The sequence below is a fragment of the Sus scrofa genome, chromosome X (genome assembly GCF_054392235.1).
Source record: "Sus scrofa isolate SSC_HxYL_T2T_F1_AM1 chromosome X, Sscrofa_HxYL_maternal_Yorkshire_Landrace_v2.0, whole genome shotgun sequence".
In the NCBI taxonomy this organism is placed as follows: Eukaryota; Metazoa; Chordata; class Mammalia; order Artiodactyla; family Suidae; genus Sus; species Sus scrofa.
In genome coordinates this window covers 18,344,656-18,461,858 of record NC_139401.1, presented here as the reverse complement: position 1 = coordinate 18,461,858, position 117,203 = coordinate 18,344,656, and the positions used below count along the sequence as shown (strand labels likewise).

General features: G+C 39.7%; 1 protein-coding gene across 11 annotated transcripts; it reads left to right on the top strand.

The window, feature by feature from the left end:
- Nucleotides 1-606: 606 nt before the first annotated feature.
- Nucleotides 607-106,416, top strand: SCML2 (Scm polycomb group protein like 2). Of its 11 annotated transcripts, none has more exons than XM_085008653.1 (15): nt 607-836; nt 22,607-22,654; nt 25,810-25,878; nt 32,483-32,553; nt 33,921-34,155; nt 43,227-43,315; nt 55,953-56,196; nt 87,847-88,061; nt 89,825-89,951; nt 92,268-92,471; nt 94,056-94,238; nt 98,012-98,125; nt 98,812-99,066; nt 103,444-103,595; nt 104,665-106,416. In XM_085008653.1, exons 2-15 carry the CDS (start codon nt 22,633-22,635, stop codon nt 104,791-104,793), a joined length of 2,109 nt encoding a protein of 702 aa, XP_084864779.1. In that variant the 5' UTR covers nt 607-836; nt 22,607-22,632; the 3' UTR covers nt 104,794-106,416. The 11 variants fall into 11 exon arrangements, 9 of the variants coding, with proteins under 9 accessions (XP_084864779.1, XP_084864782.1, XP_013841407.1 ...); XM_013985953.3 differs by lacking the exon at nt 607-836 and adding an exon at nt 991-1,218; XM_003134958.6 differs by lacking the exon at nt 607-836 and adding an exon at nt 1,493-1,587.
- The last annotated feature ends 10,787 nt before the right edge of the window (nt 106,417-117,203 follow it).

Genomic DNA, 117,203 nt, shown 5'->3' with positions numbered 1-117,203 from the left:
TCACCTCCCAGTCCTGCCATATCCCATACTAAGGGTTTGCTAATATTAAACCTGTTTCTTTTTGTTAAAGATAACTTTCTGGCTTTTAAAGACATTTTTGAAACGTCATCTTAGACCATTTCAATATTCCCTATGTGATATATATTACACAACTGATCCAAATCTCGCTTTAATATTTGCATATCAATGGCCTAGTTTTTCTATTTTTGCCTTCAAGTTTTCTTGAATTGTCAGTTAACAGTTATTTATTCATTTTTAAATGATGCAAGAACAATCAGAGCAATCTGATCTTGTGTGATTCACTAGTGCTTAAACAGAATAAAAAATACTTTAATTCGGCCCTTGTTTAACATTGCTAAAGTTGTGTTGTATGAAAACAATTTCATTTTGCTTTGCGGAAAATGGATATATTCCGCCGGTGCTTTTTCTTTTAAATTTTAGGCTCCAATTTCCGAATTATGGTTAAAAAAAATACTCATGCCCTATATACTAAGTTAAGCAGATCACGGGTGCAAAACCTCCATCCAACTTTTGAAAAGAGCTGTAGAGAGAGAAGGCCTGTCATTGGTTTACTTTTGGCTAACACAGCACATCGTATTATTTTTCAAACAAAAGCTTCATATCTGCCTATACCCAATCTGACAACAAGGAATGGGATGCTTTTCTCTAGTTTTCTGTTTGCTATGTTGTGCGGAGAGATTCATTTTGGAGCTATTTTTGCACCCGCCTCTTCCCCCTGGAGTGACCTCCACCTGCGCAACCTCTTCGTCCGGAGCGGGGGTGGGAGGAGACCCCAAAACGCAGTCTCGAAGACGACCGCGAGCACCCTCAAGCTTGTGAGCAAATTATTTTACTCTCCAGGTTTAGGCTAGTTCCCGTTAGCTCAAGCCTGGGTTTAGAGGAAGTACTAAATCCAGAATGTGGAGCTGTAGGAGAATGCGTGGCAAAACTCATGGGGAAAAAAAAAAGAAAAGAAAAAAAAGCTGTTTCAAGAACTGTGCTGCAACCCGCGAAGGAGTGGCTTTGCTCAAGCTGCTCTAACGAGCTGCTCTTTCCTTGCTCATCGAACTTGAGTTCCTAGGGAAGCGCCTGCCTTTTCGGTGCGCCAGGATGGGCGGTGGTCTAGAATCGAAGGCGATGGCCAAGGGAAGCGAGCTCCCCTCGGATGAAACTTGAAGCGGACCCTGGGGTTCCAGTTAAGGCCCACCAAGGTCTTAGGTGCATGGGCTGCGACTGGTTTTTTTTTTTTCTTTTTTGGCGGGAGGGCAGATGGGGCGGGGGGAGGATGAGGGAAAACTCCCTAGGGTTTTCCCGGGCTCGCGGAGTCTCATCGCCCACCACAGCTCGCGCGGGCTTCCGGCTGGGCTGCGGGCTCGGGCCCCGCACGCGGCTGCGGTCAAAGGGCGCGCTGGCTGCAACCGCAGGGCACGCGGGCAGCGGGGCGGGGGCGGGGCGGCGGTGGCGGTTGCGGGGCATGCGCGGCTCCGCGCGCGGCTTCTCAAACATGGCGGCGGCGGTGTGAAGATCGGTACCGGCTCGCGGGACCAGTGTAACAGAATTTCGCTCTTTTCGCTGAAGAGACTCGAGGTGCGTGGCGACTCCGGGCCCCGTGAAGACCAGAGCGGCGGGGCTGTGGCGTCCCGGCTCTGGCCGTTGTCCGCGGGCGGGCGGGAGTCCTCGGTGGCCAGTCCCGCGCGAGGAACGCCCCCTCACCGTCCCGCGGGGTCCGGCCCCAGCTCGGCCGCGCACTCTGGTCACCCACTCCCGGCGGCCTCACCCCCGAGGCCAGGGCTCCCTTGCCCCTCGGCGGCCTCACCCCCGAGGCCGGGGTTCCCCTGCCCCACGTAGTGCTCTTCGCGACGCCCCTCAGCCGCTCTCGCGACGCCCCTCACACTCGCCCCAGGCCCGGTCGCTGGGCACCGGCCCATCCCGCCGGCGACGTTCGGGCGCCGAGCCACTCTCCTCTAACCATCCCCTGGCGTGAAGCGCAGACAGTACCCTCCGGAGCATCCTCCGGCCGTGGGGACAGCGCGGGTGGGCGGCGGGGCTGAGTAGGGATGACTTTGCCTGGTTTGGGCTGAAATTCGCCCGGCAGCCTTCCGGGGACTTGTGAGGTAACTTTTGGAGTTTGGGAGGGAAACGTCAGTCTAGAAGGATGCGCTTCTGGCTGAGCTCGAGCTCGGCTCCGGGTGCCAGGTGTTTGTCGGACTCGCGCCCCGGGGCTCTAGGCGGTTGGGCAGGGGGCAGCGCCGGTGGCTCGCCCTCGGGGGGTGAAGCGGCGCGCGGGGGCGGGGGGCGGCGGCAGGTCCTGGGGATTGGGGCCGGCGAGCGGGGCTCCAGCTCTCCCCGGGAGCGGCGAGGCGGCCGGGGTGCTCTCCGGGCGGGACTGGGTCCCAAGACCTCTCCTCCCTTTATTTCGAGATAGCGTTCTCGCTTTTTCTACCTGGATAGTGGTTGTGCTACATCCTAGTGTGAATCGCCAGGGGGAGAACGAGTAAGCGAATTGAATAGATTTTGCGCGTTGAGATGATACGTAGCTTTGAGGGCTGAGCTGAAATTCGCGCCGCCCCACCCCCGCCCCCAGTGTTGGGGCAGCACAGGTAATTAGTTACAAGTTCCCGTTTAAGATTGTTGGTTTTTTTTTTTTTTAAAGGTTGTAATGCACATGTCATTGATTATAAAGTGTGATTACAGTTTGGAACTGGCTTCTACTTTGAAGAATTAGAAGATTAGCATTTATGACTTACCTGTAAGGGTGACTTTAGGACAGACTTCTCTAAAAGTGTTTGGATTTGTTAGTAGGGGGAAACTGAGGCAGCGAAAGTGAGTATTTACTTATGATCATATGATTTACGAAATTATTGGATATGGTTATCTTTCTGAAAATAACTGCAGATGCTGCTGCATTTTTAGTGCTCACAGAGCTATTCATATTTCTGTTTGGGGGTAAGAGTGTTATAAGATGTATTATATTTATGGAGTACAACTTCCTGTGACAAGCAGTTTAATTATAACAATAGTTCATAGACTGATACTTAGTTTTTTTTTTTCAATAATGGTACTTGAGAATGTTCTTCAATAATGACAGTTTTGCTGCTCTTGACATTCGTTTTTCTAATTATTCATTAAATAATGTATTTCCAGGGATGAATGTTCTTTCACCATGTTTGTGGGTTTGTATATTTAATATGAGCAATGTGAAAACAGCTTTTGGAAATGAGTGCAATGGGGATTTTGAAAAAGGAGATGAGCCCTCGATGCCTTGTGTTTGGCTCTTTCTTTATCCATATTCTTCAAAAGAGTCGGAAAGAATTTTTTCAAGAAATTAGTGAAACACCACTTAAAATGGCTTTGACATATCTGAGTAAACTTCATATATATGTTATGTAACCTTATAAGCTTCTAAGGGTGTATACCTGTTTCCCCGAGATAACCTGATTTCTTTTGAAATTGATAGTTTGGGGGGAAAAAGATTAATATAACTGAACTACATTATTTATGTGTGAGGATGCTTTAAAGTTAATGATGTCCTGTGTACAAAAAACCTTGGAGTCATTCTTAAAGAGGTGGTTTTTCTTCTGAGGCACTTGGTCGGTCCTTTGGATTTATGCTTCAGTCAACACATTTTTATTCAGTACCTGTGCTCATGGAAGTTCAGTTGAACCTACTGCTATCTGTGCTGGTTTCTGGGACTTTAAGACTTCCCATCAGTGGTTTATTCCTGAAAATTTCAAGGTTATAGCTAAGAAAATTTATATGAATGTAGAACAGGTAGTCCTTTTATTTCAGTGACAAATTCAGGGAGTCAATTTTGGTCATAATTCTCTAAACAAAGCTTGGATGTAACTGTGAATTACTTGTGACTTGTGTGATATTAACTTTGTGTGTTTTTTGTTATGATTATATAAAGCTATATGTTTTTATGAGAGATTATTTTTGGCTCAGATAACATGCTGGTTAGGCTTGAGGGGAAAAGGATAATTACTGGTATAAATTGAAATCAGTCTGTGCTCTGGAGAGTGGATGTTTTTTAATGCTAAGTAACTTCTGTGACTGAGTAGTTCATGTTATAACTAGCTATTAATTGATCATTTCAAGTGCTTTCTTTTTAAAAAATGTTTCAGAAATCTCTCTGAACTTAAAAATAACAAATAAGGCTTATAATGGTCAGCTATAAGCCAGATGTAACTCTCATTTTCTTGTGGGTTTGTTCCTTTTTAGCTGCTTGCCTGTTCCTCCCAGATGCTTCCTATCACCCCTCTTCCTGCCCCTGTTCCTTTTGCTGTTGGTGTCTGTTTCCGCATCAGTGAAATAGTCAGGGTAATCCTGCACTGCCTCACTGAGAAATAATTGATGATAGTAAAGTGTCTTGAAAAGGCTGAGTAATTGCCAGATTTTTTTGAATGAAAATGATGTAGTCCTTTGTTCCATTTAAGGAAGATCTTAATCTCAATTTTAGCTTAAGCTCTTGCAGGTTGGAAAGAGGAATGGAGGAGGATAACTTCACTTGAGTATTTGTTTGGGCTAATAGAAATGAGTGTTGGAATTTTAGTAACTGGATCACTGGAGGACGCAAAGGATCCTCTGCTATGGGAGTTATTAGTCACCTCTAGCTCTTTTTTGCCAGGTTAGTCTGCTGCTTTTTTTCCACCTTTATGCCCGCTCTACTCTCATTCCAATTGTGAATGGAAATCTGAGGTCATTTTCTTTATTAGCTTACCTCCCTGAGAGTCTCATTGTCTCCTCATAGTAATATTCCTGGTTTTTTAGAATATATGACATGAACAAAGCCAGCTCTGCCAGCCATCAGCATTAGAGCTGTGAGGCTATGGTATGAATATTGGTCTGGCATTGCTCAGGTGTTTTGTAGTTTGGAGTGAGCAAGTATCTTTAAGAATTTAAGGAATATTGTTAATTTGAAGTGATTTTGTTGATTTCAGGAACCAAAAGCATGGCAATTTTGAAAATGGCAAATGTTGGTCATTTTGAAAGAAAACCTCTTCCTTGATTTGGGATCTTAATCGTTATGATCTTTCTGTCTTGGGGAAATAAATGAGAGAAACCATTGCTGTTTATCTCAGCTTGAAATAGGTTGGTATAATTTAGTGGTGAGTTTTCCAGGCTCTAACTAGTTTGGGCTTTGGTTACTCTAAGCATAGAAATGCCTTTACTGTAGTGATACCATCTTATTTTTTAAGAGATAGCAGAGGTGGCCATTCTAAAAGTAGGATAATTTCAGAAAACTTCAGAAACAAACCATAAAAGATTTGAAATACGCATATGTTGTTTGGTGTTAATGAGTAAGGCATTTTTTGCATATTTTGTCTTTATATTGTCTAATGTAAGTAAACTGTGGCCACCTTAGAGATAATAATACTAGTGATTTTTATGCTGAGTGATTTCTACTAAGCGTATATCCCTAAACCTTTCTCTTACTATCACATTTGCGTCATGTGATGGAAAGGTTTTAACGTAAGAAATGAGAATATCTTATTGTGTGAACAGTGAAGGATTTGAGGCTCCTATAAGAGTTTATATGATGGTGCTTTTCAACTTAATTTCGTATTCATCTCACCTAGACTAGATGAATTCCATGTTTAACCTAAAAGTTAAAAAGAAAAAAAAAGAAGAATAAGCATTGTTTGAGTAAAGAGCTGGGAAACATTGGAAGGTACAGAGAGCATTTGACTACTTACTACTTGTGACCTGTGTTTATGGCTGTGGCTCTGCCCCTTCCTACGTTTATAGGAGCAAATTGTTGTAAGAGCGGAAAGAGTGCCCACCTTTTGTGGTTACATTGTAAACTTCAGAAGGGACAGATACATTGCAATTCTGGGGCATATCTTGAGGATGCTTTCTGTTCTCAGGGAAAAGTTGGTGGGACCCTTCTGTTTGCTTCTTGTCTTTAGAATACATATTTGATTTTTTCTTGGCTTCTGTTTCTCATAAGGATTAACTGGTGCTGAATTCCAGACAAACAGCTCTGTACCTGTAGCACAAATTTCTTTTAGTTTTAAATTAAGCAGTGAGTGAATCACATGTGTTTCTTCAGTTCTCTTGTCCTTGCCCCTCTGAATACAGTTGTAAACTTGTGCCCTTAGCTGTGAAACTGCCTTTTTTTTTTCTTTTAGAAGATTTTCAGTATTATTTGGAGTATTAATTTAGTAGAGTTTGATAACTCTGTTATTAAAAGAATTTAAGTTAGAACTCAGTAGTGCTGAATACATTTACATATTGCTTGGTTTTAGATTAGGAAGTCTGATTTGAGATTTTTTTTGTGTCGAGATTTTTGAGAGGTTATAGAAATGTTTAAATGGGTCATTTACTGACACCTGCCTCATGTTTGAAGTATTGTCAGGGATGTTTAGTTTTCTGGTCACTTCAGATTGTAGTTTATTGCATGCTTTTCTGTAATCTGTTGTCTAGCAGGGATTGTTGTTGTCATCATTTCCATTATTTCTTGTAGGGCCAGTGTTAGAAACCATAAATCTAGACTGCTGTGATAATAGGAACAGGCTGTAACCTGACCCAGTTCTTTTGTCAAAATGTCGCACTGAGAGCTGCCTGTAGTAAATTGACATGCCCTGCTATTAACTTCAGTCCTCTGCAAATGTCAGTGGGCAGCAGGTCTTTGGGCAATTAGCCTGTGGCTGTGCTTTAAAAACCTTAGGAATTTACAACTATAAACTGAGATTTTGGTAACCCTTGACTTGTCTTTCATTTATCTGTTTTCTGATATGATGTACTTCTTAACCAAATGCATAGCATTCATATAAATTGTTTTAAGATTGTAAGAGATTAATTATTTTACCGTGAGATTATAATTTTTTTCCCCATCTTTTTAGAGCTACGCCTGCAGCATATGGAGGTTCCAGGCTAGGGGTCCAATTGGAGCTGTAGCTGCCGGCCTACACCACAGCCACAGCAACGCCAGATCTGAGCAGAGTCTGTGACCCACACCACAGCTCGTGGCAGTGCTGGATCCTTAACCTTCTGAGCAAGGCCAGGGATCGAACCTGCGTCCTCATGGATGCTAGTCAGGTTCATTTCCGCTGAGCCATGACAGGAACTCCAGTGACTATAATTTTTTATTTTTTTTATTTTATTTTTTTTGTCTTTTTGCTATTTCTTTGGGCCGCTCCCACGGCATATGGAGGTTCCCAGGCTAGGGGTTGAATCGGAGCCGTAGCCACTGGCCTACACCAGAGCCATAGCAACACGGGATCCGAGCCGCGTCTGCAACCTACACCACAGCTCACGGCACCGCCGGATCGTTAACCCACGGAGCAAGGGCAGGGACCGAACCTGCAACCTCATGGTTCCTAGTCGGATTCGTTAACCACTGCGCCACGACGGGAACTCCTAATTTTTTAGATAAATTAAAAATTTTTGAAAATCATTGTTTCCTTTTTTGGGTTTGCTCTGATGCAAAAAAAAATTTAACTTCTAATTTGTTGGAGATAGAGACTTTACTAAAGCATAATTAAAATTACCCCTCCAGAAGGCTTGATTTGATAAATCCTCACTACTAAAAAGTGTTCATTCTGGAGTTTCTGCTGTGGCACAGCAGAAGTGAATCCAACTAGTACCCATGAGGATGTGGGTTCAATCCCTGACCTCACTCAGTGGGTTAAGGATCCAGCATTGCTGCGAGCTGTGCTGTAGGTTGCAGACGAGGCCAGGATCCCACCTTGCTGTGGCTGTGGCATAGGCTGGGAGCTGTAGCTCCAATTTGACCCCTAGCCTGATAACTTCCATATGCTGCGGGACGCCCTAAAAGAGCAAAACAAAAAAAGTTCTTTTTTTTTTTTTTTTTTTTTTTTTTTTTGGCTTCCCGACGCATGGGAGGTTCTGTGGCCAGGAATCAAACCCACGCCACAGCAGTGACACCACTGGATCCCTAACCCACTGAGTCACCAGGGAACTCTAAAATGTTCATTCTTTTTTTTTTTTTAAATTAGAGTATAGTTGATTTACAATGTTGTGCCAATTTCTGCTCTACAGCACAGTGACTGAGTCATACATATATATAACATCTTTTTTATGTAATTAAATTTAATTAATTAGTTTATTCCTGGAGCTCCTGGGCAAGGGATCAGACCTGAACAGCGGTTGTGACTTAGGCTGCCAGATCCTAATGCACTGTGTTGGGCCAGTTCCACTTGTGTTCCAGTACTCCAGAGCATTGATCCCGTTTGCCACATCGGGAATTCCTGCATTTTTAAAAAATATTATTTTCCATCATGGTCTATCCCAGGAGATTGGTTATAGTAATACAACCTTGTTGTTTACAAAATGTTTGTTCATTCTTAATATTGATTATTCACAATTCAACAATGAGTATTTATGCTGTGAGCCACATGGGAAATCCTATTATTTACAACTCAGATTTAATTTAATTTTTTTTTTTTTTTTGTCTTTTGAGGGCTGCACTCGAGGCATATGGAAGTTCCCAGGCTAGGGATCTAGTCGGAGCTGTAGCAGCTGGCCTATACCACAGCTCACAGCAGTGCCGGGTCCTTAATCCACTGGATGAGGCCAGGGATTGAACCTGCCTCCTCATGGATGCTAGTTGGGTTCGTTAACCGCTGAGCCATGACAGGAACTCCCCAAGATTTTATTTTATTTATATTATTTTTGTCTTTTTGTCTTTTTTTTTTAGGGCCTCATCTGCAGCATATGGAGGTTCCCAGGCTAGGGGTCTAATCAGAGCTGTAGCCACCGGCCTACGCCAGAGCCACAGTAACACGGGATCCAAGCCGCATCTGTGACCTACACCACAGCTCACATCAATGCCAGATCCTGAACCCACTGAGCGAGGCCAGGGATTGAACCCACAACCTCATGGTTCCTAGTCGGATTCGTTTCCGCTGTGCCACGACAGGAGCTCCCCGAGATTTTATTTTTAAGTGTAATTACAGCATTACAATTTAGGTTTTTTTCTGATTACTTTTACAAGTATGTCAGAAAATGGGAAATTTGTTACTGAATAAATTGATTAGGTGCTTGTGAAGTCTTAAAGTGATGAATCATGTCCAGTTCAACAGGTTACGTATAGCTATGCAGTGTGTATATAACAGTTGTTCCCATCCATGTTCCAGGACCCCCTTGGGTACCAAGCCTCAAGTCCTTTATATAAATGGCTCAGTACAGTAGCCCTTTGTATCCATGGCTTCCACATCCAACTGTATACACTTTTTAAAAACTGTATTAAGATAATCACCTTACCAGGAGCAAATTTTTAGTTAAAAGAGCCAGATTCTCTTTGTCAAAGGAAAACGTATAGCTATAATGTATTTCAATTAAGTCAATAAGTGTTTTTGCATTTAGGTATAAATGTGAAATACTTCTTCTTCTTTTTTTTTTTTTTTTTTTTTTGCCATTTCTTGGGCCGCTCCTGCAGCATATGGAGGTTCCCAGGCTAGGGGTTGAATTGGAGCTATAGCCACCGGCCTACGCCAGAGCAACAGCAATGTGAGATCCAAGCCACGTCTGCAACCTACACCACAACTCAAGGCAACGCCGGATCCCTAACCCACGGAGCAAGGCCAGGGGTCAAACCCGCAACCTCATGGTTCCTAGTCGGATTCGTTAACCACTGCGCCACGACGGGAACTCCCAATGTGAAATACTTCTTGAAATCAAAGTAATAAACTATCTTCAAGTCAAAATGAGAAACTTAAAGGTGTTGTTTCATCACCTTTATTAGTCAGTTAACTCAGACTTCACCATCATCCTATTGACTGGGCCATAAAGAAGAACCTTTTTTTTTTTTTGGCTACACCTGTGGCATATAGAAGTTCCTGGCCAGGGCATGAATCCCAACTGTCAGCTTTGATCTATGCTGCAATTGCAGTAACACCAGATCCCTAACCCATTGCGCCACAGTGGGAACCCCAAGAAGAACTATTTTGTTTGTTTTTCAAGTTTGAAAACAATGTCTTTATATGAGATAGACTGAAAAAGAAAAAAATTCTACTTGTGCTATTTCATTAATAGTCTCTGGTGAATTATATGTATGTGTATAACTTCTGTTACTAATTTCAATCTTTTCTTTAAAACTACCAGCAAAAATATTTGTAAACCGCTTTTAGCCTTGTAACTTCTTATACTGTTGCTTCTGCTTAAGGGGATATAATGAAATATTTTTGCTATTCGATTATTTTCTGTGTAGGGACTGTCTCCCCCCCCCTTTTTTTGAATATTGGTTTTAACACGTGTTTTGGTTCCAACTGTTAAGTAATTGCAGTTTATTTATTTATTTATTTATTTCTATTTTTTTATTTTTTTTTTTTTTTTGGTCTTTTTGCTGTTTCTTGGGCCGCTCCCGTGGCATATGGAGGTTCCCAGGCTAGGGGTCAAATCGGAGGTGTAGCCGCCAGCCTACGCCAGAGCCATGGCAACGCAGGATCCGAGCTGTGTCTGCAACCTACACCACAGCTCACGGCAACGCCGGATCATTAACCCACTGAGCAAGGGCAGGGATCGTAGCCGCCACCTCATGGTTCCTAGTCGGATTCGTTAATCACTGCGCCACGACGGAAACTCCGGTAATTGCAGTTTATAAACTGAATTCTGGTACAGCATAGTATACCATCTCCCTGGAAAAATACCTTTAACAATAACAGCACATTTGTACTGGGACCTGTCTTTTTGAGACTTCAAACATCCTGGAAATCAAATTCAGAGTGAAAAAAAAAAAGGTCTATCAGCTGTTGGGAAAGTGAGAGACTATCTCAGATTGCATAGAATTTCCTCCTTGGCCCATTGATCTAGACTTATGTGTAAACTAAGCAGATTAGACATTGCAGAAAGGAATGGAGAATAACTGTGACAGCCAAAAGAAAATCTCACCAGACTTTTTTTTTTTTTTTTTAAACCACAATATTCTGTGACTGTATGGTTTAGGTATAAGTACACTGTGGCACAACAGAGTTATTCATTTAGCAAATGTTTTGGGGGGCCCTACTCTGTGATAGACATGGTAGAGAGACACTGCAGAATACAAAGATGAACCAGATGTGTTAGTGCCCTCCACAGCTTTCTGGGAGGGACATGTAAAGCATGTACATAAACAGTACAGAAGCAATTTTAGCATGATGGTTTAGCATTCATGAACCAAGGTTTAAGTCTAGCTGAGTGATATTTTGCAGGTCTTTGAGCTTTAATATCTTTAACTCTCAAATGGACGTTTAGGTGTTCCCATCATGGCTCAGCAGTTAACGAACCCAACTAGTATCCATGAGGATGCGGGTTTGACCCCTGTCCTCGCTCAGTGGGTTAAGGATCCGGCGTTGCTGTGAGCTGTGGTGTAGGTTGCAGACGTGGCTCAGATGTGGCGTTGCTGTGGCTCTGGCATAGGCCGTGGCTACAACTCCGATTAGATCCCTAGCCTGGGAATCTCCATATGCCATGGGAGTGACCCTAGAAAAGGCAAAAAAAAAAAGAAAAAAAAATGAATATAAAGGCCTTGGTAGGGTGCCAGACATTTTTGCGAGAGCCAATTAGTGACAACTCTTACTCTTTTTTTTTTTTTTTTTTTCTTTTTAAGGCTGCGCTTGCAGCATATGGAAGTTCCTGGGCTAGGGGTCTAATCAGAGCTGCAGCTGCCAGCCTATACCACAGCTATAGCCACACCAAATCCAAGCTTCCCCAATGCTGGATCCTTAACCCACTGAGCAAGGCCAGGGATTGAACCCACATCCTCATGGATACAAGTTAGGTTCATTTCCGATGAGCCACAATGGGAATCCCTGATTTTTTTTTTTTTTTTTTTTTTTATCTTTTTGCCATTTCTAGGGCTGCTTCCGCGGCATATGGAGTTTCCCAGGCTAGGGGTCGAATCGGAGCTGTAGCCTCCGGCCTACGCCAGAGCCACAGCAACGCGGGATCTGAGCCGCGTCTGCAACCTACACCGCAGCTCATGGCAACGCCGGATCGTTACCCCACTGAGCAAGGGCAGGGACCGAACCTGCAACCTCATGGTTCCTAGTCGGATTCGTTAACCACTGCGCCACGACGGGAACTCCGAATCCCTGATTTTTAAAAACAGGTATTGTTTGAGATGGTTGTGAGGTATTCAGACTGATGTTCAATTGGCTAGACTAAATTTTTGGAGAGAGATTGGGACTAGAGATGCTGAATGAGTCATCCATATAGGGATGTTGCGTGAGCTCTGGAATAGAATGAGCTTCTAGACTGTAAAATTTGTAGAATCTAGAGGAAGAGACTGAGTGACTAGAGAAGATCAATGGCTAGGCAAGAGGGAGGAAGTAGACACAGAGGGTTAAAAGAGGTAGATTTATCTCTATCTTTTTATCCATTATCCTCATGTGTTATAACCAGGGAATAACACATGAGGCTCAGACTGGAGAGGTGTCTGGGATGAGGGTTGACTGATCTATCACAGAGGGTTCTTAAAGTATGAAGGAGAAGTAGGACTAAAACACTGAAATAGGGGGTTTGATGTCTAGGAGGTAATTGGGGCCTTGGAAAACAGTTACAGGAGAAGAGGGAAGATATAGGCTGGATTGCAGAAAGTGGGGTAGCTCAGCAACTCTTTGTATTATGAGTATTATCATTATATTTATTATCAAAATCCTGCTCTTCAGGAAAAGGTTAGTCTGGTAAATATATAGTATAGTTGAAGATTTTTCTACACTGATAAAAATTTGATGTCTCAATTTAAGGTCACTTTTTCAATAAATGGATTTAGTATCTGTAAATGGGAGGTTAAGTGAACAAGTGTAATAATGAATGCCTAAGTTTGGACGTTATTCCCACCTATGGGACTTCCGTCAGCCTTGCTGTTGATGAGGGAACAGATTTATTTTTTCAGCTTAGCATCTGTATTTTGTTTATTTTTATACTCTGGTTGAGATTCTGTAATTCTATCCATTTTATAACATCTGCCTATAATGGCCTAAAGTTGAAAAGGGCCCTGGGAAATTTCTTGCTAGTCAGACTCGTTTAGTTCCTGTCCTTGTCAAAATATTACCCCTTATTAACTCTTCAGGTAGTAGTAGTCTCTAATTAGAGACTCAAGATATATTACCTCATCTTCAAAACAAAGCACAATGGAAAGGCAAAAAGAAAAAAAAAAACAAATAATGAAAGAGCCCTGTAATCTTAGAATTATAGATGCATTAACTTGCTAAACAGTCCTTTAAAACTGTCTTTTTCAAAAAACTTGTAAAATTTTCTCCAGAATCAGATAAGAGCAATAGGAGTTTTATGTTTAATAATTTTACTATTAATCACTGTTTTACATTGTTTAATTGTATTGAGGAAAATGGTTTAAAACAATGCAAGACTTTCAAAGCATTTGTTGATCTCTTATCAGCTCTTAATTCTATCATAAGATACAATCTGCAAAACAAATGGTTTTGTAGAAGATCCCAGGCTATCTATCTGTGCAAAGCCTGCTGGATACAACTGCTAGATTTAGTGTGTAACTGCTCTTTTGGTAAGGGAAATGTCAGAGACCATAACCTAGTACTTTTTGGGGAGGGGGCTTATATTTGAATTTTTGATATTTTTATGCAGCTGAATTGCTCCTTACATGCATTTAATGAAACAACTTCTCTTAGTGCTGGCAAAAATAAAACAAAGGGAGTTCCTGTTGTAGCGCAGTGGAAATGAATCCGACTAGGAACCATGAGGTTGCAGGTTCAATCCCTGGCCTCGCTCAGTGGGTTCAGGATCTGGTGTTGCCGTGAGCTGTGGTGTAGGTCGAAGACGTGGCTCAGATCTGGCGTTGCTGTGGCTCTGGCTTAGGCCGGTGGCAACAGCTCCGATTAGACCTCTGGCCTGGGAACCTCAATAGGCTGTGGGTGCGGCCCTAAAAAGACAAAAAAATAAAAATCAAAATCAAAACAAAGCTTTTAGTTTTTCTTTCCTCATGAAAATTTTCTGTCCCATGTAACGTGGAGAACTACTTTGGGGGTCTTATTTGAGTTTTTCTTAAAAGTGCTGAGTCAGTTCAAAGTATATTGAGAGCAAAGTTAAGCTTTTCTGCAGTTTGCTCTGCAGACAACCTCTGTGGAGGTTTATTTCTAAAAGAAAGTCAGGCTTCTAATACATTCCAGAAAGATAACAGCTGTGCTGTGTGCATATCTGCTGTGTAAGTCATATAGTTAGTTATGTTCTTAACTCTGCAGTATATCTTTATCTGAGGCATTCTGAAGATTTAACTATGAATTGATACTATCCAGCATTTATCAACAGATCATGGTGTAGTCCTTTAACTTGTATAATCTATTTCCTTCTATGGTGACTGAAAGACATAGGTGAATTACAGTATAATGCTGGGGCATTTTAAGAGGGACAATAGAACTTTTATGTTTTCTCAAATTATAGTCAAAGATGCTTCCTGTCTAAATTAGCCAGTATTCCTTTACATCTGAATCTGTACACATTTCTCCTAGTATTCAGTCCTAAGAAGGTGTCTATCTTTCCTGTTCAATTTGTATATACTTTTATATTGAAATGAGACTTATGTAGACCAGAAAGAAATTAATCATTCCAGTTGAATACTGAATTTTTTCCAATTAGTACTTTTTTTGGCTACCCCACAGTATGTGGAGTTCCAAGGCCAGGGATCAGATCTGAGTTGCAGCTCAGGATCCTTTAACCCACTGTGCTGGGCGGGGGATGGAACCTGCGCCCCAGTGTTCCAGAGACGTTGTTGGTCTTGCTGTGCCACAGCAGGAACTCCCAAGTAGTACATTTTTATTCGTTCTTTTTAATTAAAAAAACCCTCTCACCCTATTATAAGTGTATTTTTGTAGGAACTGCTAATTCTTTTAAGAAATGGTATGGTATATAACAAGTATAAAGAAAATGGTGGAAAGTATTGATGAGATCAAATATTATAAAAAATAATGATAAATACAGTGATAAACTCTACAATTACCCCAAATCCTAGGAAATGAGTTTTCATCTATTTTTGATTTATTAATTATTATTATTATTATTTGGCTGTGCCAACAGCATGTAGAAATTCCAGGGTCAGGGATCAAACCCACATCACAGCAGCGACCTGAGCTGCTTCAGGGACAACATCAGATCCTTAACCCACTGTGCCGCAAGGGAACTCCTCATCCACATCTTAGATTGCAAAATAAGCAATAACTTTTGTTTTGTTTTGCTAATCTTGAGCTAGTGGAGTTTTTCCTTAAGTCATGAACTGTTAAAAGGCATTTATTATTGTCCAGTTTTCATTTTAGCTAAAAATATTGGCTTTGTGAATTTATAATGGCAGAATTTCATTTGAAGATTATTGATGTATGGAATTGGTAAAATGTACATTTAAAAGTGGTTCAAATGTGTATTGTATATGGATTTACATATGTGATTTTTAAAAATTGAAAGGATATACACCAGATGGTTAAGAGTAGGTATTGTTTGATGATGGAATTGTAGATGTTCCCCCCCCTTTTACTTACCTGTGCTCTAGTTTGTTTTTAATGGCCACACCCATGGCATATGGAAGTTCCCAGGCTAGGGGTCTAATTGGAGCTATAGCTGCCTGCCACAGCCACAGCCACAGCAATACCACAGCAGCACCACATCCGAGCCATGTCTGTGACCTACACCACAGCTCATGGCAATGCCGGATCCTTAACCCACTGACTGAGGCCAGGGATCAAACCTGCATCCTCAGGATACTAGTCAGGTTCGTAACCCGCTGTGTGACAATAGGAACTTCCTGTACTCTAATTTTTTGAGGAGGGGTGATGAATGTGTAAAAAAGAAGGAAAAAACCACTACAGTTTCTAGGAGTCCACAAAGGTCACTTTGGTTCACAAAGGACTAAAAGCTCTTTTCAGTACTTACCAACCCTAAAGAAAATAATGTATTCATGAATAAATACCTGAAAGTCATCCATTTTGGGTGACATCAAGTTTCTTTTGGCTTTAGCTAGAATGTATAGGTTTTCTGATAATATGAGTTGTTAGATGATGGCTGGTTTGTTTAGTAATTATATGTCTGGGTATTACTAATATATATAGCTGCTTAATTTAAGAGTGCCTTAAACTTAGCATTTCTTTCTTTAAACAGCACCTTCTTTTTTTTTTTAAGGCCACATTTGCAGCATATAGAAGTTCCCAGGCTAGGGGCTGAATCAGAGCTACAGCTGCTGGCCTATACCACAGCCATAGCAACTCAGGATCTGAGCCGCATCTGCGACCTACACCACAGCTTATGGCAACCCCTGATCCTTAACCCACTGAGTGAGGCCAGGGATTGAACCTGCATCCTCATAGATACCAGTCAGGCCCGTTACTGCTGAGCCACAAAGGGAACTCCCAAACAGCACCCTTTTATCTATACTTTGGAAGAGAATAAATAGTAATGCTTAGGGATCAAAGTAGGAATATCGTTGCATTTTATAACATAATTAATGTGTTAATGGTAAAACTCACTTATATTGGGGAGTTTCAGTGAGGACAGATGGGGTGGTATAGAAAACAGTCTTTGAGCTTCCAGTTGTTCAGGATACTCTCTGCTAAGTGCTCTGCCTACACTGTCTCATTAATTTCATGACAACACTGCAAAACAAAGCATAGATGCTATTAGTCTTAAATTACACATGAGAAAACCAAGACTCCGGGAGATGAAATAATTTATAGTGACTTGAAACACTAGAAAATAACATTTCTATGTAATTGTTATGGCTACCAGTAACCATCATGGTATCCATATTATTTGTTAAAACTTAGGTGATAGGCCAGTGTTGCGTATAGAGAGCTTCATAGTAATGTAACAACTCCAGGCCAGTGTTGCATATAGAGAGCTTCATAGTAATGTAACAACTCTTAGAGATTGTTTTAAAAAACTATCAGAGTATACCCCCCATGAAAATAACTTTCTCTGATTATTTAATACATATCACTGTGAAGAATTCAAATCATACATAAAAATATAAGGAAGAAAATAAAGGTACCTAAAATCTCTCCACCCTGTGATGCAAAAAAGGAGGATCACCAAAATATTTTCGCATTACTTTATGCAAGGTTATGCAAAATTTTATACAAATAGAATTATATCAAGTAAAATGTATTTATAACTAGCCCCCCCATCATCTTTACCCTCCCAGGTGAGCCTTATTAACAGTCTAGTATAGGAGTTCATTGTGGCTCAGTGGATTATGAGCTCTACTAGTATCCATGAGGATGCGGGTTCAACCCCTGGCCTTGCTCAGTGGGTTAAGGATCCAGCATTGCTGTGAGCTGTGGAGTAGGTAGATTGCACACACAGCTCCAATTAGGGATCTGGCGTTGCTGTAGGTTGGCAGCTGCAGCTCCCATTCGACCCGTAGCCTGAGAACTTCCATATGCCGCAGGTACAGCCCTAAAAAGCAAGGAAAAAACCCCCAGCCTAGTATATGTCCTATGTTTCTCTCCGTGTTAATAATCTTTTACTCAAATAATCCTATAGAGACTTATGTATACACTTACAGTGGAATTTTGGTTTTCATTTTTATGTATGATTTGAATTCTTCACAGTGGTATGTTTCCTTTTCAATTATCATAGTCATTCAGCCCCACTGAGCAGACATATCCTCTTGGGAAGTCCATAGTCGTCAAATAAAGACTTCAACATATAAAAAGAACCCAAACTCTTTAGGAAATGAGTCAGTGATTCAATAAGCCTTCCCTTTCAGTCTTTATGGTGTTCAAGTTCAGTGAGTTGTTAGAAGACTTCATCAAAATTTAGATGGTGTCCACCGTGGTAATTTAAAAATCATTTGCGTTAATCATTCTTCTTCACTGTTAACCTGGGAACTTCCATATGTCTCAGGTGCCTCTGTTAAAAAAAAAAAATTAAGTTCTCAGTGTTCTTTGTATATACTGGATACAGATCTTTTATCAGATACGTGTTCTGCAAATATTTTCTCCCATTCTGTAGTTTATTTTCTTAACAGTGTCATTTGAAGAGCAGTTGTTAGTTTTGATGAAGTGCAGTTTATCAGTTTTTTCTTTTATGCATTATGCTTTTTTGTGTCATATCTAAGAAATCATCCCCTAACTCAAAGTCACAAGAGCTCTGTGTTCTCCTCTAGAAATTTTATAGTTTTGGGCTTTACATTTAGGTTTATGATCTGTCTCAAGGTAATTTTTGTCTATTGTAAGTGTTGTTTTTCTTTTTTTATGTAGATCCGTTCCACTACCATTTGTTGAAAAAATAAGCAGAAAACCAAAATTATCCTTTTTCCACTGAATTACCTTGACACTTTGTTGAAAAATCTATTAACCCACTGTTATATGGACCTTTCAGGGCTCTGTGTTCTCTTCCACTGATACATATGGCTGCCCTTATGCCAGTACTACTCCATCTTGTTTAAATAGTGCCTTTGGATAAACAGAAAATTTAATCATGATTAAATCCAGTTTGTTAATATTTTCTTTTATTGTCAGTGCATTTTTATGCTTATTTAAGATATTATCAAACTTGTGAACATGGATTTATTTATTTAGGTCTTCAAAAATTTGGTTTTAATTATTTCTATACATGTGTTTTTACCTTCTACTTTTTTTTCTGTCTTTTTAGGGCCACACCTGTGGCATATGGAGATTCCCAGGCTAGGGATTGAATTGACCTATACCACAGGCACAGCAACTCGGGATCTGAGTCACATTCATAACTTGTGCCACAACTTGTGGCAAAGCCGGATACTTTAACCCACTGAGTGAGGCCAGGGATTGAACCTTCATCCTCTTGGATATTAGTGTGTTCTTAATGACTAATATCAGGTGACTATGGCATTAGACCAGGCAGGAGCTGTTGAGGTTGTAAGCCAGTTAATGGCAGGGGAAAGGAAAATGAGAGAGCAAATATCTGCCACTGATTGAATGTGTGAGTGAAATAAGAGAACCTTACACAATCAATCATACCAAGTACCTGGAAAAGTAGTGGTGTTAGTAAGAGAAACAAAAATGTTAGAAGGAGCAGATTTTGGGGAGGTGATAATTGAGTGTAAGTCTATTGAGTCAGAGGTGCAGAAAATATTCTGGGTGGTTTAAAGAATGTATTCTGCAGAGGCTTCCTTTAAATAACAGATTACCCTCTCTTACATACACTTTCATGTTCTGAGTACAGGCACATAGAGCAGTGAGAGGTGGATATCCTTTTGCCATATTCAGTATTTCCGTGTACATATCTTTTTTTTCTCCCCTTTTTCTTTTTAGAGTTGCACCTGTGGCATATGGCAAGTTCCCAGGCTAGGGGTCCAATTGGAGCTGTAGCTGCCGGCCTATACCACAGGCACAGCAATGCTGATCTGAACCACATCTTCAACCTACACTGCAGCTTGCAGCAACACTGGATTCTTAACCTACTGAGTGAGGTCAGGGATCAAACCTCATCCTCATGGATACTAGTCAGATTCTTAACCCTCTGAGCCGCAATGGGAACTCAATACATGCACATACCTTTTTTATAGCACTCATTGTATTTTGTTCATGTGCCTATTTCTGACTAGGTGGAGCTGTTAGAGATCAAGGTCAGTGTATTTTTTATCTTTGTTGTAGAGTGCCTGGCATATTAAGACATGCGGAAAAAGTTTGAATTAATGAATCATTTAGTAGCTCAAAATATACAGGCTTTCTAACAATAATCTTATTAGAAAACTTGACTCTTAGTTCTCACAAGTTTTATCAACTTAGTCATTGTTCTTCCACCTCTTGGTAACATGGGCTTAAGTGGGCTTTTGGGATAGGCTTTAGTTTGAATCTCAGCTCTACCAACTTACTGTCTGCTCTTTTTTAAATTCATTTAACCATAAAGTTCACCCTTTTAAAATATACAGTTCATTGGTTTATAGTGTATTCATAGAGGTCTGCAACTATCACCACCGTCTTAATTCTAGAACATTTCATGACCTTAAAAAAGAACTCCCTTACTCATACCCATATCCATTCACTAGCAGTCATGCTCCAGTCCCTCTTCTCCCAGCCCCTGGCAACTGCTAATTTGTTCAACTTATTTTTATTCAAGGGGAAGAGATTTAAATGATCTAACTCTATAGCTGATTTTTTTTTTTTTTTGGTCTTTTTTTTGCTATTTCTTGGGCCGCTCCCGCGGCATATGGAGATTCCCAGGCTAGGGGTCCAATTGGAGCTGTAGCCGCCGGCCTACACCAGAGCCACAGCAACGCGGGATCCGAGCCGCGTCTGCAACCTACACCGCAGCTCATGGCAACGCCGGATCGTTACCCCACTGAGCAAGGGCAGGGACCGAACCTGCAACCTCATGGTTCCTAGTCGGATTCGTTAACCACTGCGCCACAACGGGAACTCCTATAGCTGATTTTTTAACCTTTGTTTTTTTCTTCTAATTTTACTGAGATATAATTGGCATATAGCACTGTAGAAGTTCAAGGCATACACCATAATGATTTTTTTTTTTTTTTTTTTTTGGCTGCACCTGTGGAATTCGGAAGTTCCTAGGCCAGGGTTTGGACCTGAGCCACAGCAGTGACAATGCCGGATCTTTAATGCCTAGGCCACCAGGAAACTCCCAGCATAGTAATTTGATGTACATACATCAAGAAATGATTATGACAGTAAGTTTAGTGAACATCCATCATCTCATATAGGTACAAAATAAAAAAAATGGAAAAAATTTTTTTCTTGTGATGAGAACTCTGGAATTTACTTTCTTAACAACTTGGCTATAGAACATAGGCAGTGTCGATTATATTTATTATGCGGTACATTACATCCCTAGCATTTACTTATTTTATTTGTACCTTTTGACCGTCTTCAGCCAGTCCCCCCCTCCCCACCACCCCTAGTAACCACAAGTCTGATCCATCTCTCTTTCTCTCTCTTTTTTTCTTTTTTGGCCACCCCAGAGCACATGGAGTTCCTGGGTCAGGGATCACATCCAGGTCACCGCAGCTGTGGCAACGCTGGATCCTCTCACTGTGATGGGCTAGGATCAGACCTGTGTCTTAGTGCTTCAGAGATGCTGCTGATCCTCTTGTGCCACAGCAGGAGCTCTCTGGTCTCTTTTTCTATGAGTTTGTTTGTTTCTTTCTTTCTTTCTGTCTGTCTTTTTTTTCTGTCTTTCTGTCTGTCTTTCTGTCTGTCTGTCTTTCTGTCTTTCTTTCTGTCTTTCTGTCTGTCTGTCTTTCTGTCTTTCTGTCTGTCTGTCTCTCTGTCTGTCTTTTTGACATTTCTAGGGCCGGGAGGTTCCCAGGCTATGGGTCTAATCGGAGCTGTAGCCGCCGGCCTACACCACAGCCACAGCAACGCGAGATCTAAGCTGCGTCTGCAACCTACACCACAGCTCACGGCAACTCAGGGTCCTTAACTCAACTGAACAAGGCCAGGGATTGAACCCAAAACCTCATGGTTCCTAGTTGTATTCGTTAACCACTGAGACACGACAGGAACTCCTGTTTCTTTATTTTTAATGTCTAATTGATCTACAACACTCTGTTAGTTCCTGTTACATAACATAGTAATTCATTATTTCTGCGGCTTTCAAAATGATCACCATAAGTGTAGTTATGATCTCTTACCATACAAAGATATTACATAATTGCTGACTATATTCCCCACACTGTACATTTCATACCTCTTACTCATTTATTTTGCAGTTAGAGGTTTGTACCTTTTAATCTCCTTCACCTATTTCTCTCTTCCTCCCATAGCATTCCCCTCTGGCAGTCACCTGTTTGTTCTCTGTATCTGTGACTGTTTTTGTTTTGTTATGATTGTTCATTTGTTTTGTTTTTTAGATTCCACATATAGGTGAAATTTATCTTTCTCTGTATGATTTACCTAGCATAATATCCTCTAGGTCCACCCATATTGTTGCAGATGGTAAGATTTCATTCTTTTTTTATGGCTAAGTAATATGCTGCTGTGTATATATACCACATCTTCTTTATCCATGCATTCGTTGATGGGCACTTAGGTTCCTTCCATATGCTGACTATTATAAATAATGCTACAGTGAACATAGGGGTGTGTGTATTTTTTGAATTAGTGTTTTTGTGTTCTTTAGATAAATACCCAGGAGTGGAATTGATGGATCATGTAGTAGTTCTATTTTTAATTTTTTTGAGGAATCTCTATACAGTTTTCCATAGCGGCTGCACCAATTTACATTCCCGCCAACGGTGCACTATGGTTCCTTTGTCTCCACATCCTCCCCAACACTTGCCATGTGGTGTCTTTTTGGTAATAGCCATTCTGACAGGTGTGAGATGAAACCTCACTGAAGTTTTGATTTTGCATTTCCCTGGTGGTGAGTGATATTGAACATCTTTTCATGTGCCTGTTAGCCATTTGTATATCTTCTTTGGAAAAATGTCTATGCAGATCCTCTGCCCTTTTTTAAATTGGGTTATTTGTTTTTTGATTGTGAGTTGTATGAGTTCTTTGTATATTTTGAGTACTAACCCCTCATTGGATGTATCGTTTGCAGAAACTTTCACCATTCAGTAGGTGGCCTCTCCATTTTGTTAATAGTTTCCTTTACTGTGCAAACGCTTTTTAGTTTGATGTAATCCCGTTATAGCTGATTTCTAATAATACTACCTTTTAGAAATGTGTTAAAAGGAGGCAGTAATTGATTTTTCTCCTTGTAGGAAAAAAAACACCAGAGAGGGATACCATGGGGCAAACAGTGAATGAAGGTAAGATTTACTTGTCTAAAGATGATTAACAGTTTTAGTTATTAGTTTGGAATGAGTATCTTCTGATAGATGGAATGTTTTCTAAAAAAGCCTTTTAAAAATAAATTTAGAAGATATTAGGTACTTAGAATTGGAATTTTGGCGCTGAATAGCTATTGAAGGTAATTTTGTCTTCCCTTCTTAGTTTTATAAATGAGAAAGGTGACACTAAGGGAGGTTAACTGAACAGGTCATTTAACAATCTCTGATGGCTACGATCAGAGTCCAGATGGGTGATTAAAAAACATTTCATTCAGGAGTTCCCATTGTGGTGCCATGACTAGTATACATGATGATTTGGGTTCGATCTCTGGCCTTGCTCAGTGGGTTGGGGATCTGGCGTTGCTGTGAGCTCTGGTGCAGGTTGCAGCCCTGTGGTTGTGGCTATGGCTGTGGCGTAGGCCAGTGGCTACAGCTCCGATTTAGCCCCTAGCCTGGGAACTTCCATATGCCAAGGGTATGGCTCTAAAAAAAAACCAGTTTCATTCTGTCGTCCTCTAGTGAGAAGTCTTCTCACTGTCCCATGAATATGCCACACTCATTTGCACTCTGTTTTAAGTTGTATTTTCTTTTCCATAATATATTTTTCTATCTTTGCCATCCTAAGTTCTCTTTTTCCTTCAAAACCCAGTTCAAGTCCTCTCTCATGACTTTTACTCTGGCTGCATGCTGAATGTTGTCCTATGCTCTTCCCATTTTTGTCAGGTGTATTAGTTTAGTATAGTCTCTGTAACTAGATTCTTAGCTTCTCTAGAGCAGGTACCAGGCAATTATAATTTCACTTTTTTTCCTATTAGAAAATATTATTGCAGAACTATTTAGTAAATATGTATTTTCTTTGTACTAGTCAAATTATTTAAATAAAGAGCAGCCAACATATACCTCTGGAGTGTTCACACATACTGAAGATGCATTCAGTCATAACCAGAAAGTAGATCTGTTACCTTAAATGGTACACCTGGCATCATTCATAGATTCTTTTAAGAAGCTTGTCACTTGGCAGTTCAAGCATCAGTAAGGGTAAAACAACAATAGATGGAAATACATCAAGTGTGGTTAGGTCTATGAATTCATAATGGTACTAAAAGCAAAACAAAACTTATTGGTCATCTGTGGAGAATGCTAGGGATATAATTCATTATTTTGAAAACTAGAAAATAAAGGAAAAGAATAAAGCATCGAGTGTGACTTCCTAATCTGTACTTCAGGGTAATTGAATGGTTAAAGAGCAGAGGTTTGTTTCTCTCTGTAGTAGTTTTCTGACTAAAGACAAAGATAAAATTAGAATACCTCCATTTTGCAGTGGATCTAGACAATAGTCATCTGTGGCTGCTCATATTACAAAAAGAGAACTAGATATATTAGAAACCTCCTGTGAGAGGTACATAACACTACCATGAAGTCATCTTTTCTTCTCTTCCTAAAAAAGCCAAACCTTTATGTGATTAAGCTCTTCTGGGTTGAAATAGCAATACCAATTTAGAGAAAATATAAGAACCAGAAGAACCCAGTGCCATGAGAAGGTAGCAAAATCCAGACTGGAAAACTCTGAACTGGTATCACCAGCAGAAAAAAATTGCTAGGGAAAGCGGGAAAAAAAAAGAGGAGGCAGGAGCTCTTGCTGTGGCACAACGGGGATCTGCAGTCTTAGAGCCCTGGGACTCCAGTTTGATCCCCAACCTGGCACAGTGGGTTAAAGATCCAGTGTTGCCACAGCTGCGGCTTACATTGCAACTGTGGCTCGGATCTGATCCCAGGCCGGGGAGCTCCATATGCTATGGGCAGCCAAAATATGGGGGCGGGAGGAGGAGGTGGAGGAGCCTATAGATCAAAAGAGATTTAAGAAATATATTCAACATTGTTCCGTATGGACTTTATTTGGGTCATTTAAAACAATGGTGAAAATGAGAACACTGACTACTAAGCAATTATGGTTAATTTTTTCAGCATATTATTATTATTATTATTATTATTATTTTCTTATTACAGCCACACTTGCAGTATGTGGAAGTTCCTAGGCTAGGGGTGGAATCAGAGCTGCAACTGAGGCCTACGCCACAGCCACAGCAACACTGGATCCTAGCTGCAATGGCGACCTATGCTGCAGCTGCAGCAATGCTGGGTCCTTAACCCACTGAGCAAGGCCAGGGATCGAACCTGCATTCTTATGGAGACTACATCAGGTCCTTAACCAGTGGGCAACAATGGGAACTCCTATGATTTTTTTTTTTTTTTTTGTCTTTTGTCTTTTGTCTTTTTTTTTTGTTGTTGTTGTTGTTGCTATTTCTTGGGCCGCTCCCGCGGCATATGGAGGTTCCCAGGCCAGGGGTTGAATTGGAGCTGTAGCCACCGGCCTACGCCAGAGCCACAGCAACGCGGGATCCGAGCCGCGTCTGCAACCTACACCACAGCTCACGGCAACGCCGGATCCTTAACCCACTGAGCAAGGGCAGGGACCGAACCCGCAACCTCATGGTTCCTAGTCGGATTCGTTAACCACTGCGCCACGATGGGAACTCCTATGATTATTTTTTTAATGAGTCCTTTAAGAGATGTATACTGTAATAAATATGTAATAAATGATGTCTTAGATTTGGTGAAGTCCTGTGGTACAGTGCTATTTGAGCTCCTTAGCCTGGACCAGAGAAAACCTCTGCCTAGTCCATTGAATCGCGTTGTATTCTAGCTTGCTTGTTTTAAATTTTCAAAAGCACATACTTTATTTCTGGGGCACATTAATTTGAACATTGTAAGGTCAGCTGAACTCATTTTGGTTTGTTCATTTATTCATTTAACAAATGCTCAAGGGTGTTCTACATGCCAGGATTGTTCCAGGTACTGAGGATACAGCAGTGAACAAAAGAGATAAAAATAAAATAAATAAATCCCTGCCCTTTTGGAGCTTACATTTGAGTGAAGTGAGGCATACAATAAACAAATAAGCAAATTATAAGGTACATAGTATCTTAGAAAGTGAAGTCCTATGAGTATATTAATTTTAAAATTAAAACTAACTCCTATTAGAGAATAGTTTTAGTTTATAATTTTTCTAAGTGCTCTTTCAGACTGTTGCTGTGGTCTTTGGTCTTGCTCACTAATTTCTCTTTCTTTTTAAGAGTCAATGGATGTAAAGAAGGAGAATCAAGAGAAAGCTCCTCAATCAGGCACATCTTCTATGCAGAGTGGTAGGTTTTAAATTACTTCAGAACAACATATTTTTCTTCCTCACTCAATCTTAATATGAACTCTTTTCTTACTGCTTTTGGTATAGTGTATTTAGTAAACTACTATAAATAAAAAAAATCTAAGCAATAGAAAATATCAAAAAGATAGTATTTCATTTTCAAAATTTTACGTAGAGGTAAATTGTTATGGGATTAAATAAAAAGATGTTTCATTGCAAATTTTGCCACATCAAAGATATCTGATTATTAATTACCATGTATTGCCATGTGTGACCAATGTATTACCAATTTAATTTGATTATTAATAAAACCCTTTTGACATTAGCGTCAATGTGAAAGTCTTTTTTTTTTTTTGTCTTTTTGCCATTTTCTTGTGCCGCTCTCATGGCATATGGAAGTTCTCAGGCTAGGGGTCTAATTGGAGCTGTAGCCGCTGGCCTACGCCAGAGCCACAGCAACACAGGATCCGAGTCTCGTCTGCAATCTACACCACAGCTCACGGCAACGCCGGATCATTAACCCACTGAGCAAGGGCAGGAATCGAACCCGCAACCTCATGGTTCCTAGTCGGATTCGTTAACCACTGAACCACGACGGGAACTCCGAAATACTCTTTTTGAGTAAAGAAAATATTTACTATAGCCAATATATCATTCATTAAATGCCAGCTAGCTATAAAAATATCATTTCTTACATATAATGTCATATATTATGTCATATATATTTAACTCCGTGAAAGTCCTTTTTTGATGATCAGAAGATGGTTCAGTGTATTAAAGCTTAGGCATTGAGGTGGTCTGACAGACCTGTTCTAAAATCTTGGCCTTATTCTTTACCAGGCTTGTGACCTTGGGCAGATTATTCAACGTTCTTAATCTTTTTTTTCTCTTGTTTTTATCTCCTAGCACAAGGATAATACTATTTACCTCGTAGAACTATTAGAATTAAAGAAAATGAATATAAAGCATCTAATATATTGCCTAGGCCCATAGTTAATGTTTAGTAAATGTTAACTTTGTTTATTAAGTCTGAGTTAATGATTTCATGTTTTAAGTTTCTTATTGTGAATCATAGCATGTGTATAGTACTGCATCAGAGGTTCAAGAGATAGAATCTGACCCATTGCATCTGTTCTTTAGGAAAATGAAAAAATAAGTCATATGCACACAAAGGACTGAATTAAAAAAACACTATAGCAAGCTTACTGTGTTTACCAGAGATTTCTAGGCAATCCTCTTGCCCTTTGTCTTTGTGTTGTACTTGCCCTGCCAGTCCTACTCTTGGAATAAGTTCGCCCATGATTTTCTGTTCCTACAGGAAGATTGCCTATAGAAGTAATCTCCATGGAATTATTCTTTCTCACTGTAGTGGAGTCCTCAGTGCTTCCTTAGCTTTCTTTCTCACTGGCCTCGTTTGTTCTTTGGCGCTTTCCTCCATCCCCTAAAACCCTCCAAGGAAATGGAGGCCATTAGGTTAGAATGTTCTTCCTCATCCATACAAATTCCTTTGATCCTTAACCTGCTATGCTGCAAGGGAAATTCCCATTTTTTTTCTTTTTTTCAGTATAACAGCTTTATTGAGATATAATTCATGTAGCATACAATCTACCCACATAAAGTATACAGTTCAGTGGTTCTCAGTAACATGTTCCCAAAGTTGTGTAACCATCACCATAGTCAATTTTAGAACACCTTCATCACCCTAAAAAAAAAAAAAAATCTTGTACCCAGCTAGTTGTCACTCCACATTTCTCCCGGTACCTCTTCCCTCCCCCAGCCCTAGGCAACCACTTGTTGATTTTTTGTCTCCCTAGATTTGCCTATTCTGGAAATTTCATATAAATAAACTTAAAAATATATATTCTTTTTTTTTAAATTTTTTTTTTATTTTCCCATTGTACAGCACGGGGGTCAGGTTATCCTTACATGTATACATTACAATTACATTTTTCCCCCAGCAAAATATATATTCTTAAAGGTTGAAACTAGTAGCTTTTCAAATTCTCAAACTTTTCTGTTTGAGAAATTCTGGTTAAAAATGAGATTACTGGAGTTCTCTGGCACAGTGGGTTAAGGATCCAGCATTGTTACTGTAGCGGCTTGGGTTGCTGCTGTGGCACAGGTTTGATCCCTGGTCTGGAACTTCCACATGCGGCAGGTGGGGCCAAAAAAAAAAAGTGAGATTACTTAATCAAATTGACAGACATCTGCAGATATTTCTCTGGGCCCCTACCCTAGCATCTCATTTTAGAAAACAGTGAGTGATTGCTAGACAGTAAGCTCCAAGAGAGCCAGGATTTTTGTCTGTTTATTAACTGCTGCATTGTAGTGCCTAGGACAGTGTCTAGCACATCCTGGTAACTTTCTATGGGAATCCAGTAATGAATAAGACAAACATGATTCCTGACCTCTTTGAGCTTAGTGCACAAGATAGACGTAAAGAAAAAAAAAAATATGCCCAAGTACAGTCATTATAAATGCTATGAGGTAGTGGGTGCTGATCATTCAGCTGAGAAGCTTCAAGCTCTAGATATTTTGCTCATTTTCTTTACATAGCATGTTAACTCAAGCCTGGCACTAGTAGAAGATGTGATTCTGATTTACTCTGGAAAAGATTGGAGGGGCCTCATATAGATATGTTCAATTTTTTGTTTTTGTTTTTGTTTTTTTGTCTTTTCTAGGGCTGTACTGGTGTCATATGGAGGTTCCCAGGCTAATTGGAGCTGTAGCCGACGGCTTATGCCAGAGCCACAGCAACGCCAGATCTGAGCCGTGGCTGCGACCTACACCACAGCTTACGGCAACACTGGATCCTTAACCCGCCGAGCAAGGCCAGGGATCGAACCCACAGCCTCATGGTTCCTAGTCGGATCCGTTAACCATGGAGCCACGACGGGAACTCTGATATGTTCAATTTTCTAAAAGGTATTTGGGCTAAGGTAAGGATTAGAAAAGAGTACAAGTCAAACAGGAAGGACCATGGACATGTGCAGGTAACAATCACATCACAAGATATGTATGTACACCTCGCTCATGAACAAGCCTATCAATTTGCAGTTCTTTTCTGAGAGAGAGAATAAATCCCCCACTCCCACCCCAATCTGTCAGTGAAGATAAGATGCAGAGCCAGACAGGGACTTCAAGCTTGCCTGAGACTTTCTATTTTGGCTCCTGGTCAGTAATTCCAGCTGTGATATTGTTGTAGATGTGTCAAATCTAAATTAATAAAGCCGGTTGCTATGTGTGTTTTCCCTATGTTGTTGGGAGGGGCTCATCATATGAGCAGCCAAGCTGAAAAGTTTAGTGGACTAGAAATTTTGTCTTATGAATAAAGAAAAAAATTAAGGTTCTGATGGTTAAATGCTACAAAAATATGGTTTTTGACTAGCAGTGTGATAGAAAAATAATCTTCTTTCAGAGCACTGGTATAAAGGATTTGCTAGCTCACATTATAGCCTATTAAGACACAAATGGTAATAGGATATTTTAAAAATTGTGTTAGAAAAATGGATTAAGTATTTTATAATGTTACTGAAAAATTTACAAATATAACTAGTTTGTGGAAGAGTCTTGTAAGTTCTTCAAGATATAATTGTGAAATGGTTTTGATTTCTCAGTTATTTTCAGCTTACACTCCTTTCTTCCTGGTATGCTGGCTTCTTAATGACATCCTAGTCAGATATTTTCCCCCCATTCAGGTTTTGTTTTTTTGTTGTTATTCTTTTTTTTTTTTTTTTTTTTTTTTTAACTTTTTCCAAGATCTTACGCTGATAGAGCTTCAGTTAGAACCTTGGGTCTCTTGACTATCAGGTTAGTGTTTAGGAGGTCACCGAAATAACCTGGTTAGTTGAATTTTGGAGCCATGGATCTCAGTTTTCATTTCATTTTATTTATTTTTTTGGCTGTGCCCACAGTGATGTCTGTGGGCATAGCAGTGATCCGAGCCATTGCAGTGACAGTGCTGGATCCTCAACCTTCTAAGCTACCAGGAACTCTTCACTTTTAACTTTTATTGGCTGCCCTGTGACATACGGAGTTCCTTGGCCAGGGATCGGATATGAGCCACCTTTGTGACCTACGCTGCAGCTGTGGCAATACTGGATCCTTTAACTTACTGTGCTGGGCTGGGGATTGAACCTGCATCCTGGCACTGCAGAGAAGCTACTGATCCTATTGCCCCCCAGCAGGAACTCCAGTTTTCACTTTTAATAAAGTTCTCCAGCATTCATAAGTTTAGGCACAACTATGACACTTAGTTTTGGAATAATAACAAACCATTTATTGAACCATTCTACTTCACTTAGTTCTCAAAATACGTTATAGCATGTATATTCCTTTCATCATTTTATAAATGAAGGAATTGAAGCTCAGAAAGTGAACTAGCTTGCTCAGGGTTATATAACTAGTGAGAGGTAGAATCAGATTGAAAGTCAGCAAGTTCAACTCCAGAGCCCATATTCTTGATATTCTGCTGCACGCCTTTCAGCACTCTGGTAGTGTTTGCTTTACATTATCTGGAAGCAGAATTAAACCCTGTATTTTCTTTTTAGTGTGAAAAGGGTGTACAGTGTTATATATGATATGCTTAATACCATATGTAATATACGTACATACACATATAAGTGCATACGTACATGTAACAGTGATATTCTGAAGCTGACTTAAACCAGCTTTGGAGGACCAGCTGTACACATTTCTTTTCAACTTCGTGGTTGGTGACTTAACCTTGGCACCTTGCAGTCAGCCATGGTGGTAGTATTTATACCACAGAAATCTGCAGACACTACCATTTAGCCTTTTTGTTTATTTGTATTTTCTGGAAAGCTGGTTGTTAAACATTTATCAGCACTGAGTGTGTCTGTTTGTGTATGCATGTAAGTAGAAATGTTATATCCTTTGAAGGATACGTAAGAGGCTGGTAACACAGATTCCCCTAGGGAGGGAACTGTCAAACCCAATATAAATATATGTGTGTGTGTGTGTGTGTATATATATATGTTTTTTTTTTTCTTTTCTTTTTATGGCTGCACTTGTGGTATATAGAAGTTTCCTAGGCTAGGGGTTGAATTGGAGCTGCAGCTGCAGGCCTATGCCACAGCCATGGCAACACTGGATCCAAGCCACATCTGTGACCTATGCTGCAGCTTGTGGCAATGCCAATCCTTAACTCACTGAGCAAGGCCAGAGATTGGGCCCACATCCTCATAGGGACTACGTTGGGTCCTTAACCTGCTGAGCCACAATGGGAATTCCTGAAGTTTTATTTATTTGGTCCTTTTTTTTTTTTTTTTCTTTTCTTCTTAGGCCACCCCAAGGCATATGGAGTTTCTCTGTCAGAGCCAGAGATCAGACTGAGCCACATTTGTGACCTATGCCGCAGCTGTGGCAATGCTAGATCCTTTAACCCACTATGCTGGGCCGGGGATTGAACCTGCATCCTGCATTGTGGAGATGACACCAATCAAGTTGTGCTACAGTGGGAACTCCTCCAGTATTTTTATAGTGAGGAAGTTAAACGCGTATAGAACAGAATTTTATGGTTAATGATAATTAAACTTGGTGTGAATTAATAGTACCATTAATACTGCTGTGAAGTCTTCCTCTCAGTGTCTTGGCAGTGTGACTGGCACAGTGAATTGAAATGTTCAAGCCAGGCGCACTGCTTTCTGTGCTTCTCTTCTAGTATTGTAATATATCATAAAGACTGAATGAGAGAAAGGACAGCAAGAGTTTGTAGAAATTACAAATCATTAAAACACATCAATCATTGCACTGATGGCTGGTTTACTGCTTTGTTCTGCCACTATATTCTTGACACCCTAGATGGAGATGTAATAATCAGTTGAGAAACAACGCTGGTTCACAGAATTTTTCTTTCTATAAAGCATGGCTTTATTTCTGCTAGACTACATATCTAAGTACCTTTCAGATCTCTGTGAAAAATGACGCACCTTCATATTAATGGGGTGAAATGGTAAAAAAACATCTTAAGTAAATTTACATTACAGACATATGAGTAGAATTTGTTGTTACTCTATATTATAAAATCTTTTAGTTGGTCCCAGAGTTCACATTTTTAGAATCTCTGTGCTGCAGTCTTCATTATATCAAGGAGATCTGGATTGTAATTTATATCAGAGCCATTATTATCAGGAAGTTTGCTTTCTTTCTTTCTTTTTTTTGCTCTTTTGTCTTTTTAGGGCTGTACCAGCGACATATGGAGGTTCCCAGGCTAGGGATCGAATAGAAGTTGTAGCTGTCGGCCTCTGCCACAGCCACAGCAACGCCAGATCCAAGCTGCGTCTGTGACCTACACCACAGCTCATGGCAATGCTGGATTCTTAACCTTCTGAGTGAGGCCAGGGATTGAACCTGCAACCTCATGGTTCCTAGTCAGATTCATTTCTGCTGCGCCATGATGGGAACTCCCGGAAGTTTTATTTCTGTGCTGATAGTCAAATGTAGATCAGGAAGTTTGAATCTGTTCTTTAGGAAGTTTTTTTTTTTTTTTTAAGAGATAGGGAACTAAAACCCTTTTTACTCCTGAATGTTAGTGTACATGTTATATGTATTAAGAAAACAATTTTGTGCATTTTTTTTTCCAGATGATTTTCACTGGGAGAATTACTTGAAAGAGACTGGATCTTTAAGTGCTCCTTCAGAGTGTTTCAGACAGGTATGCTAAAATTCTGTAGATGTTGTATTGTATGTATTGTTGTAAACTATTAACTTGAAGGGTGTCAGTGTGATTGTTAGGTTCTGGTAGCCTGAGGAGATAGTGGGATTGTGGTAGTGCCACTTAAGAATCAGATGCTGTCTTTGCATTCACTCATTAAGAATTTACTTTATGTCAGGTATACTAAGCCCTTATGACTATCCATCTGGAGGAAAAGACAGACATGGAAATAATTAATTATGGAAGTATGATAGCGATATAGGGAGGGCTTACAGAAGAGGTGCTATATGAGATGGTTGGAATGAGGGAAAGGATATTCCAGGCAGAATATCCAAAACAGAGGCATATAGTGTGAAAGACCCTGAGTGTTCAGGAATGGCATGGGGTGGTTGGAGCACAGATTAGGTAGAGGTGACACTAGTGTGGAAATGAGGTTAGGATGCCTGGCTTTTAAACTATACTGAGGATTTGGACTTTACGTTAGGCAGTGGTAAACTACTGTTAGGCTTATTTTAAGGGAATGGCCTAATCAAATTCTTATTTTAGAAAGCCACTCAGGGAGTTCTCTTCATGGTTCAGCAGAAACGAATCTGACTAGAATCCACGAGGATGTGAGTTTGATCCCTGGCCTCACTCAGTGGGTTGGGAATCCAGCATTGCCGTGAGCTGTGGTGTAGGTCACAGACGGGCTCGGATCCCGCCATTGCTGTGGGGTAGGCTGGCAGCTATAGGTCCAATTCGACCCCTCACCTGGTAACTTCCATATACTGCAGGTGCGGCCCTAAAAAGCAAAAAAAAAAAAAAAAAAAAAAACCAGTCAGTGCATTTTAGAGGCTGTATTTGGGTTGTCTGGAAGTGGGTAGATGAGTAAGACTGATGAGCAGCAGCAGGCAGCCAAGTCAAGCTGCATGTCAGGCCAAGGAGAAGGTTTGGAGATCTTTTTTTTTTTTTTTTTTTTTTTTGGTCTTTTTTGCTATTTCTTGGGCCGCTTCCGTGGCATATGGAGGTTCCCAGGCTAGGGGTCCAATCCGAGCTGTAGCCACCAGCCTACGCCAGAGCCACAGCAACGCGGGATCCGAGCCGCGTCTGTGACCTACACCACAGCTCACGGCAACGCCAGATCCTTAACCCACTGAGCAAGGGCAGGGACCGAACCCGCAACCTCATGGTTCCTAGTCGAAGTTCTGCGCCATGACGGGAACTCCTGGAGATCTTTTTAACTCTTACTGCTCTTACTTTGTTCACCATCTGCGGTGACTGTTGCTTAAAACATTCCTCAGGTACTTTAATAACATAACTGACTGTTTGATTTTCTTATAGTTGATGCATTCTAACAAAATTTTATTTATATGTGTATATGTATGTAGTCCAAGATTCCACCAGCTAATGACTTCAAAGTTGGCATGAAATTGGAAGCCCATGACCCTCGCAATGTTACTTCAATATGTATAGCGACAGTTGTTGGAATTACTGGTGCCAGGCTACGTTTACGACTGGATGGTAGTGATAACCGGAATGACTTTTGGCGACTTGTCGATTCTCCAGACATACAGCCTGTTGGGACATGTGAAAAGGAAGGGGACTTACTTCAGCCTCCACTGGGTAAGGATAAACAGTTTTTAAAATAAATAACATATTCTTGGTAATGTAATTTCAGTAGAAATAATTTTAATTGATGTTTTAAAAATCTTTTCAGGCATTCTTGCAAATAGATGGTCAGGTGGTTTCTGTGGAGAATGTATGAGAAAGGAACTCAGTACCCTATGTTACAGAGTTTCACTTAAGTACACATTTGTCTTATGTGTGCTAAAGGTTCCCCACTCCAGAGCAAGACTCATGCTGTCTTCAAGCTTGAAATGTCAGAAGCAGCTCTACTAGATTTTGTGTGCAGATTCAGAAACTGTTCTAGGGGAAAAGTTTGTAGCATTTGATATGAGTCACTTCCTCCCTCAATATTGTCTAGTGAGCCATTCAGCATTTTTGGCATGAGGGGAACACAGCAGAAGGGTATGATTTCACATCAAGACTTCAGTTTCAGACTTGGGAATTTCATTACACCTATTGTGGGAAGAAGTCATAGCGAGAGGGGTAGAAATCATTACCTTTTTAGGTCTTTGAAAAGGAGGAGATGGATGGAACTCTTCAGCAAAAGTTTTTAAATACAAAGCTCTCAATTTTCCCTTTCCCTTCCCTTCCCTTCCCTTCAGCCAAGCCTGTGGTATATGGAAATTCTGACCCTAGGATTGAACTCAAGGATTGAGCCACAGCGGTGACAATGCTGAATCCTCAACTGCTGGACCACCAGGGAACTCCTTTTTTTAGAACAAAAAAACAAAGCTCTTAATTTTGACCGCATTTTTAAAAGATAAAGTGTGACCCAGGGGGTTCCCATTGTGGCGCAGTGCAAATGAATCTGACTAGTAACCATGAGGTTGCGGGTTTGATCCCTGGCCTTGCTCAGTGGGTTAAGGTTCCGGTGTTGGTGTGAGCTGTGGCTCAGATCCTGCATTGCTGTGGCTGTGATGTAGGCTGGCAGCTGTAGTAGCTCTGATTCAGTGCCTAGCCTGAGAACTTCCATATGCCATGGGTGCAGCCCTGAAAAGCAAAAACAAACAAACAAAAAAAGTGTGACCCAAATTTTATGCAAAAATTTTCTCTTTGAGTGCTTAGAACAAAAGTGATTTAGTTCATTACTTCTACATTCTGAGTGAATGGTGGATATTGGTTTTTATTTGTTTCTTCTTTTACAGTGCTTAAAATGAAAGTTCTCTATTATAAAGCACAATGAGAGAATGGATTTTTTTTTTTTTTTAATCTCCTACTAGTGAAAAATTCTCTGGAAACCAAAAACTTAAGATAATAATAACTACTCTTTTAGTAGTATCTTTTTTTTGTTTGTTTTAATTTGTTTTTTATTGAAGTATGGTTGATTTACAGTGTTGTGTTTCAGGTGTACAGAAAGTGATTTAGTTATATATGTATGTTCTTTCTCAGATTCTTTCCCTTAAAGGTTATTAGAAAATATCGCATATAGTTCCCTGTGCTATTCAGATCCTTGTTGGTTATTTACTTCATATATTGTAGTGTGTATGTCTTAATCTCAGACTCCTAATTTTTCCCTCCCTCATTTCCACTTGAATAACCATAAGATTGTTGTCTATGTCTGTGAGTCTGTTTCTGTTTTATAAGTTCATTTGTATCTTTTTTTTTTGATTTCACATGTAAGTGATATCACATATTTTTCTTTATCTGGTTTACTTCACTTAGTATTATAATCCCTAGGTCCATCCATGTTGGTACAAATGGCATTCTTTCATTTTTTTTATAGCTGAGTAATACTCCATTGTATATATACACCACATCTTCTTTATTCATCTGTCAGTGGACATTTAGGTTGCCTCCATGACTTGGCTATTGTAAATAGTGCTGCAGTGTATTCTTTCTAATTATGGTTTTCTCTGGGTATGTGCCCAGGATTGGGATTGCAGAATCATATGGTAGTTCTATTTTTCATTTTCATTTTTTTATTTTTTAATTTTTTTTGTCTTTTTGCCATTTCTTGGGCCGCTCCCGCAGCATATGGAGGTTCCCAGGCTAGGGGTGTAATTGGAGCTGTAGCCACTGGCCTATGCCAGAGCCACAGCAACGCGTGATCCGAGTCTCGTCTGCAACCCACACCACAGCTCACGGCACTGCCAGATCCTTAACCCACTGAGCAAGGGCAGGGATCGAACCCACCACCTCATGGTTCCTAGTTGGATTTGTCAACCACTGCGCCACGACGGGAACTCAGTATTTTTCATTTTTAAAGGAACATCCATACTGTTTTCCATAGTGGCTATGCCAATTTACATTCCCACCAACAGTGTAGGAGGGTTCCCCTTTTCTCTACACCCCCTCCAGCATTTATTTGTAGACTTGTTAATGATGGCCATTCTGACTGGTGTGAAGTGTTACCTCATTTTAGTTTTGTTTTGCATTTCTCTAATAATTAGTGATGTTGAGCATCTTTTCATGTGCCTTTTGGCCATCTTTATGTCTTTTTTGGAGAAATATCTGTTCAGATCCTCTGTCCATTTTTTGATTGGGGTGTTCTTTTGATAATGAGTTGTATGAGCTGTTTGTATATTTTGGAGATTAATCACTTGTCTGTAGCATTGTTTGCAGCTATTTTCTCTCATTCTGTAGGTTGTATTTTTGTTTTGTTTATGGGTTCATTTGCTCTGCAAAAGCTTTTAAGTTTAATTAGGTCCCATTTGTTTATTTTTGTTTTTATTTCCACTTAACTCTAGGAGACGAATCCAAAAAGATACAGTTGTAATTTATATCAAAGAGTGTTCTGCCTATGTTTTCCTCTAGTAGCTGGTCCTACATTTAGGTCTTTTATCCATTTTGAGATTATTTTTGTGTATGGTGTTAGATAATTTCTAATTTCATTTTTTTTACATCTAGCTCTTCTGTTCTCTCAGCACCACTTATTGAAGAGACTGTCTTTTCTTCATTGTATATTCTTGCCTCCTTTAGCAATCTTTTTTTTTTTTTTTTTTTTGGTGGGAGGCCATGACTGTGGCATGTGGAAGTTACCAGGCCAGGGATCAAACCTGGGCCACTGCAATGACAATGGCAAATCCTTAACCTGCTAAGCAACAAGGGAACTCCTAGGATGTGTTTACCTTTTCCCTTCTTTTCTTTCTTCATATCATTTACATTTTTTAAGATTTTTATTTTTTATTATAGTTGATTTACAGTGTTCTGTCAATTTCTGCTGTACAGCAAAGTGACCCACTTTTCTTTTTTTCACATTATCCTTCATCATGTTCATCACGAGTGACTAGATATAGTTCCCTGTGCCATACAGCAGGATCTCATTGCTTATCCATGCCAAATGCAGTAGGTTGCATCTACTAATCCCAAATTCCTAGGCCATCCCACTCCCTCCCCCTCCCCCTTGGCAACCACAAGTCTGTTCTCCATGTCCATGAATTTGTTTCTTTTCTGTAGATAGGTTCATTTGTGACATATTTTAATTCCACGTATAAGTGATAATCATATGGTATTTGTCTTTCTCTTTCTGACTTACTTCACTTAGTATGAGAGTCTGTAGTTTCATTGATGTTGCTGCAAATGGCATTATTTTGTTTTTTTTTATGGCTGAGTAGTATTCTGTTGTGTATATATACCACATCTTCTTAATCCAGTCATCTATCAATGAACATTTAGGTTGTTCTCATGTCTTGGCTGTTGCGAATGGTGCTGAAGTGAACATAGGGGTGCATATATCTTTTTCAGTGAAAGTTTTGTCCAGATATATGCCCAGGAGTGGGATTGCTGGATCAAATGATAATTCTGTATTTAGTTTTCTGAAGTACCTCCATACTGTTTTCCATAGTGGTTGTACCAATTTACATTCCTACCAGCAGTGAAGGAGGGTACCCTTTTCTCCATATCCTCTCCAGCATTTGTTATTTGTTGACTTTAATTGTGGCCATTCTCATGGGTGTGAGGTGGTACCTCATTGTAGTTTTGATTTGCATTTCTCTAATGATTACTGATGTTGAGCATCTTTTCATGTGCCTGTTGGCCATCTGTATATCTTCTTTGGAAAAATGTCTATTCAGGTTTTCTGCCCATTTTTCAATTGGGTTGTTGGTTTTTTGCTGTTGAGTTGTGTAAGTTGTTGGCATATTTTAGAGATTAAGCCCTTGTTAGTTGTGTCGTTTGAAACTATTTTCTCCCATTCTATAGGATGTCTTCTTGGTTTTTTTTTAATGGTTTCCTTTGCTGTGCAAAAACTTGTCAGTTTGGTTAGGTCTTATTGGTTTATTTTTGCTTTTATTTCTGTTGCCTTGGGAAACTGACCAAAGAAAACATTTGTATGGTTGACATCAGAGAATGTTTTGCCTGTGTTCTCTTCTAGGAGTTTTATGGTGTTTTGTCTTACATTTAAGTCTTTAAGCCATTTTGAGTTTATTTTGGTGCATGGTGTGAGGGTGTATTCTAGTTTCATTGATTTACATGCAGCAGTCCATTTTTCCTTGCACCTCTTGCTGGAGAGACTTGGTGGGGAAAACCATTTTATATTCTTGCATCCTTTTTTGAAGATTAATTGACCATAGGTGTCTGGGTTTATTTCTGGGTTCTTTATTCTGTTCCATTGGTCTTTATGTCTGTTTGTGTATCAGTACCACACTGTCTTGATTACTGTAGCTTTGTAATATTGGCTGAAGTCTGGGAGAGTTTTGCCTCCTGCTTGGTTTTTTTCCTCATGATAGCTTTGGCAATTCTGGGTCTTTTGTGGTTCCATATACATTTTTGGATTGTTTGTTGTAGTTCTGTGAAAAATGTCATGGGTAATTTTATAGGGATTGCATTGAATCTGTAGATTGCTTTGGGTAGTATGGCCACTTTAACAGTATTCTTCCAACCCAGGAGCATGGAATATCTTTCTATTTCTTTGAATCCTCTTTAATTTTCTTGAATAATGTTTTATGGTTCACAGCATGTAAGCCTTTCACCTCCATAGTCAGGTTTATTCCTAGGTATTTAATTTTTGGGAGTGTGATTTTAAAAGGTGTATTTTTATATTCCTTTTCTAATATTTCATTGTCACTATACAGAAATGCAACTGATTTCTTAATGTTAATCTTGTATCCTGTTACGTTGCTGAATTCATTGATCAATTCAAGTAGTTTTTGGGTTGATTCCTTAGGGTTTTCTATATATAGTATCATGTCATCTGCATACAGTGACAATTTCACCTCTTCTTTTCCAGCTTGGATACCTTTTATTTCTTTTGTTTGTCTGATTGCTATTGCTAGGACTTCCAGTACTATGTTGAATGAAAGTGGTGAGAGTGGGCATTCTTGTCTTGTTCCAGATTTTAGCGGGAAGGCTTTCAGTTTTTCTCCATTGACTGTTATATTGGCTGTGGATTTGTCATAGATGGCTTAGATTATGTTGAGCTATGTTCCCTCTATACTCACTTTGGTAAGAGTTTTACCACTAATGGGTGTTGGATTTTGTCAAATGCTTTTTCTGCATCTGTTGAGATGATCATGTGGTTTTTTGACTTTTCTTTTGTTAACATGGTGTATGACGATTGATTTGCGTATGTTGAAGCATCCATGTGAACTTGGGATGAAGTCCACTTGGTTGTGGTGTATGATCTTTTTTATATGTTGTTCGATGCGGTTGGCTCAGTTTTTTTTTTTTTTTTTTTTTTTTTTATGGCCACACCCAAGGCATATGGAAGTTCCTGGGCCAGGGTTTGAATATGAGCCACATCTGTGGTCTACCCTACAGCTGCAGCAATGCCAGATCCTTCACTCCACTATGCTGGGCCAGAGACTGACTTCTGCAGTGACCTGGGCTGCTGCTGTCAGATCCTTAATTCATTGCACCACAGCAGGAACTCTACCCATTCACATTTTTTGTTGTTTATTTTTATAATATTTCTTAAATCTTAGAGAATTCTGTAAGAGCTACAAGTGTATATCTGAGGCTTGGTGCTTCCCTGTTTGGATTTTATTTCTTTCTGTACAGTATGATCATAGATATTTGTATTTTGTTTAAAGGAAATGCAGCTATTGTGATTGTCAGCATTTCAAACAAATAACCAGACTTATAATCATTCTTTTTTCAAGTTACTTGTAAAGCTTATTAATTAAAAATATGAAATAGATAGCAATATGTGCTGATTGGTATATATTTTGACAGCACATATTTTAAAAAATACAGTTTTTGCCAGTTTGCTCATCAGGCATTTTCTAATAGTTTAGTTTCCATTTTTAATGTAACACAACTCAATTTTCATTTTTCAAAGGTTTATTTATTTAAACCTTAAAGGTTATTATTTATTTATTTTTTATTTATTTTTTTTTTCATCTTTTGTCTTTTGTCTCTTCTTGTTGTTGTTATGGTTGTTGTTGCTATTTCTTGGGCCGCTCCCGCGGCATACGGAGGTTCCCAGGCTAGGGGTTGAATCGGAGCTGTAGCCACCGGTCTACGCCAGAGCCACAGCAACGGGGGATCCGAGCCGCGTCTGCAACCTACACCACAGCTCACGGCAACGCCGGATCGTTAACCCACTGAGCGAGGCCAGGGACCGAACCCGCAACCTCATGGTTCCTAGTCGGATTCGTTAACCACTGCGCCACGACGGGAATTCCAAAGGTTATTATTTAAAAGGTTTTTTTAGGGAGTTCCCATCGTGGCTCAGCAGTAACGATCCTGACTAGTATCCATGAGGACATGAATTCGATCCCTGGCCTTGTTTGGTGGGTTAAGGATCTGGCATTGCTGTGAGCTGTGGTGTAGGTCGCAGACGCGGCCTCCGATCCCTCATTCCTGTGGTTGTGGCTGTGACCGGCAGCTGTAGTTCCAGTTTGACCCCTACCCTGGGAACTTCCATATGCTGTGGGGCCCTGGGTGCGGCCCTAAAAAGACAAAAAAGAATATATTTTTTTTGAAGTTTTAATGTACATGGAGAAAAGTGTGCCTATCATAAATATATAGCTTATAAATGAACACACTGTATAACCGACAGCAAAATCAAGAAGTAGAACTTTATCAGCACTCTGGAAGCCCATTTCTGCTTATCCCCAGTCATATTCTCCTCCTTCCCAAAGATAACTACTATTCAGACTTATATCATAGATTAGTTTTGTCTATGTTTGATGAAATTTTTTATATGCACTTTCATTTGTTTTTGACCTTTTAATCTTTGTTTGACTTTAGGCCATTAGAGAATTAAGAAAAATGCTAAATTAGGAGTTTCCGTTGTGGCTCAGTGGGTTAAGACCTGACATAGTGTCTGTGATGATGGAGGTTCAATCCCTGGCCTTGCTCAGTAGGTTAAGGATCTGGCCTTGCCTCAAGCTGTGGTATAGGTCATAAATGTGGCTCGGATCAGGTTCTGCTGTGGCTATGGTATAGGCCAGCAGCTGCAGCTCTGATTCAACCCCTAGCCTGGAAACTTCCATATGCTGCAAGTGCGCCCTAAAAAAAAAAAAAAAAAAAAAAGAGAGAGAGAAAAAAGAAAAATGCTAAATTTAAAAAATGATTGTACATCATGTAATAGGATAAAATGGAAGTTAAGAGAAAGAGATAAGGACCAGAGAATGATTCTTATGTACTCTTCTAACCAAAGATAGAGAATCCATGCTGTGGGGAACTTATTAGATATCACTAATAATATTAATTTATTATAAGCGGCCCCGCCCCCCCTTTTTTCCCTAGCAACAATTATTTTCCTAGTCAGATAAAGGGTGTTTTAGTACATGATTCTTAGAGGATGACTTTCTGTCTCAACTTCTTTGCATATTTTATCCTATTCATGGACCCACTGCTGGTGTGATTCATGTGCCTCCCTATCTTAATGCTTGTATCCATCACAGATGCATGCCAAGTTCTCACCAATTTTGGCATCAACTCAGGCAAGTGTTGCATTTAACAGATTTCCCCCAGAAGAGAGGTAAAACTAGCATATCCCTGCTCCCTGCTACATGTGCCAGATGCTATAATGGTCATCATTAATTGATGAGATAGCTAGAAAATACCCTGTTGAATCTATTTTGATAGCATCTCATACAAATTCTGAGATCATTTAGTATGTGTAAAGGTTGCTAAAGTAAGAATTGTCTTTTTTATGAACATGATGTATGAAAAATTTCAAATGTACAGAAAAGGTACATTAATTAGGAATTAATTTTTTTTTGTTAGTCTTTTTGCTATTTCTTGGGCCGCTCCCGCGGCACATGGAGATTCCCAGGCTAGGGGTCTAATTGGAGCTGTAGCCACCACCCTACGCCAGAGCCACAGCAATGCGGGATCCGAGCCGCGTCTGCAACCCACAGCACAGCTCATGGCAACGCCGGATTGTTAACCCACTGAGCAAGGCCAGGGATCGAACCCGCAACCTCATGGTTCCTAGTTGGATTCATTAACCACTGCGCCACGGACGGGAACTCCAAGGTGAATTAATTTTATACTGGCCACCCACATATTCACTGCCTAGTTTCTACCCCTTATTATTTTACTATACTTACTTTTCCACTTGTCTATCCAGCCATCCTTCTTTCCTTTCATCAGTCCATCAGATTTTTAAACACATTTTTGGAAAAGTTATTGACATCAGTGCATTTCCCCTGGATACTTTAGTATGCATATCATTACCTAGAGTTCAGTTTTTTTCTTTCGAGGTGAAATGTACATACAATGAATAAACCATTTTAAGTGTACATTTGCTGAATTTGCCAGAAAACTTTTTCTGGAAGGAAATAAGGCAGGGGTTCTGAGGAAAAAGAGGAGCTGGAAGTGTTTTTCAGCCTTTTTATCCTGCTTATGTGGCTGTTGGTGGGGAATGGAAACTCCTGGGTTCTAGCTTGAACCTCCCCTAGTGTTGTGGCCCATTCCCAACATATATGTGTATGTTGGTGAACCCTGGCTAGTGGCTTCTTTAAAATGAGAATTTCTACCCGTAGCATTCCTCTCAAATAGTACAGTAGATTTAGTAGCACAGATTGGAGAGTGCATTTGCTCCTCCTGCCTATTTTCTGAATTTATGTGGAAGTCATCCTTTGGAGAAGAATGGTAAGCAAAACATTTTTTATACTAACTTGCCGTATATCACAGGGTGGCTTTCTTCATGATATCTGCTTTATTTTCTAAAACAGGGTACCAGATGAATGCATCATCTTGGCCAATGTTCCTCTTGCGAACACTGAGTGGATCTGAAATGGCACCTGCAACATTCTTTAAGGAGGTAAGAAAGATATAAAAACCTTCCATCAGTTGGAATGTGGTTTTATTGTTTTAATGGAAGTACTTAAATGCTTTGTCTTCTCTGATGTGGAAAAGCAAAATTACTCTTGATTGATTGCGGTGTGCAGTGGCTTGATGTGGTATCTCAGTTCTCAGAGCAAGAGTTGAACCCAGGCTGTAGCATAGAAAGCACCAAGTCTTAACCACTAGACCACTAGGGAACTCCCAGAAATGCTTTTAAAGTTACTTGATTGGCAAGTATATTAGTTTCCTAGGGCTGCCTGGGTGGCTTAAACAACTGAAATTTATTTTTTCACACATTTGGAGGCTAGAAGTCCAAGATCAAAGTGTCATCAGTGGTGAGGCCTCTCTCCTCAGCTTGCAGTGTGTTCTCACATGGCCTCATATCTGCATGTGCGGAATGAGAGGGATCTCTGGTTTCCCTTCCTCTTCTTGTAAAGACACTAGTCCTATGGGCTTACAGCCCCATCCCTATGACTTCGCTTACTTTTATTACCCCCCTTAAAGGCCCTGTCTCTAAATATAGTCACCTTGGTGGTTAGGGCTTCACTTTATGAATTTTGGAGAGAAGTAATTCAGTCCATAACAGTGGCTTAAACAGAAATTAATTTTCTCATAGCTCTGGAGGATAGAAGTTGAGATCAAGGTGTCAGTAGGCTTGGTTTCTTTTGAGGACCCTCTCCTTGGTTTATAGATGGCTATCTTCTCCTCTTTGTGTCTTCACATGGGCTATGTGTCTGTGTCCTAATTTCCTCCCCTTATGAGGACACCAGTCATACTGGATTAGCGCCCATTGTAATGACCTCATTTTAACTTAATTATCTCTTTAAAGACTCTGTTTCCCAATACAGTCTGAGGTACTGGGGGTTAGGACTAAAATATCTGAATTTTAGTAGTGGGAGATTGTGAGACACAAATTAGCCCATGCTAGCAAGTCATAAAAAAAGGTCTCAATTTTAATATCCCAGTAGTCAAAATGAATTAGTACATTCTTTCCTGAACTTAGGTGTGAAAGGGATGCTCTACTGGAAGCAAATGTGTGTTACGGTTTTTTATTTACCTTCAGAAATGAAGCTTCCCTTTTTTTTTTTTTTTTTTTTTTTTTGTCTTTTTGCTATTTCTTTGGCCGCTCCCGCGGCATATGGAGGTTCCCAGGCTAGGGGTCTAATCGGAGCTGTGGCCACCAGCCTACGCCAGAGCCACAGCAACGCAGGATCCGAGTCTCGTCTGCAATCTACACCACAGCTCACGGCAACGCCGGATCGTTAACCCACTGAGCAAGGCCAGGGATCGAACCCGCAACCTCATGGTTCCTAGTCGGATTCGTTAACCACTGCGCCATGACGGGAACTCCCCCTTTATTTTATTTTAATTTTTAAAAAATTTTTTGATTTTTTAGTTTTTGGGGTGCTGCACCTGGAGCATATGGAAGTTCCCAAGCTAGGGGTCGGATTGGAGCTGCAGCTGCTGACCTACACCACAGCAATGCCAGATGTGAGGTGCATCTGCAGCCTACACCATAGTTAGTGGCAACGCCAGACGCTTAACCCGCTGAGTGAGGCCAGGGATTGAACCCGCATCGTCATAGATACTGGTTGGGTTTGTTTCTGCCGAGCCACAATGGGAATTTGGCTTCCCTTTAGTGTGCTGTTAGTGATCTTTTTGATATTGGAGAAAATGATGGGACAGAAAAAAAAAAAAAAACACTTGAAAGCTACTTGGAGAGATTTGGTTGCAAAAGTAAAAGAATGTTGGAGTTCCCATTGTGGTGCAGCAGAGGTGAGTCCGACTAGTATCCATGAGGATGTGGGTTCAATCCCTGGCCTTGCTCAGTGGGTCCAGGATCCAGTGTTGCCGTGATTGGTGTTGTAGGTCATAGACATGGCTCAGATCTGGCATTGCTGTGGCTCTGGCACTGGCTGTCATCTGCAGCTGCAGTTCAACTCCTAGCCTGGGAACTTGGATATGCTATGGATGCAGCCCAACAAAGAAAAAAGAAAAAAAAAAAAGGAAAAAAATGGTAAAAACAGTCATCAGAAAGAATTTGTTATAAGGAAAATACTTGTTATATAACAGAGGGAAAATTCCAAAAATAGTTTATACTCTTGAGAAAATGTTGGAGTACACTATGTTAAGAAACAATGAATAAAAGCCAAGTTTTAGTTAATTGTGGGTCAAAATATTTCATTCTCACTGTCTTCATTGTTTTCTCAGTCACTTAAATTTTATTACAGCTGTCCATATCAGGAATGGTAAACATTGATTGTAGTTTTAAAGAGATTAAAGATGTAAAGATGTGAAATGTCCCTTGATACGATTCTTACATTGCAAAAGAAAGCTTCTTTGAGTGCAACATGAATGCTGAAGTGGGCTTGTCCTACCAGCAAGGGGCACAGGTGAATGCAGTCCCTTTGGGCAATGTGTAAAGCATATGTGAGGATAGCTAATAACAAGAGATGTTTAGCAGTAGTCTTTTTTTAGGCAAGAAATAGATTAAGATACAAGACTTGTGAGATATGCAAGCAAGCAGGCAAAGAAGCACACAGCAATCTTTTTTTTTTTCTTTTGGCTGCGCCAGTCGCATGTAGAAGTTCCTGGGTCAGGGATAGAACCCAAGCTTCAGCAGTTATCAGAGCCACAGCAGTGACAATGCTGTGTCCTTAACCTGCTGAGCCATCAGGGAACTCCTAGAATTGGTCTTTATTAAATACCTATTAGCTTAGGCTACAGCTTTACAGAAGCCTTTGGAGGAGTTCCCGTCGTGGTGCAGTGGAAGCAAATCTGACTAGGTACCATGAGATTGTGGGTTCGATCCCTGGCCTCGCTTAGTGGGTTAAGGATCTGGCGTTGCCGTGAGCTATGGTGTAGGTAGAAGATGCAGCTCGGATCTGGCGTTGCTGTGGCTCTGGTGCAGGCTGGCAGCTGTAGCTCCGATTAGATCCCTAGCCTGGGGAACCTCCGTATGCCTTGGTTGCAGCCCTAAAAGGACAAAAGACAATTAAAAAAAAAAAAAAGAAAGAAAAGCCATTGGATCTATTTTGCTTAAGTTGCTTCATCAGCTAGTCACATGCCATGTGTCACATACATTGTTTTTTTTATATGAATTAATTTTTTTATTTTTAATTTTTTATTGTAATTGATTTACAATGTTGTGTCAGCTTCTGCTGTATAGCAAAGTGACCCAGTTATACATACATACATTCTTTTTCTCACATCACCCTCCATCATGTTCCTTCACAAGTGATTGGATATAATGTTCACTGTGCTGTACAGCAGGTGTTTTTCACTTTTAAAATGATAGAAATGATTCATCTTTGTGTAGATGAAAAAAATCAAACTGTATACTTAACTAAAGTGAAAAGTGAGTGTCCATTTATCCTTTTCCATTCCTCCATTCTGCTCTTCTCTCCAAAATGTTCTTCTTGACCTTTATCTATGCATTCACAAACATATAGAGGCTTTTATTTCTTAAACATAAATTGGAATATATTCTGTTATTTAGTTTTTCCCCTAAAATATATATGCCTTTTCGTTTCATATATACTTTAGGTTGTATTGTGCTATTCTGTGATACGAATTACCATAACTAATTTAATCTGTCTCTAAGGATTAATGTTTAGGTTGTCTCCATAGTCTTGTTTAAATCATCGACAGTGAACATTCTTGTATACGTATTTTTGTATAAGTGTGAATAGCTACATTCTTAGAAGTAGAATTCTTGGTTCACAGGGAATGTGTGCTTTAAGTGTTCAAGTATACTGTTAAATTGCACCTCAAAAGGGTGTTCCAAACTATGCTCCAGTATTAGTGTATAGACATATTTGCATTCCCACACCTTCACTAACATTGCATATTATTAGTCGTAAAATTTTGTGAATCTTTTTTTGAAAATGGGGATGGTAGTGGTATCCCATTGTTGTAATTTGCATTGAAGTGAGTACTGGTGAAACTGAGCTTTTAAAGCATGTTTAATGGGAAGTTCCTGTTGTGACTCAGCAGTAATGAGCCCAACTATTATCCATGAGGATGCAGGTTTGATCCCTGGCCTCGCTCAGTGGGTTAAGGATCTGGTGTTGCCATGAACTGTGGTGTAGGTCGCAGATGTGGCTTGGATCCTGTGTTGCTATGTCTGTGGTATAGGCTGGCAGCTACAGCTCCGATTTGACTCCTAGCCAGGGAACTTCCATATGCCGCAGGTGTGGCCCTAAAAAGCAAAAAAAAAAAAAAAAAAAAAAAAAACCCAAACAAACCTGTATTTAATGGCCTTTTATTTTTCTTTGAATTGCCTAATTATAGCCTTTGCTTTTTTTTCTATTGGATTTCTTTTTTTAATTCGTACTGATTGGTGGGTGCCCTTTTCAGCCAAGCCTGAAACTTGGCTAGGAGCCATCTTAAATTCTTACTCTTCTTTGACCCTGCCCTCTGGATAACCAATTAATTAGGAAGGCCCACCTACTTAGCTTGCTAATTATTTCTTTGTTGTGCCTCTTCTTTCTCGCTTTACCACCACTGTCTCTCATGCAGACTTTCCTCTTGCCTGGACTGTTCAGCTAGCCTTATAACTCCCTCTAATCTTCACCCTTATAACTGCTGGAAATATTTGATACAGAAGCCTTACCACATCATTCCCTACTTGAGCCTCTTTTGAAGTCCCCGTTTGCACTCAGGATGAAGTATAAGTTTGTTAATATGGCCTTTAAGGTGTTCTGTGATCTGGTTTACAGCTGCCGCTCCTTGCTTTGGATTTTATGTTCTGAATTGCTTTTTATAGCCTATCAATATCATGTTCCTTTTTTAAGGCTGGTATTCTCTGGTTTACTTCTATTTTCCTTTTTTTTTTTTTTCTTTCTTTTTTCTTTTTTGGCTGCTCCTGGCCATATGGAAGTTCCTTGGCTAGTGATCAAACCTGTGCCCAAGCTGTTGCAGTGACAATGCTGGATCCTTAACTTGCTGCACCACAAGAGAACTCCCTGTTTTTAAGATTCATTTCAGGGCATATAACCAGACAAAACTTACATCAAAAAAGATATATGCACCCCTATGTTGATTACAGCACTATTCACAATAGCCAAGACATGGAAACAAAGTGAATGCTCATCCACAGATGAATGGATCGGGAAGATGTAGTACATACATACAATGGAATACTACTCAGCCATAAAAATGATAAAATAATGCTATTTGCAGCAACATGGATGGAACTAGAGACTCTCATTGTGAATGGAGTATGTCAGAAAAAGAAATAGCGGCACCATATGTTATCACTTATATATGGAGTCAAAAATATGGCACGTATGATCTCTCTACAAAACAGAATAGATCATGGACATGTAGGACAGCCTCTTGTTTTCTGGGGGGAGGGGGAGGGAGTGGGATGGACTGGGAGAGAGAGTCTGTGGTTAGTGGATGAAAACTCTTCTATTTGGAGTGGATGGGCAATGAGATCTGCTGTATAGCACAGGGGACTTTATATCTAATCACTTGTGTTGGAACATGATGGAGGATTATCTGAGAAAAAGAATGTTCATATATGTATTACTGGGTCACTTTGCTGTACAGCAGAAATTGCCAGAATATTGTAAATCAATCATAATAACAATTAAAAATTAATTAATAAAAAAGATTTATTTCAGGCATTAAATCCTTCTAGATACCTTCCCTAATTTCCCCTTTCCATTCTTATACTTTCGTAATGCCTTGTACATTTGTAGGTATTGGATTATATTATTATTTTCACTATTTCTTCCTTCCTGCGTTGAGTTCCATTTGAGAAGTTAAAATATCTATGTATTCTCAGTGCCTGTCATAGGTCCTGTCACATTCTTGTTTGTTTAATGAATGAAGAAAGGATGAGGGGGAGTTCCCGTCATGGCACAGAGGAAACGAATCTGACTAGGAACCATGAGGTTTCGGGTTCGATCCTTGGCCTTGCTCAGTGGGTTAAGGATCTGGCATTACTGAGAGCTGTGGTATAGGTCGCAAACATGGCTCGGATCTGGTGTAACTGTGGCTGTGGTGTAGGCTGGCGGCGGTAGCTCCAATTTGACCCCTAGCCTGGGAACCTCCATATGCTGTGGGTGCAGCCCTAAAAAAAAAAAGACAAAAAACAAAAAAAAAATTAAATTAAATTTAAAAAAAGAAAGGATGATGAAATATATATATATATAGAGAGAGAGAGAGAGAGAGAGGGAGGGAAGATGGGTTTAGTTTTGGACATGTTGAGGTGCCTCTGAAAAGTTTGAGTAGAACCCCACCAGATGTAGGGCATAAAGTATTTAGAACTTAGAAATAAGATTTGGCATGTGTATGCAAATTTGGGAGCTTTTAGCATAAATGGTAGTGATGGAAGCCTTGAACATGAATGAGATAATCCAAAGAGTGCATATAGAAGGAGGAGTGTCAAGTTTAGAACCTTGAAAAAAACCTACTTACCTTTATGATGTATAAGTACCCATATCAGGTAACTCAGTAGAGATCAGTTAAAAGGAAAGCTGGTTTTTGACTATTTGGTAGATAGGAAGTTCATCAGATATATTAGCAAGAACTGAAGACCAGATGAAAAGTGTCCTCATAGTTAAATTTGTAATTGTGGGGGGCAGAATATTGATGGAGTTCGTTCCAGATAGCCTCAATTTACTCTGAAATAGGACTCTAACAAAAGCTGGAGGGTAGGATTCATACATAGATTGAAAGGCTACTATATACCAACACCAAGGCAGAGAGCTTGCTCTGTGGTTGGGGAGAAAGTTAGTTAACAAAATAAACGTATAATGAGGAAATAGTATTTAGTCTTCTTTTTTTTTTTTGCCATTTCTTGGACCGCTCCCGCGGCATATGGAAGTTCCCAGGCTAGGGGTCTTATCGGAGCTGTAGCCACCAGCCTACGCCAGAGCCACAGCAACGCAGGATCTGAGCCGCGTCTGCAACCTACACCACAGCTCATGGCAATGCAGGATCCTTAACCCATTGAGCAAGGCCAGGGACCAAACCCACAACCTCATGGTTCCTAGTCGGATTCGTTAACCACTGCGCCACGACGGGAACTCCAATAGTATTTAGTCATTAAGGCAAATGATAAAGGTTTGGAATAGCTGCTGTATGGGATGGGGTAGGGAACCACCTAGAGACATATGACAGTCGTTTGGAGGGTTCCCCTGAGGATGAAGACTGAATATGTAGCAGTACATGTAATAAGCATGTGGGACTTTTTTTTTCCACTAGTGCCATCAACTGAGCATAAATATGTAAAGTCGGTGGTGCTACTGAGCTAAGGTTTGGAGACAACAGAACCAAGAATAAGGGGATAAGTTAGTTTGGGGTTCTGAATGGTGACGTGATGCTCTGTAACCTGGACATAAAAGGGTATAAAACAATGTTAGTCTTTGGTCCTCTTCTTTATACAGTGGTTCTCAGAGGACGTTTTTGGTTGTCACAACTGTGTGTTGGGGTACTAATTATATCAAGTGAGTGGAGACTGGGGATGCTACTAAACATCCTACAGTGCAGAGAACAGCCCTCATAACAGGACGTTCTGGTCTCAAATGATGATAGTGCCAAAGTTGAGAAACTCTGATCTGTCTTAATTCCTTGGTGATCTCATCTAATTCCTGCCTTTAAATACAGATTATATGCAGAGTGACATTCAGATTTGTACTTCTAATCCAGACCTTTGCTCCCAACTCAGACTGGTATATGCAGCCTACCTACTCAGTATCCCTACTTGGATGTTTAGTAGACATATCAAACTGCTTCACCTGCAGCCTTTCTCATATCAGGGAGTGGCAACTATCCTTCCAGTTGCCTGGGCCAGAAATCTTCGTGATTATTTCTTTTGCATACTACATCTGGTCTATAAGGAAACTTTATTTGCTCTTCCTTCAGGATATATTTGTTTTTTTTTTAATTAAAGATTTTTTTTTCTTTTATGACTGCACCTGTAGCATATGGAAGTTACTGGGGTAGAGGTCAAATCAGAGCTGTAGCTGAGGCCTATGCCACAGCCACAGCAACACCAGATCTGAGCCATAGCTTGTGGCAACACTGGATCCTTAACCCACTGAGCAAGGCCAGAGATCAAACCCGCATCCTCACAGAGACAATGTCATGTCCTTAACCTGCTGGGCCACAATGGGAGCTCCCAAGAGATATTTGAACTCCAACCCCTTCTTGCCATCTCACTTGCTGTTGGACTGGTATAAACTGCCTTTATCACTTGTTTGGACTACTCCAGTAACCTCCTCATTGATCTGTTTATGTATAACCTTATAGTCTGTAGTCAACATAGCAGCCAGAGTATTCCTTTTAAAACAGTGAGATTACATCACTCATCTGATCAAAACCATCCAGGAGCTCCCTGTTTTAATATTAGTAAAAGCCAGAGTCCTTACCATGGCCTCCACAACTTTATTTTACATGACCCCTCATTATCTCTGACCTTGTTTCCCACTGCCCTCCCACTGGTATACTAGGTTTAAGCCACATTCAGCTTCCTTGTTTCCCACTGCCCTCCCACTGGTATACTAGGTTTAAGCCACATTCAGCTTCCTTGTTCTTCGAACATTTCAGATACATCTCCTGCTTTAGGGCCTTGGCTCTGGCTATTGTTATTGCCTAGAACACTCTTCGTCTCCATAACTGCATAGTTAATAATCACCTCTTCAGGCTTCGGCTCACATGTCACCTTCTCTATGAAGCTTGTCCTGATTACCCTATTTACAATTGCACAACCCCTCCCCTACATTGCTCTCTAGATTGCCCTTTCTCTCTCTCTCTTTGCATAATGTTTATCATTTATAACATAGAATATATTTTACTTATTATGGTCCTTATTTTTCTCTTTTACTAGAGTGTGAACACTGTAAGGGTGGAATTTTGGTCTCTTTTGCTACCTTCAGTAGTGTCCGGATATAGTAGGTGCTCAGTAAATATTTGCCAGTGAATAAATGAAGATTAAAGGACTAGAATTTTTGATGCGGTTAAAGAAGTAGTTGATTAAAAGTAAGGAAGAGAAATTAAGGATAGGAGTTTGTGATCAGAGGTAGACTGTAGGAATATAGCTGTAAACAAAGCAGTTTAAAAACCCCAGCCTTATGAGTTCCCACTGTGGCACAACTGGATTGGAGGTGTCTCTACAATGCTGGGACAGAGGTACAATTCACAGCCCAGCACAGTGAGTTAGGTATCCAGTGCAACTGTGGCTCAGATCTGATCCCTGGTCCAAGAGCTCCATATGCCATAGGGTGGCCAAAAAAGAAAAATAAAAAAACAAACTCCTGCCTTGAAGTTCCCTTGTGGCACAGTGAATTCAGGATCCAGCGTTGTCACTACAGCAACCTGGGTCGCTGCTGTGGTGCGAGTTTGATCCCTGACCCAAGAACTTCCACAAACCACAGTTGTGGCCAAAGAAAGGAAGAAAGAAAAACTCCTGCCTTTATGAAGCTTACCTTCTAGTTAAGGAAATGTATAATAAACCATACTAAATAGATATATACTATGTTTGATAGTTCTCCCTGCTAAGAAGAAGGGACGGTGACATTTTAGATAGGTTGGTCAAGAAGATCTTGCTGAGAAGGTGCCATGTGAGGTAAGAAGAAAGGGGGAGAATGAACCTTGAGACTACAAGGGTAAGAATATTCCATGCAGAAGGGTAATGTAGATAATGCTGACTGGCGTCAGCCAGTGGAGTGTGAGGAGAAATAGCCTGTAAGGAGAACCATATTGTAGGTAAGCAAGGAGGGAGGTTAAAAGGCCATTCTTGGCAAGCCACCTTGTAGGACAGAATCATTTTTTTCTTGTTTTCTTCTTAGTAATTTTTTTGGCCATACACACGGCCTGTGGACAAAGATTGAACCTGTGCCACAGCTGCGACCTGAGTCACAGTAGTGACAATGCCACATCCTTAACCCACTGCCACACCAAGGGAACTCCAGAATCATTTTTTTTTTTTGTCTTTTTAGGGTTGCACCCACAGCATATAGAGGTTCCCAGGCTAGGGGTCTAATCGGAGCTGTAGCTGCCAGCCTATGCCAGAGCCACAGCAACACTGGATCCAAGCCGCGTCTGCGACCTACACCACAGCTCATGGCAACGCCAGATCCTTAACCCACTGAGCGAGGCCAGGGATTGACCCACAACCTCATGGTTCCTAGTCGGATTAGTTAACCACTGAGCCACGACAGGAACTCCGAACTCCCCTGGAATTATTTTTTTTCTTAAAAGAAAAAAGTATGATCCTTTGTTTATTTTAGCTGTTGCTTTTGCATATTTTATCTTTGTGTTTAGGAAGCCATTCAATAACTGATGATGACAAATTACATTCTTTTATAATGTAATGTAAAACAAATTTGTGGTTGCCAAGGGGGAGGGGTGGGGGGAGGGAGTGGGATGAACTGGGAATCTGGGGTTGATAGATGTAAAGTATTGCATTTGGAATGGATGAGCAATGAGATCCTGCTGTATAGCACTGGAAACTATATCTAGTCACTTGTGATGGAGCATGATGGAGGATAATGTGAGAAAAAGAATATATATGTATGTGTGACTGGGTCACTTTGCTATACAGTAGAAAACTGACAGAACACTATAAACCAACTATAGTGGGAAAAAATAGAAATCATTTTAAAAAACATTTTAAAGCAGTTTGGTATCATTACCTTTTGTGGACAGCAGAGGGAACCATTTTGCCAGTTACCTAAATCTAGAAGGAGATTGTTTTGAGAAAAAACCCTTTCATTCACTGTTATGAAAAAAGACTGGTTCCTTGGATTTTTTTTTTTTTAATAGAAACTTGTTTTCTTCTAGAGCTCTCTTAATATTTATTTTTATGGCTATACTGATGAAAGAAAATTTGATTCGGTATTCACGAAATTAAGAAGAATTAGTAAACAGTATGAAAATCATTAGAGAATATATTGAATTTTGTCTGTAATGTTATTCTGGTTTTTGTTACTTGCCAGCCAATAGCAGGGTTGATAACATACTGTCATATTGGGATTTCTTTTTAGGTTATACATTTGAATCTTAAAATTAGTTCTGTCTCTCAGATCATGTCTGTCTTAATTCTGTTTTGTAGCAGAAAATGTATGTTGCCATTTGAACTTACTTTGCTCCAGAAAGTCTTCCTCTGTTAAAAGACAGTGTAAGGTCCTAGGATCCTTATGTGTGCCTTGAATGTTTTCTGCATTCTGTGCATGTCCAGCACAAATTTATCACTTGTCATGGTTATCCTTTGTAAAATCTGCCACTCTTTTATTTCCCTATATGTAATAACTGACAGTTGACATTTAGCCCCTTCTTGAAGTGGCAGTATGTAACTCTGCTTCCTTCTTACCAGCTCTTTATCAAATATGTTGACCAAGCTAACTTGCCCCGCTGACTTTCAGGGTGGTTCTTATTTATTTATTATTATTATTATTTTGCTTTTTATGGCCACACTCGTGGCATATGGCGGTTCCCAGGCTAGGTAGGGGTCTAGACAGCTGTAGTTAGGAATTTCCATATGCTGTGGGCGTGACCCTTAAAAAAGGGGGGAGGGGGAATAATAATTGCACTGACCTCATAGGGTTGTTGTGAGAATTAAATGAATATATGGAATATATTTAAACTGTACCTGGCATTTACTAAATAACTGGAGGGTTTACTTTTAATGTTACTATTCTAAAGGTCTAGGTGGTAAAATTGGTAGGTTGTGGTCTTTGGTTTAATGTGAGTCTTAAGGAGAAAGGATGTGATTAGGATAGTGGTTCTCAGCCTTGGATGCACATTAAGAATCACCTGGGCAATTAAAACGTGTTGATGCTTGGGCTCCACTGCAGACCAGTATGGCCCCAGGCGTTTCTAATGTTCAATCCCACTGAGAATCACTGGTCTAGGACCATTTCCAGATTTCTGGCTTGGTTGACTGGGCTGCTGATGGTGCCATTTACTAAGATAAAAAGCAAATTGAAAAAAAAGATGTTGCTTTTAACAACATAGCACTTGAACTTTCTAAGAATCCTGTTAGCATTTGCATGCTTTAACTTATTTGAACTAAGGAATACTTCTTAAGTATTTGTTTCTGGATTGGTTATCATAAATGACCCCAGACTATAAGAGTTTGATGTTCTTATGTCTGCATTTTATACTTTGAGTTTCTTTTAAAATATTATCTTCTGCTTTTCCTTCTCTTGGACTTATAACCTTTCAAATCACCCTATAATTTACATATTTTTAGGTTTGATTCCCTCTTTTAAAATTTCTTGTTATTGTTTCCTCCCTTCCATCCTATCTGGCCCCCTAGCCACTGCTGCCACCACTGCTAAAATATAAGTTCCACCAGAACAGGGGTCTTGATATTCTTATTCACCAATAAATGCTGAATTTCTGGTACATAGTATATTACTTATACATATTTCTTGAATGAAAGGCTGGTTATGTTTTCATTTAGGTTCTTGGCTCTTTTCCAGAGTAAGCAAGCTATTGTAGAGCAGGATTTTGGAGGGATATGTGAGAACTGTTTTTTCCTGTATTTAATTGATAAATATGAAACTTAATTTCTGTTTGTTAAACATTGTACAGTTGAGCCAAATGCTTCTTAATACATCTTAACGATGAGAACTTTTTTTTTAATGTTTTGGTAGGAGCCACCAAAGCCACCCCTAAATAATTTTAAAGTGGGAATGAAACTTGAGGCTATAGACAGAAAGAACCCTTATCTGATCTGCCCTGCAACTATTGGAGGTGTTAAAGGAGATGAAGTTTATATCACATTCGATGGCTGGAGTGGAGCTTTTGATTATTGGTGCAAGTATGATTGTCGAGATATTTTCCCAGTTGGATGGTGTCACCTGACAGGAGATGTATTACAACCACCAGGAACACATGGTAAGATATTATCTAACTAGTATATGTTCTTCTATTTTATTGAAGTTAAATCTAACCGCTGTTGGCATTGAGGTTAGGACTTCATGCCCAGTTAAGGGGCAGCAGACAGAACACTGAGGGCACAGTCCAGGCTAGAGAGCTGGAGGTAAAAGAAGACTGTAATTAGATTTTTGAGGGGCAGCCTAGCATCATAGCCTGAATTAACAGTCCACATTGGAGAATGTGGGTAAAGCTTCAGGTCACACTTAGACCATTGATGCCTTGCTGCTGTAAGCATTTTAGAGTGCTTAGTACCTTTATAGTTGATATTCTGTTTAAAATTATACATGATATTCCATTGTTTATATCAATAGTTTTTTAAAGGTTGGGCATTCCAACTGTTATGTAGATGTTTTACATTATTTTGGTGGTTTTTTTCAAGTTAAATCAATAGTTTGATAGTGTTAAGTAAAATCTGCTTGTTGGAGTTCCCGTCGTGGCTCAGTCGTTAATGAATCCAGCTAGGAACCATGAGGTTGCGGGTTCGGTCCCTGGCCTCGCTCAGTGGGTTAAGGATCCGGCGTGGCTGTGGCTGTGGCGTAGGCCAGCGGCAACAGCTCCGATTAGACACCTAGCCTGAGAACTTCCATATGCCACAGGAGTGGCCCTAGAAAAGGCAAAAAGACAAAAAAAAAAAAAAAAACAAAACAAAAAACTGCTTGTCAGTGAAAATTTTTGATGTGGAAGCCATTATAGATTAGTATGTTATTTTAGTCGTATGTTTGTCACTTGTAGCTATGCTTCCTAAGTTGAATACTGTATCATCTAGTCTAGATATTTCCTTTCAGAGAAAATTCATCAAAATATTGAAGCTTCTTGGTTGACTCTTCCAAGGACATAGACATGCCTAAGCGGATCTTCTGTGCTGGAATAACTGCTCAAATTTAAGTGGAGTCTAAACCCAGAATCCAATCATTGGCCAAGTTAAATAAATGTAAACTTACTAGTGGAATCAAATGTAAACATGCTTAAAATTTATCCCACTAATTTTATTTATTTATATCAGAAAAAAAGAATGATGCATGTAGAAAAATAAGTAGGTAATATGTGAGGAGGGCAGGCTAGGTATGAGCATATAGCCTGCTGTTAGAATTTTCTGTAATTTAGAACTTTAACACATCCCATTATACTATAATATCACATACCATGATGTTCTTTTTATTAAGTACCTCTTTTACCAGTTCCCTGCTACTATAATTTTAGGAAACATTACTGGTTGACTTCTGTAAAATTTAGTATGATACAGATTTATGTGCATATGATACTAAGATAGTCTCTGCCCTCAGAAAGTTTACCTTCTAGTGGCAGAAGGATGAGTTAGGGGATAGACTTTGTAAAAAAAAAAATGATATGGGGTTAGCAGTGTAAAAATAGAGATGTATGCTAGATGTGAAGGTGGCTCAAAGACATCCAGTCTGTTTAGGCTGGAAGTAAAGGTGGCTGGGTAAAGGAAAGCTTCACAAAAAGACACATGATATGAGTATTAAAAGAGGAGTTTGCCAGGAAGAATTTTACCCAAAGAGTAAAATTGCACAATATAATCTGAAAATTGATGAGTTCAGTTTGGGACATGGTGACTTTGGAATGAGTGGCCAAGAATGCTGTTGTCCTCTAATATCTGGTTTCTCTCTTTTTAAAAAATTATTCTTTAAAACTTATTTATTATTTTTATTTTTTACTACTGCACCTGCAGCATATGGAAGTTCCCAGGTTAGGGGTTGAATCAGAGCTTCAGCTGCTGGCCTACGCCACAGCCATAGCAACGTGGGATTTGAGCTACATCTGTGACCTACACCACAGCCCACGGCAGTGCCATATCCTTAATCCACTGACCCACTGAGCAAGGCCACAGATCAAACCCGCATCCTCATGGATACTAGTTGGGTCCGTTGCCACTGGGCCACAATGGGAACTCTATAATCTCTCTCTCTCTCTTTTTTTTCTTATAGCACAGTTTGCCTGCCTAACATAAACACTAAATTTCCACCCTTTCTAGCAGTTAGATATAGCCATGAGAGTTAATGGAATAAGAATACAGGTAGTGTGTTCTGTTTCCAGAAAGTGTATTACGGAGAGGTGAGTGTACCCTTCTCTCTTTGTGCTTCTGTCCTGATGCCAGGAATGTGTTTGTTTTGGGTGGAGCTCCATCTTGAACTAAAAAATTGAAACCACTTTCTAGGTATTGTGGAGTAGAAAGCAGAAAGGAGTCAGAGTCCCTGAGAACTTTGCAGAGCAGAATTTTTGTACTAGCCTATTCCAGATTGTTATTTGAGAGAAATAAAGGGTTTCTTTTCTTTTTGTCTTTTTCCAGGGCTGCACGGCATGGAGGTTCCCAGGCTAGGGGTCGGATTGGAGCTGTAGCCGCTGGCCTTCACCGCAGCCACAGCAACACCAGATCTGAGCCGTGTCTGTGACCTACACCACAGCTCACGGCAACGCCGGATCCTTAACCCACTGAGCAAGGCCAGGGATCGAACCTGCAACTTCATGGTTCCTAGTCGGATTTGTTAACCACTGAGCCACGATGTGAACGCCAAGAAATAAACTTTTATGTTACATAAGACACTATTTTAGGCTTTTCTATTAGCTGAATTTAATCCTAACTGATTCAGAGTAATTTAGAACATCCAGGTGCACAGTCTGTTTGATTGAGACACACGCAAGTATGAAGCCTAAAAAAGTTAAGTCTTGGTTGATAAAGCAGATTTGAGAATCATCATGTTCATTCAAGTAAGTAGTTAAGTATTATTGGTGCTGGCAGGGAGAGGGGTGGGCAGCTTACAAATCTTGTTGATACCAGTAAGTGATGGAGATTTTGGTCATGGTCTTAATTGTGCTTGTATAACAGGCAGGCGTAGAAGAGGACCAACAACAGAACCTTTGTAGGTCAGCATTTAAAACAATAATTTTAACACTTGAATCATCTGGGAGAGCTTATTAAAAGGCTGATGCTAGAGTTCCTGTTGTGGCTCAGAAGGTTAAAAATTGACATTGTGTCCATGAGGATGCGGGTTTGATCCTTGGCCTTGTTCAGTGGAATAAGGACCCGGTGTTGTTGCAAGTTGCAGCGTAGGTCACAGTTGTAGCTTGGAACCAGTGTTTGCCGTAGCTATGGCGTAGGCCTCAGCCGTAGCTCCGAGTTCCCTATGGGAAGTTCCTTAGTCCAGGAACTTCCATATGCCACAGGTGCAGTGGTAAAAAGAAGGAAAAAAAAAAGCTGATGCCCTGATACTCATATTTAGGGGTTCTAAATCAGTAGGTCCAGAGTGGGGCTCCAGTGTTTCTGTTGTACATGGTTTGAGGCACAAACTTTGAGGAACACAGAATAAGAGATGGGTAGATGATAAATTCAATTTATGACACTGAGAAAAAAGTATGTATAAATGTAGGAGAGTCACTAGGTTGAGTCTCTCAACAACAGGAGAGGAAAGATTTTAAGCAGTAAGTATTCAGCACAATCAAATGCAGCATAAAAGTTAAGAGGAAGAGCTCATTAATGGTCTTTTAAGTAAAAGCATGGTTGCTGGACTTTGAAAAAGCAGATTTAGAGAGTTGAGTAAATAGGAGATGAAAAGTGTATTTTAAAAATAATGCTTCGCCAATGTGTTCTGACATCTGCCTTTTCTGTCCTTTAACATTGGGCAGTTCACACCAGTTAAAGTGAGGTTTACAACCTTTACCTCGATTTATGTCCCTTTACCTGCCACCATTTATAATATAATTGTCTTAAAGATTTTTGTCTACATTCATTGAGAGTGACATTAGACAGTGTGATAATTTTTATTTTTTTATTTTTTTGTCTTTTTGATTTTTTCTAGGGCTGCACCCATGGCATATGGAGGTTCCCAGGCTAGGGGTCTAATTGCAATTGCAGCTGCCTGCCTGCAGTAATGCTGGATCCTAGCTGCATCTGTGACCCGCGCCACAGCTTATGGCAACGCTGGATCCTTAACCCACTGAGCGAGGCCAGGGATCGAACCCACAATCATTTATTCCCTTCATGGTTCCTAGTTGGATTCGTTTCGGCTGCGCCAGGACGGGGAACTCCGACAGTGTGATAATTTTTGCTTCAACCATAAAATGTAATTTAGAAAGCTCAAGAAGAGAAGGAAAGTCTGTTGTATTTACCCACAGTTTTTTGTCCTTTCAGTTGTTCTTTATTCTTTCCTGATTTTCAAATGCTCCTCCTTTTTTTCATGTTTTTTCTGTTTAGAGAATCCTTTTAGTCATTCTTTGAGGGTACGTCGGCTGGCAACAAATTTCGTTTTCCTTCATTCAAAAATGTCTTTGTTTTCCCTTCATTCTTGAAGGGTGATTGCTGGATATAGAATTCCAGGTTGGCATTCGTTTTCATTCAGCACTTAGAAAATGTTGTGCAACTTCCTTCTGGCTTCCATGGTTTCTGACTAGAAATTTGTTTTTCCCCTGTGGGTTCCATTATGATTATGGCTCTGTTTTTCCTTGTAGTTCTTCCAGTGTTTACTTTATGAGATAATCTGTTTTGTGGCTACATTATTAGGTGTGTACAAATTTTGAACTCTTGTAACTAACTTCCCAGTCAATTGACTCTTCTGTAGTAATGCTCTTTATGGTTTTTTTTTTTTTTTTTAACCTTAAAGTCTTCTTTATTTTGTATTAATGTAGTTATAACAGCTTTTGTTGGGTTGGTGTTCTTGTTCTCTCTCTCTCCTCCCCATCCCTCTTTCTAATGTTCAACCTTTATCTATCCTGATCTAAAAAGAGACATTTCTTGCAAATAGTTGAATTTGATTTTTTGGCCAGTTGGCCAGTCTTTCTTTTAACTTCAGCTTTTAATCCATTTATTGTAATCCCTCTTCTTGTTTGGAAGTTTTGCACTATATATTCTGTACTTTGTTATTTTAAAAGATTTTTTTGGCCACTTTTATGTGTGTGGAAGTTCCTAGGCCAAGGAGTTGCTGTGACAGCTGCTGTGACAACATCAGATCCTTAACCGCTAGGCCACTGGGGAACTCTGTTTTTTTAATAACCTAGGAATTTTAAAATGCTTTCTTAAAGGAAGTCTGAAATTAATCAATATCTTTATTCTGCACTAAAACAATAAAGGAACTTAGAATACTCATTTATTCTCTTCAAATTCATGTTATTACTATTATATATTGCAACTTTATATTTTTGTAATCCTATAAAATATTATTAAGTAGTCAATATTTGTTGGGATTCACTAACATATTCAACATGTTCTTTGCTCTTTATTACTTCTTAGTATCTCAAGGTATAATCTGAGATTAATTTCATCTGGGATTAATTTTCTTCTACCTGAGGTAGATCCTTCAGAAGTTCTGTTAGTGAGGATCTCAGTAGCATGTTTTCTCAGTTTATGCTTATCTTAATATGTCATTATTTTAACTCCTTCCTTGAAAGACATTCTCTGGGTGTAGAATTCTAGGTTGACAGCTATTTTCTTTCAGCACATTGAAGATACCATTCTTTTGCCTTTTTGATTTTCATTGCTATTGGGAATTTAGCCATCACACTATTTTTTTCTCTGATTGTAACTTGTCATTTTTTTTCTCTAGCTACTTTAATATTTTCATATCAACTTTGCTGTTTTGCATTTTCATTCTGGTACTTCTAGGTGTGGGTGTCGAATATTGGCAAAACCACATATATGCAAATGATGGGTTGTTTACTTTCATTGTGAAAATTTTTTAAATATTTGATATAATTTAACGGTTGTATCATTATTCAGGATTTCAAATGGCGCAAATAATTTGATGTTGTAAAGCATTTTTTAACGACTACTTTTTTTTTAGGGCTGCACCTGTGGCATATGGAAGTTCCCAGGCGAGGGACTGAATCAGAGCTCCAGCTGCTGGCCTACATCACAGCCACAGCAACGGCAGATCTGAGCCATATCTGTAACCTATGTTGCAGCTCATGGCAATGCCAGATCCTTTGATATTTTATCGAACCTACATCCTCATGGACACTTCGTAGGATTCTTAACCTGCTGAGTCGTAAGGGAACTCCCAACTGTATTTCAATTTTTAAAAAGTACAAAACCAAAATTTAAAAAAGTAGTCGTAAAGAGTTCCTGTTGTGGCTCAGTGGGATTAAAACTTGCCTAGTATCCATGAGGATGTAGGTTTGATCCTTGGCCTTGCTTAGTGGGTTAAGAATTGGGGGTTGCCACAAGCTGCAGCGTAGGCTAGCAGCTTCAGCTCCAATTTGACCCATAGCCTGGGAACCTCCATATGCAGATGAGCCCTAAAAAGAAAATTTTTAAGTATAGTTGATTTACAATATTGTGTTTGTTTCAGGTGTACAGCAAAGTGATTCAGCATATATATATATAATATATATACATGTATATTATATATATATAATATATATACATGTATATTATATATATATAATATATATACATATATATTATACACACATATATATGTATATACAATATATTATATAATATATATGTATATATGATATATAATATATTGTATATACACATATATTTTATATATATGTATTTCCCTTTATAGGTTACTACAAGATACTGAATATAGTTCCCTGTGCTATACAGTAAATCCTTCTTTCTTAGCTGTTTCATGTATAGAGTAGTTTATATCTGTTAATCCCATACTCCCAATGTATCTCTCCCCTTCTTTCGTAGCCGTAAGGTTGTTCTCTATGTCTGAGTCTGTTTCTACTTTGTATACAGATTGATTTGTATTATTTTTTAGATTCCATATATAAGTGATATATAATATTTGTCTTTATCTGACTTATTACACTTAGTATGTTGTTCTCTGTGTCTATCCATGTTGTTAAAAATGGCAGTGTTACATTCTTTTTAATGACTAATATCCCTCTGTGTGTGTGTGTGTGTGTGTGTGTGTGTGTGTTTTGGGGGGATGGGCTGCACCTGAGCAACATGGAAGTTCCTAGGCTAGGTGTTGAATCAGAGCTACAGCTGACAGCTTACACCACAGCCACAGCAATGCAGGATCTGAGCCGTGTCTCCTACGTACACCATAGCTCATGGCAATGCCAGATCCTTAACCCACTGAGCGAGGCCAGGGATTGAACCTGCATCCTCATGGATACTAGTCGGATTTGTTTCTGCTACATCACAACAGCAACTCCCACACTACATCTTCTTAAACACATTGTCTATTGATGGCCACTTAGATTGTTTCCATGTCTTGACTCTTCGAAGTAGTGCTGCTTAGGAACATGGAGATGCATGCATCTTTTTGAATTAGAATTTTCACTTTTTCCAGGTATCTGCCCAAGAGTGGGATTGCAGGATCATATGGTAGCTCTATTTTTAGTTTTTTTTTGGTCTTTTTAAGGCTGTACCTATGATATATGGAAGTTCCCAGGCTAGGGGTCGAATCAGAGCTGCAGCTACAGGTCTATGCCACAACCACAGCAACGCCAGATCCTCAACCCACTGAACAAGGCCAGGGATCGAACCCGAGTCCTTGTGGATACTAGTCGGGTTCTTAACCCACTGAGCCACAATAGGAACTCCTAATTTTTAGTATTTTAAGTAACCTCCATACTATTTTCCATAGTGGCCGTGTCAATGTACATTCCCACCAACAGTACAGGAGGGTTCCCTATTCTCCATACCCTCTCTAGCATTTGTTATTTGTAGACTTTTTGATGATGGCTAGTCTAACCAGTGTAAAGTGATACCTCATAGTGGTTTTAATTGTCATTTCTCTAATAATGAGCAATATTGTGCATCTTTTTATTATATTTTAGTCTTTTTTTTTTTTTTTTTTTTATGATCACACCCATGGTATATGGCTGTTCCCAGGCTAGGGATCGAATCAGAGCTGCAGCTGCTGGTCTATGCCATAGCCATAGCAACACCAGGTCCGAGCTGAGCCATGTCTGCAACCTACACACAGCTTACGGCAGCACCAGATCCTTAACGCACTGAGCAGGGCCAGAGGTCGAACCTGCATCCTCATTGGATACTAGGATTCAGTACTGCTGAGCCACCATAGGAACTCCAGTATTGAGCATCTTTTCATGTGCCTCTTGGCCATCTGTATGTCTTCTTTAGAGAAATGTCTATTTAGGTGTTTTGCCCATTTTTTAGATTGGATTATTTATTTTTTTGATGTTGAGCTATATGAGTTCTTTTTATGCTTTGGTTATTAACCCCTTATTGATCACATCATTTGCAAATATTTTCTCCCATTCTGTGAGTTTCCTTTTGTTTTGTTTATGGTTTTCTTTGCTTTACAAAAGCTTATAAGTTTGGTTGGGTCCCATTTGTTTATTTTTGCTTTTATTTATTTTTCCTTGGAAGACTGATATAAGAAAATACTGCTATAATTTATGTCTAAGAATGTTTAGCCTGTGTTCTCTTCTAGGAGTTTATGGCATCTTATATTTAGGTCTTTATACCATTTTGAGGTTATTTTTGCATATTGTGTGAGGGAATATTCTGAATTCATTGATTTACATGTAGCTGTCCAGCTTTCCTGACACTGCTTGTTAAAAAATTTTACTGAAGTATAGTTGACTTACAAAGTTTTATTAGTTTCAGATGTACAACACAGTGAATTGGCTATGTATATATTTCCATTCTTTTTTCCCATGTAGGTCATTACAAGCTATTGAGTAGATTTCCCTGAGCTATAGAGTAGGTTCCTGTTAATCATATACCCTATACAGTAGTGTGTAAATATTACTCCCATCCTCCCAATTCCTCCCCGCCTCCATGGTTTCCCCTGTGGTAACCACCAGTACTGCTTGTTGAAGAGACTATCTTTTCTCCACTCTATATTCTTGCCTCCTTTGTCGCAGATTAATTGACCATAGATGTGTAGGTTTAATTCTGAGCTCTTTATTCTGTTCCATTGATCTGTATGTCTGAATTTGTGACAATATCATGTTGTTTTGATTGCTGTATCTTTGTAGTATCACTTATGAGTATGTTTTGAATATATGTAATCCAACCCATGCTAAGGTAGAATTTGGAAGCAGTAGAGTAGAAACAAAGATGTGCCCACTGGTACCACATTCTCATTTGTAAAGATTCACAGAAGTCCCCAGAAGAACTTTAGGATTCTGGGGAAAGTGTGATTTTTTTTTTTTTTTTTTTTTTTAGTTGATACTTTCGAAGACATTGCATACATGATTCATTTTGATTTGTTTCAAACACTTGTTATTTACAGATAGATTAATAAGGTTAGTACTATACTTCCTAACACAGAGTGAAATACTCTTTTTCTTTTTTTTTTTTTTTTTTTTTTTTTTGTCTTTTTGCCATTTCTTGGGCCGCTCCTGCGGCATATGGAGGTTCCCAGGCTAGGGGTCGAATTGGAGCTGTAGCCACTGGCCTACGCCAGAGCCATAGCAACTCTTGATACGAGCCATGTCTGCAACCTACACCACAGCTCACAGCAACGCTGGATCGTTAACCCACTGAGCAAGGCCAGGGATCAAACCTGTAACCTCATGGTTCCTAGTCAGATTCGTTAACCACTGCGCCACGACGGGAACTCCGAAATACTCCTTTTGAGTAAAGAAAATATTTGCTACAGCCAATATATCATTCATTAAATGGCAGCTAGCTATAAAAATATCATTTCTTACATATAATGTCATATATTCTTGAAAGCCAAATATTTTTAAATTATTTTTTATTTTTTAATATTATGTTTTTCTAATTGGAAAAGTAATAAATGTTGAAAACAAAAAGTTGAGAAAAGCATGCATAGATAACATGACAGTTTTATCTCTATTTGTTTTCATAGTGCCTTTTTTCTTTTTGTTTTATATGTATATACTTTTAGAACATGCACACGGCCAAATCAGTAGAAAAATCTTAAGTCATAGACCAATTTAGAAGAATGAGAATATTCCTATTTACTAAGAAAGAAAACTCTCCAAGATGTGTTAATCGAAAAAAAAAAATCCCCTCAATACATAATAATATAATGCCATAGAGTTAAAATAAAACAAGTGTATATTTTTATATGTAATTGTAGATATATGTATGTAAATACATAGAAAAGATCTGAAAAGCTATATAGTGTATCAAATCTATAATAATGATAATTTCTGAAAAGTGCAGGGTGATAAAGGAAGTGGTAATAGGGACTTTGGCTTTTATTTGTGGCCTTTAAAAAAACAAGAATGTATTGGTATGTTACATTTGTGTCTTTAAATTAATTAAGTTTACGTACTTTTTTCATATCTTGTGACTGCATTCCCATGTGAAATATATTCCTACAAATTCAATTTTATTTCTGTTTTGTACTCCATCATATGACTATACCACAGTTTATTTAAACAAACTTTTATTTTGTTTGACATTTAGAATGTTTCCATATTTATGTTATTAAACTAGATGATGTAAAGAATACATCTTTTGGAGTTCCTTTTGTGGCTCAGGAATAACGAACCCGACTAGTATCCATGAAGATGGAGGTTTGATCCCTGGCCTTGCTCAGTGGGTTGAGGATCTGGTATTGCCGTGAACTGTGGTGTAGGTCAAAGACATACATAGCTTGGAACTGGCCTGGCTGTGGCTGTGGTGTAGGCTGGCAGCTGTAGCTTAGATTCGACTCCTAGCTTGGGAACTTCCATATGCTGCTGGCGTGGCCCTAAAAAGACAAACAGACAAACAAAAGAATATATCTTTGCATATTTCTCTAATTATTTACATAAAATAAGTTTGTCAAGTTGAGGTTATGTTTCTGAGGCTCACAAATTGTCATTCAGAAAGGTATACTCATTCTGCTCCCCTCAGAGGAGTGTGAAAATGTTTTTTTCCTTCTCTAGTCAACTTTGAGCATTACCTTCTTATTTTTGCTAATTAAAAAATTTTTTTTAATATTCATTTTTTAAATTACTAGGGAGCTCCCCTGGAGGCCGCCATTTTAGATTACTAGAGGTTGAATCTTTTTCTTTCCAAGTATTTGCCCATTAATGTTCCTGTATCATTTTTCTGCTAATTACATTTTTTTGTTAGAGTGTTCCTTGCCGTGTTGATTTGAGTGCTTCATTCATTGCACATATCAGCCCTTTGTCATGAATGGAAAAACTTTTTCTTAGTCATTTGCTTTCTAATGTTATTTTATGGTATTTTTAGAAAATGTACAGAAATATTAAATTTATTGACTTGAATATTAATTTAAGTCCTTAGAGTTAAATAATTTCAAAAGGCACAAGTAATATTAAAGTGAATTTCATAGATTTTAAAAAAATTATATTGGTTTTGTTCATTTTGTATGTTTCTTAAACACGTTGAAAATGTTTGTTTTTCAACCTTTAGTTGCTTTTCCAATTTTTTTTTTAGGATATAGCACTCAAAACCTTTTAAAATAATTATTGACTAAAGATAATTCACTTGCATAGTTTCATAAAGAAATATAGTGAGGCGTCCATGAATGTTACTTTATTTGACTTTACATTAAAAACCTTATGTAAGCTTTACTAGTTTTCTTTGCAAGAATTGTAATAAAGTTTAACTTACTGTAAAATTTTTCCTAACAATTCCCCTCCAGTGCTACTACTTCAGTAATCAGAAATAGCCAGGTTCTTAATCAGGCTTACCACTGATAGAAAAATCCATTGAAAAACATACCTTCAGTAGAAAATTCAGCCAGCTCTCTGGGTTTTTTACTCTTGTTTATTTTGGTTTTTCTCTCTTGGCTCTCGTTAATGACTCTACAGTCTTTCAAAGCCCTTTACTTCTGGTTGGTGCTGTCACAGCTCATCAGATTTATTCTGGAGACCTGTACATGGTGTCTGGTGAGAAAGAGGAAAGACATATGTGTGCTGCTGTGTCCTTGGCAACTTAAGGTTGAGTCAAGTAAACTAAAACAAGGTCCATTGTATATTTTCTTCTTGTAGAATTTATTTGATCTTGCTGTTCTCTGTTTTCAATTTGTCCCCCATCTTTTGTATTTTATATCTTAGTTCTCTATAAATAAATGATAAGAAATTTAGGAATGTCCTGTAAACTACTGATTTCTTCTCATATTGTCCTTCTTTTTTCTTGGGCATATACATACAATTATAGGCATTTAACTGTATTTTCCACGGCATATGGAAGTTCCCAGGCAGGGGGCCTATACCACAGCCGCAGCCAGGCCAGATCCGAGCCGTATCTGCGATCTATACCACAGCTCACAGCAATGCTGGATCCTTAACCCACTGAGTGAGGGCCAGGGTTCGAACCCCTGTCATGGATCCTAGGTGGTTCGTTACTGCTGAGCCACAATGACAACTCCAGCCAGTCATTTTATTAAAGTCCAAATATTTAATACATGAAGGAGCAAGACCTGGAGTCTAGCAACTTGGAATTGGAACTAGGATAATTGTTACTTTAAAGGCCGTGTGTGATTTAAAAAAAATTTTTTTTTCTTTCCCTCTCTTTATTTGGGAAAATGTGTGATCAAATAGGTTACTACTTTGTTTTATGAACACAATGATGTAGGTCTTTAGTCTTCTGAGAAGTTGAAGAAATTCAAAAGCAGAGGATTCTTTAAAAAAATTTGACCCAATATAATTTTTTTCTAATATTGTGAGATTCAAAGTTTTTTGTTTTGTTTGTCTTATAAATTGCTACATTATAAACCATTCTACCTGGGTTTGAAGGTACTTAAATACTTTTAAAATTAACCATGTAAATTAAACTTCAAATTTATTTAATTTCTAAAACATTAGCAAATTAGGTTTATTTATCTTAACTTAAGAATTATGCATCATTGATAATAAATTAATAATCCACACTGGTGTGAAGTGTCATCTTGTAGTCTGATTCTTTAGGCATTTGTGACCATATAGACCAGGAAAGAGGGCAGCAAGCTTCCAGATGCTTTGAGTATAAGGTTGCAGGATCCCAGGGGTTTAGAGGAATGCCTCTGGTCCAAAGGGAAATAGGAGGAGGGGAAAACCTAGAGTCGAAAAGGTGTAGCCAAGCATTCCTGCCTAATGGCACCATATCCTGTCAGTGATCATTTTAAGTCTTTTCTTGATAAAAACCCTTTAGTTTATTTGAGCCCCCCACCCCCTTCCTCTCATGGGAACAGCTTTAATTACCAAGTAAAACTCAATGGTAACATGACATTTCCTTCACAACTTTGTAAAACATTTCTGATAATGAGTAATTGATAGAGCATATTAGATTTTCTTTGTTGGTATTTCAGATATAAATTGTATGAATAGGAACTTTATCCTTAAGATTAAAGTGAAAAATAGATTTTAAATACAGTTATCTTGGGCACTCTTAGCTCCTTCTTTGAATGCTGGTTTATATTTTACTTATTATTATTATTTTTTTATGGTTGGCATGTGGAAATTCTGGGGCCAGGGATTGAATCATAGCCACAGTTGTGGCCTGAGCCCATGCCACAGCTGTGGCAGTGCTGGATCTTTTAACTGCTGTGCTCATAGGGTGGTACAGCCTGCCCCACCTCAGGGGACCCAAGCCACTGCAGTTGAATTCTTAACCCACTGTGCAACAGTGGGAACTCCAAATGCTGATTTATTTTATGTTGTGTGTGCACACAGCTATGTATGTTTTAGTTTTTAATTAAAAATTTAAGGGAGTGGATTTTTTAATCTAAACTTTTGATCTTTAAAAAAAATGTAGTCGTTTTGTATCGTAGTCTTATTTTGCGGCATGTAACATTTCCCTTGTGGAATGTTTCAAAGTTAGTCTTTTGAGAAGTATTTCAAAGCTTTCAGTGAGCAAACAAGTAGCTCTGCTCACCACTCCCACCTCATTCTCATTTAAAAAAAGAAGAAGAAGAAGAAGAAATTATGGCTACTTTTGCTCTTTGTTCCGATAACCAGAGGAGTATGTGATTTCTATAACTTGTGCCTCTCTCTAAATTTTAAAATTAAGATTTTACAGTTTTTCGGACATATCTTCACCAACTTTTCCCCTCTTTTTATATGACTGTGTGTTCGGTAAACATAAAGTAGCACTTTTCCTTTCTCTATGTTAGGGATAAGTGAGAAGTAGCAGAGGTGCTTAAAACTAAGGCTGTGAAAAATTCAAGGTATATCAGTCCTGTTGGCTTCTATTGAATAACCACTCAAGTATTTGTTTAGATTTTTGCCCTTAATGTAGTTAATAATAAAATACAGACTAATATGCTTAGTATATTTAGTACTTTTCCTGTTTGATGTAAATGAAATTTTTAGGAATCCTATCTACCTAGAGTATTCACTCAAAAGCCAAGAAATCTTAAACAGCTGATATTTTTTTTTCATATGAATAGCTTGGAAGACATGTTTGGATTGTGCAAATGAGGCAGCTATTATGATGCAAAGAAGAAGAAAAAAAAAATGACCTTTCTCTGTTTTAAGCATTTCAGCTAAGTACTGTAGTAACTGCAAGCAGAGCCTAGAGCTTATTTCTGTTCTATGATATATTTTAATAAGTTCTCTTGAGACTATTAAAATGTCTTGGTTTTTAGGACATGTGGTGCAGCAGGAATAACTTTGTCTATAGATGCAGTGGGTTGGCAGTTAGATTTTGCATGTCTTCTCGTTTCTTTCCAGATTCTCTGACCCAGGGTAACCTTTAGTTCTTCTCTGAAGGCAGGAGTAAAGGAAGTTTGAGCAGGTGACTGATGATCACTGTCTCTACAGCCCACAGACAATATGCGAATTACTTTAGCAGTCCTTAGTCCCCTCCTCCCACACACTCCCCCCCCCCCCACCAACTAATGCAAATAGCTTCATCCCCATTTGCTAGAAATTCAGGCTTGCTCGGGCAACATGGGCTTTGTTGTTAACTCGCTTCCTCCAGAAAGGCAGTTTTATTCCTGATAAAGGAGAAAGGCTATCAAGTGGAACCTAAATCACCCTCATGGTAAATACAGCAACAAATTGTTTCTCTGGAATATTTCTAAAGGTAGGAGTAACCCCAAAAGTTTCTTTATATTGCAGTTGAAGTATGGTTAAAGAAACTCATTGTCTGCTTTGTTAGCTTTTGTATACTAAATATCCCAGCCGTTTCTGTTATCTCAAAAAAAAAAAAAAAAACCCTCTATTTTGTTCTAAATATTACTTGCTGAAGTTGCTGGTGTTCTTATTTTATTAGTAGCTTCTAAAAATTGTTTTATGGTACAAGGGAAAAGTCAGATTTTGGTCATTTCCACCATGAAAATGGTTTAAAATAAAAAAGGAACGACCTTATTTATTGTAAGTCAAACTTGATCATTTAATTCTCCAGTTTGTAATGAAAAGTTGCCAGATATTTTTCTATAGCTTTGAGGAATATGATGACTTTTCACTGGTATTACATGAGACTTATTAAAAGGATTTTTATGATATAGAAATGTGGATAAACGTATTTTTATTAATCGTGTCAATATATTTAATGTGTTCTGTGGAAATTACATTGGTGACTGCCATGATTTTTTTTCTTTCTAGGAGCATAATGGAAGTCAGCCTCTAAAAAGTCATTCAATAAGCAAAAAAGACACTATGGTTTAAAAATTAAGTAGCTTTTAAAAGCTCAGTCTTGTTAGATGAGTTACGAATTGACCTGAGACAACTGAAGTTGCTTATTTTTTGTGTGAACTTTTTTCTAAAAATATTAAAGGTTTTAGAAACTGTCATTTTCTTTAATAATGTCCTTAAAACCAAAATCTTGGTTTCTTACAAAGTTAGCAGATGTGAGGATAATTGAGAAGTGAAACAATCTTCATGGAAAGTGTCCCCCCATGAAGCTGAAGGGAGTGGTTTACAAAGCATCTATGATCCCCAAGTAGAAAACATAAATTATATCTTGTATATGTGTGTGTGTGTGTGTGTGTGTGTGTGTGTGTGTGTGTGTGTGTAATCATTTTGGCTGTGACTGGCATGCAGAAATTCCCAGGCCAGGGATTGAACCCATGCCATAGCAGTGACAACGCTGGATCCTCAACCTGCTTCTGTACCCGGGAACTCCAGAAAACAAATATATATATTTATTTTTTTTTATTATTATTATTTTTTTTGTCTTTTTGCTATTTCTTTGGGCCGCTCCCGCGGCATATGGAGGTTCCCAGGCTAGGGGTCCAATCAGAGCTGTAGCCACCGGCCTACGCCAGAGCCACAGCAACTCAAGATCCGAGCCGCGTCTGCAACCTACACCACAGCTCAGGGCAACGCCGGATCGTTAACCCACTGAGCAAGGGCAGGGACCGAACCCGCAACCTCATGGTTCCTAGTCGGATTCGTTAACCACTGCGCCACGACGGGAACTCCAAATATATTTTTAAAACAACACTCTTAAGACCCTTCTAAATTCTAACGGTGATTTCTAGCTTGTTCTTGGATTTTTATGATTTCCTCTCTAGACTAATACTCGAGATATAATTACATAATGGTAGGAAAACCATGTAAATTCTACTTAATTAGATTTTTTAATTTTAATTTTGTATATATGCCAAGAAAAAAGACGTTGTCACTTAGGTATGGAGATAAACAACTTTAACTGAACTGTTATAAATTGTCTAAGTTAGAGAACTATCCTTTATCATTTTAATTTTGTTTGGAAAATTTTTCCCAGTAACATTTTAACAAGTTTTCAATAACTTTAAGGTAGAATATTTTATCCAGATAAACATAAGTTTTATGGTAGGTATTTGAAGAGTTTCTTCTCTCTTCTTTAATCTGTTTATCTTAGATCTTCAAGCCCTGTTTCAAATGGGAAGGAGGAGTGACTCCAAGCTACAGATCCTTTTAGAACGTTTGGTTTTGGTTTAGTTGTCCAGACATAATTTTTCCCTCCTATGGCTGCACCTGCAGCATATGGAAGTTCCTGGCCAGAACTTCAATCTGAGCCACACCGTGACCTATGCCGCGACTGCGTCAGTGCCAGATCCTTTAACCCAGTCTCCTGGGCCTGAGATTCAACCTGCACCCCTACAGTGACCTGAGCCACTACAGTCAGATTCTTAACCCACTGTGCCACAGCGGGAACTCGCAGACATAATTTTTGAAGGCTACTGGAAAAGATATAGCAGCACTTCCCAAATGGGGATGTTCTGTCAGACCCCAAAAACAAGTTCTTTTAAAGGAAATCTTTATTTTTCTGAGTGCATACTTTTTTTCTTTGTATGTGAGAGTTACCTTTTATTATATGTTTAAGGTATTTTTGATACTATAAAACTGTGGTTCTTGTTGCATAAGAGGGAAACTTACATGGGTCATGAAGGAGAATCAGGAAGGATAATGGAGGAGCTAAGGCAACAGGCATGGGTTTGTTCATGATGTTGAACTCTCACCTTGCCAACCAAACCATCTCTGCTTCGTAAATGAGCAGGAAACTGGGCAGAGCCCTGAGATTAGAATATGCAGCAGAGCCCTGGATGCAAGATCCGACCAGGGTTAAATTTGAAAAGACAAGTCCCATTCCCATAAAAACCGGGGCAGCTACCACTAAAAATTAGAGATATTTCTTTCTTTGTAACTCCTCCTGTATTTGTCTTTTTCTCTCCCCTTATAGTGATTAATTGTAAAACAAATGAACCTTTTAAAATGGTGGGGGTGTCAAAAAAGGACTTTTTATGTTTGTTTTGGGTACATTATGAAAGTAAGAGATAGAGTAAAAAAGTGGTATGGTAGAGAAGTCTTTAAGTGATGGTAAAAGGAAAAATGATAGCAGAGACCTGTGAAAGGCAGAATTAGGTATGGGAGGGTATCTGACCAGAACAGAGTGCCCCTAGCACTGTGAATGTTGGGTATCTTATGTCTCTGATATCAATTGCTGGAGCAATAGAGATGCTTTTACTTTTATGTTCTGCTGAGTCAGCTTCTCTGAAAGATTTCTGCTTTGGTACTGAGGGGATCTACTCTTTAATTCTGAAACTGCCAGAGACTGAGCTGCAGATTCTGAAGGTTATTGTATGTATGCAGTGAGCCTGTATAGTTTTTTCTAATGTTATTTTTAGTGGATTCATGAGTGCTAATCTAAAAGTTGTATGGCTTTTTTAAAAATCAAAATAGAATATTATAATGTTTATGTTGAATAATTATTTTCTTTAGACACCTCTAAATATTTAGAGTGACTGGTTTCTGTTGTCATTCCAGAAAGTGGCTAGATTGTTTATTTGTGTTGGGGCATTTTATGTTTTTAATGACAAAATTGTTATTCATGTAGAACATATGCCTCCCTTAAAAAAAAAAAAAAAAAAAAGGAAACTACCCATTAAGCAGTTGCCCCCTACTCCCTCTTCTCCCTTGCTCCTGGTAACCACTGATTTGTATTCTATTCCTATGGATTTACCTATGCTAGATATTTCATGTAAATAGGATCATATAAAATGTGATTTTTGTCTCTGGCTTCCCTCACTTAGCATAACATCCATGTCATAGCATGTATCAGTTACTCCTTTTTTGGCTGAATAATATTTCATCATATGTATATACTACACATTTGTTTATCCATTTATCCATTGATGGACATTTGGGCTGTTTCCATCTTTTGGCGTCTTTTTTTTTTGTTTTGTTTTGTTTTTTTTTTTTTTGCTATTTCTTTGGGCTGCTCCCTCGGCATATGGAGGTTCCCAGGCTAGGGCTCGAATCGGAGCTGTAGCCACTGGCCTATGCCAGAGCCACCTCAACACGGGATCCGAGCCGCGTCTGCAACCTACACCACAGCTCACGGCAACGCCGGATCGTTAACCCACTGAGCAAGGGCAGGGACCGAACCCACAACCTCATGGTTCCTAGTCGGATTCGTTAACCACTGCACCACGACGGGAACTCCTTTTGGCGTCTTTTAATAGTGCTGCTATGAACATGCCCATACATGTACTTGAGTCCCTGTTTTCATTTCTTTGGGGTGTATACCTAGGAGTGGAATTGATGGTTCATATGTTGATTATATGTTTAACTTTTTTTAAAGAACCACCAGCCTGTTTTCCACAGAGCTGCACTTTGCATTCCCACCAGTAGTGTACAGTTTCTCCATATCTTTGCCAACATGTTATTTTCCTTTTTAAAAAATTATAGCTGTCTTGGGAGTTCCCGTCGTGGCGTAGTGGAAATGAATCTGACTAGTATCCTTGAGGATGTAGGTTCGACCCCTGGACTCACTCAGTGATTTAAGGATCCAGTGTTGCTGCAAGCTGCAGCATAGGTTGCTCATGTGGCTTGGGTCTGGCTTTTCTGTAGCTGTGGTGTGGGCCAGCAGCTACAGCTTTGATTTGACCCCTAGCCTGGAAACTTCCATATGCTGCAGGTGCAGCCCTAAAAAGTTAAAAAAAAAAGTGGTCAGAAGATCTGAACAGACATTTTTCCAAAGAAGACAGATGGCCAAAAAGCACATGAAAAGATGCTCAATATCACTAATTATTAGAGAAATGCAAATGAAAACTACATTGAGGTATCACCTCATGTCAGTCACAATGGCCATCATCAAAAAGTCTATAGACAGTGTATGCTGGAGAGGGTGTGGAGAAAAAGGAACCCTCCTACACTGTTGGTGGAAATGTAAGCTGGTACCATCACTATGGAGAACAATATGGAGGTTCCTTAAAAAGCAATATAGAACTACCATAAGATCAGCAATCCCAATCCTGGCATGTATCTAGTAAAAACCATAATATGAAAAGATACATGTGCCCCAATGTTCATTGCAGCACTTTTTACAATAGCCAGAACTTGGAAGCAACCTATGTGTCCATCAACAGAGGATTAGATAAAGATGTGATACATATATATACAATGGAATATTACTCATTGATAAAAAAGAATGAAATAATGCCATTTGCAGCAATGTAGATGGACCTAGAAATTAGTATACTAAGTCAGAAAAAGACAACTATATGAGACCACTGATATGTGGAATCTAATTAAAAATAACACAAAAGAAGTTATGAAACAAACAGACTCAAAGATTTCAAACAAACTTATGGTTATCAAAGGGGAAACGTGGGGTAGGGAGGGATAAATTAGGGTGTTGGGATTGACAAATACACATTACTGCATATAAAACAAAATAGATAGGTAACAAGGACCTACTACCTAGGTAGGTAACAGCACAAGGAAATCTACTCAATATTAACCTAAGTGTAATCCTATATGGGAAAAGAATCTGAAAAGGAATGGATATATATATCTGTATAACTGATTTACTTTGCTGTATACCTAAAACTAGCACAACTTTGTAAAGTCAGTTATACTCCAATAAAATTGAAAAAAAAAAAACAAACAAAAACTATAGCCATCTCAATGTAAAGTGGCACCTCATTATGGTTTTGATTTGGAGTCCTTCCTTCTTTTTTGAATGGAGTGTATTCTTGAAGTTGATTTTTATTTTTATTTTTTTTTGCCTTTTTTTTTTTAAGGGCTGCACGTGTGGTATATGGAAGTTCCCAGGCCAGGGGTCACCTTGGAGCTGCAGCTGCCAGCCTGTGCCACAGCAACGCAGGATCTGAGTCGCGTCATTGACCTATACACCACAGTTCATGGCAGTGCCGGCTCCTTAACCCACTGAGCAAGGCCAGGGATTGAACCTACATCCTCATGGATACTAGTCTGGTTTGTTATTGCAGAGCCACAATGGAAACCCCCTAGAAGTTGATTTTTAAATTGGTTGGTTAACATTTGAAGTCTGTTTTTCCAAGAAAACTGTAATGTTGTAAGCAAGCCATGGTCATCTATTTAATGCATAAACTTCCTGAATTGTCTCTATAGGAATATAAGAACAGAGATAAAAGTTGAATATATTAAATATTCATTTATTTAACACTTATTGGATGCCCATTATGTGGCAGGCCCTAGATCAATTGTTGGAGCTATAACAAGAGAATTTAGATGGTTCTGTGCACTAAAGGAACTCACAGTGTGGCGAGACAGATGAAGATAAGATGCTCTAAGATCTGTGCCAATAGAGAGAAATGCAGTATGTGTGGTGTAGGAGCATTAATATCCTATGGTTTGCCTTGGAGCTTAGTGCCAGAATTTTACAGAGCCAGTAATTGAGGAGAGTTTCATATAATGTATGGTAATTTAACTGTTGACAAGGAAGGGAAAGCTTTTTTTGGATCAGGCTCTGCAAAGGCAGTAAAGGGTCAGAATATTTGGAGGACTTAAGCAAAAGATTATGGCTGAATCTGTAATGATAAGTGGGGAAGAGATGAGAAGAGACTGTGAAGGTATGTAGAGGACCTTGCATACCAGGTCAAGAGTTCAAATTTTAGCATATGGATAATGTGGCATCACTGAAAAAAATTTTTTTTTTTTATTTTTTTTGGCCGCTCCTGTGGTGTGTGGAAATTCCCAGGCCAGGAAATGAACCTGCACCACAGCAGTGACCCAAGCCACTGCAGTGAGAGCACTGGATCCCGAAACCTACTCTTCCACAAGAGGACTCCACTGAGGATTTTTAGTGGAAAAGTGACATACAATTTGTATTTTAGAAAGATCACCCTGATGTGTTATATAGAGTATGGATTGGAAGATGCAGTCAGGAATGCCAATTTAGAGGCTAGTGTTGTAGTTTCTGTGAGAAGTCATGAGGTCTTGGACCAAATCATTGACAGGCATAAAGAAGAGGACAACTGAGAAATACTAAAAGGAAGTAGGCTTAGTTAGACATGTGGAGGAGGAAGAGTACAAAGATGGCTTCAAGATTTCTGACTTAGGGTACTTTGGTGAAAAAAGGTAGTGGCATTCATCAAGATAGAACATATAGGATAAGCTTGATGATTCTGCTTTTGGATATGTTGAGTTTGAGATGCTTAATTAGATTATCTAGTTAGCTATTGAAAACACAGCTCTGGAACTTGAGACAGGCCTGTGGGGGTGGGGTGGAGGGAAGTGTCACATGAATGCTTGAGTGAGCAAGAGAACTACTTGGGAATCGTTATATGTGTAGGTAGTAGCTGAAATCAAGAGTGTAAACCAAAGCACTCAAAATGGAGATGAGTGTGGGGCAAAGATAGCTAATCCTGGGGGACACCATAGGAAAAGTGACAGAGTTAGGAGGAGAACAATGAGGGAGTGGTTGTACAAAATAGAAGAAATAATTTTAAAAAGAAGTGTTTAGTGCTTGCTGGAAGTCACATAAAATCCAGAAGAAGCATCATTGTCAGTGGCTGTTAGGAAGTTGAGGGTGTTGTTACTACCTAGAGATTACCTAAAAAAGGTGCCTGGAAGTGTATTTGCAGAGGGTTAAAAAATGGAAAAATGATGATAATAGTGAATATGGACTAGTCAGTCAAGATATGTTGTTGTAAATGGAAGGAGTGAAGGTGTAAGTTAGAGAGAGTGTAGATAAATAGGAATTCCTTCTTTGGAGGAAACTTTATTCGAATTGTTAGCCCTTGACAACAGGATTTCCCCAATATGCTATGCAATTTATAGAAGAGGGCAAGGAGCACCGTCAGAGCCTGGGAAGGGAGAGTGAGAATAGAAACAGGGGTGGTGATGGTGGTGATGCTGCTGATAATAATGGCTAACATTTATTGAGTGCATATTGTGTGTCACATGAAGATTTTAAATAATTTGACCGGGCTGTTATTTCTCATAGCTGTTACATGGTAAAGCTCAACTTGAACCTAATTAATAAGGAACCACTGTCTCTGCACTAGATGGTGAGAAGCAAGGAAGGGAATAGGTGTAAAGAGTGGTTGGTACCAGCTACCATGTCCTTCTGATCTCTACCCTGCTTCTTCTGAGAAAATGCGTAGTCCTCATCTGGCTTCTGCTTTCCAAAATGCCTGCTGTGATAAGTGTCATTGTGCTTCCTTGTTTCCTTTTCCACTAGTAACTACCTCTTGTGGTTTCCTTCAAGAGTTTCTGTTAGCTTATTGGAGGTTTTTATTGCTAAAAATAAGGAAATAAATACATTTAAAAGACTGTTAGTATGCTTATGAAAAAGTAAAGTCACCCTTATGTGACAATACTAGTCCTTAGGTATTTGAAAAACTAGTTTCAGGAGTTCTCTTGTGGCTCAGCAGGTTACGGATTTGGTGGTGTCACTGCAGCACCTCAGGTTGCTTCTGTGGTGTGGGTTCCATCCCTGGTCTGGGAACTTCCACATGCTACAGGTGTGGCTAAAAAGAAAAAAAAAAAAAAAAAAACAACTAGTTTCAGAGGTAAAGCAAACTCTGTCAGTTATGAATGTTTAATTCCTAAAAAGCAAGGTTTCTGGGCTGGGATTGTGGCTTTTCTTTTGGTTGGGGGAGAGGGGAGGAGAATTGGGGCAATATCTGAAGATAATCAGTCAAGGAAGTCAGTGCTATGGTGTGAGATGGCAGCGGGATTGAATGAAGGATGTTTAAGTGTTTTACACTTGACCCTGCCTCCCATTTGCTCTTACCGCTACCCATGACCGATCAGTTTGTGGCAATGTAGGCTCTGGGGAACAGGGAGGAATGTTCCAGGCAGAGACATTGGGTAACTTGACTGAATTTCTGTAAATACCAGGCCTCAAGGTTTGATAGTTTAGCTTATGTAACCGTCTCTATTGATATCTCCATGTTTTTCAAAATAGAGGTTTATATTTTTTCTTTGGTTTTATAGTTACCGGTATGAAAGATCCTTAGTATAAATGATAGTTTCATTTTACACTCACTTTTAAAAATAAGATGACTTACAAAGGATTTCTTAATCTGAAAAGTTTCCAGAGTCAATGTGGACAGTGACAGAATTTTTACTTTTTTACTCGGTTTTGGTTTTTCCAAACTATATTTTGCCCATTCGTATTTTGATTTTTGTCTATTTCTAGTCTCAAATTCAAGGCATCAGTTTTTATAGTAGTTTTTGCCCTTGTTGTCATATGGTTGTATATATACCACTCAATCTATTTAAGGAGAAGGAAATCACAAATCTATCTACTTAAGGAGATAGGAATTTTATGTATATGGAAATATGTGTATGAAATTGGAGTCCCCGTTGTGGCTCAGCAGGTTAAGGACCCAACCTTGTCTCTGAGGATGCGGATTCGATCTCTGGCCTGGCGCAGTAGGTTAAGGATCCAGTGTTGCCGCAGGCTGCAGCATAGGTCACAGATGCGGCTTAGATCCCATGTTGCTGTGGCCATGGTATAGGCCTCAGCTGCAGCTCTAATTCGACTCCTGGCCCAGGAACTCCCATATGCTGCAGGTACGGCCATAAAAAGAAAAAAAGAAAGAAATAAGAACTCTATAACTGAGACTGTATTTATTTCTTCTGAGTTTGCTAAATTGCCTAGATTGGTAAAAAGAATACACCAGGTATTAAGTAAATAGTGTATAGAAAATCTGGAGAACAATAAGCAACCATATCTCTATCAAATCTTTTTAAATCAAAAGCAAAATACATATTAATTTATATCCTAATCCATTTTAGTTCCTGTTCAAGTAAGCAGTATGTAAGCCAAACCAGCACATGTGTTACAGTAACTGGAAATTGGGTTGCTGTTCATTTTTAAGTATATTTCCTTTTCTGTGGTAATTGTACGTGCTGCTTGCTCTCTTTTCATAGTTTAGAGAATGCAGGCACTGTATTTGAATAATAAAGCTTCTAGGAGTTCCTGTCTTGGCGCAGTGGTTAACGAATCCCACTAGGAACCATGAGGTTGCGGGTCCCTGCCCTTGCACAGCGGGTTAACGATCTGGCGTTGCCGTGAGCTGTGGTGTAGGTTGCAGACGCGGCTCGCGTCCGGAGTTGCGGTGGCTCTGGCGTAGGCTGGCAGCTACAGCTCCGATTAGACCCCTAGCCTGGGAACCTCCATATACCGCAGGAGCGGCCCAAGAAATAGCAAAAAGAGGAGTTCCCGTCGTGGCGCAGTGGTTAACGAATCCGACTAGGAACCATGAGGTTGCGGGTTCGGTCCCTGCCCTTGCTCAGTGGGTTAACGATCTGGCGTTGCCGTGAGCTGTGGTGTAGGTTGCAGACGCGGCTCGGATCCCACGTTGCTGTGGCTCTGGCGTAGGCCAGTGGCTACAGCTCCAATTCAACCCCTAGCCTGGGAACTTCCATATGCCGCGGGAGCGGCCCAAGAAATAGCAACAACAACAACAACAAAAAAAAAAAAAAAAGAAAGAAAGAGCAAAAAGACCAAAAAAAAAAAAAAGCTTCTTAATGTGTTAACAGAAATGTACATTTAATGAGTACTATTTGGAAATAAATATTATCCATAGGCATGAAAAATTTGTTTTTTTTTTTTTTTTTTTTTTTTTGGTCTTTTTAGGGCTGTACCTATGGGATATGGAGGTTCCCAGGCTAGGGGTCGAATTGGAGCTATGGCTGCCAGCCTACACCACAGCCATAGCAACGCCAGATCCGAACCAAATCTGTGACCTACACCACAGCTCACAGTAATGCCAGATCCTTAACCCACTGAACGAGGCCAGGGGTAGAACCGGCGTCCTCATGGATGCTAGTCAGATGCGTTTCCTCTGAGCCACAATGGGAAAGCTCATGAAAAGTTTTACTAGCATGTCTTTGTCTACATTTGTTAATGTATTCTCCTCATAAGTATGCCTCTACATCTGACTTTTTAAAAATTCAAGACTCCCTCTGTCAGATAGCACCTAGCAACTTGTGAAATAACACATAGGAGTTCACAAGGTTGTCCTTTGGGCCGTCTTTTTGCCATTTTTTGGGCCGCTCCTGCGGCATATGGAGGTTCCCAGGCTAGGGGTCCAATTGGAGCTGTAGCCGCCGGCCTATGCCAGAACCACAGCAACGCAGGATCCTAGCCGCATCTGCAACCTACACCACAGCTCATGGCAACACCGGATCGTTAACCCACTGAGCAAGGGCAGGGATCGAACCCGCAACCTCATGGTTCCTAGTCAGATTCGTTAACCACTTCGCCACGACAGGAACTCCAGGAACTCCAGGGCCGTCTTTTTTTTTACACACCTGCACTTTGACTCAGGGAAGTAGATTTACTATTTAATAGCCTTTTATGTTAGAGGACAGAAAGCAAGGTGGCATATTAGAAGAAGCCTAGACAAAAAAAATAAAATAAAATAAAATAAAATAAAATAAAGGGGAGTTCCCATCGTGGCGCAGTGGTTAACGAATCCGACTAGGAACCATGAGGTTGCGGGTTTGGTCCCTGCCCTTGCTCAGTGGGTTAACGATCCTGCGTTGCTGTGGCTCTGGTGTAGGCTGGCGGCCACATCTCCGATTAGACCCCTAGCCTGGGAACCTCCATATGCCGCCGGAGCGGCCCAAGAAATAGCAAAAAGCCAAAAAAATAAAATAAAATAAAATAAAAAAAGAAGAAGCCTGCACTTAGGAGATAAAGTCTTAGCCAGTTGGGTGATCTTGGCTGTCACCTAACCTCACCGAGCCTAAGTTTCCTCATGTATGAAGTGGGGAACAATACCTGTCTCATAGGATGTGCAGGAGAATTACATGCAATAACATATTTTGAAATGCTTAGCATGTAATGGGTAGCCAGTAAACACTGGCATCTAGCTCCTTTTCTTCATTTCCAGGCCTCATCTCTCTCTCTCTCTCTCTCTTTTTTTTCAGGGCTACACCTGTGGGCATTTGGAAGTTTCCAGGCTAGGGGGTCAAATCAGAGCTGCAGCTGCTGGCCTACACCACAGCCATGGCAACGCATGATCTGAGCCACTTCTCTGACCTACACCATGGCTCATGGCCACTGAGCAAGGCCAGGGGTTGAACCTGTGTCCTCATGGATACTCGTCGGGTTTGCTAGTGCCCAGCCACGATGGGAACTCCCAGGCTTACTCTTGACTATATTTCCTTCTTTCTGATTGTTTCCAAAGATAGATTAATTTCTTTTGCATTTTCTTTTTCTTTTTTTTTTTTGCTGTTTCTTTGGGCCACTCCCGTGGCATATGGAGATTCCCAGGCTAGGGGTCTAATTGGAGCTGTAGCCGCAGGCCTACGCCAGAGCCACAGCAACTCGGGATCTGAGCCACGTCTGCAACCTATGCCACAGCTCACAGCAACGCCGGATCATCAACCCACTGAGCAGGAGCAGGGGCAGGGGTCGAACCCGCAACCTCATGGTTCCTAGTCAGATTCGTTAACCGCTGTGCCACGACGGGAACTCCTCTTTTGCATTTTCATATTTTAATAACTTCTCATCTCCTGGACATTTTTTTTTACCCAAATATTGTTCTGTGTTCTACCTGTAGATGAGCTGAGGAACCAGATAAGTTTTGTATCAGGTATTCACATACAACTTTTATGAAAGATGATTAGCATATCCTTCTATGTATTTCACATACTTTTTTCACAAAGGTTTTCATTCATATTGTGTCTGCTATGAACACATGGTTATAGTGCTATACATAATTTAAACCTTATTTAAACAAATCTATTTTCTACTTAAATAGTTTTATTAATACTGAATAGAATTTTAACATGTGTCTGTTTTATATGATTGCTCTTTGGAGGGGAGATAATACATGTATAAGGTATATAGTTTAATTTTGCTGTTCAGTATATTGGATGATTACTCTTTCCTCTTTAGTTATAAAAGTATTTTGTTCTAGGTGCCAGGATATGTCAGTAAACAAAACTGAGTCTTTGCTTTTGAAAAGCTTGCTTTCTAAAGTGAAAGCACTTCTTCCTATGTAAAATTTTTTATAATACACTTTTCTTTGCTTATACATACATATATACCGTGTGTCAAGGAGTTTTTATTTATTAAAGAATATGTTTTACGGGAATATTTGAAGCTATGGCGCAAATATTTGTGTCCCAAGATCTACTAATATCAAATACCAAAAATTCTTAAATCGAATATTCATTTCATTACATTTTCCATACTGGACAAAGTAATATTTTATTTGCTACAACTTAATTCATTATATAAAATATACTAATTTTGGAGGGAGTTCCCGTCGTGGCTCAGCAGTTAACAAATCTGAATAGCATCTGTGAGGACACAGGTTCGATCCCTGGCCTCGTTTAGTGGATTAGGGATCCAGCATTGTTGTGAGCTGTGGTGTAGGTCGCAGACGAAGCTTGGATCTGGCATTGCTGTTGCTGTGGTGTAGGCCAGCGGCTATAGCTTCTATTGGATCCCTAGCTTTGGAATCTCCATATGCTGTGGATGTGGCCCTAAAAAGACAAAAAAAAAAAAAATATATATATATGTATATATATATATATATACATATATATATATATATATACTTATCTTGGAGGTCAAACATTGGCTTGCAGGTTGAAATTATTTTCCATTCATTTAGTAAATTTTTTTTTTTTTTTGAGGCCCTCCTATATTCCTAGGTTCTGTCTTAAAACTAACCTAAGGCAGAGAATTTAAGCTCAGGTCCAGATTCTAACCTTTTTCCTTTGCTTTTAGTTTTTGTTTGTTTGTTTGTTTGCTTACTTTTTAGGGCCGTGCCTGTGACATATGGAAATTCCCAGGCTAGGTGTCCAATTGGAGCTGCAGCTGCCGGCCTGCACCACAGCCAAAGCAACGCCAGATCTGAGCCGCATCTATGACCTACACCACAGCTCACAGCAGTGCCAGATCCTTAACCCACTGAGCAAGGCCAGGGATGGAACCTGAGTCCTCATGGATACTAGTCAGGTTCGTTACCACTTAGCCACAACAAGAACTCCTGTTTGCTTTTCTTCATGCCACATATTCTGGGGTTTAGGACTGTGGAGCTGAATAAATTGGTCAAGAGAATGACCAGTTTGGGTTTAGTTACTGTGCAGTCATTACTGACCTTGGAAAGAATTTCTTCAAAATGGTCGGGGGAAGAAAAGCTTATTATAGGAAGCTAGGGAAATACAGGGTTATAAGGAAATTGAAGTATCAATTGTAGGTGATTCTTCTTAATATCTTGGTATTAAGTAGAAGGGGAATTCATGCAAGGGCTTGGAAGTACTAGGAACTAGTGGAGGAAACTTCCAAAACAAAGGATATGTGAGGGTTGTAAGAGAGAGCAAAGAGTTGAGGACCAAGTTACTAAATAACATGGAGAAGAGATAACTGAAACCATAATGTCCCAAAGGAACGAAAGAAGTTACTAGGACATAAGTAAAAGTGCTTAGAAGAGTAGAGAGAAAACTTCGTTTAAGAGGGAGAGATGAGAATGAATGAAAATAAAAGTACTTTAAAATAGAGAAATGGAATGGTTATATCACTCAAAAGATAGCCTTTAATCTTCTCATAAAGTAGAAGATAGGATCATTTGCTGAATGGAATAGGATGAGAGGGAAAATTAAACAGGGGAAAATATTCTTCCGTAGAAACATACTTGGAAATCAGTTGCAGCAGTGATATCCCACCTGAGGTTATTGTGGATGTTATAGCGATCAACAATATCCTAATGTCCTATAGCAGGAGTTGGCAAACTACAGCCCTAGGGCCACATTCAGCCCATGTAGCCTGTGAGCTAAGAATAGTTTTTATGTTTATACAGGGTTTTTTTTTTAAAAAAACAAGCAAACAAAGAGACAAAGAATGTGTGACAGAGGCCATATGTGGCCTTCAGAGCCTAAAATATTTACTGTCTGGTCCCTTACAGAAAAAATTACTGACCCTTGGTTCGGTAGCTCAGGATACCAAATAGCAAATGTTAGTGTGACTCAGAGGTGGGAGCTGACATGCTGGACATAGTCAAAGATCAGGAGGTGATAATCTAAGGGATACTAGTTAGAGGGGTGTTGCTGGAGGTGAACAGTTGGGTACAGGTTGATAGAGTAAAGTAAAGCCATACAAAAGCTAATACAGGGAGTTCCCGTCGTAGCTCAGTGGTTGACGAATCCGACTAGGAACCATGAGGTTGTGGGTTTGGTCCCTGGCCTTGCTCAGTGGGTTAACGATCTGGCGTTGTCTTTGAGCTGTGGTGTAGGTTGCAGACGAGTCTCGGATCCTGTGTTGCTGTGGCTCTGGTGTAGGCCGGCGGCTATGGCTCCAGTTGGACCCCTAGCCTGGGAACTTCCATATGCTGCGGGAGCGGCCCAAGAAATGACAAAAAGACAAAAAAAAAAAAAAAAAAAAAAAAAAAAAACTAATACATTGGATGAAAATGGAGAAGGCTTATAATGAGGATGAAAAGTGGGATCATTTGGTGTGAAGCAAAGATAACAGATAAAGAAGTTGGAGGCAGAGAAAAAAAGCACAATTGATTATCTTGGATATAGAATAGCTTCAGAAATTATCTAATGATGAGGTCAGGATGATGAAGCATCAGAAATACGATGATGAAATTCCTAAAGATAATAACAGGGATAACAGGGAAACTCATTTAAGAAGAAGTAATGTGAATTAGGTTACTGGAGTTATTTGAAGAAAGTGGGAGCGAGAGTGGAGTATGAGATATATGAGGATAAAGAGTTAAAGAGAGGCTGGTGTAAGTAGGCGAATTACTATAAATAAAGGGAGCAGGAAAGTGATGGTGGCGGTTAAGAGGTCCTCCATTTGCCCTGGCAGATGAGAGAAGACTGTTCCATCCTCTTGACTTGGTAATTGATAGAAGTAGATAAAAAAGTCTGCAGGGAAGATCTGGTATTCTCTATTGAAAGGCAGATTTACACATGACTTTTGTCAATCGGAGAAGCAAAGTGATAGATTGGTTTCAAGTTGTAAAAATGAAGCCCTCAAAATAAAAGTAGATGATTTTTTTTTGCATAGTTGTATAAATGTCTTACTTATATAGCTCTTCTTGTAAAGACTTTTTATTTGACATTAATAGTGTTTACTATGTAAAATTCATTTTTTTGTACTAATGAAATTAATAAGGGATTAATGCTAAAAATAATCTCTTTTTACTTAACTGAACATAGAGAAAAGTAACCTGGCAGGGAACATTCACTTGAAATATTAACTGTCTTGATTGGGCTACCAAGTAACTAAGTAAATACAAATCACTTGGATGAGATAGTGGTCCTTACATGACATCATTAATGTAGAATCTATATTATAGTATATGAAGCTTTACTATTAAACATACATAAAGGAACATAATGTGTTTTAGCCATTAAGAATAAGAAGGGGGAGTTCCTGTGGTGGCACAGCAGTAACAAGCCTGACTAATAACCATGAGGATGCAGGTTTGATCCCTGGCTTTGCTCGGTGGGTTAAGGATCTGGCGTTGCCGTGAGCTGCAGTGTAGTTTGCAGACATGGTTTGTATCCTGCCTTGCTATGGCTGTGGTGTAGGCTGGCAGCTACAGCTCTCTTTCGACCCCTAGCCTGGAAACGTCCATATGCTGTGGATGTGACCCTAAAAAGACCAAAAAAAAAAAAAAAAAAGTCAGAGGGATTCCCCTGGTCTCTAAAAGACAAAGCAAATGTCATTGGTAGCTGCTTTGCTATGTTTTTCCATATTGATAGGTAAAACAATTTCTGTATATGGCATAATTGGATAGTATTTTCTTAAGGAAAAACTCTTTTCTGTGCTAAGGACTAAAAACAAGAGAAGCATACAAAAGGTAAATTGCTAGAAATTTTCACTGTGCTGATAAGTTTGAAGTTACTTGTTACTGTTATAAAAACCTCTATTTTTTTCTGGAGAATTAGACTATTTCTTGATAAACTGGAATCTTAAATACTTAGAACTTGATTAAATGGTACTTTTAAGTGGTTTTTAATGAATAACATGGAATATTTTTAAAGGTCGAGTTAAATTTCTCTTGTCTTGTAAGAAGAAATTACCTTATGTCATTTAATTTTCTTTTCATGTTGTGTTTTTTTCCTTAGTTCCCATTACAAAGAATATAGCAAAAACATCTTCTTCTTCCAAAGCAACCCAGCGTTCAATGCAGTCTCCACAGAAAACTGCTGTAATATTACCAACACAGCAGATCAAGAAATCAGGTCGGGCTAAACCACCCGGTCATACTTCAGCCCCTAAGAAGGGAAGTTCTGCTAAAAATAGCGCACCAAGGAAAAAAGGTCCAAACTCAGGAAAAAAGGTTAGTTAGGTCTCTTACTAAGAGTGTGATCCCTTTGGGAATGTGCCAAGAGTATGTAAGGCTTTTTAAGCCCTATATAGCCATCAAGATTGGTATTTCTTTTCTTGGATCAACTTAAAACTGAATCGTGTTCAGTCTCTTTAAAACCACATTCAAAATACTGCATGGGTATATTTATGTTCAGGCCAGTTTATTTAAAACTCATTATACTTTAAAAATCAATGTGGAGTCCCCTCGTGGCTCAGTGGGTTAAGGATCTGGTATCACTGCTGTGGATCTAGTTATTACAGTGGTGCAGGTTCAGTCCCTCACCTGGGAAACTTCCATGTGCCACAGGTGCAACTGAAATAATAATAAATCAGTAAAAATCAATGTGAAGTAAATTTTACTGTACATAAATTATACCTCAGTAAAATGGAGGGAAGGGTGAAGTCAGTGTGATAAATCCAGTGATGCATGAGTCACATCGTACCTGACTCCCTCGAAGAAAACAACTCTGAAACCTTTTAAGTAATAGAAAAAGCAGCTACTGGAAGACACTGGACAGTGGATGGAAGCAGGCAGACTCTGGTTGGGGGGAATACACACAGCAGGAAGGGTGTTGTATAAAACTCTGTCTGGCAAAAATACTCTTCATGAGTGATGGTGAATTAAAGGCATTTTCAGATAAAGGACATACAAAAAAATCCATGACTGGAAGACAAACACTAAGAAATACTGAAGGAAGTTTATCTCTGGATAAAGGCAAATGACTTTCTTTTTGCTCTTCTCAATTTATTTTAAAAATATGACTGTTTAAAGCAATAATTATAATATAGTTTCGTAGGGTATAACATAAATAGATTATGTAATACATGAAGTGTAGTATAAAGGCTTGGGGTGGAGTATATGGATTTGTATCATTGCAGGGTTTAAGTATTTTCTGTATACAATAGAGATTGAACATTATTCAGTTTTAAGTTGATCTAAGAAAAAGAAGTCAAAGGATCTAGGTTTCACATTTTTAAAATACTGAAATAACGAGACTATATTGACGTAATAAATTGTAATTTAATACTTTCAACATAACATAATTATAGAGTTCCCACTGTGGTACAGTGGGTTAAGAATCCGATTGCAGTGGCTCGGGTTGCAGCTTTTCTGATACTGGACAGTCATGTCTGAAGATAGCCCCAAGAAAATCTTAAGAGTTGATATAAAACAAGCAAAACACTTGTGATGTTTAACAGTGCTCAGAAGACATTTGCTTATCACATACAACAGGCATAATTTTGTATGGACTTCAGCAAGCCACTTATAATTTTGTCAAAGTGATATGTAGTATGTAGGCTAGATACGGTTAAAAAAAAAACAGCAACCCTGATGAGTTAGTGCTTTCTGAAGACAAACTATCCCCTGCCTTATTGAGGCCCCCCACCCTCATTTGATGAATTGCTGGGTTAGATTTCCAGACTGCTTTAGCAGTGTAAAAAAAAAACTCACAGGGACCCAATGAATAAATAAATAAAACAGTTTTTACAGAGTGAATTATTTTGGCTAAGATACAACTAGTTGGAGCAGGGGTAGCATTGAGAATCCCAGCCTCTTGGTCTCTTCCTCTCCTACCTGGCCAGCTTATGGGCCCCTTTTAGCAGCCCAGTTTGAAAAATGGGCTGACACAGGGCTTTCCAACCCTGAGGACTTCTGACAACTGATTATTTGTGAACTAGGATGCCAATAATTTTATGACCTCTCCTTATCTAGGAATATTTTTTTTTTAACAGGAGAAATGTATTCCTGTTATGTGTTCCACATCTTCAGCTTCTTTAAATGCGCTGGCCAGAGAACGTGGTGGTGTTTCATGTGATAAGGATGCTGTTCCTGGGTCATCTAAAATAGTGATGTCTACAGGTAAATTAATATTTGTAAAAAGTATAAAACTAGGTATTTTTATTGTATTATTTTCAGTGTCTTTGAAGTCCTGGATATAAAGTAAGAAAAGATAATAAACATTCAACATTTCTCACATTATAGTATTTTGATGTTCTGGTTGTTCATTTTGATGTAAGGAAATAGTCTGTTTAAATACATGAGTTGAAATTTCAGTGCCCTTAAGATATTTTATCTATCTTGTAAGATTTATGAAATTTATATTATTGTCATATCTCTTCTTGTTTTCCCTTAATCTTATTTCACAATTTGTCTTTTTGTCTTGTGTGGATTTTTAAAGCTACCTTTACCCTTTTTTAATGCGTTTTAAAATCTTCATAGCTCCTTGCCTGTCAAGGAGCATGATGACTTTAAATTGATCTTTGGTATGTGAAGAATATGAAATGACATGGACTCAGACTAATTAATCCCTTTTATTAGTCATCTCTTTCAAATTTCCTATTCCTTTCCATTTTTTTTTAAAGCATGTTTCATTGTTTCTTCTCCTAAATCCTTAATTATCTTATATTCTTCTCTTCCCTGGACTTTTTTCATTCTGTTTCTTTCTTACCAAAAAAAAAAAAAATTAATTTTTTGAAATAGAGTTCATTTTAAAATGATTTTTGTAACATACCCCATTTTGTCACTTTATTATCTCTGATTTTTAGTCCCTTGTCAGGAGAGACTAGCTAAATGCATATGATACCAAGGAGATTAAAACATTGAAATTGTTTTTTAGCTCACTTGTGTTCAGTAGAACTTTATCCATGCCAATAGCACCTCAGGTTAAGTTTTTGTTTTTGTTTTTTGCTTTTTAGGGCCGCATATGCAGCATATAGAAGTTCCCAGGCTAGGGGTCGAATTGGAGCTACACCTGCTGGCCTACGCCACAGCCACAGCAATGAGGGATCTGAGCTGTGTCTGCAACCGACACCACAGCTCATGACAACTCCAGATGCTTAACCCACTGAGAGAGGCCAGGGAGCGAACCCACCTCTTCATGGATCCTAGTCAGGTTCATTAACTGCTGAGCCACGAAGGGAACTCCCTCAGGTTAAGATTTTAATAGCTGTTCCATTTCTGTGATGAGTCCATTCTTCCTCTGGCTACTGCCACAACATTGAATCATCATGTATTTCAACATAGTGCAAGTGAGATTAATAAGTTTTTATTGTACTAAATATAGACTGTGGATATATAAAAATTTTGCAATAAATTAAGTAATGGGTAAAAATAATGTGCCTCTTGATTTAGGGGGACATTATTATGATTGGTAATAATCATTGTTATTACATTGTATGTTGATTTGTATTTATTGATTCTCAGTGAGGAAACTTGACTGTGATTACAGATGATTTGCTTCCAAATTCTAAATGCTTTTATTATACTAAGGAAAGCATTTATTTTTTAAAATGTTCTTCATTGAACCTCAGCACGTACATTTTCTTCAGTGAACCTCTGTATACATAAAGAACATTTTTATTTTCTTAAAGTTAGCGAAGATTTCTCTAGATCCTTAGAACTTACTGTGACACATACCTTAAAATTATTTGGTTACTTTAGAAAATACTGTGTAATCAAGGTGCAATATTGTTTATTTAAAATAAATTCAGTCTGGAGTTTCAGTCAGGAGTTCCTTTTGTGGCTCAGTGGTAACGAACCCAGCTGGTATCCATGAGGATGTGGGTTCATTGCCTGGGCCTGCTCAGTGGTTAAGGATCTGGCGTTGCTGTGAGCTGTGGTCTAGGTCACAGACATGGCTCTGATCGTGCGTTGCTGTGGCTGTGGTGTAGGCTGGCGGCTACAGCTCCAATTCGATCACTAGCCTGGGAGCTTCCATATGCTATGGGTGTGGCCATAAAAAGACAAAAATAAAATAAAAAAAAGAAAAGAAATTTAGTCCAAAAGGAGTGTGTGGACGTGATCAGTTTTGAAAGAAAATTGTACTGTGATTACAGTTAAAAAGTGAAAATATTCATGTCTTTAAGCTTTTTCATATAATGTGGAAATGTGTGAGAATTGTTTTGTGATGCTACTAAAACTTTTATTGTTTTTATAATCTATTTGGACAAGATTCTAGAAAATTGAATAAGCATTTGGGTTATTTCTTTCTAGGTTTAATATATAAAATGTGAAAATTTGTTTACATACATATTTTTAGGTAGCACAAATATCAATATTAACTATGTTTAGGTTCTCTTTGAGTGAAGCGTGGCTAATGGGACATAAAATGATTGATTATGTACCTTTTAACCAGTCTCATTATTTGTTATATCTGTATATACATTTTTTCTCAAGTCTGTGTCTATGTAAACAAACATGGAAACTCTGGCCCTCACCTGGATCAGAAGAAAATCCAGCAGCTGCCTGACCACTTTGGCCCAGGCCCTGTGAATGTGGTACTCCGGCGGACTGTGCAGGCCTGTGTGGATTGTGCCATTCAAAGTAAGACTGTTTTTGGATTCCTTAAGCCAGATCATCGTGGAGGAGAAGTGATAACTGGTATGCTCATCTAATCCTATATCAGCTTTTTCCCTCCAAATTTGATTTTAGCTTTCGAGAAGGCAGGCATTTTATAATACATAGATTATTTTATAAATTTTTATGTACTACTGGAGTTCCTGTTGTGGCTCAGCAGGTTAAGGACCTGACATTATCTCTTTGAGGATGTGGGTTCGATCCCTAGCCTCGCTCAGTGAGTTAAGGATGTGGTGTTGCCATAAGCTGTGGCATAGATTGCAGATGTAGCTCAGATCTGGTATTGCCATGGCTGTGGTGTTGTCCTAGCTGCAACTCTGATTTGAGCCCTGGCCCAGGAACTTACATATGCTGCAGGTGCAGTCATAGAAAGGAAAAAAATTTTTTTAATTTATTTTCTAACTATAATATTAGAATATTTATTATATTAGAATTCCCATCGTGGCTCAGAGGTAATGAACCTGACTAGTATTCATGAGGATGTAGGTTCTGTCCCTGGCCTCGCTCAGTGGGTTAAGGATCCGGCGTTGCCATGAGCTGTAATGTAAGTTGCAGACATGGATTGGATCCCAAGTTGCTGTTGCTGTGGTGTAGGCTGGCAGCTGCAACTGTGCCGTGGATGTGGCCCTAAAAATAAAAAAAAAGGAAGAATATTTATTATATTAATAGAATATTTATGATAATTATGTTTATAGACATTTAAACTTGGTTTGGAAAATTTAACTTTCAGAATAGACAAATAATGTCAAAGTGATGCTGTAAATTGAGTTTAGAGGTACAGATTTTTCCTTACACATGCTGTATTAAGCTCATTACAGAAAAAGTACCTTAGTAATATATTTTAGTTTAATTAGAAAACAGACTGATCTATAAGAATCTCTAAATAAAAACATGACTCAAGTGCATAATTTGATGATGACAGAATTATTATGAAATACTCTCATCCTAAGGTGGTATAAAAAAGTACATTTTTTTTTGCTCTCTGAATAATATTTTGAAAATAAAAAAAGTGATGAAGAGATAAGATACTTATGGCTTTCATGATCGTGTGATCAGATAACTACATTTGTATTCATGGAACGTGTGGAAGAGCAGGAGGTATTGTTATAGATCAGTGGGTTTCTATTTTTTGTGGTTTACTTTATGAATATTTAATTAATTAATTAATTGATGGTCTTTTTTTGTCTTTTCCAGGGCCGCACCTGTGGCATATGGAAGTTCCCAGGCCTACGCCACATCCACAGCAACTCGGGATCAGAGCCATGACTGTGACCTACACCACAGCTCACGGCAACGCCAGATCCTTAACCCACTGAGTGAGGCCAGGGATTGAACCCGCAACCTCATGGTTCCTAGTTGGATTCATTAACCACTGAGCCACGATGGGAACTCCTATGAATATTTTTAAATGAGAATGCTTTTATCAATAGGCTATTGTGTTTGAATGAGGGGAACTTTTATAATTTAAGATTATTCCTTTATCAATTACAAAACCCACAAATTAGATGTATAATACATTTCCTAAATTGATGGGGACTTTTTTTTTTTCTGTTGTAAAGTCCTCATCTTTCTGTGATATAACTCTGATATCTTTGTTCCCTATAATAGCCTCCTTTGATGGGGAAACTCATTCCATCCAGCTTCCTCCAGTGAACAGTGCATCATTTGCTCTTCGCTTTCTTGAGACCTTGTGCCACAGCCTGCAGTGTGATAACCTTTTGAGTAGCCAGCCTTTTAGCTCTTACAGAGGTAATAGTCATAGTCCTACAGAGCATGATCAAAATAAATCAGGTAAGAGAAAATATAAAATTTTTTAATGTGTTGTATTACATTTTGTATTAACTTGAGAATTTTGTATAATTCAGTGTTTTCTTGTGTTTTCCTCAAACTAAACTTTTTAGCCACAGTCAACTAATTATAAATGCATGATACATAGTTGTTTTTATTCATTCAAAGCAGAAAAGTTGGAGTTCCTGCTGTCGTGAAATGGAATCAGTGGCGTCTCTACAGCACCAGGGAATAGGTTTGATGCCTGGCCCAGCACAGTGGATTAAAGGATCCGGTGTTGCTGCAGTTGTGGCATAAGTCACAGCTACGGCTCCGATCTGATCCCTGGCCTGAGAATTCCATATGCTATGGGGCACCCAAAAAGAAAAAAGAAAAAAAAAAAAAGAGAGAGAGAGAGAAAGGGAAAAAAATCTGTGGTTGAGCCCCTCTAGCTTTTTCTTTTTTAAAAAAGATATTTATTATACTTTCCAAGTCCTGAATTTCTATTTGGTTCTTTTTTTATAATTTTTATCACCTTACTGATAGTGTGAGATATTGTTCTTATACTTTCCTTTAGTTCTTTAAAAAGTTCTTCGAGTATATATAAAATAGCTGAATTGAAGTCTCCCAAGTAAGTCCAGTGCCTGGGCTTCTTTTTTTGGAGGCGGGGGGCAGTACTGGTGGCATGTAGTAGTTCCTGGACCAGGGATCAAACCTGTGCCATAATAGTGACCTGAGCTTCTACAGTGGCAATGCAGGTTCCCTAATCTACTGCAACACAGGAGAATTCCTTGGAATTCCTCAGAGGCAGTTTCTGTTGACTTTTTTCTAACGTGTATATAGGTCATGCTTTTTGTTTCTTTGCATGTCTCTTAATTTTTCGATTAAAATTTTAAAGTAATATGAAACAACTCTGAAAATCAGATTCCCTTCCCCATCCTAGGGTTTGTTGTCATTGCTGATGCTGTTTGGTTTTTTAGTGACTCTCCTGGACTAATTTAATCGCTTTTCCTGGGCTAATTTTGTCATATGTGGCTACTGAAGTCTCTTCATTTAGCTTAGTGGTCAGCTAATGATTGGTGGGCAGGGATTTTCTTAAGTGCCTGGAATGAGTATATTTCCAAGTCTTCATCAGGGGGGTCTGTGTGTGTGTTAGGACTTACCTTGAACACTCCAGGAAGCAGTTTACAAGTCTGTTTTGTGCAGAGCTTCAAGGTCAACAAAAAAATGAAAGATTTGGGCCTTGTCAAGTATTCCCTGAACGTTTATACAGCCATGCACAAACGTCTGGCCTTCTTGAATCCCAGGAATACTTCAGTGCTTTTCAAAGTTCTCTAAGACATCTCATTCTCCAGTTTTTCCATTTAAGCTTCTTGGTCAGCTTCTTGGTAGCCCCAGCTGGTAATACTGCCTCAAGGAGCTCTAGTGGTAAACACTTGCCACTCTTATGGTTTTTTGAGTTTTGATTTGGTTTGGTTTTTGACTAATTCTGTGGGGACAGGGTTCTTCACACAGAACAGGCTCTGATTTAGGTCAAATAAAACAAGTCCAGAGATCAGAGTTTTTCAGTGAGCTGCAAAACTGGTCAAATAGTGATGGTTCTCTGGGGATGGAGCTTTTGGAGAGTTCCAAATCCATTGTGCCTCCTCCAGTGCTAGGCTGCTGGCTTTCGCAGCTGCTATAATTGCTAAGCTGTTGGTTTGCAAGTCTGCTTCAGAACTGGGGAAAGGGGGATGATGTTAGGGATGATGCCACTGAATTTGTTCTTTCTACGATTCAGCCAGTTTTATTGAATAAACACTTTTTGGATTGTTATAAGCCTTTAGGTAATGTCCAGAGTTTTGAAAAAGTTAATTTTGCCAGTGCTGTCATTATTTTTATAAAAGAGTGGGTTTTCCGAAATCCTTAAGCAGTCATCCTGGAAATGTTTATTGATGACTTTTAAAGTACTTTGTAAATTATCTGGCTTTTTCTAGTCACCTCTGCAGGAACATTTTTGTACCTGAGCTCACTGCGATCCCCAGAAGCAGAAGTCAAGAATCAATTTTAAAATTGTTTGTATCAACCCCAGATAGTAGACCATATGACTAGCTTCATAAATGTTTCTTAAAGAATGTATTATAATATTACAAGTCAAAGATAAGTAGAGCGTCTTCTGACCTTGCTGTGGTTCTGCAGTAAATATCTATAGTAAGCTATAGAAATGGTATACTTTAGTACTCAGCTTTTCTGTATCATTAAATGGGTATGAAAAAAGGCAGTTATTTCTTTACTTAGAATGTAACTGTTCTGTGAAATATGTTTTGCCTCTTGGTTTTTGTAGTTGATAATTAAAAATAAAATCAAATGTGAAAAGCTGTCTCAGGCTCATTAGTAATCAGTGAGTAACTGAATGGCTAAAGGTTGCATATCAGATGATTTTGAGAGTTATGCCTGACCCCCAGCCATTTTGAGCTAGATAAAGTTTGACTTTGGTACTTTCTTTTTTTTTTTTTTTTGTCTTTTCTAGGGCCGCACTCCTGGCATATGGAGGTTCCCAGGCTAGGGGTCCAATCAGAGCTGTAGCCGCTGGCCTACACCACAGCCACAGCAAGGCCAGGTCCAAGCTGAGTCTGTGACCTACACCACAGCTCATGGCAACACTGGATCCTTAACCCACTGAGTGGGGCCAGGAATAGAACCTGTATCCTCATGGATACTAGTTGGGTTTGTTTCCATTGAGCCATGATGGGAACTCCCCTAAATCAAAGTATTGATTAATATTTAGAGTGTAATTAATAAATTGAAATGTCTTTACTTTCAGGATTATGCCTTAAAGAGTGGTCCTATAGAAAGAATTGCATTTGGTTGAATGTTAAGTAAGCAGTGGAATTGTTTTAAGGATAGCCTTGGCCAGGATTGTTGCCTGTAAAATGGAGTATTCATTGTATCCTATCTTTAACTTCTCTGAATTCTTAACTTTTCTTGCTCATGGGAGGAATTTTTCCAGGCCTTATTAGACACATTATAATTGGTTGCCTCACTGCCACCTGAGATAGAAAGATGTGATGACCCTAAAATAAATGAAGCCTAGGCATAATGCTTTTAAGTTTAGAATATGATATCAATGATTTTTTTCTTCTTTTCTGGGGCTGCACCCGCGGCATATGGGGGTTCCCAGGCTAGGGGTATAATCGGACCTGTAGCTGTCAGCCTACGCCAGAGCCACAGCAGCGCCAGATCCGAGCCAAGTCTGCCACCTACACCACAGCTCACAGCAACACCAGACCCTTAACCTACTGAGCAAGGCCAGGGATTGAACCCTCAACCTCATGGTTCCTAGTCAGATTCGAGGAACTCCATTTTTTTGTTTTTTTTTTTTTTTTTTTTTTTTTTTTTTTTGCTTTTCAGGGCCGCACCTGTGGCATATGGGAGTTTCTAAGCTAGGGGTTGAATCAGAGCTGCAGCTGCCAGCCTACACCATAGCCACAGCAATGCCATATCTGAGCCTCACCTGTGACCTGCATCACAGCTCATGGCAATACCCGGTCCTTAACCCACTGAGCGAGGCCAGGAAGCAAACCTGCATCCTCATGGTTACTAGTTGGGTTCATTACTGCCGAGCCACGATGGGAACTCCCTCAATGAAATATTTAATAGGATAAAATGAATACGTCTTGTTCACAGTCAATCAAATAATTCAAAAATTATCGATGAAGTTATAATAGGCAAATGATTTAGAAACAAAAGTATTTTGATGATATGAAAATGCCCAAGTATTATTAGTTTTAACAGACGTATTTTTTTTAAAAAAACAGTTAAAGAAGATATAGCGGAAAAGAAAAGCACCAAACGACCTTCTCAGCAACCTCTGCCTTATGTTGTTCCTCTCTCTCCTAAGCTCCCCAAAACAAAAGTGCATGCCTCTAAAGGTAAATAGTATTTACATGTTCTAGGATTAAAAAGAAAAGTCACTCTACTATGACGTATGTGTGCTCTTGGATGTTAGCGTTAGGAGTAGGGGAGTATATTTTCCCAAATCACTGACAGTTAGGCTACTATTTGGTAGCTTTGTTGAGTAGTACTTCATTCCCTTTAGAAGTGCACCATTGTTGTTTTTCCTTAGATGAAAGAACAATAACTATAGCAGCATTTCCCATTCAGTTTTGTATTGCTAAAAGCTGATAGAATGTGGAATAGAAAAACCTAGTACATTTCTGTAGTGAAAGTCTTAAGTACCCAAGTAGTAAGTAAATGTTAGAAACTATGTGATCGTATTATAAAAAACAGTTCTGAAGATCTGCATTCCTAAAAATAAATGCTTTAAGTGAGCTATTCCTAGCCTTGGTAGCAAGACTGGCAAGGGATAGTTGCCATGAGAAATATAAGTTGATACCCTAGAATCAACTTGGATTTCAGGACAATGTCCATAAACACCAAGAAGCGGATGGCCATGTACTTTGTGTTAGAGGTTTGTGGTACAGTTTGCATGGCTTAAGTGAACTATTGTTGGAAATTGGGAGATTTTTTTACCTTTTAATACTGTTTGAGCTGTAAGTCTGTTGAAGATAATTGCCTTTGTCTTTTCTTCTTAATGCCTTAGTCCTTTTTCTTGTAGAAGAAGTACTGTCTTCTGAAGGAAATGGCATGCCCATAGAGGAGAAGCTTCCTGAAGAGTCTGAGGACTCACCACTAAATCCAACAAATTCTTCGAGTCCTGCCAGTGGAAATTCTATAAGCACTCCTCCTGCAGTCTCCAGGAATTTTTCTCAAAGTGTGCCTTGCACCTCAAATTCAACGCTAGCAGGGACCAAATCATCTACCAAGAGTAGTCACCATGAAGTTAAATTCCAAATGCAGAAGAAAAGTGAAGGTATATTTAAAAACAGTGATTCTCTTTCCCCTTATGGTTTCCATGCCCCACAACATGCCCTGAAAGTGTATCACAAAGGAGAAAGTGTCAAAATTGAGGAGGTCAGGTCCTTCCCTTCAAGTTGCTGTCAGGGCCACGCCCCTTCAGATGCTCTAATTCTCATGGCATTATAGAACTGTTTGTGGGGATCTGGATCACCAACTACATCTCTGATAGAGACTTGTCAGCTTAGTGGTTCTTGATCCGTTGTAATTTATCATTTCCTTGCATATTGTCTGGACTCTGTGAGGACTGGAAGGATGCACTCCCTCTCCTTTTTGATGCACTCTCTTCCTGTCCCTCTTGAGACTTTTCCTGGCCCCAGCCTATGTGTGGCTCCCAGATCTGGGCTCTGACGTTCTGTTGCTGCACCCATTTCCCCATTTTCCACATTGTCAGTCGTTCTCTCAGACGCATGGGAGGACATGATATGTGGAAACAGGGAAGTGTCCTATTGCTCATTCAGAAGGAGCCAGAATAGCCTTCCATGTGCAAAGATAGCTGCTATCCTATACCCTTTTAAGGATTAAGGGTCCTGGGGTTGAAGGGTAATAGGTGTTTTGTCCTTTTTCTCTAGATAGGCATTTAGGCCACGTTGAAGAGTAGCTAACTCCCTTGCGATGGGCAGCTACACTGTACAAATGCTGTGACACATTTAATGTCATCATCACCATCTCCTACCCCATGTAGATTGTGGTTTTAGAGTGATTTTGTAGAGAATCTGAAGCTAGATGTTCATTTTATAAAGGGGTAGCATACCCAATTTTTTTTTTTTTTTTGCCTTTTTGCCCTTTCTAGGGCCGTTCCCACGGCATATGGGGGTTCCCAGGCTAGGGGTCAAATCAGAACTGTAGCCGCCGGCCTACGCCACAGCCACAGCAACGCGGGATTCGAGCCGCGTCTGCAACCTACATACACCACAGCTCACGGCAACACTGGATCCTTACCCACTGAGTGAGGCCAGGGATCGAACCCGTAATCTCATAGTTCCTAGTCGGATTCGTTAACCACTGTACCATGACCGGAACTCCAGCATACCCAATTTTTAAATGTTTTCATAATATGTAAGCTTATGAAGACAGGCCTTCTCAGTAAAAGGCTCTAAAAGGTTACCTCCGATGATGAATATCTCATTTCCAAGTGTTTGTCTAATACAATCATGCTCAAGTAGCCTGTTTTGGGGCTTGAGAATGTTAGCTTCTGATCTTCCTAGAGGTGGAAAGACTAATAGCAATAACATTACTTAATAGTAATTGAAATTGTCATCATCTTTGTCACTATCTGACGTTTTGTGCCAAGCATATAATATTATACATAGCCTTATACATAGCACCTTTACAATGATTCCTTGAGATGTAGGTGCTGGTAAACATTTTCAGGTGAGAAATATGAGAAATCGCTTGACTAAAGTCCCCCAGCTAGAAAGTGGCTTGGCCAGTCCAGGCACTCTGGCTCCAGGGCTGTACACTTAACTACTATGCTGCCCACTTCTCCAGAGAATAGGTAAGCATTTCACTCGGAAACTGTCTAGAGGTGTCATTACTATTATTTTCTTTTAGGTGTCGGAACGGTTACTTAAAACTGGGCCTACCGTTGATTGTCAGTGATGCTTATACAACCTCCTGCCCTGCTCTGCCCTGCCCAACCTTGATATTTGAGTGAAACAAGTTTTTTTTATTATAGGAAAGAAATCCAGTAACATCGTTGAGGATAAAATCAAATCACTTTCATTTTATTTATTTAGAAATATGTACTAAATCAAATCACTTTCATTTTATTTCAGGAATATGTACTATCTCCTAGTGTATATAAGACAAAGCTGTTAAGGAGAAGAACATGACTGGACTTTGATTATTTTTTACATAATTATTTGTTTCATGTGATTATTTGAATTAACATTAATGTTTATGACTTTCTCTGATTGTTTTGAAGATATGGGCCCAATTAAATTATTTTTCCATGATAGAGTAGAAATAGTTGAGCTTACAATTGTTTTATTTTTAATTTAAATTATTATCTTATACCAGAAGTCAAATCTTTATATATGTTTTATTTGTAGTAATCTATAAAACTAGTTACATGTTATTCAAGACATAGCTATAGAGAGTCTGATGACAGAAGCCAAAAATAAAAAATATATATATATATATAAAAAAGTTAGTTTAGAGGTATGATTAGCCTTGCCTTTTTTTTTTTTTTTTTTTTGCTCTTTAGGGCCTCACCTGCAGCAAATGGAGGTTCTCAGGCTAGGGGTCAAATCGGAGCTACAGCTGCTGGCCTACACCACAGCCACAGCAACACGGGATCTGAGCAGCATCTGTGAACTACACCACAGCTCACGGCAACGCTGGATCCCCAACCTACTGAGCGAGGCCAGGGATCGAACCCGCATCCTCATGGATGCTGGTTGGATTCGTTTCTACTGAGCCATGACGGGAACTCCAACCAATAATTTTTTAAATATTAAATTGAGTCTTTCTTGAGTTAAAGGAGAAGACTTATCTGTCTGAATTGTTAGAATGCCATAGGCATGGCATGGTCTAGACCATCATCATTTTTACTGGGGTTGATAACAGCCCAGGAGCATTTCTTGGTAGACCAACATTTTAATCTCTGACAAGTGAAAAGGAAGATATATTTTAGCAGTAAAAGCTTTTATTTCACATCAAAGTTAACGATATTTTAAAAGAAAATAAAGGAGTTCCTGTCATGGCTCAGCAGTTAACGAACCCGACTAGCATCCATGAGGACATGGGTTCGATCCCTGGCCTCGCTCAGTGGTTTAAGGATCCAGTGTTGCCATGAGCTGTGGTGTAGGTCGCACATGAGGCTTGGATCTGGTGTTGCTGTGGCTTTGGCGTAGGCCAGCAGGTACAGCTCCAATTTGACACCTAGCTTGGGAACCTCCGTATGCCACGGGTGCAGTCCTAAAAGGACAATAAAATAAAATTCTGAGTTACACCAAAATTTGCAGTTGTAATTCTCTTATCTTCTCTTTTTCTATGCCCTTTCCCTGGGTAAATACTCAAAATACCCCTAAAATGGCCAGAGCCTAGATGATAGGAAAGAAAAGGTGCAATTTTGGCTGATTCACACACAAGAAATATCAAATTTGTGTTGATGGTTCTTGGTTGGAGAAAAATCTTCCTAGTGAATCACAAAACCCACTTCTGTTATCACACACTAACTTTAGGGAGTTAGGGGCTCTGGTTAAAAAATGAATACTTGTCTGGACACAAATTCTTTTTCTTTCTTTTTTTTTTTAAGGGCAACACTCACAGCATATAAAGGTTCCCAGGCTAGGGGTCCAGTTGGAGCTGTAGCCACTGGCCTACACCACAGCCACAGCAATGCCAGATCCAAGCTGTGTCTTCTATGCACACCACAGCTCACAGCAGTGCTGGATCCTTAACCCACTGAGCGAGGCCAGGGATGGAATCTGCGTCCTCATGGATCCTGGTCAGATTTATTTCCGCTGAGCCACAATGGAAACTCCCTGGACACAATGAAATTTCAGTACAGCTTAGTGAACAGCACAGCTAAAACCTTGTGGAGTATTAGCACTTAAATTGTTTCATGCCTCACTCAGTTACTTCTGTTTTAAACATATAAACCTTCAACCAAAATATCTATAACTATGCAGTTAAATTTGAAAGAGGTATTTAGTATATTAAAATTACTTCTGACTTAGCTAAGTAGAAAATAATCTTTTTTTTTCTTCAAAATTCAAATAAGCATTTAAGCCTCGAGAGACAGGAATTTTAAAGCCATGGGAGGGATTCGGTAAAAGAACTAATTTGGTTCCCAAAGATAATGGGGGTTATTGAAATTCATGAATTAAAGTGAATAAACTTCAGAAACTATAAAAGTATAAATTCTGAGGATTTCCATTGCAGTTAGCTAGTAAAATAAACCTAATCTGGAAAGACCAAGAGGAGATAGGTTGAGAGATAGTCTTTGAAATACTATAAGTAAGAGAGCAATTGGTTAGCTTAGATTAACCTAATTTAACCCAAGTAACAGATCTTTTGCTGTATTTGCCTGTGGCCAGAGATGCTTTGGATTGCTCAGTTTGTTTTAGGATTTTTGAAGCTTTAAGGTACCTTCTGAAGCTGCTTTTGTTGTGTGGGGGAGGTCAGGTGGGACGTTCTTGGGTAGCCATCCTCAGGTCATCTTTATCTAGGCTTTCACTGGATTTTACACTTGGAGTCCTGGGTCCAAGCCTGGGTGCTTCACAGAAGGTTCCAGGAATGAGACCATTTCTCCCTACCTAACATCTCTTCTTTCAGGATAATGATCAGGTCAAGTATGATTTGTCTTTTTTCCCCCCCATTGAAGCTCCAAGTTATATAGCTGTACCTGACCCCAGTGTCCTGAAACAAGGCTTCTCTAAGGACCCTTCAACCTGGTCTGTGGATGAAGTGATACAGTTTATGAAACATAAAGATCCTCAGATATCAGGCCCCCTCGCCGACCTCTTCAGGCAACATGTAATGTATCTTTTGATCCGGTTTTCCTGCCGTAATGCCTTTGAATGACCTCTGTGCAGGCCCTTCAGTTGGATATTGATTAGTGTGGATGGTGGGGGAACCCTATCAACTGATTTTTCTGTATGTGAGAAAGTTTATTTTGCCCAGAGTTAAATGGTAGAGGCTGGATCTGTGCTTTGAATGGGTTCCCAAGTACCTAAAAGACTACAAGTCTTCAAGTTCTCAAGAGAAGATGATTCGGCCTGGCCACTCTCAGGTGTCTTCTCCTTTGTAACAACAACTACAAGGATCCTCCTCCCCACCTGCTCCCTGCTGGGCCCCAGGACCGTGAGTAGGAGGGGGTGACCACAGCTTTGACAGAGTGTCCTCCTTGTTATGATGTCCCACAAATCTAGCAACTGTATAAGATTAAGTGCAGCTTTATTTTAAATAGCAACTTATGAATACCAAATAATATGCTTCCATGATCTAAACTGCTTAAATCAAGGAAATAAAGAATTTTGGGAGGATGCCTTGTGTCTGTTGAATAATGTTCATAGTCTTTTCTACCAAATCAAATTAGTGACCAAATATCTGATGTACCCTTTTTGATACTGTAAGAAAATCAGCAATTAGCTTCACACAACTAACTGAATAGCTTTCAATATAAAGACAACACTGTATGACACATGGACAGTTTGCATTAATGCTGACATGACCATATTCCCAGCCTTTCTAAGAAAGTTAATGACTGTTTGAAATTCATTTCTACAGTTTATAGTTTTCTACCCTTTGTCATAGATTTGTGGTATTTTATTCAAGGCATAGTATTTAAAATCAGATATTTTGATGCTAAGGCCATTTTTCAAAGATACTTGGTTAAATTTCCTTTTTTAAAAAGCTTGAAGTGAAGGTAGAAATTACCAAATAATGCTTTATAAGTAAGTTATATTTTTAATGGTTTTCAGGAAATAGCATATTCAGAGAGTATATATTGAGAATGTACAGCTGTTCTCTATTTTACATGTTCTTATATGTAACTTGATAAAATATGTTATTATTAATAATTACAATTTCTTTCTCTCTGTAGGAGATTGATGGGAAGGCTCTGCTACTACTCAAAAGTGATGTGATGATGAAGTATATGGGGCTGAAGTTGGGGCCAGCCTTAAAGTTATGTTACTATATTGAAAAACTTAAAGAAGGAAAATATAATTGAAAAAAATGTGTAAGTTTAAATTAGACATAATTTTCAGTTGTCCTGATAACTTTTTAATTTAAAAGTATTTTTATTCTCATAGTGGTTTTTGTTTTGTAGACAGTTCCTCTAAAAATATGTTATATCCAGAATTTAGAACTACATTACAGTCCAGTCTACTTCTTTAAAAACCATTAATATGTTAGTCTTAGCATATTCAGATTGGCAGTTCTCCATGTCTTTTTATTATCTTACAGTTTATAGTTTATTATTTTATTGTACAGTTTACAAATATATTTCATGCAGGAAACAGTAACACCTTTGATTTTGGTTAATGTTGATATGTAAAACCAAAACAGCTAAATCCCAAAGGGGAAAGTATCAGGGACTAACAGGTTCGCTAATGAAATCCACGAGAAGTTTTCCTTAGAAGAGAATTTAAAGGTAGAACTATAGGTATCATCTCTTTCTCAAATACTTTGTCTGTTACTGCAGTGTTCTGTTCGTGTTCTCCCAGTTTCCGGAAAGGGAATAGCCATATAAATTATTTTCCTTTTGTTGTTATTTCTCTGTATGTTGTATTTGTTCATATTTAAAGAAAAAAAAACCAAGCTTATAAACTTTCATAAAGTGTTCTTATCAGTTTTTGATAAATTTTGAACAGTTATAAGATAGATAGAATGGTTGTTTTATGCAGGAGATATTATACTACAAGGGTGGTTTGGATGGAGTCTGATTAAATTTTTTCAATGAAATAACCTATTGTTTCAAAACTTTACATATTTTCGCTAAGCTTAGACATTTAACTAGGCATTCATTTCTCACATCTCTATATGAAGACACCTGTGCCCAAATTTTTTAAAGATATATATTTTATTGTCTGTGTTTACTTCTCCTATGGATACTATACCATATTTATATATTATTCTATACCTGTAGGTATTGAAACAAGTAAATCTGTTCTTTTTGAATTTAATATGGCACTTTGCACTGCCACAGAGGTAATTGTGAACTATTTATATAGTTAGATGTTTTTATTCTGAAAAAATATGTGCATCATTTGCTATCACTAGTACCTCAGCTTAGTCTTCAGGGGTTAAGAAACAATCCATAGATTGGTTTCCATACAGGGATATTCTCTGTCCTATGCAATGTTGCTAGTTAATTTGCTTAGTTCTGAGCCATTTATTCTGCTAAATTTTGGAAGATGCATTAATTCTGACTTCTTTTGGGCTTTATTTTTAAAGTTAGAACTTTCAAGGGGAAATGGTGCTATATGTTTATCGTTATTACTTTGTATAACTTTGGTGTAATGTTTAAAAGCTATGAGAATCTGTGCTAAAAGTATCAGCAATTTGTTATAAATGCCAATAAAATGTACACCAGGGGCAAGAATGTACATTTTCTTTATTAGAAAACCAAATGTACTTTATATGAGAATGCTACTATTTAAAGGGTGGTTTCATCTATGTTATTCCTTTTTTGTTATAAGACAAAATTCTAATTTAAACTTGGTCTTCTCCCAAATTGTTTGTGTAAAGATGCTGTGCCCAGTTAAATAGTCCTCAGGTGTTTGTATAAATGCTATGTTTTACAGGTTTCAGATTTTAAAATATAATAAAGCTAAATAATCTCAACAATTAATTCAAAGACTCAGATTTGATTTTACTTGCTTTCATTGCATTACATTTATGTATGAATTGGTTACAGTTCAAAAAGCAGCACTCCAGTAAGGTTGTGGTTTTATGTGTCCAAATACTTGGTTTTAACACTTGCCCTCATTCTACTGGTGAACAGATTCCTAGGAGCAAAGGGCCCATCTCTTGTAGGGGCCTTAAATGAGACCTCAGGGAAACAAGTTAAATCAGTGAGCTTTATGTGTACTCAAAGCTTTTGTTACTTGACAGTGTTATTGATGACGTGAGCATGCTAGAAAATGCCAGTGCCCCTAGATACCTCATCTCACCTGAGTTCATGCACTTGGCTGGCAATTCTAGATGCCCCTTTACCACTGGGGGCCACAAGCCACATTGCTGCTCAGCCCTTAGCTCTCATGGTGGAAAAGCCCCAGAGGCTCAAGGTTGTGGTTGAATCACCTTCAAGATCCAACCCCTTAGCCCACCTGCCCCAGGAGCTGCTGCGATGGAACCCCAAAACTCCAGTGCAGTTCATTGGAGATGACTGAGTCCTAACTAATGCTCCTGGAATGAGGCTAGCAAGTAACAGGAATGGGGGCATCAATTTGCTGTCTGAAACTTGGGTGATTCAGAACTCGTTGTTATTGACTGTCTGGTTTGTAAGTTTTTGTCCACCATAGATTATCATGCCATGTTAGCACATGTTACCTGTGAACTTAATTATCTTTCCTCTAGTTTTGCCTCTCAATCTATCCTTCAACTCTCTGTAGGCAGCAGGATTCTGCAACTTGAGCCTTCGTCTTTCATCTGTGTAATTTCTAATCACAAGGTAGAATTACTAGCAAAAAGCAGTCAAAGCATCAGGGGTTCTTATATTGGTAAGAGGTTCAAGCATAAGGAAAGCAGATCATGAACTTGTGTATAACCAGTTACAGTGAGTGAAAATCAAAAAGCAAAACCAGATAGGCCATAGGCATAATTTAATAGAATTGCAATAGAAAAAAAGGATTAGATCTTTCAGCCTTTGACACAAGGAAGTAAAATTAAAGAGCAGATACTGGAGTTCCCACTGTGGCACAGCGGCAAGTCATTGTGGCACACAGTAAGTCATTTTAATGTCTGTATTCCTAAGAGGTCTTTTGGGCCAAGGATGAAACCTGTGCCACAGCAGTGACCCCAGCCACAGTGGTGACAACACTGGATTCCCACCCGCTTGGCCACCGGGGAACTCCACAGAATTCATTTTTAACACCGTGGTGTCATGAGAGAAACCAGGGCTCCTGGGAGAAATGACTGATTGCAGGACGAGGACAGGGAATATACAGCTGGAGTCTGGCGCGTCTTCGTATCAGAAGGATGCGCTCCACAAAAGCACAGCGATGAGATAGATCAGAGGGACGCAGGAGCCAATGGAAAGCGCCTCCAGTGGCCACATCTGGAAAGGCCTGAGCAACAGAATGAAGTAGTAGTGGATGATAACCCAGCGCCTCAAGGAAGTATCCCTGAGTCCATAGCGCTGGAAAGCGGTGACTGGAGAGGGACACAAACGAGGGAGGACAGACGAACTGTGCAGACGAATCCCGAATCAGGTGGACACTCAGCCTCCAGGGAGCGGAGCCTCACTCCCCAGCCCTTCCGTGTGTGCTGTGCAGAGAGGTATGTGCTTCCTTCCAAAGAGGACAGCGTGGAAAGGGCCAAAGGAGGAACTGGACAGTGACCAACACGGCCTCAGCCAGGGGGTCAGTGTCAGCGTCAGCAACGAGAAGTCATGGTGACAGTATGTGCCCTTGATATGTGACGAGAATGGCCCCTTATCCCTGTGGTTTTCTTCCCCCAAACCCGTGACCCTCGTTTCATCATGAGGAAAATCAGCAAACAAATGCCAGCTGAAGAACATTCTGCAAAACACCTGACCAGCACGCCTCAGAACTGCCCAGGTCATCAAAAACAAGGCAAGTCTGAGAAACCATCACAGCCGAGAGGAGCCCAAGGAGACCTGATGACTGAACATAATAGGGTTTCTTGGATGGGATCCTGGAACAGAAAAAGGTGACTAGTAAGGAAGTGTGAATCCATTGTAGGCTTTTGTTGATCATAATGGATCAATACGGATTCATTAGATGTGGCAAATGTGCCACAATACAAGCTGCTAATGACCGGGAAGATGGCTGTGGGTACTCTCTTGACTCTCTTAGCAATTTTTCTATACATTGCAGCTGTTCTAGAATGAAACGTTTATTAAAAAGTTCATTATATCCTACATTCATGTAATATTCAAATTCCTAATCATCTCCAATATTATATTTCTTTTTAAATGTTTTGTATCTTCCTGTAATTGTCTGTTACAAAGCTGCCCAACGGAAATGTAATGCCAGCTACATATATAATTTTAGCCCTCTGTTTTTAACATACTAATTTTAAATTTCCCAGCAGCCACATAAAATATAGAAATAATCAGGTAAAATCCATTTAATAATATAGTTTATTTAATGCAGCCAAACTATGATCATTTCAATGTGCAATTAATATGAAGTTATGAAAGGGATAGTTTACATTCTTTGTATGCAATCTTTAAAGCCTGCTGGGTATTTTGCACTTAGAGCACATCTCATTTCAGTCTGGCCCCAATTCAAGTACTCAGAAGCCATGCGTGAGAAGCTTGTTGTTAAACATCTAATGTAGGTCCCTAAGTGTGGTCCCGGACCAACAGCATCAGCTGAGCTTGTTCAAAACACTAGAAATGCTAAATCAGAAACTAAGAGTGGGATACCCATAATCTTTTTTTTTGGTCTTTTTAGGGCGCTCCTGCGGCGTATGGAAGTTCCCAGGCTAGGGGTCAAATCAGAGCTGCGGCCATCGGACTACCCCACAGCCACAGCAACGCCAGATCCATGCCACATCTGTGACCTACACCACATCTCATGGAAATACTGGATCCTTAACCCACTGACTGAGGCCAGGGGTCAAACCTGCGTCCTCATGGATACTAGTCAAGATTTGTTTCCGCTGAGCCACGATGGGAACTCCTCATAATCTGTATTTTAACAAGCCCTCCAGGTGGCTCTGGTACTCAAGTTTGAGAAGGGTTCTGGACATTAGAAGACAACTTAAATGCTGGTCTGAAGCAACCAGTGAGTCACTAAAGATAAAAGGCTATGTCTCTATCTTCTAGAATAAAGGCCATATAGAATTTAGACACAACAGCGACATCTGCGACCTACGCAGCAACCCCCGGATCCTTAACCCAGTGAGGAAGGCCAGAGATCCAGCCTGCATCCTCACAGGGACAACTGTCCTTCCTTTATTCCTCCTTTACCTCTCCTTCCCCGCAGTCCCTGCTGTTCCCTTTTCCATATCGTGTTCACAGCTCACCCCTGATTATACTGGAGCCCCAGGAAAGCAACTGTGTGTCCTTGATACTAAAGACCACTTTAGGAGTTTCTGTGGTACAGCTGGTTAAGGATGCATTGTCACTGCTGTGCCTTGGTTTGAACTCTGGCCTGGGAACTTTCCGTATTAAAAAAAGACCTTAAATTCGTTCTCTTGAAATAAATTTCAACATGTGTTCTGGAGAGCTGAGCACAGCTTGGAACAGGGAGGCACTTGGTTCTGCTTTGGATGAATCTCAAAGGGCTGTGCTGTGGGAAGCAAAGGATTGTAAACTGGGGGTGGGTGGGGTAGGGTGGAGTGGGGCTGTGATGGGAGTCACACTGTCAGACCTGGGTTCTGGACAGATCATTCGGGCAGCTTTGGGGGCAGGAGGAGAGCTCTGGCAAACAGCCAGATGCCCTGGACCCTCCATGGAACCCCCCTCCCACGTGCTGTCTTTGGGGGTGACCGTGGTGATTCCATTCTTTTTCTGAGCTCTTCTTGGAAGAGGAGGTGTCCCTCTGAGGGTGGCCCGAGCTGTCAGGTCCCTGGCAGGCAGCCGGCAGTCCCGCACCACCACCTTCCCTTTCAAGTGGCCACCACCTTCCCTTTCAAGTGGCTTCGCTAGTCCCTTTCCAGATGGCCCCACATCTGGGCGGCCCAGCTCTTGGCAGGGGGCTTCGATGCACCTTCGGGCGGGCGGGAAGGACACAGCCAGGCCCCCAGAAGCCTTGCTGGCAGGGATCTGGCATCCAGGCGGCAGGCCCTGGTGCACCGTGTTCAGGAGCAGAACGTTCTGGGCCCGGCAGGGAGGCCGCGGGTGCGGCGGCCACTTGTTAGCACCAAAGGGTGAAGGGGTGCGGATGGGTCTCCCCCCAGCCCAGGCACCCAGGAGCCACGCAGGGCGGCCAGGAAACCACAAGGGACGTGGTCACCGCGGAAAGAAGGCAGGGGAGGAGAGGCCCCGAGTTCTGCATCCTCTGACAGCCACCACCTGGGTGGGTGCTGGGTATGGGGGGGAGTGGGGGCGCCGCAGGGCTCCCAGGAGCTGGGGTCTCAGGCCCAGACTCAGCCTGGGAGGCAGACAAGCTGTTGTCACCCTGACCTCTCCCGCCGCCACCTCTTGGTAGGTCATGCAGCAGTAGAGCGGTTGGCTTTTATTTAACCTGTGTCCTTCTTCCTATTCTCAGCCCCATCGTAGCCCCATTCCCTGCCCCATCTCTGTTCCACACACACACCCACCCCTGGGCATTAATGAGCCACTTTCACAACCTCTGGGAGCAGTTGTGTTTTGCGCAAGGCCTTGGCCTTTCCTGGTCTTCAGAAGAGAAGGAAGCTGGTCAAACTTGGGCGTGTGTTGTTCCCTCCCTGCCCCAGCACACTGAGAAGTGATATTAATGCCCCGAATCCAACAGTCCCGCTGCCCTCTGTGGCGTCGGGATGGGGAGGAGGCAGCAAGGATTGCAGGGACACAGATCTTGGTCAAGTGTGAGGTTTCACACCTGGCCCTGCAGCCCCCAGCATTCAGGCTGTTTGGTGACAGTTATGCCTTGTAAAATCCATCTCTGTGTTGTATACTTTTTTACTTTTTTGTTTTTGTTTGATTTTTTTTGCTTGGATCAGTAATTTTATTTTATTTATTTTGTCTTTTGTCTTTTTAGGGCCGCATCCGAGACACATGGAGGTTCCCAGGCTAGGGGTCAAATAGGAGCTATACCTGCCAGCCTATGCCAGAGCCACAGGAATGCCAGATCCGAGCCATGTCTGCGACCTACACCACAGCTGACGGCAATGCCCGATCCTTAACCCACTAATCAAGGCCAGGGATGGAACTCATGTCCTCATGGATCCTAGTTGGGTTTGTTAACCACTGAGGCACGATGGGAACTCCTGGATCAGTAATTTTAAAATTGAATATAATCTATTATTTCATTTGGGGTTTTTTACTTTTTATTTTTTTATTGAAGTATAGTTGAAGTATAATATTATGTATTATTATCATAATTCCAGTGTCCAATAGTAATTGACAATTTTTAAAGTTTATACTCCAATTATAGTTGTTATAAAATATTGGTTGTATACCTTGCGTTGTACAATATATCCTTATAGCTTATTTTATACATAAGTTTGTATCCATTAATTTTATATCCCTATCTTGCCCCTCCATCCTTCCCTCTCTCCACTGGTAACCACTGCTTTGTTCTCTGTTTCTCTAAGTCTGCTTCTTTTTTGGTTTTATTCACTAATGTGTTGTATTTTTTAGATTCCACATATGAATGATATCATACAGTATTTGTCTTTCTCTGTCTTTCTTATTTCATTAAGCATAATGCCCTTCAAGTCCATTTGTGTTGCTATAAATGGAAAATTCTTATTTATGGGTAATTATTATTTTATTATATCTATATCTATCTAGCTAGCTAGCATCTTTATCCATTCATCTGTTGATGGACACTTGGGTTGCTTGCATATCTTGGCAATTGTAAAATAATGCTGCTGTGAACATTGGGGTGCATGTGTCTTTTTGCATTAGTGGTTTTTTTTTCTTTTGGATATATATTCACATCTGGAATTGCTAGGACATATGGTAGTTCTATTTTTAGTTGAGAAACCTCTGTACCATTTTCCATAGTAGCTGTATCCATATATATGCCAACCAACAGCATATGAGGGTTCCCTCTTCTTCATATCCCCAATGATATTTGTTATGTTCTTTTTGATAATGACCATTCTGACAGGTGTGAGGTGATAGCTCATTGTGGTTTTGATTTGCATTTCCCTGATGCTTAGTAATGTTAAGCATCTTTTCATGTGCCTGTTGCCCATCCAGTCGCAATAGTTTTGATGGGGCTAAACCAGTGAGATCATTGCTGTTTTGTGAGAATATTGTACTTTCTCTGTTTTGAGGACAGAGTGGGCATTTAATGTCACTTCACAACCTCTTGCCTACTGAGTTCCCTGTCCATGAATGAAGCTGGTAACATGAACCTGTCAGGTGATGTAAGAATTAAACGCAAAGATCCCTGCTTCATTGTAAGGGGGAATGTATGTTGGTACAACTGCCGTGGAAAACACTATGGAGGTACCTCAGAAAACCAAATATAGAACTACCATCTGTTCCAGCAATCCCATGGCTGGGCATATATCCAGACAAAACTTTCATTGAAAAACATACATGCACCCCATATTCATCACAGCACTATTCACAATAGCCAAGACATGGAAACAACCTAAATGTCCATCAACAGATGAATGGATTAAGATGCGGTACATATGTATACAATGGAATACTACTCAGCCATAAAAAAGATAAACTAATGCCATTTGCAGCAACATGGATGGAACTAGAAGTTCTCATACTAAGTAAGCCAAAAAGAGAAAGACAAATACCATATGATATCACTTATTTGTAGAATCTAAAATATGGCACAGATGATCCTATCTAAAGCAGAAACCCATCACCTGTGGTTCTCAGGGGGGGGAGGAGGAGGGAGTGGGATGGATGGGAAGTTTGGGGTTTTGGGCTGCAAGTTCTTACATCTGGAATAGATGGGCAATGCGGCCCTGTGGTATAGCATAGGGAACTATGTATGATTGGGTCGCTTTGCTGTACAACAGAAATTGAAGAAACATTGTAAATCAACTATACTTAAAAAAAAATGTAAAATAAATGAATAAATGCAATGATCCTGTGACCAGCCCCTCATGAAGAACAGAGTGGTGCCCTTCAGCCTGGTGCCTGTGAGAATCCCTTGGAGTTCTTCAGCCCCAGCATCTGGCTGCCCCTGACCAGCAGCATGGGGATCTCTGGGGCCCAGGCCCAGACACTAGGAATTGTTTCAGTTCCTCTGGCAATTTCAGGTGGAGCCAGGGTGGGGAGCAGTGGGTGAGGACGGTGGCCGATGCCCCGGCCGCCCTCCCTCGGGGGCAGTGGCTGGTCTGGGCCCCGGGCTCCCCAGCTCGCCCGCCCTTCCTCCTGCCGCTCTCCGGAGGACCACGCCTTCCGTCCTCCTCTCCGTTGCCTCCCGAGAGCCCCACCCACTTTCTCTGCTCTGTTTTTCTCACCCCCGCGAACCTTGGGGTCGTGGCTTCAGCTCCATGCGCTGGGGAGCGTGCGGGGTCCTCAGCTTCTCTTTTCGCCTTTAAGAGAAGCTGGAGAGGCCTGGGCCGGCGAGCCTCTCTCCCTGGCTTTGCTGGAACATGTTCTCCCGGACTGAAAGGTGAGGAGGTGCCTTCCTGAAAACCTGGGCCCTCCAGGATTTTCCAGTCTCTGTCCTGACCAGAGATGTCTTAAGAGCTCACAGATCAGCTTCCTCCAGAGGACCCGAGTCGCTAACCAGTTGCCTGTATCAGGACCAGCGGGTGCAAGAGGTTATGATGGAGGGTGAAGGGTGCAGCAGAGGGCTCTGTCTCCCTCCAGCCTAGATGATTTTATTGCTTCTTTCTTCTATTGTCTTATCTTTCCAAAACTGATTATATTTTACTTCATTCCAGATATTCCATTTAAATATTGTTTGTGAAGATGAACTTCTCTCCGAAATAGAAACAGTCTCACAGACATAGAGAATAGACTTGTGGTTGCCATGGAGAAGGGGGTGGGGAGGGAAGGACTGGGAGTTTGGGATTAACACATGCAAACTCATATATAGCATGGCTAAATAACAAGTCCTACTGCATAGTGCAGTGGACGGACTGTATTCAGTATCCTGTGATAAACCATGATGGAAAAAGAATGTATATATATATCTGAGTCACTTTGCTGTACAGCAGCAATTAGTACAACATTGTAAATCAACTGTCTGTCAATAAAGTAAACTTATAAGAAATATTGTTTGTGGAAATAATTTGATGTTATCTTTGCAGGAAAGAAATTTTGTTTGCTTATGCCAAGCGCCTGGCACCGGTGAATCCCCGTGTACTATGAGACTCTTGGTTAACTGTTGGTTAATTCTGGATCACTTTTACTCTGAAGGGAGGAGGACTCTTGGTGTCTCTGTCCAAGAGAAGGGGTGGTTTACAAGCCCCTTTTCTTTGATAGCTCCCAGATTCTGACTTTTGTCTTCTTTGATAGCTCCCAGATTCTGACTTTTGTCTTTTAGCCCCACAAAGCCACCAGAAGTACAGCAGAGCCTTTCCTCCTTTCGTGGATCAGTAAATGCTCTGGAGCAAAAGCAATCCATTCGGCTTCTCACACCTCTCAAAGTTTCTGGTCTTTCCCAGCTCTGAGCTCAGTAGTTGCTCCTTGGTATGTTAACTTTTTGATGTTCTTGTCACCGTTTTTAAAACACTTCATCCAGCTTTTTTAGTTGTCTTCCAGGGGAATGGCTGCTCTGCATCCCCCAGTCCACTGTTACAGGAGGCAGAACTCCATGGCTGCACTGAGAAATACCTCCTCTTCTGTTGTGCCTGTGATGCAGCTCACACCTAAGTGTAGCTTGATGGCACTACCAGCATCTCCTCCCACTTCGCTCGTATCTGCGAGATCTCCTGGGCACCATTTTCTGCCCTATTCAGGTTGCTGCACCGTAGGCAAACTAGAAGAAAAGCTAGCCTTAGGGGTGACCCATGGTAAGAAAGCATTCCCACCTTTCATTCTATGCCCTGTCATAGAGAGGGGATCAAGTGAAAGAATGGAGGGTTCTGACTAGAAATGAAAGTGAAGGAACTGTCGAGCATCTGTTGGATGTTCCATGACATTCCAGGAACAGACATAGATCCTTCTGAGTATAAGATGAAGAGAAAAATCGCCTAGTAATTGGAACAGAGAAAGGTTAAGATGAAGACTATTAAGTATAACAGTGGATTGGAGTAATGAGGGATAGGCTAGTATGAAACAAAACTCTCAAGAATATAGGAATAACAGCTCCAAGGAACAGCTACTACTACTACCTATGGGTCTGATCATGGGCCCAAGAAGGCACAGCTATGGCTGAATGATACAAACCACTGTACTGCTGCACTGGTAGAGCTTGCTGTAAATCGACCCTCGGGAACTTGCCAGGAGTATGCTCTGTAGAGTAAAACGTGTTACTTTTATAATCTCTCTCCAGCACCCTCTACTGAAAGGAGCATAAATTGTGCCACTGGCAAAGAGGGAGAAAAAAAATCCATATCCATTTTGACAGAGCAGGCCAAAAGGTGAATGTGAAGTGGAAGGGGTGTACCAGTGTTAAAAGTTCAGGAAAAAAAATAAACAGAAGTGAAACCAGTGAATCACTGGGGCAGTGATTAGTAAAGGTTTATTTTGCACCCACCAAATGAACAGTGTGCAAACCATGAACACTGAAACTGAAACATGGAATGAGACTCAGGTCTATTGTTATAAAGCAGCTTATGTAGTATGGAGGCAGTGACTATTCTTCAGATTGATTGGTTATGATATCAGAATTTTTTTTTTGTCTTTTGTCTTTTTGTCTTTTGTTGTTGTTGTTGTTGCTATTTCTTGGGCCGCTCCCGCGGCATATGGAGGTTCCCAGGCTAGGGGTTGAATCGGAGCTGTAGCCACCAGCCTACGCCAGAGGCACAGCAACGCAGGATCCGAGCTGCGTCTGCAACCTACACCACAGCTCACGGCAACGCTGGATCGTTAACCCACTGAGCAAGGGCAGGGACCGAACCCGCAACCTCATGGTTCCTAGTCGGATTCGTTAACCACTGCGCCACGACGGGAACTCCGATATCAGAATTTTCTTAAATGAAAGTGAATTGGTTAGTGGTCCCCTCATAGCAATTTGGAGGAATAGATTAAGTTTTGCCTGTGATGTTCAGAGGCATAAGCAAGAGCTGACCCAGGTAATGTTAGCCTCACTTGCCTTGCAAAATAAGCAAAATTAAGCTTTGTTTGTGTGTTTTGATAAAAGACACTGGTTTTGTCTGCTCAGGGAATTTTTCAAGTATGGTCTCTGTGTTTGATTGTGTTGTGAAGGGAGCATAGGGCTTCCTTTCTATTACCCACGTTCCCTGTGCACCCTCTTACCATTTACACCCCTGTACCCCAGGGAAGCATCTCTACATTTATTTCTACCTAAGGAGATAGATACTTTTTTTCCCCTTTCTTTCTTAGGGCCGCACCTGCGGCATATGGAGGTTCCCAGGCTAGGGGTCTAATTGGAGCTGCAGCTGCTGCTTACACCACAGCCACAGCAACTCGGGATCCCAGCCGCGTCTGCGACCTACACCACAGCTCACGGCAACGCCGGATCGTTAACCCACTGAGCAAGTCCAGGGATCGAACCCGCAATCTCATGGTTCCCAGTCGAATTGTTTCCCCTGCACCAGGACGGGAACTACAGATCCTTCCTTCTTAGAAGTGAAGAAACTCTCACCCTTCCCTCCAGATGAGGAGTGCACAGTGCCAAGAGTCACTGTGGAACTGATACAGTGAAACGGAACCAAGATTCCAGGCACTGTGCTCAGTACATTATA

Coding starts and splice junctions, on each gene's coding strand:
- SCML2 (XM_085008653.1), top strand. CDS start 22,633: ATGGGGCAAACAGTGAATGAAG. Junction 32,554..33,920: donor CTTCAGAGTGTTTCAGACAG/GTATGCTAAAAT, acceptor ATATGTATGTAG/TCCAAGATTCCACCAGCTAA. Junction 92,472..94,055: donor TGGAGGAGAAGTGATAACTG/GTATGCTCATCT, acceptor TCCCTATAATAG/CCTCCTTTGATGGGGAAACT.